The sequence below is a fragment of the Archocentrus centrarchus genome, chromosome 2 (genome assembly GCF_007364275.1).
Source record: "Archocentrus centrarchus isolate MPI-CPG fArcCen1 chromosome 2, fArcCen1, whole genome shotgun sequence".
NCBI classification, from domain to species: Eukaryota; Metazoa; Chordata; class Actinopteri; order Cichliformes; family Cichlidae; genus Archocentrus; species Archocentrus centrarchus.
Window position 1 is genome coordinate 10,055,589 of NC_044347.1, and position 127,664 is coordinate 10,183,252.

At 40.7% G+C, this 127,664-nt stretch overlaps 7 protein-coding genes across 7 annotated transcripts; 2 read left to right on the forward strand and 5 right to left on the reverse strand.

Annotated features, from left to right (window-relative positions):
* The first annotated feature begins 13,374 nt into the window (after window positions 1-13,374).
* cybb (cytochrome b-245, beta polypeptide (chronic granulomatous disease)) lies at window positions 13,375-30,396 on the forward strand. Its single transcript, XM_030749268.1, has 14 exons — window positions 13,375-13,436; window positions 15,090-15,148; window positions 15,908-16,000; window positions 18,680-18,790; window positions 19,224-19,308; window positions 21,026-21,174; window positions 23,185-23,366; window positions 24,448-24,580; window positions 24,691-24,783; window positions 24,943-25,196; window positions 26,897-27,059; window positions 27,358-27,504; window positions 27,732-27,856; window positions 29,043-30,396. Exons 2-14 carry the CDS (start codon window positions 15,104-15,106, stop codon window positions 29,158-29,160), a joined length of 1,698 nt encoding a protein of 565 aa, XP_030605128.1. The 5' UTR covers window positions 13,375-13,436; window positions 15,090-15,103; the 3' UTR covers window positions 29,161-30,396.
* Window positions 30,397-31,895: 1,499 nt separating this feature from the next.
* LOC115794309 (dynein light chain Tctex-type 1-like) lies at window positions 31,896-35,232 on the reverse strand. The gene is made up of 5 exons (XM_030749736.1): window positions 35,041-35,232; window positions 34,628-34,669; window positions 33,985-34,108; window positions 32,507-32,584; window positions 31,896-32,410 (listed from the first exon to the last, which is right to left on the reverse strand). Exons 1-5 carry the CDS (start codon window positions 35,077-35,079, stop codon window positions 32,337-32,339), a joined length of 357 nt encoding a protein of 118 aa, XP_030605596.1. The 5' UTR covers window positions 35,080-35,232; the 3' UTR covers window positions 31,896-32,336.
* Window positions 35,233-39,748: 4,516 nt separating this feature from the next.
* Window positions 39,749-41,417, reverse strand: LOC115797388 (tropomyosin isoforms c/e-like). The gene has a single exon (XM_030753956.1). It carries the CDS (start codon window positions 41,269-41,271, stop codon window positions 39,883-39,885), a length of 1,389 nt encoding a protein of 462 aa, XP_030609816.1. The 5' UTR covers window positions 41,272-41,417; the 3' UTR covers window positions 39,749-39,882.
* A 7,527-nt stretch (window positions 41,418-48,944) lies between these two features.
* Window positions 48,945-60,494, forward strand: LOC115798580 (desmoglein-2-like). Its single transcript, XM_030755481.1, has 10 exons — window positions 48,945-49,034; window positions 54,460-54,583; window positions 55,602-55,765; window positions 57,873-58,007; window positions 58,211-58,396; window positions 59,087-59,174; window positions 59,262-59,433; window positions 59,524-59,666; window positions 59,808-60,029; window positions 60,259-60,494. The coding sequence occupies exons 1-10, from the start codon at window positions 48,945-48,947 to the stop codon at window positions 60,492-60,494; spliced, it is 1,560 nt and encodes a 519-aa protein (XP_030611341.1).
* Window positions 60,495-64,052: 3,558 nt separating this feature from the next.
* On the reverse strand, window positions 64,053-77,673 carry LOC115795567 (desmoglein-2-like). The gene is made up of 12 exons (XM_030751545.1): window positions 77,563-77,673; window positions 75,847-75,966; window positions 73,843-73,989; window positions 72,155-72,296; window positions 71,631-71,794; window positions 70,872-71,006; window positions 70,457-70,642; window positions 68,443-68,747; window positions 68,214-68,356; window positions 67,883-68,104; window positions 66,664-66,906; window positions 64,053-65,710 (listed from the first exon to the last, which is right to left on the reverse strand). The coding sequence occupies exons 1-12, from the start codon at window positions 77,665-77,667 to the stop codon at window positions 65,676-65,678; spliced, it is 1,947 nt and encodes a 648-aa protein (XP_030607405.1). The 5' UTR covers window positions 77,668-77,673; the 3' UTR covers window positions 64,053-65,675.
* Window positions 77,674-86,527: 8,854 nt separating this feature from the next.
* Window positions 86,528-100,273, reverse strand: LOC115794559 (desmoglein-4-like). The gene is made up of 12 exons (XM_030750135.1): window positions 100,124-100,273; window positions 97,732-97,851; window positions 96,395-96,541; window positions 95,777-95,918; window positions 94,901-95,064; window positions 94,600-94,734; window positions 94,161-94,346; window positions 91,289-91,629; window positions 91,057-91,199; window positions 90,734-90,955; window positions 88,735-88,980; window positions 86,528-87,580 (listed from the first exon to the last, which is right to left on the reverse strand). The coding sequence occupies exons 1-12, from the start codon at window positions 100,166-100,168 to the stop codon at window positions 87,354-87,356; spliced, it is 2,118 nt and encodes a 705-aa protein (XP_030605995.1). The 5' UTR covers window positions 100,169-100,273; the 3' UTR covers window positions 86,528-87,353.
* A 19,687-nt stretch (window positions 100,274-119,960) lies between these two features.
* Window positions 119,961-127,658, reverse strand: rpgrb (retinitis pigmentosa GTPase regulator b; the record flags this gene model as incomplete). Its single annotated transcript, XM_030755492.1, has 10 exons — window positions 119,961-123,481; window positions 123,602-123,661; window positions 123,762-123,856; window positions 124,417-124,603; window positions 124,723-124,914; window positions 125,070-125,194; window positions 125,278-125,433; window positions 126,109-126,267; window positions 126,697-126,846; window positions 127,643-127,658. Coding segments are annotated over 10 exons (3,162 nt in total), but the record flags the coding sequence as incomplete, so codon positions are not given.
* Between the last annotated feature and the right edge of the window lie 6 nt (window positions 127,659-127,664).

The window sequence follows — 127,664 nt, forward strand, 5'->3', positions numbered from 1 at the left end:
CAACAGCTTTTTCCTATGATTTCCATTTTAAAAATTAGGATTAAAAACAAATTGAAATGAAGCTGAAAAGAAATGTGTTTTTGCTGGGTTCACTGTTTCACAGCTAAATTCCATGAAAGTTTGTTTATACAGTCACTGAGCCTGATATCACAAAGACTCCACTCCATCAAACTTTATTGTATGAATCAGAGCTTCCTCTCTGTTAACAGACTGAAACATGTTAGTGGGACTAGCACATTGTTGTGATTTTAGTGTTTATGATCAGAAACAATATGTAATGTGCTGACATAAAACACAGCTGAAAATTTAATTCAGTTCCAGCTTATTAATATAGCACCAAATCACAACTACAGTCACATCCAAGGTACTTTATACCCCAAGCTAAAGACCCTACACAGTATTAGGGAGAAAATCGCCCAAATCAGATGGCCCCTCAATGGACATGCACAAAGCAACAGTGGGAAGGAAAAACTCCCTTTAAACAGGAGGAAACCTCCAGCAGAACCAGGCTCATCTGCTGTGACCAAAGCAATAAAGTCTGCAAAGTGTTTATTACAAATTACATCATGGAAGAATAAAAATACAAATACAAATACACCGTTAAAAAATAAAAGATAATACCCTTAAAATGACAGTTCTGCATTCACTGTCACTATAATTAATTGATCCCCAGATTTCAGTGGGGCCACATGATAAATCTGAAGGATAGAAAAAAAAAATTTCCTCACAGTTTTGAATTTTCTAAACTTTTCTTCTCCTTGATTTCAAAACGAAGTCTAACTAAAACCACGTGTAAAGGTTAGAGGGTGAAGTTACCAGCAAAATGATCGGAAACCACTTGTATGCATAATTTCTAAGGACAGCATCTGTTTTTTGATAGCATAAAATTTTAATCTGCGACATAAGTGCATCTGTCAGATACACGTAGTGCAGAAAAAAGTACAATTTTTCACTTTAAAATGTGGCGAGGGTGAAGCATAAAGTAACATTGACAGTTTTCAGGGAAAAAAAAAAAACTTGATCCTGAAGCAGCGCTGACAGTACCACACAATGTGTGAAAGAGCAGTCATCCTGGATCAGTATTAGCTCTGCCCCACGGAGACAAAAATAATCAGATTATTCTCAGGAGCAGCTTGTTTGATTCAGGGCTCTGGTGCTGCAAGGCCTCCACTGTGTGTTGCTCTGTTTGTTCACTGTCTCACTGCCGATGTTTAACCAATGAGAACAGCATGACTGCTCCCCAAAGCCAAGAGGCATGACTCAAATTAGTTAGAGTGCATCGTCCTTTGAATGATTCATCAAAGAGATCCCAGATCCAGAGACGCAGCGACTGAGGCGACTACATGGATAAATGGAAGCTGATGTGCAGAAGGGAAGAGAGGTGGTGGAATATTTTTCTCCCAGCTGTGAAATTAATCACATATGATAGAACTGAATACTTTAGCCAACATACACTTATGTTTATAAATGTATTATTTAGTTAATCTTTGTTTCCTTACCTTGTTGTATCCAAGTTGTAGTTGAAGAAAGTGTTTGCATTTTTCAGTGCCAGGAAGATAATCGAGTGTCCGTAGGATTTTGCCCATCCAGTCTACATGTGTTTGGTGGACTTGGAGAAGGCATTCGACTGCGTCCCTCAGGGTATCCTGTGTGGGGGTGCTGTGGGAGTATGGGGTTGTCTGGCCTGTCGTTGTGGGCCATTCGGTCCCTGTACAACCACAGCGAGTTGCGTGGTCCAACACCCTGTTTCCTGAGGGTGTTGGACTTTGCCAGGCCTGCCCTTTGTCACTGGACAGAATTTCTAGGTGTAGCCAAGTGGCAAAAGGCTTGGTGGCTTCAGAATCTCATCTCTGCTTTTTGCAGATGATGCAGTCCTGCTAGCTTCATTGGGTGGTGGTCTCCAGCTCGCAGTAGAACAGTTTGTAGCTGAGTACCCAATCTGGCTCAGGGATGAGTTGCTCCCCCAGGTGAAGGAGTTTAAGTATCTCGGGGTCTTGTTCACGAGTGACGGGAGAAGGGAACAGGAGATTGACAGACGGACTGGGGCTGCATCTGCACCGGTCTGTCGTGGTAAAGATGGAGCTGAGCGTGAAAGTGAAGCTGTCGATTTACTGGTCAATCTACGTCTCTACCCTCACCTTTGGTCATGAGCTTTGAGAAGTGAATAATATCACAAATACAAGCGATAGAAATGAGCTTCCTCCAAAGCGTGACTGGCCTCTCTCTTAGAGATAGGGTGAGGAATGCAGCCATTCAGATGGAGCTCAAAGTATAGCTGCTGCTCCTCCACATTGAAAGGAGCCAGTTGAGGTGGTTCAGGCATCTGACTAGGATGCCTCCTGGGTGCCTCTTGGGTCAGGTGCTCCTGGCATGTCCCACCAGGAGGAGGCCCTGAGGCAGACCCAGGACATGCTGGAGAGATTATATCTCTCAGCTGGCTGACTGTGCTGTCAGCTGTACCTGGATTGAAATATAATTTCTCTGTTCACTCTGTTAAAGTGACCAAGATGTTTGCAGCACCAGGGGAACTTGCAGTGTTCGGAGTGCTTCTAAGTTTTGAGTAGCTTTGGTTTAATTTGTTAACAGAATTAAATGTTCTCCTATTTGTTTGAATTGCCACTGTAACGCTGAAGCTCATCATTCTATACTGTGTGTCATTCAGCCACAGTATCAAACTGAAGCTTTCCGTTGTTGATTAAAATAACTGTTCTTACAAAAAAAAAAACAATAATAATTATTAAGAATAAATACTGTAAATTGAAATGTAGATTTTTTTTAAATTAAAGTGTAAAAACTGCAAAGGAGGTGATTGGAACACCTGAATTCAATGATTTGGATGGTGAGTGAATACTTTTGTCAATATAGTGTATAACCCAGTGTTTGATTAATTATATTTTATTTTCACTTGATGGTAATGTTTTCAAGCAGATATTTGTTTTTCATTGTAATATTTTTCAACCCCCCCCCAGCAGCCTAGGCCTATTGCAGCATAATTAAGGGAGGGTTCAAGGTCACCTGATCCAGCCCTAACTATAAGCTTGATCAAAGCAAAGTTATAAGCCTAATCTTAAAAATAGAGAGGGTGTCTGTCTCCCGAATTCAAACTGGAAGCTGGTTCCAGAGAAGAGGGACCTGAAAGCTGAAGACTCTGCCTCCCATTCTTTTAAGTATCGTAGGAACGACATGTAAGCCTGCAGTCTTAAAGTGCTCTGCTGGGGTGATATGGTACTGTGAGGTCTTTAACCTCTAAAAACCTGAGCTTTTGTTTGCCATGCATTGTTAATTTCTCCCAGATATTTGTGATTAGATGGACCCAGTGTGTATATAAACAAAGTTTCCTCTTTGAGCAGGAAGTTTATTTTGTTACATGGTTGTTACATAGTTTTATTTAAAAGAAAACAAAAAAAAAGTGCTCAGATGGGGACAATAGGATTATTTTACAGCATAACATAACACAACACAGCCAATATGGCATAACAAAGTATAAAACACTCTTGAGCAGGATGAAGTACAAGGTGCAGCAAAGCCAAAATGTAATGTCTCCAAATGAGGATGCAGGGTCTCAGGAGGTTAAGATAAGATGGGGCCTGATTATGCAAGACTTGCATGTGAGGAGAAGTATTTTAAACTCTATTCTAGATTTAACAGGGAGCCAATGAAGAGAAGCCAATATGGGAGAAATCTGCTCTCTCTTTCTAGTCCCTGTCAGGACTCTAGCTGCAGCATTTTGATCAGCTTTTCAGGGAGCTTTTAGGCTTTTAGGACAGCCTGATAATAATGAATTACAATAGTCCACCCTAGAAGTAATAAATGCATGAATTAGCTTTTCAGCATCACTCTGAGAAAGGCTGTTTCTAATTTTAGAAATATTGTGCAAATGCAAAAAAGCGGTCCTACATATTTGTTTAATATGAGCATTGAAGGACAAATCCTGGTCAAAAATGACTCCAAGATTTCTCACAGTGTTACTGGAGGCCAGAGTAATGCCATCCAGAGTAAGTATCTGGTTTGACACCATGTTTCTAAGATTTATGGGGCAGAGTACAAGATTTTCAATTTTATCTGAATTTAGAAGCAGGAAATTAGAGGTCATCCAGGCCTTAATGTCTTTAAGACATTCCTGCAGTTTAACTAATTGATATGTGTCATCTGGCTTCATTGATAGTAATGTATGCAATGCTTTCTAGTAATACTACCTAAGGGAAGCATGTATAATGTAAATAAAATTGGTCCTAGCAGAGAACCCTGTGGAACTCCATAATTAACCTTAGTGTGTGAAGAAAACTCTCCCTTGAACAAAGTGGAGTCTTTGACTTTGGTATGGTTCAAACCACTGCACCACAGTACCTTTAATGTCTACGGCATGCACTAATCTCTTCAGTAAAATATTATCTTCAACTGTATTGAATGCTGCAGTGAGGTGTAGCAGGTCAAGCACAGAGATGAGTCCACTGTCAGAGGCTGTAAGAAGATCATTTGTAACCTTCACTAATGCTGTTTCTGTACTGTGATGAATTCTGAAACCTGACTGAAACTCTTCAAAGAAACCGTTCCTCTGCAGATGATCAGTTAGCTGTTTTACAACTACTCTTTCAAGAAGTTTTGAGATAAAAATAGATTGGTCTATAATTATCATGATCATCTTCTGAATAGGGGAATTCTCTACTTCCTTTATCTTAAGCAAATCCTCTGTAAACTTCACTGTTTGCATGTGCCCGTTGCACCTGCTCACAGGGATTCATGCATGTTTTTGTAATCTGTATTATCCTCTGGCTTTTCAACCTCACACTGCAGCTCAGTGGGCAGGAGGCTGAAGGTGAGGTTCTTCTGCTCCTCAGTGGGTTTCTCCATCTGTGGCGTGGGAGCCTGCTGCACAAGCTATGGAGCCTCCTCCAGTTTGAAAGTTTAGGCCTTGTTTCAAGCCCACTCCTGACTGATTCTGGAGGCAGCGCTTTCCAGGATTCCTTCATCTCATGCTTTAAATCTCTGATTTGGTGGGCTTTATGGTTGTCACTTGCCCTTGCTTGTTTGTTTTTAACCTCATTTAGCATCATTTTGATGGAAACTATTTCATCCCTTTTTATCTTAACTCATCATCATGATTTGTATTTTTATTATGAAAAAAATCAAGGACTCCTTTCAGGACAAGAATTTTTTGTTTGTTTGAGCTTGCATCTTTCATGTTCATAAGATGAATGAAAGAGCTTAATCTTGCAGGACTGGAGTTTCTTTGAAACTGAGAACTCCCAGTTTTGGATACAAGATGTTACATAAATGTCGGTAGATTGGTTGTTTACTGTCATCGTCTCTCTTTGTTGTTCTGTTTTCTACCCTAATGAAGTGTGATGAATAAAAACTATGCATTTGTGTAGTGCATGAATACAGATACTGAGTGCTGAAGGAATACAGTAGTCGTGTAAGTCTTTTTCTGAAATCTTTATGTCAAGAACACTAGTTTAAAGTCGTCTAAACACTCATCTAACACCCAAAGTTCCACCGCTCAGCAGCCTAAACTTAACAAAGTACTTTTTATTTCCTTAATCTTACTGTGTTGTTTGACATGAGAGTAATGTATGTGTGTGTAATAATAATAATAAAATTCAAGAGTAAAAATCTCTGTTGTGTAAGAGTTGACCTTGAGTCAGTGTGAGTGGTGAAGTGACTCACTCCACCAACAATACGTCCAACCTCTAGATGGGAGTTTTAAAAGTGTAAAATATTAATTTGCCATCCATAGACACCAGTCATTGAATATGAGACTAAACTCAATTTACGTTGTTATTGAGCTGTATAATAGTCTACTTAATTTAACAGTTTAGTTTTTTGTTGTGTTTAACTTCATTTTTAACTGCTGCATCCTGCATGCAAGGAAAATTGGGATAAAGCATGTCAGAGAATCTAATATTCTTATCTTTTCAAATGCACAGCAAGCCATGATATTTGCCTAGTAATTCTATCAAAAAGTTTCAAAATAAAAAAAGCTAACAGCAGCCCAGTTTAATGAGCTCTCTCTGTCAGCATCCACCTGTCTGTCAAAGCACCCCAAACTATAAGCATTCCTAGTTAAACTCCAGGATGTGAAATAAGAAAAAAAAAATCACTCCTGCATAGTTATTATGAAAGGGCAAACGATCCATTCTTTGAACCAGGCATGAAATAAACATGTTTATTTCTGCATTTTAACATTGAGTCTATGGGGACTGACTCACTTTTGAAGACAGCCTCAAGTGGACATTAGAGGAAGTGCAGTTTGTGTGCTGGATTATTTTTTTTCATGCAGCTCGCTCGCAGAGGGAACATAAACCAGAATTTAAAAAAAATTCAGGTGGGGATTAAAAATACCGGCACTTGTTCTCTCTGCCAAAGTGCTGTATTTGTGCCGTCTACCTTTGCTTGTATCATTTCACGGTGGCACTGTGAGCACAGTAGTTCATTTCTATGTCATGCGGTCCACGGTGCATTTCATGAAGGTCAAAGCACTGAAAACATTGGGTCTCAGTGGACAGCCCTAATGGAAACACACTCCATTAGGAACCCCCTCCCCTCTCCCTCTCTTCTAAGGCCTTGGGAGAAGCCGTAGTGCTTTTTTAGTGGCAGAGGTGAACCCTGATCTACAAACTTCCCAGCCCTGGTCCTGGCAGCTCTAAGGTCTTTGCTGTAGTGCCTGCAGCTCTTTGTGATTATGCATTGTGAAACGGGCCAGCAGTGATGTCACAGTCGCCATGCAACAGATTTAATCTAATCCCCTTCCCCCAGATTAGAAAGAAAAAATGACTAGAAGGCCTTTTGTCTAAATTACACACCATGTGAGCGTTTGTTTAACCTTCGTCTTCTGCAGCAGGTTTGCCATATGCTGCGATGCACCACCGTGGACTAACTTTTGACCTCTTATGTAAGCTTTACTGCTCAGGACTGATAGAGGAAAAACAGTGTAATGCTGTGGGATGACGAGTGAATGGATTATTAATTTTAGTCTTAAACATTCTCATTTTAGATAAATACAGTGGAATAAGATTTATTTAACTTATTGCTGCATCACTGCGTGTCTCACTGTTGAATTTTTTACTGATAATTGATTTTAGCTTCTGCTGCTATCTAATAATGTGTAAAATCTGTAGTTAAAAATAGCTGCAAAGTTAAAGTAAACTGTGCTGACTGATGTTAAAGCACAAAGTGTGTTTAAAGGTCTGCTCAGGAGGTGGAGGGAACATACTTGCAGGTAGGAATAATCTCTGCCTGATGCATGACATGAAGTTTCTTTTTAGCCTCTATTAATGTCAGCTTGATTTAATATAATAATAAAACTTAAAAGTATTAGTCTGTAAGGATATGGGTTAAGTCATATCCATTGATGAAAGCTCCTGTTGATGGACCACCCAGAACTATCCATATATTCTAAAGCTGCATACACACTGGAAGCGGTTCCCTCATTGCATATCGCTTTGAAGCTGCCAGCTGGTCCATACAGTATATCAATCAACAATATTCTTCACTCTCACTGGTCTCTTCACTTGCTTACCTGAAAAATTTATCGGGGGTCTGGCCCACTTCGTGTCACTAACAGTTATTTCACTTGTAGTCGCTTGAAGTTGCCAAATATGATTCACTTTCTCTGCTTTCTGGTCGCCACATTGCAATAAATCGCTTCCAGTGTGTTTGCGGCTTTAGAGCTGATAATCAGCTATCGTTGTCACATGTATTCTTTGGGTTGCCCAGCAAGGGTGCTAATACAGCTGGACAAATCTCCTTCATGTCAGCAGGCTTCATACATACAGGCAATACATACATACAGTGGGGAAAACAAGTATTTGATACACTGCAGTTTTCCCACCTGCAAAAAGGTCTGTAATTTTTATTGTAGGTACACTTCAACTGAGAAAGATCCAGAAAATCACATTGTATGATTTTTAATTTGCATTTTATTGCATGAATTAAGTATTTGATACAATAGAAAACAGAACTTAATATTTGGTACAGAAACCTTTGTTTGCAGTTACAGAGGTCAGACTTTTCCTGTAGTTCTTGAACAAGTTTGCACACACTGCAGCAGGATTTTGGCCCACTCCTCCATACAGATCTTCTGCTGATCTTTCAGGTTTCTGGCTGTTATTGGGCAACAATTCAGCTCCCTCCAAAGATTTTCTATGGGGTTCAGGTCTGGAGACTGGCTAGGCCACTCTAGGATCTTGAAATACTTCTTACGGAGAAACTCATTAGTTGCTCTGGCTGTGTGTTTTGGGTCATTGTCATGCTGGAAGACCCAGCCAAAACCCATCTTCAATGCTCTTAATGAGGTAAGGAGGTTGGTGGCCAAAATCTCGCAATACATGACCCCATCCATCCTCCCTTCAATACGGTGCAGTCGTCCTGTCCCCTTTGCAGAAAAAGCACCCACAAAGTGTGATGTACCTACCCCCATGCTTCACGGTTGGGACGTGTTCTTGGGGTTGTATTCATCAACCATCACAAGATTTTACAGAGAATGTCTGAAAAAGAGAAAATGTCCAGTGAGCTGTAGTTTTCTGGGTCAAAATGTCTTGTTGATGCCAGAGGTAAGAGAAGAATGGCCAGACTGCTTCAAGCTGATAGGAAGGCAACAGTAACTCAAATAACAACTTATAACCACAAAGATATGAAGAAGAGCATTTCTGAATGCACAGCATGTTGAGCCTTGAAGCTGATGGACTACAGCAGCAGAAGACCATGCTTCAGTTAACAACATGAAACCAAGGCTAAAATTCACACGGGTTCACCAAAATTGAACAATAGAAGATTGGAAAAAACAATATATTTGGATGGTGGTGTCAGAATGAAAGCATAGATCCATCCTTCAGACTGGTGGTGGCGTAATGTGTGGGGAATATTTTCTTGGCACACTTTGGGCCCCTTAGATCCAACGCCAGCATTGTTTAAACACCACAGCCTACAGTACCTGAGTATTGCTGTTGACAATGGCTGCTTCCAGCAGGATAACACACCATGTCTCAAAGCTCAAATAATCTCAGTCTTGTTTCTTGAACATGACAGTGAGTTCACTGCACTCAAATGGCCTCCACAGTCACCGGATTTCAATCCAGCAGAGCACCTTTGGGATGTGGTGGAACAGGAGGTTCACATCATGGATGTGCAGCTGACAAATCGGCAGCAACTGTGTGATGCTGTCATGTCAACATGGACCAAAACCTCTGAGAAATATTTCCAGCACCTTGTTGAATCCGTTCCATGAAGAATGATTAATTCATTAATTAAATTACCTTTAATGTGAGCCAGTAAAACTATGTGATCTCAAACAACCCTATCAGACCACTTTAACATTAGGGGTGAGCTGGGCCGCTGCGCTGGAGCACCAGTATCAATGTTTAATCTCTGCCTTGCAACCTGCAGCTTCAGGCTCAGCATATATCTTTAATGAATTACAAATATTTTTACCAATACTGAACAGAAGTTTTTCACTTTGCCAAAACAAGCCAAAGAAGCCTCAGCTGATACAGATCAACTTAAAACAGTTTAGCTGTGACAGACGGCTGTGATCTTCATGACTGTGTAGAATGACTCCAACATGTTTCAGCATTAAAGAGAAGATACACCTGCAGTCTGTGTGTGTGTGTGTGTGGTATTGGACTCATTCTGTCACATCTCATGCGTGTCACTCTGCCATTAAACTTCAGCCTCATTCAGTCTGAATAATACATTTCCTCCATTCTCTTCAACAACCATCTGTCTGCTCGTTCGGCACTCGAAACTGACAAACACAGCCTAACAAAGCACACACACACACACACATTGTTCCAGTGCACACATGCAAACCACATGTTTAAATCCTCTCAATGACCTGAACATTTTCATTGTTTGTGAATGATGGTACATTAACACTGGAGATCAAAATGCATGGCAGCCCTTACAGAAGACTGACTGGTCCATCCTTTATTTCTTCATGCAAAGAAAAATGTAATAAAATATATTTAAAAATGTATGCCGTAATACCAAGCTGCACTTTAGCAATTCAGCTGCTTAAAAAAAGATATCTCTTTACTGCAAAATATAGACATTTGTTAGAAAAAAGTGAAAGGTCCAAAGCTGAATAAGTGCTGTACCTCTCACACATAATAATAAGCGGCTGCATACGTACAATACTCCTCAAGGAAAGAATGTTTGCAGTGAATAAAGTTCAGTTCTTCAAGCTGTGTCTTTTCACATCAACATGACAAAAAAAAAAAATGAAATGGGAAAAAAAAAGGGAGACCACACAGGTGGGAGGTTATTGAATACTTTAATGAAAATAGTATGAAGAAACCAAACAGCCTCCATGAGGAGAAGAGGGGCAAACAGGAACCTCTAGTAGATTCAGGCAAGGCTGCTTTTATAGTGCACACCTGTGCATGTCAAGCTCAGGTGTGCTGCATCTGCAATTGGGTCAGCTCCACTCACTAGTTACCTGAAAAAGAGACAAGAAAACGAGGCCAACCCAGTGGCCATCACAGTGTCAACATAACAAAAACTTATTTCCTCATCCCAAACACATCCATTACTGTGTGGATTTTTTTTTCTTAACTCGCCTTTTTGACCTTGTCCCTTTGCAGAAGACTGATGAAACATTCATTTTCATGTAAATCTTATAGGAGAGAATTAAAATGTGATATCTGTGATGTTTCTAACTCTGCTGGTTTCCTCCCCCATCCAGTGAAAAAGTCTCATCTGTGAGGTTCCCTCAGTCCAGAGTCCCAGGTATTTAATCTTTAGTGGGGCTGTCACCTTGTGGACAGTACCCCCTGTCATCATGTGAGCTGTTAGGGTCTTATGCATTACTGGTGAATAAAATGCAGACTAGATATCCCTTCCAAGGTGATTCCTCCTCACACCTTGACCCTTGTGACTTTAATTGCATGATGGCAGGGTGGGTCAAACTATTCACACCCTGGCTGATGACCCTAATGACCCACCTTTAATTCACACCTTGCCTCATGTGACCTTTAACAACTCACCTGGTGATAAGGTGCACCAATGACTCTCAGGACCACATCCGAGGTGACAGCCCCACTAGAGGTTGGAACATTATCTGAAGTCCAGTTTTCTTCAACTCAGCAGCCTAAGACTACCATGACCTGGATGACTGAGCATGTATACAGACTGTATGAATGGTGGCAAATGACACCTTCTCAGATTCCTTAAGAAGGGACTGGATTTGAAATCATCCGGTCGTCTGTAGAGTGATCAGAAATGTTGGTGAGGAAGAGTCTCCTTTCACTTTACAACTAAAGTTAGACTTTTTTTTTTTTTCTGGATATCTTTTCAGTGACCTGAGAAGAACACTTTTCTCTTCTCAACCAAATCCCAATATTATTTAAACATCAGGAAAAGTTGTCTTTACAGCAAGTTTCTGATAGGTGGGAACATTTATGCACCAACAGTATTATTGGTTAAAGAGGTTTCTGGCCTCTAATGATAGTTTTGTCTTTTGAAAATATCAGAAAAATACAAACATTCATGTTTATGAGCTAATTTAATCCCAAGGTCACTTTTATTAGAGTTACTATTAATCCACATTAATTATATATGCTGTATTTTTTTCTGCTTTCTGCATTCATGTATTCACTGCCTGTTGTCACTCGTGTCTCAGACTGTGCAGTGTTTCCTGGTAGGTGGCAGTAATGCACCAACTTTGCTCCTCCAGTTGAGTGTTGATGATGTGTTGCATTAACCTGTGTGCTTAGATCATGTTTAGTGGGGCTACACAGAGATTTATGTGGCACCACCAAACCTTTTATTTAAGCTCCAAAATATATTACAGCTACTGGTATACAGAATATAAATCACTAAATAAAAATATGTATATAAATGTATAAACCCTGACATTTTCTGAGCCCAGTCAGATATTTAAGAAGGAACAGATGTCTCTCAAAGGGAACTCTACGCTCATTTCCAGCATGCAGGACGGACGCCATTTTAAGGCTTAACTCTATTGGTGTGATGTAATCCGCAATGTTAAATCCCCCAGCACAATCGGCAGTGATCTGATTGACAATAATCCCGTGTGAAAGTTGGATTTTCATTCATGCAATTGGGCTAAAAGCACTAAAGTGATGGAGGTCTTAAATCCATATAAAACTTAAAACCTATGACCTTGATGACATTTTTTTTTATCCTTATCACAGGTTTTTATCCAGAACATGTTATTGTTCTTGGAAAGTTTTTCAAGGGAGGAGAGTTGGTTTTTGTTTCACTAAAAGGAATGAAAATCATGTCTCCTAATGCAGGGATTATCAACATGTTCCCATCAAATAGTACAGTGTACAGATTTCATTAATGTCACATCAGCCCCATCAAATAACCCTTATCTCTTGGAACTAGACCCATAATGAAGACCAGTAGAAGAACTGTGCTGTAAGAGTTCAGATACGCCAGGAACCTCCACAAAATCTTCCAAGAACTTTTGGATTTGGACACAGTCTATCCCAGTCTAAGGTTCCGTATCCCTTTAATTAAAGATGCCTCTAGGCCTCTGAAATTGACTTGAGAGACCATCTTGGCCATAGGAGACCCTCTTAAACATCCAAACCCTACCATGAACCCCTGATAAAATGGCACTTTGTCAGAAATAAGCTCCTAAAACTCACTAGTGGAGACTGAAATCCTATGATGCACTCTACCTCATGTACCCCTCGAATGACCTGCTGCACCTTTGGGACTCCGTGACTTGTCTCAAAGCCTGTGTAACCATCTTTAACTTCTCTGCAACCGCTGGACCTTTTTAGCAAAAGAAATGATTTTAGAGTGGTTCATGCGGGAATGCTTCTCAGAAAACAAGCATACACATTCTGTGATGTGTCCCCAGAGTCAACGCTTAACCCGACCTCATACAACTCCCTGGAATCACCTGGCAGACTTCTGGGACTCCATCAAAAGACTCTTGACATATCTAAAAAAAAAAAAAAAAAAACCTCTGCAACCCTATTGTAGTTCTCTGCAACCCTTAAGGACCCCAAGATCTCTTCATTTCATCAGGAAAAACACATTAGCTCACTGCTGAAAGCTCTTTTCTTTTACTCAGGATGAGTAAAGCTTCTTTTTCAAAGACACAAAAAGCTCCAGTTATTAGTCTCAAACACTCAAATGAAACATTCCTCTTTTGCTCTGTGTTTCGTTCAGAAGTGCTAATATTTTTGGTGCCTTTCTATTCTGCTGTACTATTCTAATGTAAACCAGAGTTAGAGCGTGGTTCAGGTGTCGCTGCAGTCTGCTTTGAAACAGGAAGCATGTGGAAATTCACCTTCTGTTTTACTTCATGTTTAGAAATCTCCAACTTCCTCTGGCAAGACTTCACAATGTCACCATCAAGTGCTTAGTTCCTCCCAAACCGCTTCGAGTTTCAACACACCTCGGACTCAACAACTCCTGCTGCCTGTGAAAGATCACCATCCATCTCACAGCTCATGTTGGTAAGAAACTCAGAGTGTCATTTCTTATCTGCGTGTCAGGCTGTACTCTTGTTTCTTTCTTATAAGCAGCTGAGAGGCCAAGCAAAACAATAGTTACACAAAAATAAAATACAATGAAAATGTAGGTTGACACAATTTGGAAAATATACTAAAAGTTATACGCACTATGTATCATTACATTAATGAGATGATGTGGATGCTGAATTTTGAAGTACTGCACTGGATACTTTTCATACTTTTACAGTACAGGTATCAGCCTTACACCTAATGTATGCTCGCCATTGTTGCTTTGGCAAAGGGAACATCATGTGCCTGCCATGATTTGTGCATTTGTAGCTGGTCTCCAATTTTGTAATCCGTGCTGTGGGGTGCAGCTATATTGTGGGTGGCTGACACAAGTTAAACTCACTGCCATGAGCATAAACCAGGCTTTAAAAGTGATATTCTCAATGTGACAGTTATAACTTGTTTCTCCTGCCCCCATGTGCCCAGAAAAATCTGAGTTTTCCGGGACTTATCACGCTAATTTCCAATCCATATTTTTGTTCTTGCTCTTGATGTCATCAGGGCTTTGTGAGAAGGTTCTCTAAGTTGATTTTTGGCCCCCTGGGGTGTCTCAAAAGGGTTAAGGAGAGGGATTCTAAAATTGGGCGAGTGTATCTGGTACTTCATGTCAGACTACGGGGAGTTTAATTTAAATATAAATAAGAAATAAGCTGTTTAGTTGTTAGACCTTGATCCCAACTTTATTCGGATTGGTTGCCCCTCAGTTTGAACTGCAGGTGGGTGGGGCTGCTGTTCTCTCAGCCAGAGCTGTGAGCCTGAAATGTAAAGTAAATCCACTCTTTGAAGCCTGAACTTTGGTCATGCCTGCTCACTGGAACAGAATATATGACAGAAAATAAGGAAAAAAGTCAAAATAGGTCCTCTTTTAATAAACATATTTGTAATCTAATGAAGCTGCCCTGCACTCAGCACTAATGAAAGTATGTGATGTTCTGGATCCAGCTGGAAGTGTTGGAAGGATTGGCTGAGTAGTTGGGATAAGACTGACCTTATCCTGTGTACGAGCCTTAGCTGTGCTGTGAATGAGAAGCTGTAATTGAGGATCAAAATGTCAGCTTCTGCGTTGTGAGGATTCATTGTTAGTTTTTTGCTTTTTTTTTAAATATAATGTTTAATTGAATAGCTTTAGCTTTTGAACAAAATAAGATAAATATTATCTTGGGCACATTAGATGGGCTAAAGGGCTAATTGGTCATTTAAGATTAGCCATTAATGATTAATCCTTGTTAGCTGCTGCTCTGGACTGAAAGTGAAAGAAAATAATTGATTAAAGAGTCCTTCACACCTTGCCAGAAAAATGAAAATATTTTTTTTTTTCCCTTTTTTGACTTCAGGGTTCATTGCTGATCTATCTTTCTCCTCTGACTAACTGTCACTTACTCAAACTTTGATTAAGAGTGACTGGAGGAATTATGGGAAGGAAACTCTTTCTGACCGAAGCATGAAAGGCCACTTCCTTATTAGCACCCCGAGAAAGACTGTAAAATGAGTAATCAGTCACTGCAGCCCTCACTCACCTCCTCCACCATTTCCTGCCTCCCTCTATATCATCACAGTAACGTGCTCTCCTTCACACACTCCTTTCAGAAACACATTTCAGAATGAGCAACTTCGTCGCCAACGAGGGACTCTCAATCTTTGTTATTGTGAGTTTACTGATTTCCTCTTTTTTTGGTTTTTGGTTTGTTTTTTGTGGTGTGATTTGATTTTTTTCAGGTTTATTTGCTATGAAATGCACCCATGAAGGGGTTTGTTTGTTTTTTAATGCCAACTTATCTTCATTTTAAAAACAATCTAAAAGTTCCCATCGGTCATTATAGACTGCTGTTCTACCTATAGTCATTATTTATTCAGCATGCCGCCGATTTGTTTTATTAATATGAAAAAAAAAATGAAACAGGCTGTGGTTGAAAGCATTAAACATGTTTAATTGAACCCTAACATTGAGTTTTAATTGGCTGAGATTAAAAAATAGCTGCTGTAGATGATGCTCACAGATCTGATTGCTCTTCTCTGTCAAGAGTAAAATCATGAAAGTGCATTAATTTTCATATTTGCATAAATTTGAGCAAATTTAGCTTCTAAATTGCAAACTGGACCCCGAAGTTTCTACAAAAATGATCAATAATTCTAAATATTTGACAAGTCTGGCTTCTCCTGTGAAGAAAGAAAAGCCGTCTTTAGTGGCTGAAAAAAAATTCTCTGAGCAATTCAATGAAAATACATCATTGTTTTAGTGGGACTTAAATTCATGCATTTAAGTCATGTTTGTACTATCTGGGATTTGTGAGCCACTCCTGATGTGAAAAAAAAAATAACAGTGACATTAATAAAGATGCTATTTTCTACCCTGAACTTTGTTTGGATCTAATTTAAACCTGCATGTGTTTGGGTGTCTCTTACAGCTGGTATGGCTGGGGATCAATGCCTACCTGTTTGTCCAGTTCTACATGAACTTCCTGGTCCAGAGGTGGTTTTACACCAGGGTCCTGCTTGGGGTGAGTCCCACCTGCAGCTTCAGTTCTGCTGCACAGACTTTCTCTTCAAACTGTGTCGGCTGCTAAACACACAACCGCACCTTTTTCAAAAGTTTTGGGGAAATATGAAACAAAGAGAAAAAAGAAAAAGAAAAAGAAAACAGGACCTGGTCTTTTTCATTTCCTTAAATTGCAGAAACAGTAAAAGTTTCCAGTCTTACATCAAACTGCTTAAAGCAGACCCTGAAGCCCACCCACTGCTCGTTTTTTGCAGACTGTATGTCTGCAGCAGAATGCAGAAGTGATACAGTTCAGAGCCCTGGCAACGTGTTCAACAATCGTGAGCTAAGAAGAAATATATTTTTATAGTTCTAGCTGCTAGATTATGAAGATTTTCCAATATGTTTCATATGTTAGCAAGATCAACTCAACCCATGAGGGTTATCTATACATATAAATCTATTCACACTGGGCTACTTTAGCTGTAAGAACTGGGCTCTGCAGTTGAAATCCCACATCTGTAAGGACTGGTCTACTTACACTCTGTTAGCTTAACAAGAAAGTATGCAGTTATGTGAAAAAGACAGTTTTTCACATTAACTTGAATTAATGGTTTCCTGTGTGACTCTGTCAGTTTCTCATATTGTTGTGGGCAAATTTTGGTCCACTCTTCTTTACAAAGTTGCTTCATTTCATTGATTTTGGGAAGAATTTGTTTATGCACAGCTCTCTTAAGCCCCACCGCAGTCAGGTCGAGGTCTGGACTTTAACTGGGTCGTTGCAGCACTTCTTTCGTTTTTCAGCCATTCTGTTGTGGATTAGCTGCTGTGCTTGGGATCATTGCCCTGTTCAGCTGTCAGACAGATGTTCTCACATCTGACTCTAGAACACTTTGGCTTACAGAAGAGTTCATGGGTGACTCAGAGACTGCAAGGTGCCCAGGTCCTGTGGCTGCAAAACAAGCCCAAATGATTTGGTCAAATTATGACCACTTGGCTATTAAACTTAAAAAAGCGCAATGCAAATTAATAGAACTGGTTAAAATCCTGCAAAGAGGAAGCGCCGTTCCCTTTGGGTGTGGCTACAGTTTGTTTTTGGGAAGCACTGGAGCAAAACCTGTCAGCCCACTTTGTTGACACTTCTGCAATTAATTGGACCACCTGAAAGAATTAATAACCACTGTGACCATTAATGATTGTTCCCTCTGACCTGATCATAGTTATGGATGGTACAGGGTAGCAGCGTTGATCGGCTCCAAAGTGAAATATTAATGCTACAAATTAATTAGTTTATTAAATTGCTTTCTTGACGTCTGCCAAACAACAGATTTGTCTAAGTGTGAGTAAAGCACAAAGTATAATTTTTAATGCTATTTAAAATTGTTTTTCCTGTAATAAAAAGAAAAATAATAATTACATTGCTAATTAAGTGCAAACACAGTCACTGTTAGAAACATTATGTGACCAAATATGAAAATAAAGAAAGCTGATTTAAGTAACAAATGTACTCTGCTAATTATCACTAAACTGAAACCATGTGATGTTTATTCTGTTTAAATTCATTAACATGACTGTGAGATATCGCTGGATTTCCATTCCATTCCATCCATCCATCCATCCATCCATCCATGGATGGATGGATGGATGGATGGAGGTTTGAATGATCCTGTCTGTCAGAACCAAAGTCCACTCCCATCAGGCTTCCACGTGCTGCAGAGATTCGTATGAATAACAGCAACAGCACTCAGTGATGAATGCGGGCAGCTTACACCTGATAAACTGTCATGATAATCGTGTTAATCATCTACACCACCTTCTTTTCCGCAAGCTAACCTGCGCACAGAGAAGGGAAGTAGGTCACAGCTGGCTTCATGACACACTGACTTTGGACTGGCAGCTGCACATCTGGCTTCGGGCCAGCAGAAGTGAAACACAGCAGCACGTACTTTCTGTTTTTCAAATTTTAATATGCAGAGATGAGGAACGGTATTCGGTGCGGTTGCCTTAATGCGTCTTTCGACAGAGTGCATTCCCAAAAGTGTCAAAAAAAAAACAGTGAGCTCCAAAAGAAGCTTAGAAAATGAATCATTTACACTGAAGGAAGAGTTGATATGGTGATTTGGGGATGAGGACCTGGGTTTGAGGTTAACAATACCATGTTAAGATGAATTTAATTATTGATGTGGTGAGGGCGCACGTGTATTCTCACCAGCATTTAGCGGCTCTGTAACTGCAGTATAATAACACTGTGATGGAATAAGATGAATAAATGAAGAAAGTGAGCCAACTGGGATTAGCTCCAACTCATCAGGGCTCTGTTGGGGATTAGAGGATCTTGATAATATATGGGTGCATTATAATATCAGTGATTTGGTTTTAAATTAAAATGAATGTCAACATCTATGGAGTCTGTGACTGCCAGTATTAAATGATCCTATCCCAGCTCCTGCAGGGTGTAACGACTTCCATAAAACTTGCTAGAGTAAATACTGCTTTACATGTGGTTCATAAGTGACATTTCCATTTACAGTTCCAGTTCTTCTTTTCTCCTTACACCTGTTAATGGTTAAGTTTCAGGTTTATAAAAACACTCTTCATCTCCTTCCACTGAGACGTTATCCATGACTCGTGATGGAAATGAATGTTAAAACTAACCCACGTGCATTTTAGACTAAAACACTGTTCTTTATCAACCCCACAGCATGCTTTGTCCTGGGCCAGAGCTCCTGCTGCCTGCCTGAACTTCAACTGCATGCTCATTCTGCTGCCAGTCTGCAGAAACCTCCTCTCCATTCTTCGTGGCACCATACAGGTATTCATTAAAAATAAATACATTTAAATCAGGCTTACCACAAAACAAAAGCAGCCATCATTAAATGGGTACACTGTGGTCATAAAGGGCTGGACATAGTCAGGAGAAGTACTCAGGCTGTGTGGCATGTAAATTATGCTCAGTTAATGCTAAGGCACCCAAAGTGTGCCAAGAAAATATTACCCACACCATTAAACCAGCAGCAGCAGCCTGATCTGCTGATACACGGCAGGATTGATCCATGCTTTCATCTGCTTGTGTGGGAAAATCCCAGCAGACCATCACTTTCCACTGTCTGGCACCAACAACTGTGCACTGAGTTGCTGTCATGTGATTGGCTGTTTGTTTTATTGTTGTTGTTGTTGTTTGTTTATGTTGTAATGGTTTATCACTCATTAATGAATTTTTTTTAATGTTTCTCATTTGAATTCAGTGCTGCAGTCGCACAGCAGCTCGGCAACTAGATCGAAACCTCACTTTTCACAAACTGGTGGCTTACATGATTGCCTTCCATACAGGTAATATTTTTTTTTTCCTGAAAATTGTAGAGTGAGCATATCTAAGTTTTGAGAGAGGTTGTGGTTGATAAAAACATGACAACATTGTAGCCAGTTTTATTTTTACAAGTTAGTCAGAATCTGTTCAGTGGAATATGGAGCTCATGATGAAATTCCATATTCCATTGAAAGAGACTGAGTAATGAGTAATTCTTAGATTACTTTAGATTTTCCCATCTTAGATTAACTCAGAGGAAAAAAAACAGCATTTAATGATGTAATGTAATGCCTAGTTATTGGAAAGTTATTGGAGCTGTCAGAAAAGCTTCATATCTCCTATTCATAATAACCACTGTGGCAGTTAATGGTTATGGCCTCTCTCTTCATGTGGCTTTTCTTCTGATTAAATTATAAGCTTATTAGACTTTGGAGCACAGATATTTAAAAAAAAAAAAAAGAAGATCTTTGAAAGAACCTTGACGAACTCCACAATTATAATCAACATTTCTGAAGCACTCAAATACACAAAATGTAGTTAATATCATTATTACAGATGTGTTTTTTTTTAACCGCATGAGGATATTTATGCTGTTACCACAATTATAATATTTCAAAGCAAGCAAATTCCTAAGGTGCTTAGGAAAGCCTCTAGATCAGTGGGGGCCGTGGCCCACCAGGTACTGCAGGTGTGCCGCAGTAATAACAAAAATTCAGCTTGAAATTACTCGCAAGTATGTATAGTTACATATTTATTTAAATTTATTTATATAAAAAGTTCATTTAAAAAAAGGTGGTTGGTACATATTACATATTGGCATTAGCACTTTACATGTGACTGAGTAGTATTAGTAATTTATAGCCAATAGCCGGTGTTGTTTATGTTTTTGCATCAAATTTTCAAGGAAAGACACCACTTCCTCTTATATTTTGATGAGAGTGAAGACAGCTTTCTAGCCAGGAAACTTACACAGGCCAGCACTATTGGGGGGGGGGGGGGGGGGGGTTCAGGTTTTTAAGTGTGCAACAGCACTCTTGAATTAGATATATAGATATTAAATATATGGGGACCTATGATAGAGCCCTGAGGTACACCACTCCATTCACTTGCCAGCACACATGGCAGTAAGGAGTGATATTCTTCACAGCAAGGCTATTTAAAGCTTTAAAGCGATGAGTCATTTTTTTTCATAAGTACAGAATTTGTCAGTGTACTGTAAACTTGCTGGTACAGCAGTAATGAGCTCACATTTCCTGGAGCAGGAGGCAGCATTCTGACCCTATGACTTTATATAAAGCTTTATTGGACAAGAATAATTTACATCTGGAAATTTTGAAAAGTTGAAACAAGCATGACTGACAACATTTTAACTTGGGCATTTAAAAAAATGATCAGTCTAAAAAAGCCCCTCCAAGGTTTCAAGCAGGTAGTATTTGTAGTCAGTGAAACTTATGAAATAATTAAAACCATATATACAAATATACAGGATTTTAAATTAACAAATAATTATCAAATATTACTTCACAGATTAAGCACTTCATAATTTTCCAGATTATCAGCCTGAGGTTTTTTTTATATATACATTAATATCATCATACTGCTTGAAACCAAATGACATCCGATTTATTTATCAAATTATTTAGTTAATATTTAGCACACTTGCCAGCTTTATGGGTTCAAGATGAAAAAACCTGCTGAATATTTAGTGATAAGTTTCCTTTTTCTCTCTCTTTCTTGTAGCCGTGCACATAGGCGCACATTTGTTCAACTTTGAGTTTTTTATGGATGCCCAGCTCAATCGCAACACCAGCCTTCTGACCTTTGTCCTGTCAGAAATTGGTAATGGGGACAATGCCTCCTTCCTCAACCCCATCAGGACAAATGAGACGGTGAGTGGTTGGTTACCAGGCTGCTTTTATGTTTTCCTTTTTAATACAAAAATCACACAGTGTGGTTAGTCATAAGAGTGGTTTAATGCTTCTTATGTTGTCTGAAATCCCCACTGCTTATTACTAAATTTGGTGCTAATGAGAAAAGTGGTATTACATCATCTGGTGAACTTCCCTTTTTTTTAAATGGGTTTTGTCCTCAGAAATGTTCTCAGTTGAGAAATTTCCTCTTTACAGATACAGTTTGCAGCTTTCAAATGCAATTCTTCATTAAATGAAATGCAAGCTAGACATGTTAGTATGCCAGTACCATCAGATTTAACCATATGTGGACTCATGGCTTTTTTTCACTGATGATACTCTTTACAGATACTCTGATTAATCCTACATTTTTAACTACTGCCCCATTCCTTCTGACTAAATTTGATATATCAGATCATTGCACCCAGGACTCAAGGTTTCCCAGCAGAACATTGCCCAAAGCTTCACACTGCCTCTGCTGGCTTGCCTTTTTAACGTAGTGCAGCCATATTTTTTCCAAGATAAATGACGCACATGCACCCAGCCATCCAACCGATGTAAAAAAAAAAAGAAAAAAAAAAAGAAAAGTGATTCATCAGACCAGTACTTTTTATTCTTAGAGTACTTTACTTTAGCTGTTTTTGGTGTTTCATGCATCAAAGTCAGCTTCCTGTGGTGGCAGAGAGGTCTAATGCACTGCAACTTAGGAAAATACCAGCAAATAGGAAGAAGTAAAAGTGCACAAAACACAGTGGAAGTTAAATACATTTTTTAGATTAGATTAGATTAGATTAGATTCCTTTTATTGTCATTGCATATGTCACAAGTACAGCGCAATGAAATGCAGATTGCATCTAACCAGAAGTGCTTGGGTGGTGATGAAAAAAAAAAAAAGAGCATATGATAACAGGAGAAAACCCAACAGAAATGGAAAAAATACAAGAGAGGTTATCTGAAGCACAATGGAAGTAGAAAAAAAACACAGCGGAAGTGTTTTTAGGGAGATAATAAGGTGGCAGAACAGCTGTAGAAGTCAAACCAGAACATGCAAAGGATCGCAGTGAGACACACACACACACACACATACACACACACAAACAAAAGTGGAGGGGTCGTCTGTGTTGTGAGAGAAAGAAAGATGCAGGCAATATGTGTTTTAATTGCATGATTTGTATAACGCTGTAGATATATGTTGCCATTAGCCATGTACCTTATTGACTCTCCAAAACGCCTCTATTGACACTGGAATAAAAGCACTAAAATACAGTACTATCCAAGATATGACACCTCAGTATCTTTCAGCAGATGCGGACAATATCCTGTTGAATGCGCACCAGATCTTTGACGGATCTGTTTTGGAGTTTTCTCTGTAAATGGACAAGATTGGACCCTGAAACATCCAAACTCTGAATGAACATCTGTTACATACTCGGATAATATCCATTTAAACATCTGTGAAAGATCAGATCTTCCCATATTCTCTCTGGAAACATTACAGATATGTGGCAGATCCATAAAGCTGGATCTGCCAGAGTGTTCCAGATTTGACCTGATACAGGCCTTTTTTGTCCAGTGTGGGTTTTGTGATTTTTTTTATTTATTTTTTTTTCTACTTCCCCTGTATTTTTTGTTTGTTTGTTTGTGTGTGTTTTTGCAACCTTTTTCTGTTCGCTGGTGTTTTCTTAAGTTGCACTATGTGTGACTCCTCAGGACCACCGTGCCTTTCCTACATTTAAACATGCTTCCTTCTTGGTTTAGTTACCTTTTGTCAAACAGCTTCAGCAGTGAGGGGAACTATAACAACACAACCATTTAGTAAATGGGGAAGTTAGTCAATAAACGAGGCCTGCAGGGGTGGTGGTTAAAATTAGAGCAACTGAGGAACTGAGGTGATGACACTGGACCTCGACCCACAACAGATTACTCATCTGTGTGACCTTTTTCAAGAGACCATGTGCTAAAAATGTCATCTGTAAACTGCATTTACAGAATCCTACCATCGTCATGTTCACCACCGTCGCCGGGCTGACAGGTGTGGTCATCACTCTAGCTCTCATCCTCATCATCACTTCATCCATGGAGGTCATCCGCAGGTCATACTTTGAGGTGTTCTGGTACACGCATCATCTCTTCGTCATCTTCTTCATCGGCCTGGTGTTTCACGGCTACGCGTAAGATGGCACAAAAGTTCAGGCACAAAAGCACTGCTAGCTATTTTCTTTTTATTAAAATTTTGTACCTTTTTTTCCCAACCTGTCAGTATTTCCTCTTAAAATCTTTTGTCCTCAATGAAAAGGTTTCTATCTTGACCAGAGCTGCATCCACAAACTGTATGGGTACAATGCAGAGATATGTGCAACTAATAATGCACTAGAATTTAACTCACCAAAACTGTAACATGGACTTGTTGGACCTGTGTGTACAGCAATTAATTCAGGTGATCCATAGCAGACAAGTAGCAGCGACACCCAAAGAGGCCATGCCACTATTGTGGGTGACAATGTTTATGCTTCAACAAGTATGCAAAGCTTGGTATGGGCCAATGTCAATTTTGTCTGCAAAATTTTTGTGATCTGACAACATTTTGAACATTTTTTGTGACTTGTCCACGAGAACCTGTGCTACAATGCACCACCTATGCAGGTGTTTCTTTATGGACATGAAGCAGACTTCAGAGGAGATTAACAGGAATGAATCATGGTCTGTGCAGCTGTCCGTGTCTGTGTCTGCAGCTACTGACTATAATCATCACTTCTATCAGAATCCAGATGGATGAGTTTTACTATCCATAGAGGCCAAAACTGCTTTTGTAGTAGGTTTTAATCATGTTTATTTCTGGTATAAAGTTGAGAATTTTAACATGGGCGTCTGTGGGAACTGACTCCCTCTTGACTCCCAGCCTCAAGTGGCCACTGGAGGAACTGCAGTTTGCCTTCATTTTTCAGTCCCAGAGGTTAAGACTTGGACATTTGGGCTGGATCTTTGTCTTAACTCAAAAAGATCTTAGTTTTAACAGAAAACCAGTACCTTATGATTCTGGTCTTGACTCAAACATGTCCCAAGTGGAGCATTTAGGAATGCATGGGTTTCCATGACTACCTGGGACAGTACTCTTGTCCATATAGTTCATATAGAGTTCATATATAAAATAAAAGAAACTCTCCATTAAACTAATGTTAACTCCACAGGTTTTTCTTCAAACAATGATTTTTATGAATTGCTCACCCTTGCTCCGTGTGTTTCTGATTGTAGGCGTATTGTGCGAGGACAGACGACGGAGAGCTTGAAGACAAATATACCTGAACACTGTGCTGACGATTTTGAAAACTGGGGTATAAATGGGTCCGGCTGTGCTGTGCCAGAGTTTGCTGGAAACCCACCAGGGGTGAGCTTTGATTTCCTAAACTTACAACCAATAAAAAGACATTTGGAAAGTTGCATTATCTATCAGGCTTCTAAGAAAACTACTTCATCCAACGTTTTCCCTTTCTCCAGACATGGAAGTGGGTGTTGGGTCCCATGATCCTCTATGTGTGTGAGAGGATTGTTCGCATCTATCGATCCCACCAAAAAGTGGTCATTACTAAGGCATGTCTGGACTTGATTACACTCATATAAACATTAATGAGACCATGCACCAAGTTTGTTTCACTTGTTTGACTTGTAGTGGAAAATACTGATGTGTGACCATAAAGGCTAAATAAATAATCATAATTCTAAATCTATTACCCTGTACTTGGCCCACAGGTGGTGATGCACCCTTCCAAGACTCTGGAGCTGCAGATGAAGAAGAAAGGCTTCCATATGGAGGTGGGGCAGTACGTCTTCATCCAGTGTCCGTCTGTCTCCAGGCTCGAGTGGCACCCCTTCACCCTGACCTCTGCCCCCGAGGAAGACTACTTCAGCGCCCACATCCGTATTGTCGGGGACTGGACTCAGGCGCTGTATGAGGCCTGTGGAGGAAACACAAATGAACCTCTGGAGGCCTGGACCCTGCCCAAGTAAGGAAGATGGATAACAGAGGAAAACTGTGCTTGAAATTGCCTGTGATTGCATTTGATTGCCACCTATCCAGCACTCCTTTGAAAAGCTGGCAGGAGGGTTTCTATTTACAGCCCTGAGTGGTTTATTGTATATGCCTGTTGTGCTCCCCTCATATAGGGGAAGAGTGGAGAGGGAGAAATGGTAAAAATCATATAATATTAACAATACAATCTTTTCACAGTGGACCTGCTGGGAAAATTGGAACACTTTACTGCTTTCTTTAGACCAGAATGAGGCCTTTATTTTGAGCCGCTGCCTCTGATGAAATCACCTTAAGGGCAGTTTGCTGCTTGCTTGGATACACTTTGATTGGACTTGCTAGCAACCCAAACAGTGACCGAGCCTTCAGTTATTCTTTAATAACACGCCAAATATTCTATTTTTTAAGTTGCTTAAAGGCAAAACAAACAAGAGCTCTTCCACATGACAACAAAAAGAACTGGTATTTAAAAAAATTTACACATTACAATTGGCTGTGAACTGTTTCTAAGCAAAAGCTGAAGTAGAACATTCATAGATAACTTGATGCTGGCTTCACGTATGGAGCGTTGACTCAAAATGGCCATGTCTTCTGTGCATCCATGGCTGCTGGAAGCTGTGCAACCCTTGGCCACTTTTGGAGACAAGTTGCACAGATACCACATGACAACATCGCAAATAATTGTGTAATACTGTAGTTCCTTGTGTAAATCTTTGTATGGTGCCGGTTACACAGCCTATCCCCACCTCCCCAAACCTGTAACTTGAGTATAATTAATCTGATAAAACACAGATAAAGGAGAATAAAAAGTAAAAGATTAGAAGCACTAAAGGAAATCATTATTGTTATTTAAATGTCAAATTTTCTGTAGATGTTGTGAAAATATGCCATGAATTCTTGGGCCACAATAATCATCAAGTTAAAAATAACAAGGAAAAATAAGACAATTATGGAATATCTTATCATCTTCAGGAGATTATAGTACGTCTTAAGAAAATATTAAACAAAAAGTCCAAACAGAGAAGATCATCTGAATGTATATTCAAAATGTTGAAGCATATCTTTCATTTTTAGATCGGAACCAAATAGCAATTCTAGATCTCAGTGCTTGATTTACAGCACAATATCCCATCAAAAGCATCCGCCGTCGACACACTTAGTTGCTCAAAGTCCAGGATGAACAGCCCAGCCCCACCTGTGATGGCAAAACAACAGCACAACACCTTTGCACAAACCATGGCAGTGATTTAATGTACAGTAGTATGACCAACCAAGTTTCATTGTCCTCAAGATGTAAAAATTCTTCTAGCTCACTGTTGCCAAAATTGCAACAAAGTGCATGCAAAATTTAAAAAACCACGCCTGCAAATACTAACTGTTTAGCAACAATGACCAATCAAGCCCCACTCAAAGATTCCTTAAGAAGGCACTGTGTCCCAAACATAAGGCTACTCAATCATGGCAAAGATCACAATCACAATTAATTTGTTAATCAGTTTTAATGCCAGTCAAACTATCTTCAGTCCAAGCTGTGCATTAAGCCACAATAGGCAACCTCTTTTGCAGAGGAAGAAAGTGAATCTGTAAGACGAAATTGTGTAAATAAACTCGGACTCGACAGTACAGAGAAGCGTGAAAGCAGGATAAAAGTACATTCTGCTTATATTTTGCTCTCAGGATGGCCATAGACGGTCCGTTCGGTACCGCCAGCGAGGACGTGTTTCGTTACGAGGTGGTCATGCTGGTGGGCGCAGGAATTGGAGTGACTCCTTTTGCCTCCATCCTCAAGTCTGTGTGGTACAAACGCATCCAGAACAACCAAGATGTCTTCACTAAGAAGGTGAGAGAGAACTGTTTGCCATTTGGCAGGAGTCTGGTAGTTCTAGTGTTAAATCAAGGCAATTATGTAGTCCAAACAAACTACTATATCACATAGTCTTCATTCATAGTGGTCCTATGTGGCCTAGTGGGCGTTCAAGTTTATTAAGGGTTTATGGTAAAATTATTGCTGCATAAAATTATTTGAGAGCTTCAATTGAGTTTTAAAAAAAAAGTGCTAAATAGGCGAGTTTGTAATAAAGAGGTAAATGGAAGTAAGAAGAAGTGAATGTTTGGTTAATAAAGTGATTCCTCACCAGATCTACTTCTACTGGCTGTGTCCTGAGACCGAAGCCTTCGAGTGGTTTGCAGACCTGCTGCAGTCTCTGGAGCGCCAGATGACGGAGAAAGGCATGATGGACTTCCTCAGCTACAACATCTACCTCACCCGCTGGAAGGAGCAGGAGGTATGAAGGCGGGGATGTGGATGTTTTTTTACTGTAAGTTCCTCTTAAACTAGGTGGATGTATGGTGAAAAGTAAAATGAGGTAAGATATTGCGTTGATGAAATGTTATGAAAGTTATGAAACAATTAGAGGTGCAGTTGGTTTATTGCATGTGGTTCTTGAATTAATCACTGGATCATTAAAAAAAAAAATCAGAAGTGACATCCGTCTGTGTTTTCCGTTATCAGGCAGCTCATTTCCGTGTTCACCACGAGGCGGAGAACGATCCCATCACCGGGCTGAAGCAGAAGACTTTTTACGGGAAACCTAACTGGGACAACGAGTTCACCAATATTGAATCACGGCATCCGAGGTGAACCTCTTTCTCTTTATCATCACTCTGTAAACAGACACAGTTCATAATCTCAGGTGGATGATGCCAAGCTGCTGTGTTCTCTAAAAACTCACTGAAGATCAAGTTACTGCAAAATTGAGCAATTTTGGTAAACTGGGAGAAATCATCAGCACGTTGAATTACTCTGTTATAAAAGAATAGAAAAGAATAGGAAATATTTAGTATATTTTCCTCCACTTTACCCATGTTTAAGCAGCTGTAAAATATAACTAAGTAGGTTTACTCAAGGACTTTACTTTAGTACTTTAGTACTTTTGACACTTGAGAATTTCATTATCATGCTGCCTCATGCTTTAGCTCACCTACAGCTCAGAGTGAAATATTATATACAGTTACCTCACAATAAAAATATACACCTGTTTGTGTGTAGTTAAATACTAAAAGGCATAAACAGGAGCATCTTCATTTCATTTATCTGGTTATTTATATAAATATATATATATATAGGTTGTATTTTATCATTTTGTGATAATACCAACTTCAGTTTTTTTCTTTTAATTGTGTTAATTTGTTTAATTTATTAGCAATAATTTCCATGAAGGCGCCACTTTGGTTTACGTTAATGGTCATTTCATCATTTTTTCTGACATTTTACCATTCATAAATTAATCAAATAAGAAAACAATCTGTACATCAATCTAAATTGGAAATCATCGTTAGCTGCAGGCCTGCACAAACTTACCCACGAGTGCACGAATGATGATATTCCAGTGATGGAGGCCACTTTCTGCAGTGAAAACTTCATTTTTAAATACATGTCCTGTTACTTTTTCTGAAGATTTCAATGTGTTTGTGTTACAGTGTAGTATCAGTACTACAGTTTAAGTTATAACACTGCATCTGACTGCCTATAGGAAGCAGTAAGTTTGTTATTGCTGCTTAGAGTGTAGGTTATTATGAAGGCATAGATATCCAAACATGTAAATTCAGTTATTCTGAGGTAAGTTTTGAATCATGAAATATAACAAAATGCTGGGAACGTTTCACTGCTAATTCACTGCCTCACTCCACGCCATAGAAAAATAGATTTGCTGCTTTCTGAAGAAGTTTAAGTGTGACCGCTGAGCAGAATTACCAGCATATCTGCTGCTAAATAACTGTAACTATAGTTAGTAAAGCTGTGATTATTTTTTCCCCCCTGCAGATCTAAAGTCGGTGTGTTCCTGTGCGGCCCACCTATGCTGGGGAAAGCTCTGGAGAAACAGTGTCTGTCTCATTCAGAGGCTGATGTCAAGTTCATCTTCAATAAAGAAAACTTCTAAAAAAAAAAGTAAAAACATACGGCAGCCGGATCACAATAAGAAAGGAAACGTTCCAAGTAGCTGCCTGATTATGAGTCCACATCAAGTTTGCTCTGAATTTTACACCACAAGCGACTAAATTAACACCTGTAACGAGCGGCCGCTCATCAGCGACAGGCGTGAGCGTGAGCTTCTCGTCTTCGCTGCAGACATTTTGCAAGGATGGCATTGTTACTCAAAAGAAGCCTTGTGGTATTTTCTATATTACTGTCTTCTCCTTTTGTGTTTCTTAAAAAAGTGAAACTACTGCTTTCAAAATGCTTCTTCCCTTTTTTTTCTCTCTCTCTTTTTCCCACCTCATTGATTTACCTTTGTGCCAGACGTGGATTCTTCTTTTTTAAAAGAGGTTTGAATTCCCAGACTGGACGGAGGAAGAGGAAGAAGGCTCTAAAGCTTTGGCTGCTGCAGAGACTGCAAATGTCCTCCACGGATCAAACAAGCTCCTGGATGCTTTGTGCTTTTGTGTTGCTGTGTTTTTTGATAAGAGCATAAACACTTTTCTTTCATTCTTTTTTTTTTTAAAGCTTGTTTCAGGGAAAAATTGACCAATCAGATGCAATCTTCTGCTGTGTGATTATCTCCTGATTTCTCTGAAAGAAGTAGAAATATCTGATCCAATAAGAACAGGAAAGAGCAGCAGGCTTTGTTCTGTGCAGAGCAGCGATCTGCTCAGAGCTCTGGATGGTTTCTCTCTGGCATGATGAGAACAGGAAGTGGGCCGGGGGGTAAATGTGGGTGAAATGCATGGTCGGATCTACTCATGAAGGCCTGCGTCACTTAAAGCTCCGGAAAAATGTCCCGCAAGGTGACCCTATGGCATTTTATTGTGTAGTGTGAGATTGCTTTTTCTCAATTAATCACCCACGAAACTAAACATGTTTTAAAAACTGCCCAAATCTGACGGCAATGGTCAGAAAAATCTTCAAACGAGGCAGAAAAGTAGTTCAACCTTTTTATTTTCATAATAACGAGCCTCTTCTGACCTCCTCTGACCTCAAATAAAGGGTACATGTTGTGGTACTTAACATGCAGCCTGTGTATTGCTTCATTTTTTCAGCTGTTTTGTCATATTTCTGTAAGTTTTTGCACTCACCACCGTGTGAACTACTGTTTTTAAAAGAAAAAAATGAGCATGAACTCATGGAGAAGTCTGTTAAAAACATGCTGTTATTACTAATGCGTAATAAAACAAACTCAAACCTCCTGACTCTTCACTGCACTCCTGACCAACAACAAAAGCAGTTTCAATGTGGTCGAAGCTCGATGAAGGGCACTTCACAAGAACTCATTTTATTGCTTTTTTTTATACAGCAGAATGAGTCATTTATTCTTTTCATATTTCAGGGGAAAAAATGACACCTGTGCTTCTTTTAAAGCAGGAGAATGCAGCTGATCGACTGCAAGGTTTCTTCTCTGTGAAAGCTTTTAATCAGCGACATCTTTATTTAATTAATGAATACATTTCCTCAGGAGCCAAATGTATGTACTGTTTAATAAATGGTAGAAAAGCTCCGTTTGAAGAAACACTCTGCGACGGTTTTGGTTACTAATTGTCGAGAGGAGCTTCAAGACTTTAAAAGTTTCTCTTCATTTTTACAAGTTTTTTATTAAACCAACAAAATGTGTCTGCAAAAGACACAGCACACAGCACACCTCTTTATTTGCAGCATGCACAGGAGCGGGGGCTCCCTCCTTTACTTAAAAGTAATATTGCTATGAAATTTAAAATACACAAGTTTTAGCATCAAAATAGAAATAAAGCACCCCGGGTAAAGGTCTCGAGTATGCAGAATGCAGGAAAGTTTTGGATCATAATTTTTGATTCACTAATGTGCATTTAAAGTTGTAGCTGCATATGATTACTTACTTATATACCCTTGGGTGGCATAAATAGAGCATGCTGCAGAAATTTCTGCAAGAAAGACACAAACTGCTGCAGCAACGTTTACAAGAAATCAGCTAAACATAAAGATCGAGTTCATCTGCAGTCACACACTTTAAGTTTAGCCTCTTCTGATTTATACATAGCAAACTGGTGATGGATATTTAAACTATCCTCACAGGACAGACGGACTTTATCGGTATTTTAAAGTGAACAAAAACTGCCGGTTAAGGAGGGTTTACTTCAGCCAGTTTGTGTCGCGGGTGGATCGATGGGTGGAAACACCGTCACAGCAGCACGCTGATCCCTACTTTAGCAAAGCTGTCCTAGTTCAACTGCAACATCTGACGTCTGTCTGCGACACTGGTGCAAGGCAGGCATGAATAATCTTTTATCCCACTAAGGAATGGGTCAAGTCCTCCAGTCAGCAGTGAAAGCATTATTCCATTAAGGATTAAAGAAAACCTTGAATGGGGACTTTTTGCTGAACAAATACTTCTGTACTTTTACTACTGGTGGAAAAAAACACATGGGTCATATATTTGTATAATCTGCGGGGTTTACTTTAAGTAAAAGAAAGTTATTAAAACATTACTTGAGGATTTCATGAACATTCTCTAAAAAAAGAACAGGCAGAATGTTAAATGCTGCCATAATCAAATCTTGATCCAAAAATTGGCTAAAAACATGCATGTAAACATAAAATAAAGCATGAATTGGAAATCTTTAAATCAAAAGCCCATAAAAAATATAATAAAAACAAACAGGAAATGATGCTTGTGTTTGTGTATAAAAGACGAGGCGACGCTGCTGCTGGTCATGAAATCTCTTCATGTTTATTATCCTGCAGCTCGAGTACAAAAAGTCTCCTTTCTCCCATCAACATGATTCACAAACAGATAAAACACTGAAGGACCTGACTGAATTTGTTTGTTTTTTGCTTTTTTAACAGCAAGCTGTCAGGCGCCTGTGATTAATGCAGCCGAACGTGAAGCTATGAAAGCGCCACGAGAAGATAAATACAATATGATGAAGGTGTTTCATGCACCTGAAGGCTGGAAACCGAAGCCATACAGCTGTTTGAGCCTGTGCAGCTGTTCCTCAGAGCTCAGTCCAAGGAGCTGACAGAAGGCGCAGACAGCTGTATGGAGGAGGACTCTGTGGCACTTGGTGGCCCCCTGCTGTTCACAGAAGCACACTGCACTCCTCGTTTGGTAGAGATGGTTGGTTAATGTGTGCGTGCGTGCGTGCCTGTCTATGCGGTGGCCACAGCGAACACACTGACCACGCAGTACATGGTGCGGTTTTCCCACCTCACGGTGCAGCTTCCTGCAAACACAAAAAAACAAATGTGGGAAAATCTGAATAAGGAGGACGGCGAGGAAGAGGAAAACCCCACAATAACGCACTAAATTAAACTCATACCATCCATGGCAGTGTCCCAGTAACAGGAGTTGGCTGTGTGGAGGCCGGCACCTGTTTTCTGCATCACAGCACATGTCACTGTCCAAACACAAAGTCACAAGAATCTGTTTAAAAGTGTCTCTTTATCTTTTATTCAACACTTAGTCTCTTCATACCCCCCACCCCCCTCACGGACAAACCCATAACAAAATAACCTCCTCTGGATCAGCTGATGTTTTTATGTAGAGTAACTTTTTTTAATATTTGAGGAAACCCTGCGGTTTCAGGTCCTCAAAGGCCATCACGTTCCAGAAGTTTTGGGGCACCTCACAGCTCCATAAACACAGGAGATATTCACATGATATCTCCAGGGATGAAAACCACTTTTAAAAACTGCAACCAAATCAAATCTGCTTTCTATCACCAGCTCTCAGCATCAGTATCACGGGACATATCATCGCATCAACCGCTTAACTATGTTTGACCTGGTTTCTAATGATTCACTGGACAAAACTGGAGAGAGTACATTTTGTGGAAACATTTTTTTCCAAGGGCTTCAACAGAGTTGAGGTCAGGTATTTGGGAAGGCCGTTCCAGAAGCTTAGCCTAGTTTTGATGTGTGTTTGGGATCGCTGTCCTGCTAGAACACCAAACTGTGTCCAAGTTTAAACCACCTAGCTTTTGCTTTGAGGTGACATTGAAGAATCTGGAGGTCGTTCTTGGTCAGCACCCTCTACATCCACAGTGATGTAAAACTCACTCCACAGTGGACAGTGATGCTGCTGTTCCAGCAGTTCATGGCAGGCTTGAGCCTTTATGGTTCCTGAACATCCTAACCAATTTCCTCTCATCTGAGGGTGACAGTTTGGCTCTCCTTCCAGACCTTCGCAAAGTGGTGACACATCAGAATAACTTATAATTACACACCCTTGTTTGAACTGATGATCTTGGAATCTGCAGTGGTTTAGAAATGGCTCTTCCCAGCTTGTGTAAATCTACAGTTCTTCTTAGATCGTCACTGAGTTCCTCTGACATCACCATTGTTCTGAGCATTGGTTGGTCCAGTGAGTGCTGGCAAATGCTTTTTATGGTGGCAAAGAGAAACTAGTAGTTGTAGTCAATCCTGATCACTAATAAGAAGTTTATAGGCCTTAGCACTTTCTAATATTAACAGCCTGGATGTGGCTGATGGCTGTGAAAAGGAGAAACACTCTTGTTTTTACATATTCTTTACAGTAGTTCAGATAGATCACACCGATTGTGCTGCCACAATTTCTCCTTAGATTGTGTCACTCGGAGTGGGTGCAACATCAGTTTTGGTTTCAAGAGCTTAAATGCGTTTTTCAAAATTTACTGTGCTTACAGTTAGAAGGGTCTAAAATGCTGAAAAAAATAACAAATTATAAACTTCAGAGTACAAAAGGTGAAAATTTGCCTGGCGTAAGAATCGGCAGATCTTGTGGCTTAAAAATGTTAAATCTACAGTAACGAATACACACCGATGTACTTGTACGGTTTCCCCAGTTTGACAAGTTGCGTGAGGCAGCGCTCCACGATGCTCGCCGTCCACTTGTTCACCTGGTTCTGGCTGTAATCTCCGCCGCCCACGACGTTCTCGATGCACTGACACAAACACAAAGAAACAACATCAGCGCTCAGAGTCATGTGGAAGTCAGCCGGTGCTGCTGGCGCCCGAGGCGACTGAAACAAAGAGGCACTGACTGAGGCTGTTTCTGAAGGTTTTTCCAGGACAGAACCTCCATAGGACTTATTAGTGTCTGTAAAGCTTCCAGGAGCACAGGAAAACTGCACGAGCTTGGAAATGAACCACGAGTCTGAAAGCTTCTCATTATGTGCTCGTTTCAGCCTTTGCTCACAGCCTGAGAGCTCGTTCTATTTCTGAGACATAAAAACAGCTTTTAAACATACAGACCTTTGTATTCTTACTGGTTCATATCAGGGTTATTAGGTTAAGTTTAAATATTCAAGCCCTTTACTTCACGTGATTACCAGGACAGCTCAAATTTTCAGTACCAAGAGCACAACATCAGTGTTCATTTTAATAAAGATCTGAATAAGATGATGATAATGTGGGCAAAGTGGGATCAAATGAACTAAGGTGCATATGAGAGCAAACATTACCTCTTTGACTATGCTGTCAGCTTCTTCTGAATTGAATGAGCCCTAAAAGGGAGGAAAAAAAGCAGATTATCAGCTCCTAATGAAGAAAACTTTACATGACAGGACTTTAGATGAATATATACACATGGAAATGGAAAACCTCCCTTTAAAAAGTAACCATACAATCACTTTAGCCGCACTGCTGTGCACATACATACATTATATAGATTTAAACATTTTAGGGCACATAAATGTCTATTTTAACACCGTATTAAGTGTAAAAAGCAACATCGACCAATTCGGAATACCATAAATGATATTATTTATTGATTTTATAGCGTTTGCATTAAATAAATCGCCGCTAACACTGGGAGTGGCTACGCGGCTCCTTTCTGCGGTCACAGATGAAACCGTAAAGTCGGCTCAGGACAAACCTCGCTTCCGTTTTGATATTCCTCCATTCCTCCGGTCATCTGTCGCTGCTTCAGGCGGCTTTTCGTTGTTATTAACAGGAGCAAAACAAAAGCAGAAACAGGTAAACCAACAGGAGCTATTCGAGACTTCCTGCGGAGCTGTCAGCGGAGTCAACGACGCCCGGAAAGAGCGACCCGGAGCCGGAGTAGGAGCGGCGTTTAGCTAACAGCTGACCCCTGGTGGGGGTTCCGTGAGCGGCCCATGAGGTAAAAATACAACCTCTGAGACAGAAAGACGGACTGAGTGTTTAAAATGTCCATACCGGACTCAAAGGGGGTACCTCGTCTTTGTGGTTGCTTTGTGCTACTCTGTATCAAGCTGCTGTCATTTTGGGTCTTTTTTATCAATCGAACTTTATTTGTATGTAGGTACAGGTACAAAAAACAGCTAAGTTTAAAAAAGAAAAAACAATATATATATATATATATTAAGGTTGGGACTTTAACGCGTTAATTTCGATTAATTATTTACGGGGAAATTAACGAATTAAAAAATTTACCGTATTTTAATCGCACTTTGCACCGGAACGTTTCTCAGTGCACGAGTTCCCGGCATACAGATTATATCGACGCACGATGTCAAAAATTCAGCGGCCGCATCGTTCGAAGGACCCGGCCCACGTCCTTCGTAGCCCACGAAGACCGTTGCAATGGCCGGAAGTGAGCGGCTAGCCTTCATATCAGCGTTGCCTGCCCTCACCTCTGCGTAGCTTTTCTCCTTTTTGTGGTTTAATTTTAAGTCTTTAATTCAAAATAAGCTGTTAAAACAAGCATAACACATTTCAACATACAGCTGAGCGAATGATTAGTTTCCAACTATATTAAGTGAGACATTAATGTTGAATAAAACTATCCAGTTATGATGCTTAACTTTAATTTCAGGAGTTTGCTTATCACAGGAGCACTTCCACCCTTCATTGGTCTGTGTAGTAGGCTGGTGGGAAAATAAACAAAATTTTGAAACTTTAAGCTTATGTATATTGATTCATTCATCAACCAAACTTAAATTAATATTTATCATGTTAAATATTTAAATGTGATTAAAATGCGATTAATTTCGATTAATTAATTACAAAGCTCCTAATTAATTAGATTTTTTTTTATCGATTCCCACCCCTAATATATATATATATATATATATATATATATATATATATATATACAAACTGGAGTGTTAGAGATGCCGTGAAGGTGGAACACAGATACCCGTTGCTCTCAGCCTCTTCGGCTGTCTCAGGAAGCTCTCTTCTTTTGGTCTCGGGAAGCAGGAAGCCAACAGCTCCACCTAACAATGTAAGGCAGCTGAAGACTACGATGGGTATGGCCGAGTGGTACGTGGCCATACCCATATTGAATATTGACATATTGAATTTATGTCACCACCAGTTACCATGATCTTAATGAGGACTGAGATCTTTCATGTCTGTGTAGATTCTCAGTCATCCAGGTCATAGTAGTCTCTGGAGCTTGAAAGAAGCCATCTATGTCCACTGTGAACAACCAGCATTGAACAGAGGAGGTGGATTACGTCACCAACTTTCCCCCGCTTACAGTGCTGTCCTGAGCTCCCTTCCCAGACGTCTCAACCCCCATTCACACCTTTGTTCCAGTGACCTCAATAGGCCACAGGAAACAATGGAGCGGAGTCCTAAATTGGTTTCAACTGAAACCACTGATTAAATAGGACCCACGCCCCCTTCACACCTGGGCACATGTGTTCACGCACATGATCAATAGAGGGTCATAACCACCTCCAGGGGACTACGCCCACAGGGGTTTAAATACCTGGGTCTCTCCACCATTTGGTTGAGAACTGAAGAAGCCTTTCAGATGAGAGGTGAAACGTCTTCAAGAAACAAAAAGAGATCTTTCATGGTTTTTCTAGGTGGTACCTTGGTCCTTAAATTAGGATCACAGTTGTTGTAATTGACTAGAGTTGACCCACAATGTTGTCTTTCATTACTAGCACTGCGGTATGTTTAATATTACTGTGGCTTCAGTGTATTTGTTCTCTGTTTTCAGTGGTGCAGACACAAGAAGTTAAAATCTATGTTTGGTTAGAAACACGTGGTTGTTGTTTTGAAAAAGGTATGCACTCTCATAACTATGAACATTAGCATTATCCAAATGGTTCTATGAAGGCTTTCACAGTGCTTGTTTATGCTGTTTTCTTTAGCAGTTTAACATGGGGGTCTGAGCAGACTGACTCACTTTTGCCCTCAGCCTCATTTTGATGCTCAGTGAAACCAGTAATGACCAAAGATCACAAGACTGAAGCTCACCATGAGAATAACAGGAGCCAAAAATGTAATCCCAAAATCCCCAAACTGAGAAACATGACTAAATCCAGGAACCATAACATTTTGAAGCACTGTGTAAAATAATGGGTAAAAAGCCTGAACATTCCTGTTCACATAGACATGAAAGCTGCATGTACAAAGTCACCCAGTGCTTCACAGGAAGCAAGGCAAGCAGTGCTTTTGTAGTGAAATCTAAAAAACAAGCATTCATTAAAACATAGCAAAATAAAGGAATCTCTGTCCTTTTATCTCAAACAGACTTCTGTCATAAAGCTTCTCTCATGCCTGTTTCTTTCCATCCTTTACATCACTGCCATCTTGTGGCCACACTTGGCAAATGTCTCTGAAAGCAGAATTCATTGAACCACTGATTGTGTGATTGGCACTCTCAGCAATATGTCTGTGTCACAGTGTTAATGTCAGTTGATGCAATAATTGTAACTTGCAAGTGGAAAGATTCCCTCATTGTTCCCCTAAAGGAAGGACTTATCTGCCAACCAAAGCTGGCTCTCTTTCACCATCACTCACCTGGAGAAGTCACCTGCCTGCCCACTCTCCACTGACACCACTTTGTGGAACCTTCACTGCAAATCACAGTTTGATGAGGTGTGATAAGCTGGGGGAGTGAAGACACACTTTGAGTTTGTGTTTTATCCTCAGGCCTGTGTTTGTCCTTCATGTTTGGTGTTGTTGTGCAGCACTTTGGTCAGCCCTGTTATTGCTTTTAAAAGTGCTTTAGAAATAAAGTGCTCTTTTCCATCACTGCATTTTATGACTTGGAGGCTTCTTTATTTTGTGCTGTAAAACTCTTTGAAACGCAGGTTTTGAAAAATGGTCTGGAATTAAATAAAGAGGGGCTCAGAGTAGAGCCGCTGCTCCTCCACATCGAAAGGAGCCAGTTGAGGTGGCTCGGGCATCTGATTAGGATGCCTCCTGGCCGCCTCCTGGGTGAGGTGTTCCGGGCATGTCCCACCGGGAAGAGGCCCCGTGGTAGACCCAGGACACGCTGGAGAGATTATGTATCTCGGCTGGCCTGGGAACGCCTTGGGGTCCCTCCGGATGAGCTGGAGGAGGTGGCTGGGGAGAGGGAAGCTTGGGCTTCTCTGCTTAGGCTTCTGCCCCCGCGACCCGGCCCCGGATAAGCGGAAGAAAATGGATGGATGGATGGATTAAATAAAGATTATTGAAGTAGAGTTTGTTTTTTTAAGAGCACAACAGGAATTTCTAAAATATTCCTAGAATATTCCTAAACACTAGCATGGCAATCAACTACTTTCATTTCATTTTTGCAAGATTTCCAGCTGTCAGCCGCTGGTAAGATACTGACATATTTTACTATATGTCACTATGCCACAGATTTCCTCAGATAGAAACAGATTCCATTGTGTTCTACTGGTTTTGTTGGGCATTTTTATTAAAGAAAAACAAATGATCTCATGTGTCTTTGCTTTACACCTCTCACACTATGTAATGACAATAAGTTATTGTGATATATTCATTTTAACTTGGCACCAACGTACAAGCCGTACTGAATGGAAACACACCAAGAACACAATCACACACACGCGTGCTTGTACAAGAGAGCTGGACATTGGGAGTGTGGTAATGGAAATGTATTTAAGCGTTTGTGGTGCCACAATGTTTGTATATATAAAATAATAATAATATCTATACAGACAGACCTGCTCTGCATGTTCTCAGTACTGTGTCTGGTTTCAAAAGCATCCTTTCAGAGGTTTTAAATGAAGCCAATAGCCAATCACTGGCTGTTAAAGCAGCCCCTTGTGCCCTGCTTCCAGTGGACACAGTTGTGGTGAATTTGATGATGAAAACCACGACTGACAAAGACAGGGAGGATGAGGAGCTGCATGCTGAATTATAACTTCCCTGCATTGCCACATGTATTTTATTGCTAAATGTTTTGGTGTGCTGCTTCTCTTTTCATTTGCACTAGAACTGCCTTTGAAATCACAAACTGACATAAACTAGGACGATACTGTGACTCTTACTTCCTCTTGACTAGTGTGTGAATTGTGTTGCTGTACTGACAATATTCAATGAATGCACAGGTGTGCTTTATGTGATGACATATGAATTGTGAAATAACTGAATAACTACATCAAGTTCCATTTAAAATTAAAATTGCACCTTTGCTCTTAATAAATGATGAAATCCTGATGAAATTGTTTGATACCTTTTTTCTCTGTGAGCATAAAATCTGAACGAGAGACTGATTGTCAGTCTAAGTTTGCTGATCTGAATTTTCTATCACACTGACACATTCACATGATTTTTTTTTTTTTTTTGTTTTATTGATAAAACAGCAAAATTCCAACTCAAGCAACGGGGAGAGGAGTAAGGGTGAAAGAGGAGGAGGGAGGAGAGAAAAGGGTGGATGAGGATGAGGGAGACAGAGGAAATGGATTGGAAGTTGTTGGGTGAAGAAGATGAAGAAAAAGTAGAGAGGGGAGGGAGAAAGAGGAAACTAATGCCAGGAGTGAAGTTAGTCATCCTCCTCCTGAGCCCCTTTGATGCAGCTGAACCAGCTGAAAATGCGGCTCATCTTTGATTTTTTCTTCTTTTTCAGCACCTTTTTTACTTCCTCCTGTTTGTGCGCATCTTCACACTCTGTCACCACAGCATCAGGCCCTTCTGCTTCTTGGCTTCTTGCCTCCTCCAGCGCTCTTTGGACCTCCAACAATTCCAGCTTTGCCTTTTCAAGTTTCAGTGTTGCCATCTCGGCTTCCACTGTAACATTTTCGCATTGAATTTTAGCAACTTCAGTTGCTTTCTTGGCCTCCAGTATTGCCTTCTTCTCCTCTTCCATTTCTCTTTGGAGCTCCAACAATTCCTTCTTTGAACTGTCAGCTTCCTTTCTTACGCTTTCAGTTTCCATCTCTGATTCTTGCAGAGCTCTTTTCTCCTCTTTCAAGGACTTCTGGACCTCCAACAATTCCATCTTTATATTTTCAAGTTTCAGTGTTGCCATCTCGGCTTCCACTGTAACGTTTTCACATTGAATTTTAGCAACTTCAGTTGCTTTCTTGGCCTCAAGCATTGCCTTCTTCTCCTCTTCCATTTCTCTTTGGAGCTCCAACAATTCCATCCTTATATTTTCAAGTTTCAGTGTTGCCATCTCGGCTTCCACTGTAACATTTTCACACTGAATTTTAGCAACTTCAGTTGCTTTCTTGGCCTCCAGCATTGCCTTCTTCTCCTCTTCCATTTCTCTTTGGAGCTCCAACAATTCCCTCTTTGAACTGTCAGCTTCCTTTTTTAAGCTTTCAGTTTCCATCTTTGCTTCTTCCAGAGCTTTTTTCTCCTCTTTCAGGGACGTCTGAACCTCCAACAATTCCTTTGGTGATTTTTCAGATTCCATCCTCATTTCTATTATTGCCCTTTTCTCCTCCTCTAACGCTGCTTGGACCTCCTGGAACTCTTTCTTAGCATTTTCAGATTTATTTTTTGTCTCTTGCAGCTTTTTCTTCTCCTTATCCAGAGCCTTCTGAGCCTCCCGCAGTCTCTTCATTACGTTCTCAGCTTCCTTACTTGTGTCCTTCAGTTCCTTGTTGGCCTTTTCTATTTCTTCTCTCTTCTCTTGCAGTTTTTTCTTGCCTTCCATCAGTTCTATGTTGGCCCTTTTTACTTTCAGCTCTGCAATTTCTTCTTGAAGCTCTAACGTTTCAACTGAGTTCTTTGCCTTCTGTAGGTTTTTCTTCTCTTCTTTCAGTATCTTCAGGACTAACACAGTTTCTCTCTTTACCTCCTCGAATCTTCTTCTCTCCTCCTCGTGTTGTCTCTGGAGCTCCTCCAACTCCTTCTTTGCAGCTTCCTTTTCAGCATTTTCATGCATCTGCATGTTTCTGCAAGTTTTCTTTTGTGTGGCTGACATATTAAATGATAAAGTCGTAAAATAGTTTTAGCTTCTGCTGTTTGCTTTACGTTTTTAACCGTCTTGCTCTCTGTTTCTGCCGTCTGAGATTCGTGATCACTAAATCTGGCTGACGAGCCTACTTATACCTTTTCAGATCAAAGGCGGTGAAATCCTCTCTTTGTGTCTTTGATGGAATGAATCTCTTTTGATGTGATTCTTTACTCCTTTCAAAATACCAGACCGATAATTCTACCAGAATTATAGTAAGAACAAAATCAAACCATAACATTCTACAGTGAGATTCTATGGTGGCGCCATCACCAGAGAGATAGCATAACATATTAATATTCAAACAATAACTCAAGTATGCAAAACAAATATCACAGGTGAGTTTGTAATACCACAAGCACTGTCGAGAGGTCCAGTTCAGTGACACAGACACAAGGCAGCTATCAGCTGCAACCGCGTATATGTCAGAACCCACCTGCCATCTATAGCAGCCTTGCCATGCCTTACTGTGCGTAACTTTGAGCCTTAATACATTTTCAATGTAACTGCAATGCACTACAGGAAGATATGGGGGAAGTATTAATGTATTAATGTCAATTTTTTAATGGACTTTGAGAGACATTCTCTGTGTGGATTTTCTATATTTAGGGATACTGTGTTTAACCCTTACTGGTGCTGTTATTGGATGTTACAGATTTTTGCAACTATGTAACTTTCATAAAGTCCGACTTGTTGTTGGCTGTCTCAGAATAATTTCACACTTTATTAAGAATGTCATGGGATATTCTCACTGATCACTGTTACACTTTGTATCAAAAAATATGAACCCAGGACACACTGTGAATACAGTACACTGTAGACTGCCCCGATTGAGCATTTAGAAAAAAAATGTTCGTGCTGTTCAGGTTACTTTGAATGGCTCTGCTGGTGATGCAGCATTCATGGAGCTCAAGATAGAAAATTTGACATGAGCTCTAACGTCTCATTTGTGTTCAACATAGTGAGAAAAATCTACAAATCAATACAAGTGTCATCAGCTTTCTAGTCCCAGTTTCAGAAGAGGTTTGGCCTCTGTTTCCTCAAATCCTCCTGTTTAGACTCCCAGAGCCTTCAAAGGAAGAAGAAGTTACGCATCATTAGTTCATTTGATTCCCAGTTTGTTAGCTTTTAAAAAAACATCAACCTCTTTAAATGGTTTAAATGCAGTACAAACAAATCTCTCTCATACCCTGATGGGTTTGTAGATTCCTCTACTTCTTTCCATTGAAATGTTGCTGTTGTGTATCGCAACAGGGAGCAAAGTCAGCCAAATATACTCCCAAAAGTTTGTCAACTCATATATAGACGCCAAAATACTCTGAACTCAATCGTCTCTCCTTATTTTTGGATAAAGTTTGCAATGGAAAAAGAATGAAGCAGTAGATTTTAAGCACTTAGAGACTCTGGCAAGAAGCAGTTTGGCTGTTTTTTAGATCCGTGGTGGCCCAATAAGACCTCCTTTATTTAATTCTATTGCATTTTCATGAACAATGATACCTTCTTTTTTGTCATTTTGTACTTGTACACCACCACCGTGGATTCTAAATCAAGTGCACATTTTCAGCTTTAATTCAAGGTGTTGAATAAAAGTATTTCACTAATTGTTTAGGAGTTATATGTTACGGCAGGTAATTTTTAAATGCAATGTTTCTAAATGCACAACTAATATCAGCAAACACACGAACTGTTTGTGTGCAGTTTGTCACACTGTGTGTCTGCTAGCTAAAAGAGCAGCTGCTGTATTTCCAGGGAGAGAAAAGAAAGAGTTCACTCAGATGGAGAAAGAGGACAAGAGAGGAAGAAGAGAGGTTATACTTTAAGGTAATCACTGCTCAGTGACTTCTGATAAACGGGAAATTTAATGCTTACATTTTGAAATCAGATCTTGGATCTGTATGTGAAGTTATGTTTTTTTTCTCACATTGTGAAACATCTTGCAATACAAACTGAGGTAGACTGTGTTATTCAAAATACTGCAGTTTACTGCAGGATAAACAGGTTAGTTTTATGTAATGTTGTGAATTTACAGTAAAGCTCTCTGCTGGACTGGTGCACAGCAGCTGTGGTGTTCATGATGATTGGTAGGTTGCATCAATTATATCAGAGATTCATTTCATTTAAGCTGATGACGCTTAGATTCATTCACTGAATACATTCTTTGTACCAACTGGGGTGGAAATCAGCCAAGATAGCTCGTGAAATATGGGGTTACATCTTGTTGAATTCAGTTGTGTAAATCCAAACGGAGCAGCAGCTGATCACAGCCTGTACACAAAGCAAATCTACTGGAGCTCACAATAGAAATTATTGTGAGCTGTGATTTTTTTACCCCACACTGAGCCACTATAACCAGTCTTAGGGTTCCCCACCTGCTGAACCCCACTGTAACCCCTGACTGTACCTGTTTAGGTAAGGCAGAGTCACCCTCTACAATGTAGGTAACCGCAAACAAAAGTTTTAAAAGTTCTTTTTTTTTCTTTGCTCATGATAGATTGAAATTAATTTTGTATTCTCGTGTAATAATGTTTTATTTTTACATTAATATAGCAGGCTCAGTTAGCTTTGCACAAAACTAGCTGGCAGAAACGTCCTCCAAAGAGCTACATTTTAATTTCTTACTTTGAGTACATTTTAGAGCCTGTACTTTTTCACTTTTACTTGAGTAAAGAAGTTGAATCAGTACTACAACCAACTCTTTGTGTGCATGTCCCCCTTATTCCTGCACCAATTGTCTTCTGGTACTCCAGCTTCCTCCGATATGTGGGATAACTATGATGGAAAACTTACATGGGATAACTGATGATTCTAAATTGGTTACAGTTGCAAATATGAGTCTGAATTATTGTCCTTCTCTCTGTGTTAGCCTTGTAATAGACTTGTGATTTTTTTTCAGGGTGTACACAGCCTCTTGACCAAGGTCACCTGGGATGGGCCTCAGCCACCATGTGATTCTGAATTCCATAAGTGCTTAAGAAAAGAGAACTGGGTTTTGTTGGAAACAGAGTTCGTACCAACACCCAGTCGCTTACGTCCTGTGTAGTAGGCCACAGAGCCTGATAAACAACAGCAGTGCTGTAGAAAAAAATAACAGAATATATCATATTTAGACTTCTGTGTGTGAGTTCTTATCTGTGTGTATTACATACTATGAGAGAGGGAATTTAAATCAATGGATCCCATTGAAATCCTTAAAAACGAACTACAACTTGATCTGACTTGAGATTTTCCAGTGAACAGTTTGGACCTTTGGACCAGCAACCTTTATGAATCAGAAATCCCCACCAGCACCACATAAATTAAAACTGTTTTTAAAAATTTGATAAATGTGATCTAGGCAGCATACTAAGCTGAGTATAGATACACTTTTTGAATTCAGAGACAAATTTCTTGTGAAAATATTTAACTAAAATTAACAGGAAAAGAATCAATTGTTGGCATTTTAAATGACAACAAAACTTGCATCAAAGCCAGAACAAACAGACTCAAGAACAGTTTCTTCGCCAAAGCAATCACCACCCTGAACTCACACACTCACCTACTCTAACTGTGCAATACCCACATCTCTGTGCAATATTATATTATTCATACTGAATATCTGTCACACCTATATTGTGTAATCTGATATTCATTCACCAAGTGCAATACTCTCCATCTTCAGGATTATATGTATACACTTGTTTTATTTTTTACAATGTATATATTTTTATACATTCTCTTATTTTCTGTATTTAATACATTTTATTTTCTGCATATTTATTTATACATTTTATTTTCTGTATATTTTATACATAGTGTTTTATTTTCTATTTATTTTTAGATTATTATTAGGGATGGGACTTTAACGCATTAATTTCGATCAATTAATTACGCGGAAATTTACGAATTAAAAATTTTAACGCATTTTAATCGCACTTTGCACCGGAACGTTTCTCAGTGCACGAGTTCCCGGCATACAGATTATATAGACGCACGATGTCAAAAATTCAGCGGCCGCATCGTTCGAAGGACCCGGCCCACGTCCTTCGTAGCCCACGAAGACCGTTGCAATGGCCGGAAGTGAGCGGCTAGCCTTCATATCAGCATCGCCTGCCCTCACCTCTGCGTAGTTTTCCTCCTTTTTGTGGTTTAATTTTAAGTCTTTAATTCAAAATAAGCTGTTAAAACAAGCATAACACATTTCAACATACAGCTGAGCGAATGATTAGTTTCCAACTATATTAAATGAGACATTAATGTTGAATAAAACTATCCAGTTATGATGCTTAACTTTAATTTCAGGAGTTTGCTTATCACAGGAGCACTTCCACCCTTCACTGGTCTGTGTAGTAGGCTGGTGGGAAAATGAACAAAATTTTGAAGTTTAAGCTTATGTATATTGATTCATTCATCAACTAAACTTAAAATAATATTTATCATGTTAAATATTGAAATGTGATTAAAATGCGATTAATTTCGATTAATTAATTACAAAGCTCCTAATTAATTAGATTATTTTTTTAATCGAGTCCCATCCCTAATATATATATATATATATATATATATATATATATATATATATATATATATATATATATATATATATATATATTTGTGTGTGTGTGTGCATGCATGTCTTTCCAACTTTTAAAAATATTTTTGTTTGAGTTTTAACAAGCAATGAAAAGAGAAAAGAGCGTCATTATCTAATGTTAAAATTAAATTAAACTTAAAAATAAAATTAAACTGCTCGCATAGCTTGCTTTATTCACAGTGCGTAAATAAACTGCTAAAAAAAGTAACTTTAACAAAATCATTTTTGACTTTAAGTTTTCTTAACTTAACAAATATTTGTGTAGTCCTTTTTAGCCTTTTGTGTGCCGTGTAAAAATAGATCTTTTAGTGCCCCCTCGTGGCAGATTTGGGTAAATGCAGAGTGACAGATACGCTCACATAAACCTGTTTCCTGTGAGCAAACAAACTGTTGACAAAGAAGTAATGAAGCTGACCCTCTAAGACCACTGGCTGACCATCTGAGAATAGCAGCTGGCTGCTGCAGTGACTTACTACTGGCCACTTTTCGATTCTAGCACTTCTGCTCAAAATCGTGCCTTACATTTTTTGTTTCAGACCTTAATAAAGACAGATACTAACACTCTTATTTAACTCTAAATAAGAGCTTTAAAATAACAGTTGAGCTAGTCTCAGCTCTGAGAGCCAGTTCACTCTATGTGGGCTCACTGCAAACAGCAGCATCTCAGACACCAGTGCAGAAACCCAAAACCAGTATTGCCAAGTCCACTTATTATAAGCCACTTTGGGCTTGTTTTTTTCTAAAGTCGCTTACAAATCTTGTGAGTCGCGGGTTGCGTTTTTTTTGGGCTTGTTTTTGAACGTCAGGTTGCTTATTTGGGCTTGACTTTCTTTCCGAGTGAAACTTGTTGAGTATCTCTCAGGGCCCCATAATAAAGCAAAAGACGAGCGGTAGGTAGTTTGTCCCTTCCAAGCCCCCGTTTCCTGTTTATCGTTCCCGCCCATGTTGACCGGGCGCACACCCAAACAAACACTCATAACAGCCCAGAGTGAGGAGGAGAGAAAAGAATGAGCTCCAGTAAGTGGAGAAAATATAGAAAAAATATAATAAAGAGTGGGAGAAAGAGAGCACACTTAAAGAATGGATCCGAGCTCGGATGGGAGACGGTGGCGCAAAAAGTGGGTGTACGCTATATGCAGCCTCACAAGAGTGGGGTGCCAAAGATGCGGCAAAATTTTCTATATTTAACAGCTGTGCATATGATATGATCAATAACAGAGGCACACCGCTGATTAGGCACCCCGGTACTCCTTCACCTCCCCTTCTCCTGTCACCCCTTTAGACAAACAAACATTTTTTTTTTTTTTTGTGATTGATAGAAAATAAAAGTCTGTAATAGAAATCTTGTATTTTATAAGTCCATGAATAGGTGAGATCTGCAGGCATGAACACAGTAAACCTTGAGATGTGTGTGTGTGTGTGTGTGTGTGTGTGTGTGTGTGTGTGTGTGTGTGTGTTATGGGGGGGCTAAAATTGCAACCGCAAACACCTCAGAAAGTAGCTGCCGTACTGATGAGAGACGTATCAAAGGCGGATTTTGCAAGTGTGAAATATGTGCTCACCATGCTGATTTAATGCAACATGTTAATACCGAGAAGCACACAAAAAGACTGTGCATCCTTCTCTTCTACATGGCTAAGAAACATGGGTTTCACTGCTCCAAAACACAATGATACAAAACAAAGAAATGAGCTGTACTGCATTGGACCTATGCTGCATAAAAGGGGCCTCAGTTTTACACAATATTGTGGGTTGCCAGTTGGGCTTATTTTGAGCTTGTTTTCATAGAGCTGGTTGCTTTTTTCTATCGCCAGATCTGGCAACACTGTCCAAAACATGACTGAAGTCCAGCTCAGCATCAGCTGAACCAACATGACCCCCACTATCAGAGCTTCCTGGTTGACTGAGCTACTTGAAGTGAGGAGGACAGACACACTTACACAGAGCAGTGAAATCATACAAATAGTGACTCCTTTACCTGAGTGTCCAAGCAAAGTTAAGGCATCACCTGAGGGCAGGGTCAGTTATTCCACCTGTGTCCAGCCTCACGGTGAGACTGTGGAGTCATCAGCGGTGGAAGGAGAACTTCCTGCACACAGTTTGGCCACTACAGCTCATTAAAGTGGAAACATGAATTTGGGATTTCTTCACTTTGGACTGTGAGGTAAGGTAATAGGTAAGATCAGTGTTTCCTGCTCTGCTACCTTACGGTCAGCATAAATGATTGTTATTAAGTGTTAGATGATGATCTGGTGCGTTTGCTTTGCCTGTGAGTATAACGATGCTCTGATCATCAACATATTCATTAAATGTGTCTTTCAGAGCAGCCAGCACAGAGCTGCTGATCTGAAGTGCTTGTGGAAACTGTGGCACGCTTGTTATCAGATCATTTTTACTAGGAAATAACTGAGTTTAAGGAAGTGCTGATAACGAGTGAGGCACAGCGCCCTTCTTTCCTGTCAGCTTTTTATCAGTTTGATCACTGATGTTCACGGTGTTAGAAAACATGCGTAACCTTTGTATATTTTACAGCACATATAATTTGTAGAGGTGTTAGTTATAAAGATGTGGCATGTGTCATCTTCATAGCGCCCCCTACATGAAACACATTCCCACAGTTATAGGTACAACAATTTTATTAAAGTATTCAGAGAAGAAATTCCAAGGGATCTGTGGTCAAGACCTTTTGGCTACCAGGCAGCACTGGATTAAACAGCAACATGATTCTGGAGTGAAATCACTGCAGGGGGTCAGAAACACTTCCTGACAGCGATCACAGTCTGTTGCTGCATCCACAAATTCAAGTAATTGAGGAAAAAATAATATAACATAAAAAATAAACAAGTCCATTCAAGGTTTTTGATGATCTGAGGAGTGAAAATGTGGATTTCTGTTTGGAAACCAAAGACTCTGTGCCCTAAAGAAGAGAGGGACCATCCATCTGGTTATTAACACTTTTTAATTCAAAGCTATCATCCATCAGTGCACATGGCGTGGGCAACTTGCACATGTATGAAGGCTCTGTAAATGCTGAATGATATCTGAAGGAGCAACATCTAGAACCATCCAAAAAATGTCTTTCTCGGGGAAGGCCTTCTTTCTGCAGAACAAACCAGATTCTCCACTTATTACGGCCACACAGCTCTGTAACGGCCTATCCCAGGTGAGACGGGGTGAAAGGTGGGCTACACCCAGGAGAGGTCACCAGGCTCTTGCAGGGCTCGCACAGAGACAGAACCCAATTAAGAATCACTTATTAGCCTAACATGCACATCTTTGGACTGTGAGAGGACACACACCATAGTAGCCCCCCTGAAGAGAACCCAGGCATGGGGAGAACATAAAGTTCCGTTATGAGTAAATAAGATATGCTGTAAAACTTAGATTGGTTATGTATGTTTTTTGATATGATGATGGCTTTTGAAATTAAGCCAAAGACTTTCATAAAAATTATTTTGGTCTCTGATAATCCTAATCATACAAGAAAACGTGCACAAAATATATTACACAATAAGCATCAGTGATTAACCTGAAAACTATCAACACTAAATTACTGTCAAAGCGACAGCAAAGGCAGCACTGCACCTGCGTCTCACTCTTCATCAGAACTCCCTTAAACTCAGTTATTTCCTAGTAAAACCAACGATGATATCAAGCACGCGACAGTTTCCACAAACACTTGAGATCAGCAGCTCTGCGCTGGCTGCTCTGAAAGCCACATTTACTGAATATCTTGAAGATCAGAGCATCGTTATACTCACAGGCACCAGATCATCATCCCACACTTGATAACAGGTTATTTATACTGACTGTGTGGTGGCAGAGCAGGAAACACTGATCTTAACTGTTGTCAACAGTCGAAAATGAAGAAATCCCAAATTCATAATTCGACTTTCATCATTTGAATGTTGTGCTCCTGTTTACAGCTGTGGTGGCCAAACTTTGTGCAGGGAGTTCTTCTCTCACCGCTGATGACTCCACAGTCTCACAGCGAGGCTGGACACACACAGGTGGAATAACTGACCCTGTAAAGTTTTGTTGGACACTCAATAAAAGAGCCACTATTTGCATGATTTCACTAGAAGGAGGTGTCACTGCTTCAAGGCTGTGGTCTGCACATGCGTGTCTGCTTCTTCCTCATGTAGCACCATCCCTGGCGGCAAGGAGCTCAGTCGGCCATGACAGTGGGACTCTATCGGTTCAGTTAATCCTAATCTGGACTTTTCTTCAGCCATGATTCGGGATTTTGTGGCAGCGTTTGTGCTGATGCAGATTGTGGTGAGTCCACAAGGAGTTTAACTGGCTCTTGTTTACTTTAATAACATCATGATTGCTCTATAGAGGCACTACAACATTTAATTTGTATATATATTTACAGCGCAGAGCTGCTGATTTACAGTGTTTGTGGAAAGTGTGGCATGATTGTTATTAGACCATTGTTGGTTTTACTTGGAACTCACTGTGTTTGAGGAAGTTCTGATACAGAGTTTTGTGCATGTATTACTATTTTTTTTTAAATGTTTTTACATAATTATGATTTCAGAGAACAAAAATGTTTTTATTAAAGTATTTTACTTCATTTCAAAGATTATCCTAACATTGGAAAACAACCAGTGTGCAGTTTACAGTATATATGATTTATACAGCTGTTATATGCTAAAGTGCTGAGAGTGCTACTCAAGTCATAGTGCCATCCTACAAGAGCCAAACTGACCAGCCTACAGTGTCGCTCTCTGAAACATTGTATTATTGTGAACTGAAAAATGAAAAAAGGAACACATGCGCTATTAAAATTCTTTCTAAAGTAAGAATCAGAATACATTTGACTTTCCGAATGCTCCAGGATCAGGTCTCCTCAGCTCAAACACTTGTTTGAAGAAAAAGTGATGCAACATGTCCGTGAGTCTGTGGCGACCGTGTTCTTGTCCCGACCTTTTTGAAACATGTTGCTGGCATCAAATTCAAAAGGAACTTTGTTGTTTGTTTTCCACAATTTCTCCCATGCTGGGATAATTAATATTCCAGCATTTAATTCTATGCAGCTCGATTCTGTTAAGGAAGTATTCATAAAAGTATCTGTTGTGTTACAGTTGTTAGCTGTTGTTGTTGACACTTTGGAAAGACAACGAAGATGTTGGATGATGGATGATGATTATTTTTCCGTAATCAGAATCAGAATCTTTATTGTCATTGTACACAGAAGTTGCACAACGAAATTTAAAATGCATTCCTTTCTAGGTGCCTCAGACAATAAATAATAAAATAATAAAAATATGAGTGATAAAAATGATTACTAAAATACAGTGCACAATAGTAAATTAAGACGAATCTAGCCCCAATACACACACCAACGCACGCACACAGTCAGCACTACCACCCCACATCACTGTCCAAACCACACAGAGTTCAGTTCAATGATAGCCCTGGCATAAAAGCTGTTCCTCAGTCTGTTTGTTCTGGCCTTCATTGTCCTGAAACGTCTGCCTGATGGCAGTAGCTGAAACAAGGAGTGTCCAGGGTGTGAGGGGTCCTGGAGGATGTTCTGTGCCCTCCTCTGGCAGCGGGCATTGAACAGTTCCTGGAGGGAGGGCAGGGGACAGCCTATGATCTTTTGAGCCGTGTTGATGATTCGCTGGAGTGTTTTCCTGTCTGCTGCTGTGCAGCTGTTGAACCACACGCACAGACAGTAGGTCAGGATGCTCTCTACACAGCAACGGTAGAAGGACACCAGCAGATTCTGGGTCAGATAGTTGCTCCTAAGAACCCTCAGGAAATGCAGTCTCTGTTGGGCCTTCCTGTAAATGCTGGTCGTATTGATACTCCAGGTCAAATCATCCTGCAGATGTACTCCCAGGAACCTAAAATCTGAAACCAGCTCCACTTCATCCCCCTCGATGAACAGAGGTTGAATGACATGTGTTGTCCTCCTAAAGTCTACTACCATCTCCTTTGTCTTAGTGGTGTTCAGGATCAAGTTATTCTCACTGCACCACCTTGACAGCCGCTGCACCTCGTCCCGGTATGCTGACTCATCCCCGCCTGATATGAGCCCCACCACAGTGGTGTCATCCGCAAACTTAATGATGCAGTTACTGGCATGTATGGAGGTGCAGTCATGTGTGTAGAGGGTGAAGAGTAGGGGACTCAGCACACAGCCCTGTGGAGAGCCGGTGCTGAGGCTGATGGCTGAAGAGAGGTGGGGACCTACTCTTACCCTCTGGGAACGGTCTGTCAGGAAGTCCTTGATCCAAAGACAGGTGGAGCGTGGTATCCCCAGATCTGACAGTTTAGTCACCAGTCTGCCAGGAAGGATGGTGTTAAACGCCGAGCTGAAGTCCACAAAGAGCAGCCGAGCGTAGTTCCCCCCCTGCTCCAGGTGAGAGAAGGCAGAGTGGAGGGCCGTGGCAATGGCGTCCTCTGTGGACCGGTTGGCTCTGTAGGCAAACTGGTGGGGGTCTAGTCTGGGAGAGAGACTGGAGATGACGTGAGCCCGGACAAGCTTTTCAAAGCACTTCATAACAATTGGTGTGAGTGCTACTGGCCTGTAGTCATTCAAACCTCTGATAGTGTTCTTCTTGGGGATGGGGACGATAATGGAGGACTTCAGGCAGGAAGGGACAGCAGCCTGGCTCAGGGACTGGTTAAAAATGCTGGTAAAAATACCAGCCAGCTGAGCCGCACAGACCTTCAGTATCCGTCCAGAGACACCATCGGGCCCCACAGCTTTCCTGGGGTTCACAGTTTCCAGCATACGCCTCACCTCTTGCTCTTGCAGCCTGAGGATGCTGCTGCTGCCTGCTGATGGATGTTGGATGGCTGTCTCTGATTGCTGTACCTCAAAGCGTGCAAAGAAGCTGTTCAGCTCCTCTGCCAGATTGATGTTACGCTGATCAACTAACAGGCTGGGTTTGTAGTTCAAAATATGCCGAACCCCTTGCCACACCTGCCTGAAGTCGTGGCTCTGGAAACAGTCCTCAATCCTCCTCTTATACACAGCCTTGGCCTCCCTGATGCCCCTCTTCAGGTTGGCTCTGGCAGCGCTGTAAAGCGCCCCATCACCAGCTCTGAAGGCGATGTTCCTTTCTCTGAGTAAGCTCTGCACCTTTCCATTCATCCATGGCTTTCTATTTGGAAAAACCCGGATATTCTTGTCCACAGTTACAGTGTCGGTGCAGAACTTGATGTAGTCCAGAACAGCCGAGGTGTACTGCTCCAGGTCCTGGTGCTTGAATACGTCCCAGTCAGTTGTTTCAAAGCAGTCCTGCAGCTGTTGAGAGGCACCTTCAGGCCAGGTCTGAACAGTCTTAGATGTAGAAAGAGCAGTTTTGCTGAGGGGGGTGTATGCTGGAATCATAAGCAGGGACAGATGGTCTGACTGGCCCAGATGTGGCAGTGGCACAGCCCTGAAACCCAGCTTGATGTTAGAGTAGACTTTATCCAGTGTGTTGTTCCCTCTTGTAGGGCATTTAACATGCTGATGGAACTTGGGTAGAACAGTCTTTAAATCGACATGGTTAAAGTCTCCTGCAATGATGTGTACAGCCTCAGGATATCTGCTCTGTTGACTGCAAACCGTGTCATGTAAGAGACTAACAGCCGAGTTAGCATTAGCATCAGGGGGAAGATAAACAACAGTGATCAAAACAGCTGTAAACTCACGGGGCAGATAGATGGGCCTGCATTTAACAGTCATGTACTCCAGGTCCGGAGAGCAGTGGCTGTTCACAGTCATACTGTCTGTACACCAGCTGTTGTTTACATACAAGCACACACCCCCTCCTCTGCTCTTACCGGAGGTCCGCATTCTGTCATGCCGGTGCGTTGTCCTGCCGGCTAGCTCGATGGCTGCATCAGGAATGGATGAATGAAGCCAGGTCTCAGTGAAGAGCAAAACGCAGCAGTCCTTCACGGTCCTGTTTGTAGCCACCAGCAGTCTCAACTCATCCATTTTATTCGGGAGTGATCTTACATTGGCGAGGAAAACACTGGGTAACGGAGGTCTATGAGGCCGTTTACGTAGCCTCTACAAAACGCCAGCTCTGCCGCCTCTTTTCTGCCTCCTTTCTCTGCGCCGTCTCCGTCTGCGACCCCCCCCTCACAGGGATGATGAACCACAAAGAGTCACCGCTCCTATTTAATTTCATTTGATCTGCTAAATTTGAAGCACAAACAGCTGACATAAAGATAAAGAAGCTGATCACTGCAGTGAATAATCACCATGTTGTATATGAACAAAATCAGAGCCGGCCTGAGCCTTGAAGGGGCCCTAAGTGAAATTTGATTTGGGGGCCCCCCTCATACCACCTCATTGTCTCCTGAGCCTAACTGTTATTAATACAGAAAGGTTGAAGTTGAATATTATTTTTTTTGGGATGCATTGCTGTTTCAGTCTCAGGCCACTGAAAAACAATGTATTTCAATATGATACACAGTGTAAAACTATGTCTACATTTACCCCAGTAACCTTAAAGCATACAGTGTTCATTAATCCAGTGTGTGTGACTAATATACTTTTAATACATGATATAAAAATAGTGACAAAAATATCAATATCAATATAAAAGTAATGAAAAAAAAATCCCCAACAGCTCTTTGATGGTACCTATCCAAAGGAACAAACTGATGTAAGAGTCAAGGTTGCAGATGAGACCGACAGCGCTCTGGTGTTTGGGGAAATTGAGTCTGGTGAAGTGGAAGAGCTCAGTCCTGCAGGTCAGTGATATAAAAACCATCCTAACATAATGGAAATATGATACAACACGATTTCATCATAGATCAAACACACTGTGAGGTTGTTGCATTTGCAGGTGTCCTACAGGTTAGTGGCACAACTCCAGTTCTAATGTTATTGTGATAATATAATGGTAACATTACTGTTTTTGGAAGAATAGGTCAGGGGTTTGAATCCAGTAAGGTCCCTAGGCTAGACCCCCCCCCCCCCCCCCCCCCCAAAACTGTGTGTATATATACACACACACAGTCGTCCCTTGTTATATTGCAGCTTCACTGTATCGCGGATTAATATATATATTACTAATTTTTTCCGCAGAGTTTTCACTATATTATGAGATTTTGGGATGTACAGGTATTTCTGTAAACCATAACTATGTTCATCACTCGGATGAAGAGATCAGTTACGCCTGCGCCAATAGTGGAAATGGAAGTTACGGCCGAGAGTTAAGATACTGCACCGCCTTCATCGCCATCAGTACTGCATAGTTAAAAAATTCATCATCTTCATCATTCAAGTTGTAGTAAGAGAATTGGAAAGGTTTATATGAGTGTGGGAAGGGTTTATAAAGCCTTAAAATATATATAAAAAAATAAATAAATATAATTGCGCTACTTCACGGATTTTCACATATCGCGGGGGGTCTCGGGAACGTAACCCCCCCCCCCCCCCCCCCCCCCCCCCCCCCCCCCCCCCCGCGATAGGTGAGGGATCACTCTCTATATATATCTTGTCTCTTTAGAATTATAAGGTTCTATCTGACATTTTTGCTGAACTTGAGTTATTGTCATATTCTTATTTGTGGACCAATTGCCTATCTATTATCTATCGATTCTAATATATTCTTATTATTTGATGATCAACTATCTATTGTTATATATATATAAACTGGATAAACTTTTACAGAATGTAAATAGTGTTATAGAAATGACTCTAAAATATGAGTCAGGGTGAAATGAAGTTAATTGTTTAGTTTGTTTAATGTCATGATTTTTCCAGGGACTTTTGTTATGAAAGTCAGAGCAACTGATGCTGATAAACCACAGAATCACGCTTCTGAGATTGTCTACACCATCATAAAACAGAATCCACCTGATGACCTGTTCTACATTAACAGAAAAAATGGTTCCATCTATGTTAAGAAGCCTCTTCTGGACAGAGAGGTATGAACTGTACCAACAGGGCTTACTTGAAACTGTATTAATCCCTTTTTTCCATTATGTGCAAATTATTTATACTGTTCACATTGTATATATTTTTTTAATCCTTCTACTTTAACTCTTATTTTTATTCAATTATGATGGCCTTTCTGTTATTCCTGCTGTCCTTATGGCAGCAGCCGGGGTGGATCGTAAGGGAAGTGGTTGCACTTGAGGTGGAGAGGCCAAGAGCATAAAGCCCGCTCTCACCGTTTCTTCTGTATACTCTGCCTTTCTCTTTGCAGCAGCATCTACCTCACCAGCCTCATGCTGATATATTAGGTAGTGATGGTATGAAGCCCTGTGAATGCGTCGAATCAAACTGATTCACCCAAGGCCTGATCACGCACATTAACAGCTCATTTTGCAGTACTGACATCGGCTGGACATTTGATGTACAGCATTTCTACCGTTCTGTTACATGTTGACTGGCGGATCTTTTAGCATAATTATACAATTATGTCACCATCGCCATTTGAGGTGTTGCAAAGCCAGATTAAATAAATCTATGCTGATTGTGGTATATCTAAGTGGTATATTGATAACTGTATAGATACAGTATGTGATGTGTTTGTGGATAAACAGTAAGTGCTTGGATGGAAGGAGGGCTTTTTAAATTTTTAATTCACAAAAAAAAAACAATTGACAGTGTTGGGGCTCAGGAAATTCCTTCTTTTTGCAACACCAAGAGTTGAGCTTTTTTTTTTTTTTCTGTGACCTTGGTGACCTCCTGCATTCCTCCTTTCCTCAGTCCTTACTTATAGTAAGCAGCACTCAAAACTTAAAACAACCCGCTGGATTTATTCTTCTTTAGATGTTTCACCCTTTTATTGCTTTAATGAATGAAATCATGGTCAGTACGGTTTGGCTTTTTTTTTTTTTTTAACAAGAATTTGCAAAATAAAAATAAAGTAATTAATAAAAAGCTTTTTTTCAGGTCAAAGTAAAAACAGAGTTTTGCAAAAAAGTGATTGCAAAAAAATATTTACTACTTTAGTAGATGCACCTTTAGCTGCAATCACAGCACTGATTCTGTGTAGACATCTCTCAATCAGGCTGGCACATCTGGACTCTGTCATTTTTCTCCATTCTTCCTTCCAAAAAAAATCAAGCTTCTTCTGGTTGCTTGGGGATAGGGCATGGAAAATAGCACAACTCACGGAACAGGAGACTGACAAAAATAAAGCAGGAAGCGTGTAAACAGGGAACTAAACACTACACAAGGAGACAGACGCACTGAGGAAAAGAGACAAGATACTCCACAGAATAGGAGGAAACACAAGGGACAAACACACGGAGAACAAAACTCTAAAGACACAGAGGATAGAAGAAAGGATAACACAAAATATAATTACACAAAAAAAAGGATAAACCAGAGTCAGCTGATTTTATATTCTACAGTCACGTGACAGACACTCAGGTGATCTCCATTTCATGACACTAATCGTGACACTGCTGGAATCTACTGTTGAATTAGGTCAGTAACTTTAAATGGGTGAATATTAATGCAAACATGTAAGCTGTAAGAAACAGGAAGCCACCATTGAATAAGTTTATAAAACTACGTTTTTTGACTTTGACATGAATGAAACTTTTTTTAAGAAAACTTCTTGTCAAAAATGCCAAATTATATTCACCATGATTTTACTTATTAAAGGAACAAAAGGATGAAAGATCCGATGGTAAATACTTTTTTAAAGGCATTGTATATTCAAGTTTGAGTTTTTTCTGCTGTTGTGTTTTAAGTTTTAGACTACTGTTTTTATTTCTATGTTATCTTACTGTGACTGAATCTCTGGTTTCTGTTTATTTTATGATTTTCTAAGAGTGATTTTAGTTTTCTGTGTTATAATTTTTTCAGTTCCTGCACTTCGTCTTCATGTATGCAGTTTTTTTACCTCTCTATTACTTGTGTTGAGTAAACAAAACTGTTTTGGCAAATCTATTTTATCATAATGTTGATGGTTTCCGTGTGGCTTTGCCCTAAATTAACAACATCCCGACTCTCTGCTCTAACTTTGGACAGTTCAGGCATTTCTTCAGTTTCTGTTGTACTTTCTTTTCATTTCAGAAATGTGATCGGTACATTCTGACTATAAAAGGTGAAGACCTAAATGGCCCACCAGAGAGAAAAACTGCAACGAGCACTGTTACCATAAATGTCCTTGATGTGAATGACAACAGTCCCACTCTGGAAAAACATCAGGTACTTCTCCTCCTTACATTCTTCTATGTCATCATGTTATCCTGTAATATTGGTGCTGCAGAAAATGTTTCCACATGGCTTTTCAGGTGGTTTCAGTACTCTAACACTCACAGCACAAATAACACATTAAGTTAAAAGACAAGTCAAAGAAAAAAGGATCACTGAAATCACTCTGTTGAAATGAGCAATACTTTTCACTGCAGTATGAGGGAAGCATTGAGGAGAACACACAAGGTGTGGAGGTGTTAAAGATCAAAGCAGAGGACCTGGATCTGAAGGGCACAGATAACTGGGCAGCTGTGTTTGATATTGTCAGAGGCAATGAGGCCGGATATTTCAGCATTACAACAGACCCCAACACCAACGAGGGCATCTTAATGCTCGACAAGGTACAACAGACTGAACCTGGAAGAAATGATGTGCTGTTATCCAGACTGGTGTGGGATAAAGTACAGACACGACAATGAACTAGAACAAGCAACTCAAAAGTTTTCATGTATTTAATCACAGAAGCATTTAACTCTCATCTCTCAAATCTTATGAATGACGGACAGAGCAGATCCTACTTTCACCACTGCATGATGACCTCAGGTTCCAGATTTCATGTTATTGATGAAGTTTAGATGTATGTGGAGATTTGTTCTATTTAATTTAAATGAGCCTGTGACCATGTGATGGCAGGAAATGTTTGACATCAGACAGGCTCTGATATTTGTTGAGATCAAATAGAAAAATCCTGAAGCACAGCCCAAACCGCTCAAAAGGAAGCAAAATGAAAGAGTTTACTGGGATTTTCAAAAGAGCGTGTCACTCTCAGTGGAGATGATTGTACTGCTATGATTGAAATGGATGAAGCATTGTGACGCTGCTGTTTTTGCTTTATCTCATTACATTCTTAACACAGAAAATCTTGAAAATTAGTTTATCATCTAAAAATCCACAGTACCTATTTTTCATGCACACAGTAGGTAAGACTTATCAACCACTGCAATAATCTGATTATGCTGCATAACAAACACAATAAGGTTTCATATGCATCCATCATTTCAGTGATGTTCTTTGTGTCTGCCATTTCACAGTCTGTGGATTATGAGGACGTGAAGAACATTGAACTCGGGTTAGCTGTAAGAAACAGGAGTCCACCATTTTATAGAAGTGTTGGAGCAAATTGGAGCAACTTGGAGGAAAACGTACCAAAAGTTGCCTCGGGTTCCTCGGGTGGCTGGGGTGGCTCTAGTGCATTTCTACATATACAATATCATCTCATCAAAATCAGTGTGAAGAACCAGCGTGAGGGGCCACACTTTTTTCCCAGAGTCAAAGTTATTCCCATCTCAGAGGAAGGCACCTCATTCAACATTACAGAGGTTATAGCTCTCTATCCTGCAATAGATGTAGACACTGGAAAAGCGGCTGAGAATGTCAGGTCAGTACATACACATAAAACATGAACTGCAATATTATCTTCCCTTCCTGTGTACAATAATAACTGGCTTCCTGCCCATTTCTGCTGTAGCTATGCCAAAAACTCAGACCGTGACAACTGGCTGACTATTGATCCAGAGACAGCAGAGATCAAACTGAACAAGATACCTGACAGGGAGTCTCCACACGTGGTCGATGGGATATATTTTGCCAAAATACTCTGCATTAGAGAAGGTACAGAATGAATACCCCTTAACTTTGTCCCTGAACTCTGAAGAAAGGAAAGACTGGTGAAACTCAAAGAAAGGTGATGAATTGAGTGTTTTGTTTTTCTTGCTGTTGTTTTTTTTGTTGTTGTTTTTGTTTTTCTCACAGACACACCTCCTAAAACAGCCACTGGCACCATAGCCATCCAGGTGGAAGATTTTAATGACAACTGCCCCATCCTGACCAGTGACAACCACACTATATGCACCACAGAGAACGCTGTTATTGTGAATGCTGATGATAAAGATTCATATCAGAATGGACCTCCTTTTAAGTTTGAGATCATCCTAGAAGGCACTGAAGGAAAATGGCGCATAGAGCATCTCACTAGTGAGGAGATGACTTCCAATCATTTAAAATATGTGCAGTTGAATACAGAATAAATACACAATACAAATGTATTGTTAATTTATTTCATACTGTGAATAAGTATGGGTTTGTGAGATAGTAAAATCCTCGCATTTTGTTTTTATTGTCATTTTACACAGCATCTGAACTTTTTTGGAATTGGGGTTGTATTTTAAGACTATTAATTCTGTACATCTCTGGTTTCTGACAGACACTTCAGCTATCCTGAGGGCTCAGCAGTACCTGTGGCCTGATGTCTATGAGGTGAAATTAATGGTAAAAGATCAGATGGGATATGCCTGTCCAGAACCACAAGAAGTCTTGGTCCAAGTTTGCACCTGTGAGGACGAAGTCGTGTGTGGGGTTCATATAGGACCTACAGTCATCAGGATACTAGTACGGGGTCCAGTGCTCGTGCTGCTACGTAAGTGCTCGATGATGATTTAGGTTTTAACAATTTTGATGATGCAAAAGAACAAACTAAGTGTTTCAAATCTCAGATCCACTGACTGGTGTGATTGTATGTATGAGCACACACTCACTTTTCAGAAAACTAATCCTGGTATTCCTTTCAAATTCTTAAAGAACCACAGTGAGCCCACACTGGAATACAAGCCCTAAAATACGGTACTATTCGGGGTAGTGATACTTCAGATATCAATATCCTGAAGAATGAGCACCAGGTCTTTGACAGATACGTTGTGCAGATATCTCCATAAACGAACAAGATTGGACCCTGAAAAATTCCAACTCTGGCTATGCATCCATTAAATATCTGAGTAATATCCCAATTTTGAATCCGTAAGACATCTCATATCGGATCTCTTTACATACCTCCTTAAACGGACAATATTGGACCCTGAAAAATCCAAACTTTGGCTGTCCGTCTGTGAAGTATCCTATAATTTGTCTCTGCTGAACATCTTCTCTAGGATCTCTTCGCATATTAACTTTATCTTCAATGGATTCATTATCAAGACACAATTTTCATGCACTAAAACTAAATATCAGACATAATTTTGCATATTGAATATTTGATATTCTTACATGAGCACATAGCAGGTATTCAACATCATTTCCAACGTTACTGCAATGCATGATTTGAAATCGTAACTTCACATTTTATAGTAAATCATATTCTACAGTATCAGGAAAAACATCCCAAATTTAGATATGTGCCTCTCTCTTATTTTGACTCTGCAGCCATTGTTCACTACTCTACTATTAACTAACCAATCACATCAGCTCTGTGTCAGAACTGTAGTGGCCCAAAATCTTACAGGCATCACTAGTAATCAGACCTGAAGCTTCTTCTTTGAAGGAGGAGTGCAGTCCTCACGCCACATTTTTGGAGCTTTAAGTTGGACTTGTTATTGTTTTTACAGTCGTTCTCCTGTTGATGATCTCCTGCTGGTGTAGACGTGCTGCAGTAAATTTGTCTACGACGAATGCGGGCACGTTTACAAACCTTTTATCAGTGGTATCAGAGCCTGTCCCTCCTGCTGCCGCTGCAGAAACTCTGAGTTTGAGAGATGCGACTCAAGGAGAGGTGAAGGAAATGATGTTGGCCTAGCTCTGCCTGACAACTTTCACAGACAGCGTTAAACTCAGGTGAGTAATGTGCTGACCAGCGGCAAAGACTCAACAGGCAGTTCATTACCAAGGACCACAACCTCAAAGGCCCCAGACTGCAATCTGGGGAAGGTCTCAGTAAGGGCAGGCTGTTGATCCCCGTTCAGGCAAATCTACATGATACCAAAGAATGAGGGTGAAAACCTGAGAAAGACAAAGGTCAGGCATGGAAAGTAAAAAAAACAGGGATTTATAGAGCTTGTGATGCTATGTAAACCCAGGTGCCGAGATTTCCATCCATCCATCCATCCATCCATCCATCCTCTTCTGCTTATCCAAGATTTCAATTAACTAATAATACGATCTTAAACAGATATATTTAAATTTAAGATTGAAGTTTAAGTTTTTTTTTTTTAATCTAGGCATTTTACTATTTTTAGTGATGCATTAATAAAACAAAATCTCAAAAATCTAATTTTGTTCATGTTTTCAATTTATTGATTTGTTTTTCATGTTTTAACAGAAGATGACCACTGGAACACTGCCATGATTTGTTATTGATTATGAGGGCTGGAGCTCCTCTGCAGCCTTTTGGAGTCTGATTTTGACTTTCAGTTTATCGAAGACCTCGAACCAAAGTTCAGAAGTCTGGCAGAGGTGTGAAGAGGCGACGACATCCTTTACAATGACAAACAAGATGCACTTCCTATTATCGTCCCTAGTTTAGGTCCTTGATTCCTGTCTTGAATTCTTACTTATTCCTTTCAGGTCTGAGATTCTGTTTAAGGTTTTTCCAGGTTTTCCAGTGTTTAAAGTTTTGATCTTTGTGTTTATTGCATTTTAGCATTCCTGATTTATTTATTATTCTAATACATTGTGAGTCTAAGTTCTGGCAATATTAAGTCACTGTTATGTTCCCTGGCTCTTGGACCCAGGATTTGAGTTTTTGGGGGGGCTATAGTTTTGACTCTGCCCTGGTGTCAACTTTGTTTAATCTTCCTTCTGTTCTTTATCACATGCTCCCTCGTGGCTGTCTCTCCTTGTGTGTGTTGCCAAGTGGAGTTATAGTTTAACTTTCTGTTACAGCTAGTTTTTGTGTTCAATGAGATCTCAGCAATAAAGCTGCTCTTTAAGTTCATCTCTTCTTCCGAGTCCTGCATCATTGGTCTATTCTCTGCGTTCCACACAGCCAACCTTGACAGACTCTTGCTGATTTACATTATAGTTTGTGACTATGCAAGTCTTGCTTTTTTTTATTCTGCGTAATGTGTCGGGTTTGTATCTTGTTAGTCTCTCCACATTCAGATTCAGACCTTCAGATTGTCCTGTAAAAGCACTTTCAGAGTGTAATGATATTTATTGTCCAGAGTGGTGTAACCCTCCCAGCCATGCTTTCGTTCTCATCCATCATCAGGCCATGCATATATTGCCTTGCAATTAATATTAATACAATAAACTGCTTGCTTATTGTATTAATACATTCAGTCTTTTGAAAGATACTTTATTGATCCAGCAAGGGAAATGATTAATTATTAATTAATTATTTTCATTTAACACATCACAGAGTTATCTTCAAATGCAATCTAATTAGCTGACAGACCCATGGTGATGTTTAAGAATGATTCAGAACGAATAAATAGATTTCAATATAATACATCAGTTTTGGGGTGGATCCCTTGATTTTTCCCAAAGTTAAAGAACTATTTGCAGCAAAGCAGCAAAGCAGATATGAGGGGAAACACACACAGCATTCTTTCAAATAATAAATCATCATCAATGAATGTGAGCAAAATAGAAGCTACCTCGGCTTTATAGGTTACTTACCTGATTACACTTCCACTCTCACCTGCATCTTTTTGCTCTCTCTCCTTGTGCTGACTTCATCCAGGTCTCTCTCCTTCTCACCCTCCATATCCTCCCCTATCAGTCTTTGTGCCGTCACCGGAAGGTAAATGTAATAGTGTAACAGCATTTACAGACCAATAAAAGGCTGATTTACATCATTTTAAAACAATACTCTGAATATGGGCTGCTGCTGGCCAAAATAGGCATTAATTAGACTATCAGTGAACTTTATGAAGCTGCCTCTTAGTGCAGAAGTCCAGGTCTCAAACAGCTTCAGCAAAACCTCCCCAAACTAATAAATGTGATCAATATTTATTTTGATCAATGTTTATTTTTTATATTATTTTTTTAGTTACATGTGTTTTTAGGTGTCTTAAAGAATTAAAATGTTAAATTTGATTTATATTTTGTTTTACTTTTTGTGAAAAAAAAAAAAAAAACGCTTTCCAATATAAACTTTGACCACCAAATGGCAGCATTTTACCAGAAAATGATGCAGTGTTATTCATCAGAAAGTAAATGTACTAAGAAATGGATTAAGAGATGCTTTAGATATAAGACAATAAAAAAAAACACTCAAATCCAGTGAACCCATAGATTTTAATGTCTTTTGTTGGTATAAAACACACACAGTACATAAATTTAAAAGAAAATAGAAGACAATAGAACCAGTGATGACCTAAACATCAGTTATACCTGCTATGATTACATAATACAGTGCATACATGTGATAAGAGCGGCTCAAGTAAAGCTCATAGACAGAGAGGTGAGTAATTACATGACACTGTTTGACCTCTATGGTGCAATGGGCAACTGCTGGTTCTGTTATACTGTGGGGGGCATTTTGCTTCATTGGGTTGGGACCACCTTCCTTCTCAGAGGGAAGAATGACTGAAAATCAGTGAGTTGTTCTGAATAATTGCCTTTATGCTGACAAATGATTTCTATCCTGAAGGAAGTGGTCTCTTCTATAACAACTATGCATCATCCACTGGACAACAGGAGTGACTGAATGGTTTGATGAGTGCTCAAACAAAAGGTTCTCAGCTCACCTGGGCACATGAGACCACATCCTTTCAAGCTTTTGTGGCAGCATTTAGTCAAACCTCTACTAAGTTATTGCATCCTTTAATTCATAAACCATCAGGTCAGCTGGGATCAATTTGGAGTATCAGCTTATTGTTTTTCTTGTCATTTCATAATTGGAGAAGTGAAAAGTTGACTGTAATATAATGTTTTAGGTGTTGGATCTCCAGCCATCAGGACTCTTAGATCCTGCAAGGCCTTTGGGTTGTAGAGAACCTCCCTGAACAAGGCGGTCTGAATCCAATAGCATTTTCCATGGATGAAGGGAACAGCTGTTGGGCACTCACTGAACCTGATGCTGAGGTCTTAGCATTGATAAAAGCAATGGGGAAATCAGGCTGTGCAGCTAGCTGTGGATCACAGTTTTCAAGGGCCAAGAATACAGGATGCAGAAGGCAGAATATCAAGTGGAAAAGCAAGCTTCAACTGCAGATAAGAAGACTCAAGAAGGTAACAAAAGTTCAAAAATATGAAAAACTGACAGTACTGAAAAAGTAAACACAACACGATCAGAACACTCATGGTGAGGCATATAGGGAGCAAAACTACTGATATCACCAAACTAAAGTTCTCAATAGAAACCATAAAATAAAACAGCGAGACTCATTATTACCAGAACTAAAACTCATAATCTATAAGAATAATGACGCAATAAAAACAGGAATCCCAGAATGCAATTGACAGAAACTAAAACTTACAACAGTGAAAAAAAATGAAAAAGTTCAACGTTAAATATATTAGGTAAGAAATATTTGGCATTAGAATGTATTTACTTATTTATTTTAATATATGTATGTATGTATTGTCTCTACACATCTCTGCAACAGTCTTGAACTTTGGTTTGAGGTCTTCAAGGAATTGAAGATTATTATCTGACTCCAAAAGGCTGCAGCAGCCCACAGAGGAGGCCTGGTTCTCATACAATAAGATATTGTCCTTTATGCAGTTATTTTCATTGAAAATCTGTTGAGCCTTTGCTACAGATCAGCAGATTACTCACCTGAGTGTAACATTGTCCCAGGACTCAGAGTTTCTGTAGCCACAGTAAGGGTGACATATTCTGGGGCCATTCCTAAAGGATTTAAGCCCAACAATATTTACAGGGGCCAAATCCCTTGCAGCATATCAGCAATGGCAGAAGGTCAGCAACAGAGGAACACCTGTAAAAGCAACAAGTTTCAGTCAGAGTCAAAGCTTCAAAATCTAGTGTGAAGGAGAGGTAGTATTTCAGTTTGTCCATCTATCCATTTTCTTCCACTTATTCAACTTAAGGGTTGTTTTCACACCTGTGGGCAATTTAAAATCACCAACTTAACACCACTATCTGCATGTCTTTGGACTCTAGCAGGAAACCAGAGTACACAGAGAGAAACTTACAACAGATGGCCAACTCTGTTGTCCTATTGGGAAACACATCGGCGACAGTGGGTGAGCGTAAAAGCAAATCTGTCAGTATATTGGCTGATCTATGTCCCTACCCACAGCTATGGTCATGAGCTCTGGGTAGTGAACAAAAGAATGAGACTGCAGAAACTAGCAGTGGAAATGAGTTCTCTCTGAAGGGTGGCCGGCCTCTGCCTTAGAGATAATGTGAGAAGTTCAGTCATTTGGGAGGGACTCAGAGTAAAGCCATTGCTCACTACAGGCTGCTGCTGCCACAAACCAGTCCTGAATAAGAAGTAGAAGATGGATAGATGGTATATTTGTTGGAGTTATAGTGAAATAAAATCAATGTTTATATCTGAGCTATTCTGTGAGAGATAGGATCAGGTATGGCTCTGGTCTTGCTGTGGGTTTTCCAGGTAAAGATTTAGAAGGAAAGCAAAGATTTGTTTGTTTAAGCTGAAATCTGGAATGGCAGACTTTGTTTCCTTTGTTTTCACATGGCAGGAGAGGAGCAGGTCCTAGCAGTTTCTTTAGCCCCAAGAAGATAAAAGCTAAATTCAGATTTAATTACTAAAAAGTGAAGATGTGCTCACACATTTGTTATTTACTATTGAACATATAAGGTCACACCAGTCAGTGTATCTGAAATGTAACAAACAATTTTTATTTTTATTTTTTTGATGTGCCTCATTAAAAATGTGAATTAAAATAATTGTGTAACACTTACATAGCAGCAGCAGTGCAGCCTGTACAATTATCCCAGTGCTTGCAGGTCCTAATTGGAACCTTTTGATTTGCTGTTTTTTGCGAATTCGATTTCCGCACACAACTCCATTCTTACAGGTGCAAACTCTGACATAGAATTTTTGTGGTTCTGGACAGGCCTTTCCCTGCTGATCTGTTACCATTAGTTCCACCATATACACAGCAGGCCACATGTGCTCCTGAGCCAGCAAGATAATCGCAGTGTCTGTGAGAAACCAGACAGAGATGTGAGACATGTAGACAATTAATACTAAAATGAAATGACAGCATTATGGATTCAATTACATTGAATTACATTAAATCAAATTAAGTTTTATTTAGATAGCAGTGAAATCTAAAAGAAAAAAAACACATTAGTGAAAATCTACCAAAGTGAAATTGAGCTCTCTTGCATATGAAGCAGCCTTCTCTCTGGTAAAGCTTCTGGGTCGTTCCATCTCAAATCAACTAATTTTTTTCTGAGTTATTATAAGAGTACTACGTGGAAACTCTAGAATTGTGTTGAATAGAACAAATATTTTTTGTTTGTTTGTTTTGTTGTTTTAGTGGTACAACTTGACCTGTTTGCTCAATCCAGAAATTTGAAAGAACATTTTCTTCATTGCTGTGACTGAAAGTTTCTTGTTGGAAAGTAGTCTGCATGTTTTATTTTGCTGTAATGTGAAATTCAACTACATGCTGTTCAGAAATTGTCACTATTTGTGAGTATACATTTCTATTAGTGTTTGCACAAAAATGGGACTTTGCAGGAGTGCTGGACTTTTTATTTCATATTTATTTAAGGCCAGTGAAAGTTTCAGGCTTTTATATTTAATAACTTTTGACAGTTCAAGCTTTGGCTCAGATTCCAATGCACAAAACAATACTCTGAAAGTGGGTCAACACAAAGCATTTGAATATGAAACTAAAATTTCACAGCAATCATTGTATATGTTCAGACTTTGAACCATAACATATTTCTGCAAATCAGAGATGGTTAATCAGAAAATTTTCAAAAAATTTGCTAATTTGTCATGGAACGACCCTTCACTCTCTGAAGACATTATCATCTAGAAACAAATGTTTCTGAACTTTCTGGTAGTCCACTTGAGACTGATTCACTTAATGGTAGGCTAAGAAAATAACCTGTTATTAATGAAAGTAGCTGAAACAATCTTTTTTAACTGGAAGTCATCTCTCACCATAGATACGCGCCATGCGCCATTTTCCTTCAGTGCCTTCTGGGATGATCTCAAACTTAAAGGGAGGGCCATTGGGATATGAATCCTCATCAGCAGCACTCACAATTACAGCTTCATCTATGGAGCATATAGTCTGGATGTGACTGGTCAGGATCGGGCAGTGGTCATTAAATTTGTCCACCTGGATGGCTATGGTGCCAGTGGCTGTTTTAGTAGGTGTGTCTGTGATGCAACAACAGGAATAATAAACACATAATTCATCATTTTTCTTTGAGTTCCTCTGATCTTGTTCCTTTCTTCAGAGGCATGCTCAGGTATATTCATTCTGTACCTTTTGTAATGCAGAGTACTTCAGCAATATGTATCCCATTGACCAGGTGTAGAGAGTCCCTGTCAGGTATCCTCTTGAGTTTGATCTCTGCTGTCTCTGGGTCAATAGTCAGCCAGCTGCCAGGGTCTGAGCCTATGGCATACCTACATCACACATCGGCCTCAGGCCAGTTATTCTTGTCCATATGAAGGGGAGATAACATGTAATTCATGTTTAATGTGGCACTGACCTGACATTCTCAGCTAGTTCTCTGGTATCTTCATCTATTGCAGGGTAGCTAGCAATAGCATCCATAATGTTGAATGAGGTGCCTTCCTCTCTGATGGCAACAGCTTTGACTTTGGGATCAAACAGTGGCCCCTCAGGCTGGTTCTTCACACTGATTTTGACTGCATAGATTTTATTTTTTTCTCCCCGTTGCCGCAATGATGCAAAACATCCAGTTCCAGATGTCTCAGATCCATTAAATGGTGGGGCCTTGTTCCTTACAGCTAACTCCAATTTTAGGGTCTTCACATCCTCGTAATCCACAGGCTGTGACATGACACAAAGAACATAAACGATATGTGGATAATGAAAATTAAACCAGATTGTGTTTCATATGTAACAGTAGTTAGGTTATTAGCTATGACCGATTCATACTAACCTATTATATGCAAACAAAAGGTGATGTGTATTTTTAGATGATCTCAATTTAAAGATATCTGTTATACATGTACGTATGTATGGCCTAGTTTCCCGTACAGGGATTAAGTTTAATCCTGGACCAGGGTTATAATAGTTTTGGATTTTACATTATAGTTTAGTTTTAGTTAGTTTTTACTTTTTGTTCTCTAATTCAGTTAGTTTTAATTAGTTTTCAGAGTGGATTTGATCATTTTTATTAGTTTATATTTTTGTGTAATGCTTAGTTTTAGTTAGTTTTAATTAGTTTCAGTATTAATTTTAGTATTTTCATACTTAAACAGGTGCAAGATTCAAGGCATACAAGTGACTATTGTGTAATAAAAACTTGACAAAGATACCCTTTAAAGAAATATATTCAACAACCCACTGTTCACAGACAGCAGCACTATCTGCTAAATGTGTGTAATATTAAGGACACACATGAACATCAACAGGGAGAAACAAAGAAAAATATGAACTTCAAAACTCAATAAATTCTGCAATAAACTCTACAATAAACTTCAGCATCAATACAGTAGATCAACAACACCAACAGGTGGTGTTTGACAAAAACAAACTCTTTGAATGAGTCAAAGGTCAAATCCAGCTGCATTCTCATGTTGAAGCTGCTTCTGTTTTGGAGCTAGCTTGGTTAAATGCTCCTAATTAGACTTGCAGGGTCTTTGCGGCCTCTGTACACAACCTATGGAGTGGCCAACCTCATGTCCGCATGCTTGTGCAGCTGGATTATGTGTGTTTCATTTTCTTCATTCCCTCACATCCATCCCGACAGTTTCAGCAGTCTCCCTCCAGGAATTTGATGACATTTGTGAGTCCTTAAATTGATGCTTTGATTATTATTCCTGATTGTTATTCTCTCACTGATAAAGCAGCCGGAAACGCACAGGGACTGAACAGGTTAATCTCAATGTTGTGGGCTGCACGGACCCGAAAAGTAGTCACATTTCTCCAGAGGTGCACGTCAGGTTACCCCGTAGGATCAGAGCGGTTTCTCTGCAGACCGCTGCCATTACTTTTCGGACCAGCGCGCTGAGCGCACGTACGCACATGCACACGCACGCACACAGTTGCCCGATGGCGCTCCCAGCTTAAACTCGGAGAGCGGAAAAAATGATTTCATATCAATCCACAAGGCTTTAAAAAAATGACAAACAAGAAATTGAAAGTTTATCTATAATTTCAGTTAGTTTTAGTTAGTTTTGTAAACTCACAATACAGTTTTAGTTAGTTATTGTTTTTTCCTTTTAATTATAGTTTGTATTTATTTCAGTTGACGACAATGTTTTTTCAATTTCAGTTTTTGTTATTTCGTTCGTTTTCATTAACTATAATAACCCTGTCCTGGACTAAAGATTTTTTTCTATTGTGGTCTTCATTGACTTTTTCCTTATAGTCTGGGACCATGCTTAATCCATGAATGGGAAACCAGCCATATGTGTTTGAGTGCTTGTTCTTGAACCATCCTGACTGCATTCACCAAATTCCAAAACCAAACACCAAATCTCATAAGAGACACGATAACAGCACACATTTCTTCCATATTCAGTCTGTTGTACCTTGTCGAGCATTAAGATGCCCTCGTTGGTTCTGGGGTCTGTTATAATGCTGAAATATCCGGCCTCATTGCCTCTGACAATATCAAACACAGCTGCCCAGTTATCTGTGCCCTTCAGATCCAGGTCCTCCACTTTGAGCCTCATCACCTCCACACCTTGTGTGTTCTCCTCGATGCTTCCCTCATACTGCAGTGAAACATGCAATTAAAGTGTGGCTCACTTCACCAGATTCATGTCAATAACAGATTTTTATCACTTGATTTAACTCAATGTGTGATTTGTGGTGTGCGAATTTCAACATTTCTGTATTCTCTGAAGTACCAAAACATCTGAAAAGTTATGTGGAAACATATTGTACCTGCACCAACATGCAGCATAACATGCTAACATAGTGGAATCTGAGGAAGAGAAGTACCTGCTCTTTTTCCAGAGTGGGAAGGTGGTTGTTCACGTCACAGACATAAATAGTAACACTGCCAGTTGCACTGTTTCCACCTGGTGCACCATTTAGGTCTTGGCCTCTTACAGTCAGAATATACTGATCACATTTCTGAAATCAGAAGGAATTATAACAGCAACTGAAGAAATGCCTGAACTGTCCAAAGTTAGAGTTTCAGTCAGATTTGTAATGTTTATCTTAGTGGTTACTTTTCAGAAGCAAAGACAGAGAAACCCGAAGGAAGGACAAATGTAGGGGCTCACTGAGGTCACAACAATTTAAATGAAATAAGAGTTTATAGTTGTTTTGCAAAAGGTTGAGCAATTAAGTTCCAGCTGTCCCCTAAGCTGCCACAGTTTAGCTCACTCTCCATCATCTGCAGAGGTACCATATTATAGCTGAAACTGCACTGTAACTCCAAAGTCTAACAAGCTCCTATCTGCAGAAAAAAATCACTGTACTGTAATAAATACACTCTTTCCTCCCCACTATTGGGATTCTGTGCCCTGAAATTACATATGGTACCATTTAGCACTATGATGACTATGATCACTTTGCTGCTGAGATTCTCTAAAACCTTCTTAAATGAAAGTGAGTAGACTGGATGGGCTGGTTTTCCTCATTTCTCTCATCATCACACACTGACACTGTAATATTATTTAATATTATTAAAAAATCTGTTAAACAACAATCATGAATACAGTGTCAGATGAACCCTATTGGTACAGTTCATACCTCTCTCTCCAGAAGAGGCTTCTTAGCATAGATGGAGCCATCTTCTCTGTTAATGTAGAACCGGTCATCAGGTGGATTCTGATCTATGATGGTGTAGACAATCTCAGAATTGGGATTCCATGGTTCATCAGCATCAGTTGCTGTGACTTTCATAACAAATGTACCTGTAAAATACCACGAAATGATAAAATTATAACCCTTTATGTAAGAACACTTTTCTACTAGAGCTTCAATCTGTTGTGTACTATTGTAGTATAAGACTAAGTAGTCTATAAAACTTTTACAGAGTTTTTATGGGTTCTTACAGATATATACATGAACCTATTAGAATTCAGATGCTTTATATTTCAGATAAATGACCACTCTCTGATTGAGTTGTAGCACTTGTTCACATGCAGCACTGCATTAGCCCCTAAGTCAGTGGTTCCCAAAGTCAAGAGTGCTGTGGCCCACTTAAAATCCAGAAAATCCCAAATGCAAAACCACAGTGCTTTGTTTAATAGGCTGGGATTTGTATCACTGACCTTCAGGACTGAGCTCCTCCACTTCACCAGGCTTGATTTCCCCAAACACTGGAGGGTTGTCATTCTCATCTACAATCACGTATTTAGGGAGAGTCCATTCTTCTACAATGGTGCCATTAGTGAGCCTAATAACAACTGTCAGCTGAAACACCACAAGATAAGAATTGAACCATTCTTGTGTTGGTTATTTGTCTTAACATAAACTAGAAAACAGAAGCAACTTGCAGTTGGTGTTTCTGCCACCAGTGAAGTTTTAGTTTAGTTTGTCCAGACTCAGAGAAGATAGAGGGAACCATCAAAGATCAGTGAAACCAACTATCAGACTATACACGGTCACAGCCTCTCCTTCTGTCGTGATTCTTGCTCCACTGACTCAGAGTTTTAGGACTTTTTGTAAAATTGAATTTTGTTTTCTATTGTTAAACTTTCTGTTTTTGCTGTTTCATGGGTTTTAGTTTATTTGTATCTTCAGGTGTTCTTAGTTAAGTTACCTGAGTCTTGATTAGTTAGTTATGTTTTGATTCCCTCAGTGTCCCTGCATCCTCATGTGTCAAATCTGTGTCCCTCACGCTCATGCTCATGCTCTGTCATGGTCGTGGGCCGGTGGCCCAGTGTTTTGAGTTTTTCGTGTAGCTTTCTTTTGTTGTACTTTTCAGGTTATGTTTCTTAGTGTTTCTTATAGTTTATGGTTTTATTGTTGTTTGAGTATGCTGTTTAGTTTCCCTTGCTGTTTTTTGTGTATGTTCCCTTTGTCAAGTTTTCAGCGTCAGTTCTGCGTCTGTTCCCTTGAGTCACTTCCTGTTTTATTTTGACAGTCTCGTGTTCCCTGTGTTTTGTGTTTAGTTTTGCTTCCCCTTTGTCATTAGGTTCATTTGGTTCACCTGTCGTCCCCTGTTGTTTCCACTCTCCCTGATTTCCTTGTGTATATTTAAGCTCTTAGTTTTTCGCTGTTCTTTGTTGCGTCGTCGTCATTGTTTCCCCCAGTATTCCCCTCTTAGCTGTGCTTTTTTTTTTTGCTTTCTCCCAGGCTTCTGGTTTGTTTTGTGTCCTGGTGGAGATTTCGAGTTTTGTGTTTTGTATTATTCGAGTTCCTGCAAATAAACAGTTTTAGTTTACATCTACATCAGTCCTGCATTTGGGTCCTCTCCCTCCGCACACAGCCCCCCACCGTGACATGCTCACGCTCACGCTCATGAAGCTGTGATTAAGTTAAAGCCTGTCTAGAGTCCTGCATTGATGTCCTTTTCCTGCCTGCCTGCCACAGCAGTTACATGACACCTTCTCTTCCTGAGTTATGGAGCTGAATTATGGTCCGAAAATGTGTTTGCTGAACACTATGATGTCACAGTGAACTTCACCTTTGACCTTTTTAAATTTAAATTGCAATAACTTAATGAGGTGATGCTGTTTTTGAATTTTGTTTAAATCAGAATCATAACAATTGTGTTATGAAGAGAGGTTTATGAATTCTTAAATTATAATCAAAAATATACTCTCCGAAGTTTTGATCACCAAAATTCAATTTCATCCATCTTTCTTGAGTCCAGGTGACAGATTGTATCAAACATTGTTGTAAAAAAATAAAACTCAACTGTTCATAAAGTGGTGGCAAAATAAATGGTTTCTAAATATCTCAGTATTTAACATATGAATGCACTAACGAACTATAATAGCAGAGAATCACTCACATCGTAAAAATGAATGACTTCCCTGTCAAGAACTTGGGTCACACGGATGCACCCAGTATGAGGGTCAATCACAAACACGTTGAAGGGATACTGGTCCGCCCCGACGCCTTTCAGGGAGAAGACAACATTTTCATAATCTGAGGAGGCCTGAAACACAAAGAAGAAGACCTGATCATTTCACTGCACAACTGTGCTACCAACAACAGCACTAATTAAATAAATGCTGCACCCATCTAGTGGCCGTTAATTATCATTTATTTGTAATAGAAGGTCAGCAGGTTCACTGCAGTTAATTAAGAAAAATACACATTCGGTTTTTCCCATTAATCTGTGATCTTGCAGCCCTCCTGTATGGCCATAAGTTCTGGGTAGTGGCTAAAATGATCTTCCCCTATACAATGTCTGGGCTCTCATTTAAAGATAGGGTCAGGAGCTCAGTCATTCAGGAGGGGCTCATAGTTGAACTGCTACTCCACCAAATCAAATGGAGTGTGGAAAGGGTGTTTCAGGAATCTGGCTGTGATGCTTCATGGGCACTTTTTAGGGGAGGAGCTTTGTTCATGTCCTACCAGGAAGAGGCCCACGGGAAATGCAGGACACGCTGGAGAGTTATATCACTCAGCTGGCTTGAGAATGCATTAATAGAAGAGCTGGAGGAGGTGGCTGGGGAGAGGGTGGTCTGGACATTTCTGCTTAGGCTTATTTAACCACAGCTTTCCTTACCATTCATTGGCAGATTGTTGAACTACTCAGCTGGTAGTACTGCTCAGGCCACCTTTACTTGTGTTTTTCAAGATTACTCACCTGCTTTTTTTTTTTTTAACATGTCCTGTCCTCATTGTCACACATCTTTTCCTGATGCATCACCCTGACCCTTCTGGAGACCAGCCTGTTTCGTGCCCATCTGCAGAGACTTACCTGAGAGCTCTCCAGAGCTTGAAAAAAGGCGACTGGACTTCTTTCTGTTTCTTGAAGATGTTTCACCTTTCATCCCAAAGACCCCTGTGGGCGTAGTCCCCTGGAGGTGGTTATGACCCTCTATTATTCATGTGCGTAATCACATGTGCCAAGGTGTGAAAGGAGACGTGGGTCATTTCAATCAGTGGTTTCAGATGAAACAATATAGGACTTCGTTCCATTGTTTCATGTGGCCTATTGAGGTCACTGGAACAAAGGTGTGAATGGGGGTTGAGACGTCTGGGAGGGAGCTCAGGACAGCACTGTAAGTGGGGGAAAGTTGGTGACGTGATCCACCTCCTCTGTTCAATGATGGTTGTTCACAGTGGACACAGACACTTCTTTTACTCCTCTTTCAAACCATCTGTCTTCCCTGTGAAATGTGAACAGTGGCTTCCTCAAAGAGTGCCCTTTGACCTCCAGATGCAGATGTACAGCCGAGTCTTGTCCTGTCGAGGTGGCTCTTCTATGTTGTGCCAATTGTTTGTGAAGAGGCTGTTTGGTTTCTCCAATGTAGAGGTCCGAGCACTCTTCACTGCACTGGACAGCATACAGCATTGCTGATCTTGTGTTTGGAGGGTTTGTCCTTGGGATGAACCAGTATTTGCCTTAGGGTGTGACTTGGTTTGAAGAATACTGGGATGTCATTGTTGGAGAAAATTCTTCTGAGTTTCTCTGACAAGCTGCCACATGAGGAATGACAAGATTGTTCCTGAGAGCTGAGCCTGTGGCAAATTCTGGAAATTCACCTGGTGTAAATTAGAGTTCATTTCTTTTTAGCTCAACTAACTACAATGAATGAAGGTAAACAGAGAGTTTGTAACGTGGAGTTTTGGATAGATTTACCTGAGAACTCAGCTCAAACCATCTGTGAGTGAAATAGCAAGACTTTTGGAAAACTCACGTGAGAGGAAATCTTGAGAAACATCATAATTATAACTTTCAGCTTATAATTATAATATATATAACTTTCTTCATATACAACATAGTGATCACTCACTAGTTAAAGTTGGAAAAATTAAAGTAAGTTAGTGACCATGAACTTACCTTGCCAATACACAAATTAGTGTAGTCTTGATTTTCCCTTAGTTTCCTAGGGGGAATAAAAACGCAGCTTCGTTTTCTTAATAAACCGTCTCCAGAGTTGGGCTTCAGCACAGCCAACAGCTGTAACAAAACAGATGTTTGTGTGAAGACTCTCAAAAGAATCTCAGCTGTACAAAGCTAAATGCTGGTTAATTAATTAACTCCCATCCTGGTAGAAATCTCTTATTTTCTTTTTCTTTTGTTATTTTTATATGAGTTCCTTTTGAATTTGAAGCAACATGTTTCAAAAAAGTTGGGACATGAACAAAAAAGTTGGGACATGAGCAAAAGCTTTCAAGCAGCGTTTGCCTCACTTGTTTATCACCTGACACTTAATAACAGATTAACCCTCATTTATACTGACTGTTTAATGGTGGAACATGAAAAAGTGGTCTTATCTTACTGATAGTCCACGTGCATGTTTTCAGGATTCACTCTGAAACTTTTCATCGTGACATTAACATCCAACTGTGAGCTTCATGAGCGATCAACAAAGAAACAGCCAACACAGCTGGGCTGTGATCATGAGTACTGTAAGAGCAGCTCGTTCATTCCAATCATCTGCTGCAGGTTTTGCTGTTTTTCGTGGATTCATTTAGAAATCCCAAAGTCACTATTGCACTACACTCATTTTCTTGTGCAGTTGTGCACCCTTTAACATGTGTGGTGATTCTATGTTAACATAGCACATCCTCTTAACATGATCAGAGGTGCAAACATGCAGAGGTCAGAAAAAGCAGACTGCTGTGTCTCAGTTGGTGCAGCGGCATTCAACTGTGGATTCAGTTATGAAAAAGATATAAACAGTCACACCCTATAACCTGCTCCGACTTGTGTAGATGAGTCATTGTGTCTGAGATTTTGGTGTAGTTTCGATTTGCCTCTTGTAGTGTTTTTGTGTTTTGTGTTTTGGTTGGAAAAACAATTATTACTTCAGAATCTGAGTTTTTTCACTTGCAGGTAAACGCCTCAAAGATCCGTATAGATGTTTGCTAACACTCTGCAAAGCACTCATTGTTTACCTGCTAAATTTTCACTCTTTAATTCACTCTTAAAAGATGCAACATGTTGATTTTGTTTAGTTTCCTCTCTGTCAAACCAGACTTGGTCAGTATCCCCTGAAATATCACATGTGGCTAACAATCTTTGTTACAAACTTTCTTTGAAAAAGAAATTTAAAATCATTAAACTATTATCAGTTTTTCCACTTAATACTGCATTAAATCACAACACAGGTAACAAGATAAAGACCTTAGAATATCTTTATCAGTCTTTAATTTTTCTTATTGTCACTTCTTTGTCTTTCTGGCTAGATTTGGTTACTGAATCATCCCTTTAGAATTACAAGGTTCTCTCTGATATTTTTGATGAAACTGACTTATCGTCAATTTCTTATTAATTGACCGCTAATCAACAATATGTAAGAGATTTTTTTCAATCTACAACTTCGGCCATTTTATTCACAAAACAAAAAGGTTTTATCTGCAAAATCAAGCTTTAACTTGGTGTTTTAAGGTTCTATTATTTCATATCTCAAAACTGGTCAGAATGCAGAGAGAACCTTATAATTATAAGGGGACGAAATATTAATAAATAACTTCAGAGAGTAAGAAAGCATTAAAAATCCATGTCAGTCTGCTTCAGCTCAAAGAGGAATGAAACTCCAGGTGGACTCACCACAAACAGCAGCAACACAAACGCTGGTGCAGAAACTCGAATCATGACTGGAGAAAACATGTCTGGAACAAGTGAACCAACAGAGTGCCAGCAGCGTGGCTTCATGCATGGAAGGGACTGCGCTGCTTGAGGTGAGGAGTACTGCTAAATGAGGAAGAGACACACACTCACACACACAGTACACACCCTTTAACACCTCCTCTAGTGAAATAACACAAATAGCAGCTCCATTTTGATGTCTGCAGGTCTGTTAAAATCATTTTTGGTGTGATGAAACTGTGTCTCTGTTTATCTCTTAGATCATCATGGTAAATGATAAAGATCACCTGATCCAGAGCAGATTCTGTTCAAGATAAAATGAACTGATTCTTTGGTTACCATCTCTGACTTCTCAGGTTTGAGGTTTTGTTACCAACTAACACAAAGAAAGTCTGGATATGTTGAACCTGCTTTTTATTCAGATCCCAGTTTAAGGCAGAAACAGTATCTTCTCAAACCTGCATACTTTCTAATGTCCATCAGGGGGCGACACCTTTGATTGTATAGAACCCTGAAAAATTAAGTATTTTTGAGCTGTTTTCTTTCCACATCCTGACATTCTGGGATCAGATCAGTCTTTGTCATGGAGCTGAATTGTAGCACACTCAGTGCATGAGAACATACCCCACACATGAACACAGAAGACTTCCTCAAATTTCTTCCGGAAAGCAGTTTTGTTTTTCATCTTCAGTTTTCAAACTGTTTTTTTTTTTAAGTTTTCCCATGGCCCATAACCTCCAAAATCACTTACCATCATTTCCTCATGTAACACACAGTATATTACAGCAATATCAACAACTGCAGTACTGAACACCATCTGAGTTTCAGTCGAAGCACTCACAGCAGGTCCCAGAAAACTGTTGTGATCGCACCTCTGTGATCAATGTTTCAATCACATTTTTACCAAAAGTAAAAGAACAATTAATTAACTAAAAACATTTTTAAAAATGTAATTCTTCAAGACATTTGCAAACATGTATAACTGAAATCTTATGCATTTAGAAAACTAAAATAATCAATTTGATCAAATTAATGAGCATCAGGAGGTTTTGGTGAAGCAGTTTAAGACCTGGACTTCTGCATGATTGAGAGGCAGCTTCACAGAGTTCACTGATAGTGTTTTAATATCTGTTCTAAACTGAAATCTGGCCCCAATTTAATAAATCCCATATTATAATAATTAAAGAGACTCAACACAATGAAAACTAATCAAAAAACTGACATTTCTAAAAGTAAAAACTCAAAAGAAGCATGCCACATAGAGATACCACAGTGAGCACTAACACCAAGTGACAGCACCACCAGAATCAAATTACTCCACACTTATAGTGCAACGAGCAACTGCTGGTTCTGTTATATAGTGTTGGGGGCTTCCTGACTGCCTCAAAGCAATTCTAGCAGTTGGTCACTGACTCAGGAGGGGAAAGCTGTGCTCTACTTGCACGGTGTATAGTGTTGGTGGGGGTGCTTCTGACTTCAACTGAGGATATAGTTGCAAAGGAACACTTTGCAGACCTCATTCATCCCAATTACACACCTTCTGTAGAAGAAGCAGAGTCTGGGGATGGGGTGGGGTGATAAAAAATGATTCATTTTTGGTCAAACCTTGGATTCAATTTTTGTCCTGGTTATGAAACGCTGGACCAGCTCTTTATCCTCTCAGAGACATTTGACTGTGTGTGGCAGTTTACACATGTGTTCTGTGGCTCCGGAGAAGTGTCATGGCCCTTGGTCTGCCTATGCATGCCCTGCCACTTTTTTGGTCTCTCTCTCTCTCTCTCTCTCTCTCTCTCTCTCTCTCTCTCTCTCTCTCTCTCTCTCAATCTCTCTCTCTCTCTCTCTCTCTCTCTCTCTCTCTCTCTCTCTCTCTCTCTCTCTCCCAGTTCTGGTCTCCGCCCTCTGAGCAGTCAGTCACCTGGAGGCTAAGAAACACACCTGTTCAACACACTATTTGAGCTGGCGAGCTGCCATTAGTCTTTGCTGGATTGTTGATTGTGTCACAGTTAGTGTTGCTGGCTCATGTACCTAGCTTGTTATTGTTGTCTTGTTAATTTGGTTCACTACTAACCTGCGGTGTTTCCTGTTACCCAGACTCCCTGGTGTTAGAGAGGAGAGGCTAGCCACAAGAGAAGAAGATACAAGGATTGCAAAGTTTGGACTGGAGCAAGAAGCCCTGAGCCTTCTGGAGGACATTGCATTATCCATTGATTTGAACTCTGTAAATAAACCTTGCCACTTGCATGTTCCTTGGGGTATCATGTGGGGGGGCTGCAGGGATATACGGTGTTTGGCTTGTTGTTGCGAGCCATTTAGTCCCTGTACAACTGCAGCAAGAGCTTGGTTCCAGTTGCCAGTAATAAGTCGGTTTTGTTTCAGGTAGTGAAACTTGGTGGGTGTTGAGACCATGTTACTCAGCTATAAAAGGGTGGATATTTATAATGATATGTGGAAATTCTAGTACAAACCCGGATGTAAATGACATGATAAATAACAGTAAAGTAGAATATCAGATTCAATTTCTTGGTGTGAAATTGGAACACAAAATCAGCTGGAAACCTCAAATAAAATGTTACCAACAAATCTACCAAGAACAATGACAGGCCTGAGTAAAAAAACAACAACTGTTGAATCATGAATCACTTCATATGCTTATTTTTAAATGACTAAAGGTGTCATGGTCCTGGGACAGTGGCCCAGTGTTTTGTGTCATGTATAGTTCTGTTTATTGTGGTTCTTGTCTCCCCGAGTTTATGTGGTGTTCCTAGGTGTTTAATCTCTGTGTACTCTGTTCAAGTCTTTCCTGTTTTATTTTGGTAGGTCTCTTGTCTGTGCACTTTGGGTTTAGTTGTGCTTCCTGTGTTTCCCTTCCAGCTGTTTCCCATTCGCCCATTACCTGCGGTGTATATATTGTCTTGTGTTTTCCATGCTCGTTGTCGCGTCATTGATGGTTGTTGTCCGCTGTCCTGTGTCTCGTTCTGTTCATGTACAAAGTCTGGTCTGTTTCGCGTCTCTCCCCCATCTGGTGTTTTTCTGGGGCGAGCTCATGGTTATGACTTTTGTAAGATATTGTAAATAAACGTGTGTGAGAGTACTACACCCGCACCGAGTCTGCATATTGGGGTCCTTCTTCCTACCTGCACAGCGGCCAGCCGTGACTAATGTCATGGTCCTGGGCCGTCTGCCCAGCGTTTTGTGTTTTTTAGTTTATTTTCCCTGAGTGTTTAATTCCCGGTGTGTTTGGATGATCTTGTTCCCTTTGTCTCTGTCTCCCCTGCTCCATGGTCTTGTCTGTTTTGTCCTGATGTCTTGTCCCTGACCTCCTGTGTTTTCATGTTGAGTTATTCCTAGTGTTGTGACTAGTCTGCGTCTCTGCCCCGTGTCTGTGTGCCAGTTCCCCGTATGTAGTCTGCGTGCACCTTGGTTAGTCACTTCCTGTATTATTTTGACAGTCTTGTGTTCCCTGTGCTTTGTGTCTAGTTTTGCTAACCCCTGTTATTAGTTTCATTTGCTTCACCTGTTGCTCCCTGCTGTTTCCTCTTGCCCTGATTACCTGCTGTGTATTTAAGCCCTCAGTGTTCATCTGTTTCTTGTCGCGTCGTCTTCAGTGTTCCCTCGTTGTGTATGTTCCTTCTCTGTAGTTACTTTAGTTTAGTTTTGGCATCTGTCCAGCCCCTGCCTAGCTGTGTTCTGGTTCCTGTTATGTTTTCCCAATAAATCCTCTAAGTCCTGTTTTATGAGTCTGCATCCTGGGGTCCAATCCTGCCTGCCACACACACGCCATGACAGAACGACGCGACCATTTCAAAGACCCCGCGGACTCAGACCTGTGTGAACGGCAGCTAGCTGTGCAAGCTCACCTGCAGGAAGTGGTGAGGAGGAAGCCGTGGCTGGCTCCCGAGTACGAGGGACAGCTCCGCCGCTCTCACCGCGCTTGGGGAGACTCCAGCTGGGTTAAAGGGTCTCCGCGTCAGAGCTTGCCGCTCTCTCCACCTCCGCCGCCACAGCCCTGTTCATCAGCCGCACTGCAGCAACCGCTCGATACCACTGCCCCACCTCTGCCCCAGCCTTTAGGGATTAAGCTGGGCGGGTTCTCCCTGGCATCAGATTCGCCTCCACCGGCCTCGTCATGCCCCAGCACACCTCCTTCACGACCCGCTACGCCGGCACGTAAGCGGAATTCCCGGCGCCATAAAAGCCGAACGGAGCCAGCAGCCAGGGATAAAATGACAATGGACTCTCTGCAGTTTTCAACCACTTCCGACTCCACCACTGAATCTGTCCCTCCTTTCCCCGGCTCGTCAGACATGATTAACCACACTGCTCCACCGTCCTTGACAGCCAGATCAGACATTTGCAACAAGGCATCCAAGCTCTGTATCCTGTGGTTCCGGCTACCCAGTGAGGAGCTGGGGAATACCATCGCCCACAGGATACATGACATGTTGACAGAACACACCTGGCTTATGGATTCCTTGCCCCGGCTAACCCAGTGTTATGCGGAACAAATACTTCATTCCGCAGCCCTCACTTTCCCCTCCGTGTCTCCCAAGGTGACTGTTTCCAATAAACCGGCTAAAGAAAAGACTGTGTGTTTCACACCTGGACTCCACCCTGACGCTCCATCCTCTGTGCCTCATGCTCCTGCACCCGCTTCTGTTCCGCGGGTGGGAGCACCAGCGCCTCAGTCACCAACGCCGCTTGTAACAGTCACCCCTCAGCCACTTCAGTCAGCAGCAGCTCCAGCAGCTCTCCCTCAGTCTGCTCCCACGCAGCCAGCCCTCCCTCAGTCTGCTCCCACGCTGCCAGCTCGTTCTCATTCTCCCCAGTCAGCTGTGACGCCAGCTCATCTCCAGGAGCCCCAGGTTCTGCCAGCCTCTGTAGCTCTCCTGGGCTCAGCTTCCCCGGTGCTAGCTCTTCCCACCTCAGCACCTCAGCCTCAGCCACCCACGCCGCCTGCAGCAGCTCCTCCCCAGTTACTCCCGTCTCATTCGGCTGTAGCTCCAGCTCCTCCCCAGTTACTCTCGTCTCATTCGGCTGTAGCTCCAGCTCCTCCCCAGTTACTCCCGTCTCATGCGGCTGTAGCTCCAGCTCCTCCCCAGTTACTCCCGTCTCATTCAGCTATAGCTCCAGCTCCTCCCCAGTTACTCCCGTCTCAGCCAGCCCCTGTATTTTCTTCTCAGCCAGCAGAAGCTCCAGCCCGCCCTAGCTCTCAACCTGCTCGCCCTCAGTCAGCAGTAGCTCCAGCCGCTCTAGTTCTCCCTGCCTCAGCTTTGCTCCCTCCAGTGGTTTCTCTTTCTGTGATCCCCTTGGTCAGTTTAGTTTCACCTCCAGTCCCTTCATCTTCAGTTTTAGTCTCAGTCCCCTCATCCTCCTCAGCTTCAGCCCCCTCGTCCTCAGTCACCTCAGTCCCCTCATCCTCCTCAGCTTCAGCCCCCTCGTCCTCAGTCACCTCAGTCCCCTCATCCTCCTCAGCTTCAGCCCCCTCGTCCTCAGTCACCTCAGTCCCCTCGTCCTCAGTCACCTCAGTCCCCTCTTCCTCAGTCACCTCAGTCCAGTCAGCTTCCCCGGTCCCCACAGCCAGTGCTTCAGCTTTGCCCCCTTCAGTGGCGTCACTTCCCTTAAATCCCTTGGTCTCTCCAATCAGTTTAGTTTCATCTTCAGTTCTAGTCGCAGTCTCCTCGGTTTCCTCCGTGCCCTCTGTCCCCGTAGTCCCTCAGGTCCCCGTAGTCCCTCAGGTCCCCGTAGTCCCTCAGGTCCCCGTAGTCCCTTACTCTACTTCCACTTCTGGTCCCTCAGTCCCTCAGGTCCCCGTAGTCCCTTACTCTACTCCCACTTCTGGTCCCTCAGTCCCTCAGGTCCCCGTAGTCCCTTCAGCTCTCCCTAGCGCCCGGCCTGCTTCCACGCAGCCGGCTCTCCCTAGCGCCCGGCCTGCTTCCACGCAGCCGGCTCTCCCTAGCGCCCGGCCTGCTTCCACGCAGCCGGCTCTCCCTAGCGCCCGGCCTGCTTCCACGCAGCCGGCTCTCCCTAGCGCCCGGCCTGCTTCCACGCAGCCGGCTCTCCCTAGCGCCCGGCCTGCTTCCACGCAGCCGGCTCTCCCTAGCGCCCGGCCTGCTTCCACGCAGCCGGCTCTCCCTAGCGTCCGGCCTGCTTCCACGTGGCCCCTAGTGCCAGCTCCCTTAGCTTCAGTCCCTTCAGTTTTGGTCCCCTTTGTTCCCTCCTCTGGTCCCTCAGCTCCTTTAGTTGTGGTTCCCCCTGCAGCCTCAGTCCCAGTCTCCTCTGCTCCTGCTCCCCCGACTCCAGTTTCCCCGCAGTTAGCTTCGGTCCCCTCACCTCTCCCGCAGTCAGCTTCCCCAGTGTCAGCTTCCCCGTCCTCAGCTTCGGTCCCCTCACCTCTCCCGCAGTCAGCTTCCCCAGTGTCAGCTTCCCCGTCCTCAGCTTCCACACTCCTAGCTCCCTCCGTGTCAGCTCCCTCAGTGTCAGCCTTAGTTCCCTCAGCTCCCTTAGTCTCTCAGGTCCCCTTAGTCTCCTTAGTTCCCTCCTGTACTTCCATTCCTGGTCCCTCGGTCCCCCTGGTTCCCTCAGCCTCCCTGCAGTCACAGTCCATAGTGTCAGCTCCCTCGCCCTCCATAGTGTCAGCTCCCTCGCCCTCCATAGTGTCAGCTCCCTCGCCCTCCATAGTGTCAGCTCCCTCGCCCTCCCCAGTGTCAGCTTCCACGCACCCACCATCACATGCACCTGGTCCATTCCCCAAGCAGCCCCAGCTGCTCAGTGAAGTAGCTGTGTGCCCTACACCGCAGACCCAGCCTGCACATTCGGAGCCTCACCTTGTAGGCCCCGTTCAGCCCAAGGGTCCGGCTCAGTCGGAGCCGTGTTTGAAGCCCAAGGGTTACGCTCAGTTGGAGCGTCTGGCTCAGGTCGAGCCTCCTGCCTCGTCTTGCCGCCGCCGCTTGGAGCGCGGTCGGCCCCCAGTCTGGTCTCCTCGTCGCCGCCGCCGCCTGGAGCGCGGTCGGCCCTCAGTCTCGTCTCGCCGCCGCCGCCTGGAGCGCGGTCGGCCCTCAGTCTCGTCTCGCCGCCGCCGCCTGGAGCGCGGTCGGCCCTCAGTCTCGCCTCGCCGCCGCCGCCTGGAGCGCGGTCGGCCCTCAGTCTCGTCTCGCCGCCGCCGCCTGGAGCGCGGTCGGCCCTCAGTCTCGTCTCGCCGCCGCCGCCTGGAGCGCGGTCGGCCCTCAGTCTCGTCTCGCCGCCGCCGCCGCCTGGAGCGCGGTCGGCCCCCAGTCTCGTCTCCTCGTCGCCGCCGCTGGTGCCGCGGTCGGCCCCCTGCCACGACTCCTCGTCGCCGCCGCTGGTGCCGCGGTCGGCCCCCTGCCACGACTCCTCGTCGCCGCCGCTGGTGCCGCGGTCGGCCCCCTGCCACGACTCCTCGTCGCCGCCGCTGGTGCCGCGGTCGGCCCCCTGCCACGACTCCTCGTCGCCGCTGCTGGAGCCGCGGTCGCCCGCCTGAGAGGTTTGGACTCTGCTTTTTGGCCCCTTGGCCTGGACGGCCCCCTGAACTATGGACTGTTTGTTCCCCCTGGCCGTTGCTCTTTTTGTTTCTGTTTTTGTCATAGCTCCTGAACTGTTCCTTGTTTTGACCCCCTGTTTTGGACTTTGGAGCTCTCCGGCCTTGTGCCGTCACTTTTTGTTTCATCCAGTTTTTTTTTCTCATCCCTGTGTTTTGTCCCTGTTTTTGGACTTTGTCCCGGCCTTGTGCCCCTGCTGTTTTTGTTCTGACCTTGTGATTTTTGATGTTTTTCTCCCTGCCTTTGTTGCTCCCTGCCTGGTTTTGTTTTGTTCCGGTCCCTCCGTCCTGGTCCCCCGCCTCCCTCCCTGGTCTGGTTTTGTTTCCTGTTTTGGCCGTCGGGTGCCGGCCTTTGAGGGGGGGGTGCTGTCATGGTCCTGGGCCGTCTGCCCAGCGGTTTGTGTTTTTTAGTTTATTTTCCCTGAGTGTTTAATTCCCGGTGTGTTTGGATGATCTTGTTCCCTTTGTCTCTGTCTCCCCTGCTCCATGGTCTTGTCTGTTTTGTCCTGATGTCTTGTCCCTGACCTCCTGTGTTTTCATGTTGAGTTATTCCTAGTGTTGTGACTAGTCTGCGTCTCTGCCCCGTGTCTGTGTGCCAGTTCCCCGTATGTAGTCTGCGTGCACCTTGGTTAGTCACTTCCTGTATTATTTTGACAGTCTTGTGTTCCCTGTGCTTTGTGTCTAGTTTTGCTAACCCCTGTTATTAGTTTCATTTGCTTCACCTGTTGCTCCCTGCTGTTTCCTCTTGCCCTGATTACCTGCTGTGTATTTATTTAAGCCCTCAGTGTTCATCTGTTTCTTGTCGCGTCGTCTTCAGTGTTCCCTCGTTGTGTATGTTCCTTCTCTGTAGTTACTTTAGTTTAGTTTTGGCATCTGTCCAGCCCCTGCCTAGCTGTGTTCTGGTTCCTGTTATGTTTTCCCAATAAATCCTCTAAGTCCTGTTTTATGAGTCTGCATCCTGGGGTCCAATCCTGCCTGCCACACACACGCCATGACAACTAAAGCTGGGAGGTCACACATACAAAAGTGCGCTTCAACAATTATGTATACTTCAAAAATGGGCAATCAGAAGAGTTAACCGGGTAGATTTTCAAGAACACACTAATAAATTATTTTTGAAATCACACATTCGCCTGACTGAACTTAACACTTAATTGTTGCATCGGCAGAGAAGATTTGTCGATCTTTTCACTGGTAAAACTCACATAACTGCAACTCAACACACAAATGCCTTTTTCTTACAAATGTGACACCATTTAAGGGGAAATAAACAGGCTTTCCAATGGTGTAAGATTTATTGCCAAGAATCATTGTTATAACAAATAATTCACCAAACACAAATGTAGTTTATATGGGTGTGTGTGAATTTGTACACACATCCATATAAATACACAGAACACTAATATACTGGGTATTTGTACAGTTGAATGATTATATCTTTCAATTACTCTTTATTCTTTAAAATGTTCAAAGTAAACTTATTTAAAGGGCGACTGCAAATCAGTGAATTGATTTGAATGATTGCCTTTACCCTGTGATGAATGATTTCTATCCTGAAGGAAATGGTTTCTTCCATGACAATAATGCACCATCCCTAAGACTTTTGTTGAGTGCTCAGAGCAAAAGTCTCTAGGCATTAGGGCTCTCTTAGAAGAACTTAGAAGTTTTCAGGGACCCAAAATGCAGGATGTAAAAAGCAGGGAATGAAATGGAAAAGCAAACTTTAACTCCTGATAATAAGTCCCAAAAGTAAACATCAAGAAGGTAACACAAGTTACTGAAAACTTTACAGTACTGAAAAGGTAAACACAACGAGCCAGACACAGGTGCAAGCAATCAGGACAAGACATACAGGGAGCAACACTACTCGTATCACAAAAAAGAAAAGTTATCACTAGAAACCACTAGAGTGAGAATAATGAAACAATAAAAATAATAATACAAAAATACCACAAAGAACAACCAAAGCTTAAAATACTTCAACACATTATAGAAGAATTAAAAACAGGACTCAAGGACCACAACTAGGGACTATGACAGGAGGTATCATTTGCTGTTGGAAGGGATTTATCTATTTTATTGTAATTTATGTGCTCACTCATTGGCTCTGCACACCTCTGCAAGAATCTTCAACTTTAATCCAATTGGAGGTCATTGTCTGACTCAGCCCACAGAGCCAGCAGAGGAGCGCACATCCTCATACAGTAACAATGTCTCCTACATACAGTTGTTTCTGTTGGACATCTTTTGAGCCTTTGCCACTTCTCAGCAGATTGCTCCCAGGACTCAGACCTTCTCTAGACGCATGAAGGTTGTTGTATTCTACGTTCTTTGCTAAACGCTTTTTAAACCTCACATTATTTGCAGGGGGCACGTCCCTCGAAGCACATTTACATTGGCAGGAGAGCAGCACCAGAGGAACACCTGTAAAAGAACAAGTTTGATTCAGAGCTTCAAAATGTGCTGCACTTATTCTTCAGAGGAGATGCAGTATGTCACAGTCTGTAAGACTCATACAATGAGTCCAATACTAGTGACTTCTTTAAGTTTTGGGTCCATTTCAGTTCTTACAAAGAGCTGATGTGATTAAGTGTAATTAATTAAAGGAATTATTTAACAGGAGTGGGTGTAGTGAACAGTGACTGCAGAGTGTGTAAGATTAGTAGCTGGTTTGGTGGTGCAACAGTAATGTTATTAGTTTGTGTAATCTCCCATTGATGAATCCCCATCTTTATATTGGTGGAGGGGCTTGTCCCCCTGGTCGGGTCTCCCACTTTCTTTGCTACCACATTGCTTGTCTTCTCCCAGGCTGCCCTTTGTCAATGATTTCCAGCCAAGTGGTCGTCTTCCACTTTGGTGGCCTCAGAAGCTTCTGCACAAAGCTCTGCTTTATGCAGATGATGTGGATCTGTTCGCCTCATTAGGCTACTGAGAGTGAAGTGACAGGAATGAGAATTAGCACCTCCAAGTCTGAGACCATGGTTCTCAGTCAGAAAAGGGTGGAGTGCCCTCTCCAGGTCAGGGGTGAGTTGCTTCTCCAAGTGGAGGAATTTGGGAATCTCGGGGTCTTCTTCGTGAGTGAGGGTAGAGGAGAGCAGGAGGTTGACAGACAGATTGGAACTGCATCTGCAGTGATGTGGATGCAGCTCTACCAGTCTGAGTGTTAATGACTGAGTAGAGTAGGGGTGGGCAACTCCAGGCCTCGAGGGCCGGTGTCCTGCATGTTTTAGATGTGTTCCTGATCCAACACACCTGAATCACATATAGAAGTCATTAGCAGGACTCTGGAGAACTTGACTGCATACTGAGGAGGTAATTCAGCCATTTGATTCAGGTGTGTTGGATCAGGTACACATCTAAAACCTGCAGGACACCGGCCCTCGAGGCCTGGAATTGCCCACCCCTGGAGTAGAGCATTAAAGCAATGCAGTCGATTTACCGATTCATTCATATACCTATCCTCACCTATGGTCACAGGCTCTGAGTAGTGACTGAACAAATGAGATTGTGGATAGAAGCATCAGAAATGACTTTTGTCTGATCAAAATTATAAACCAAAATAATTGTGTAACACTTACAAAGCAACAGCAGCAGCACAGCCTGTACTATTATCCCGGTGCCTGCAGGTCCTAAGTGCACTCCTTTAACTGGCTGATTGTTGCCACCTCGTTTTCCACACCTGACTCCGTCCTCACAGGTACAAACTCGGACCGGGATTTTTTGTTGTTCTGGACAGGCCTTTCCCTGCTGATCTTTTACCATTATTTCCACCTCATAGATAGCAGGCCACATGTACTCCTGAGCCCGCAAGATAGCTGCAGTGTCTGTCAGAAATGACACAACAGAAATGTGAGACATGTAGACAATTAATATGTATTACTCCTAAAATGATACCATTATGGATTCAGTAAAATTGAATTAAATTTAGTTGAATTTTATTCATACAGTACAAATCCACAAGAAGAGTCATTTCAAGCTGTTTTATATTGTACAGTAAAGAACCTATAGTATAAGAGAGAAACCCAACAATCAGATGATCCCCTGTGAAGGTGATGTTGGGGAGGAAGAGCTCCCTTTCAAAAGGAAGAGGCCCTTAATAGAACCAGGCTGAAGGAGGGACAGCCATCTACCATGACTAGTTGGGTTTGAGGGGAAAGAAGGAGAGCACAGAGAGATAAGGTCAAAATACACAGTGCAGGAGAGAAAAGACCAAATGAATACAAAAAAAAATCCAAGCTGTTTTCTTGGTAGGGTAGTTAAAGGGTTAATAGCCCAACTAAGTGGATGGATGGTTCAGGGTCACATGATTCAGCCCTAATTATAAGATTTACCACAAAGAGAAGTCTAATCTTAAAAGTAGAGGAAGTGGCTGCCTCTTGAACCTAAACTATTGGCTGGCTCCACAGGAAACAGGCCTGATAGCTGCAAGCTCTGCCTCCCATTCTGCTTTTTGAAACTCCTGAAATCACAAATAAGTGTGCATTCTGGGAGCAAATGTTCAGGATATGATATGATAACTAACAGGTCTCTAAGATATAATGGAACCTGAGTGTTACAGATTTTTGTATATAAGGAGAAGGGTGAGGGTAGGTATGCAGACCGACTGGTAAATTGACAGTGTTGCTTTAATGCTGCACTCAGTCTCTTCACTACAACAGACTGGTACAGTGTCCACTTCACTGCAGATGCAGTTCCAATCTGTCTGTCAACCTCCTGCTCTCCTCTCCCCTCACTCATGAACAAGACCCCAAGATTCCCAGATTCCTCCACTTGGGGAAGCAACTCATCCCTGACCTGGAGAGGGCACTCCACCCTTTTCCTACTGAGAACCATGGTCTCAGTAGGAAAATTCTCATTCCTGTCTCTTCACTTTCAGGTAATGAGTCCAGTAGAACCACGTCATCTGCAAAAAGCAGAGACAATATCCTGAGGTCACCAAAGTGGAAGAGCACCACTGTTAGCTGTCTTCCTGAACATTAGAGGCAGAGCCAGCAACAGCTTGTCTAGCACGCTATGTAGACTGTCCTCTGGTCAAAAATCAGGGGTTCCTCCCAAAGGAGCAACTGATGCAGCTGATGTCTGTTTTTCACTTTCACTGGGCAAACACTGCTTTCGTGCTTGCCCTGATAATACAGATTTATTAAGCAGTTTAAATTGTAAAATATAGGTACAAGTTTTGACTGTGCTACTAGTAGTTTAACTAAAATTTCAGCTAAGACTCAAGATGAGCTAGTGGACATGAAAAAGCTTAAATGAAACTCTCATTCATTAAGCTGAAAGCATAAATGAATGCTATTGTGCATTACAACAGAACAGGAACAGTGATACAATACCACAAACACCATCCAAGCACCACTGAAGACTTGACTTAAGTTTCTAAACTTTCTGGTAACCCACCGATGACTGACTGACTTACTGGCACTGTAAGAACATAACCTTATTTATGAAACTGACTCGCGTGAATTCACGTTTTTTTAAAAAGAGAAATTGTGGAAGATAAAACACATTAATAAATTAAATTCTAAATTTTCACGTGTGTCTGTATTCCATCTCTTTTACTGGAAGTCATCTCCTCACCATTGAGATGCTCCATGCGCCATTTTCCTTCAGTGCCTTCTGGGGTGATCTCAAACTTAAAAGGAGGTCCGTTAGGATATGAATCCTCATCATCAGCATTCACAATGACAGCATCCTTTATGGTGCAAATAGTGTAGATGTCACTGGTCAGGATGGGGCAGTGGTCATTAAAATCTTCCACCTCAATGGCTATGGTGCCAGTGGCTGTTTTAGGAGGTGTGTCTGTGATGCAACAACAGGAATAATAAACACATAATTCATCATTTTCCTTTGAGATTCTTTGATTTTTCATTTCTTCAGAGATGTGTACATCCATTCTGTACCTTCTGTAATGCAGAGTACTTCAGCAATATATATCCCATTGACCAGGTGTAGAGAGTCCCTGTCAGGTATCTTGTTGAGTTTGATCTCAGCTGTCTCTGGGTCAATAGTCAGCCAGCTGCCAGGGTCTGAGCCTATGGCATACCTACATTACAAATAGGCCACAAACCAGTTATTACTGTACACAGAGGGGAAGATAACATAGTAGTTCATGCTTCAAATGCATGCAGTGACCTGACATTTGCAGCCAGTTGTCCAGTGTCTTCATCTATTGCAGGGTAGCGAGCTATAACCTCTGTAATGTTGAAGGAGGTGCCTTCATCTGGGATGGGAATAGCTTTGACTTTGGGGTAAAAATGTGGCCCCTCAGGCTGGTTCTTCACACTGATTTTGACTGGATAGATTTTGCTTTTTTCCCCCCATTGCCACGATGATGCTCCAGGAAAAGGTCCTGCAGCAGTTTCATTTACTCTGCCTCCAACACGTCCAGATGTCTCAGATCCATTAAATGGTGGGGCCTTGTTCCTTACAGCTAACCCCAATTCAAGGTTCTTCACATCCTCGTAATCCACAGGCTATGAAAAAGCAGACACAAAGTGAAATATCATCCATCCATCCATCCATCCATCCATCCATTCTCTTCCACTTATCCGGTGCCGGGTTGCGGGGGCAGGAGCCTAAGCAGAGAACCCCAGGTTTCCCTCTCCCCAGCCACCTCCTCCAGCTCATCCGGAGGGACCCCAAGGTGCTCCCAGGCCAGCCGAAAGATATAATCTCCCCAGCATGTCCTGGGTCTACCACGCGGCCTCCTCCCCATGGTAGACCCAGGACCCCCCGTAGAATACAAATTGAGGTATGCTGACTTTGTGTTATTCAAAGATTGTATGGAAAATACTGCAGTTTAGTGCATGATAGACAGGTCAGCTTGTTGTACTGTATTTACAGTAAAGCTCTGTGTTGGTGCACAGAGGCTGTGTTCATGGTCAGAGTTACAGGTTACATCAGTGCAGCAGAGATGAGTTTGAATCAAAGCTGCTGATGCTGAGATTCATTCACTGAATCCAACATTTCTACAGCCTGTATGCTGTCAGTGTAGGGGATGGAGATCAGCTCAGATAGCTGTGAAATACTGGGTTACATCTTTTTTAATTGAGTTCATCCACACAACCCCATGCAGAGCCACTACAGCTGATCTTAGGGTTCCTCCACCTTCTGAATCCCACTGTAGCCCCTGAGTATCCTCATGTTTGTGTTTAGGTGGAGGCACAGTCACCCTCTACAATGGAGGACACAGACAATAGAGCTGTGTTTAAATTCCCTTTCAGTTTTTGTCTTACAGAACAGATTCAAGCTGAGTGCATTCATTAGACTTAAAATTTAGACTGGAATAACGTTTCTATTCTCATGTATTATTTTATATTATTACAATAATATATAATGAGGTTCAGTTAGCTTTACACAAAAATAGCAGGTAGAAACGTCCTCCAAAGAGCTATTTTTACTTTCTTACTTTGAGTACATTTCAGAGTCTGTACTTTTTTACTTTTAAGTAAAGAAGTTGAACCAGTACTTTTACCAAAGTATTTTTTAACACAAGTACTTCTACTTAAGTACAGACTGTCAGTACTTTTGCCACCTCTGCCAATAATGTATATAGTTCATCTCCAAAGTGTTCCTTATTTAAACAAGTTGTTTGGTGCTGTGGTTTTGCACAGGTGAACTCAGGTCAGTGATGAAAAAAAGGGAAAGGTTTCTTCCTCTGGAACAATGAAAACTCAGAGCAGCTCCTCGGTGTAAGAAGGTGATCAGGATCACGGGTGGCTCACCATCTCCTTTGTCATGGAGAATTCCAAAGCAAATGGCATTTTGATGGAATCTCAACACCCCAGCCTTTTTAGTGAAGCAATTATCACACAGAAAACTTCTTTTTATATGTAATTGATGTTTTATGATCGTGGTTGATGATTAAGTCAAAGCTTAAAAGAAGTTGTGCTTGATATAAAACTGTAGGATCCTCTGTGTGAGACTGTCTGCAAATATGCTGTTTCTGTAGATTGATTGATTTATTTTCTACTGTGTTAGAGAAGAGTTTTGATTTTATATCTCTTATGGTGATCCAATACTGGTATTTCTTGATTTTATATACACGCAGAGGTTTTGAGATTCCATCAAAATGCCATTTTCTTTGGAATTCTCTGTAATGAAGGGGATGTTGAGCTACCTGTGATCCTGATCACCTCCTTATCCTGAGGAGCTGCTCTAAGTTTGTTTTTGTGCCAGAGGAGGAGACCATCCATACTTTCTACAGTTTAACTGAGTCACCTGTGTGCAAGCACAGCAGCGAACAAATGACTTCTTCATTTAATTCAGAAGCACTTTGGAGATAAACCAGAATGGACATTGACTTGTCAGACTGAAGATATCCAACTGACTCCAAACCAACATCAGGTAAATGTTCTGTATCACTTTGTGCTTTGTCTGTTTCCCTTTTCTGTTGTGAAGATAGCTGAGACTTGTTTGAGTCTTGAGGCTGTGCTGCCCTTTCATTGTTTTATATACATGCTTTGTGAGGTATAGATGGTCCTGACTTTAGATAAAGTCACACAAACCACTTAACAAGTAACCACCTGAAATAATCATGAATTACAATATGAAATAAGCAGTTAAAAAAAACTCTTTTAAAACACAAACAATTAGCTAATTTCATGAAGTGTATATGTGTAATTGTGCATCTAAATATTTTTTTAATCCTTCACTTTTCTAAATGATACCATGAACCATTAAGAGCGCCTAAATAACTTGTTTGTAATTGATGTAACACTAGAAATAGTAAATCCATACTGCTGTCATTGAAAATTATTATATGTGCTTATTACACAAGACTAGACCATTTATATGTATGTTTATAAATAACATACCAAGGAGGAGTAGTGTGTTATTAATAACAGTGTGAAATTATTATAAATTATAATTTATATCTATTATGCATTATGTATGTACTTATGTTTGAAGCATCACAACTACATCAAACCACATTTTGTCACGGATAAACACACATAACTTAATGCACATAAAAATAATGTCTTCCATATTCAGTCTGTTGTACCTTGTCGAGCATTAAGATGCCCTCGTTGGTGCTGGGGTCTGTTGTAATGCTGAAATATCCGGCCTCATTGCCTCTGACAATATCAAACACAGCTTCCCAGTTATCTGTGCCCTTCAGATCCAGGTCCTCTGCTTGGAGCCTCATCACCTCCACACCCTTCGAGTTCTCCTCAATGCTTCCCTCATACTGCAGTGAAACACATAAAATGAAAAGTATTATTCAGTTCACCAGATTTATGTCAACTGCACTTTCTTGTTTTGATCTCCTTTAACTTCATGTGCGGTTTGTGCTTTGCATATCAATATTTCTTTATTCTTTAGAGCACCAAAACCATCTGAAAAGTCCTGTGGAAACATACCGTATTCTACCTGCACTAATATAATTAAAACTAATATACAGTGTAAAATGCTAATAGGAAAACTAGAAGGAAGAGAAGTACCAGCTCTTTGTCCAGAGTGGGAAGGTGGTTGTTCACATCACGGATGTTTATGGTGACATTGGCAGTTCCACTGTTTCCACCTGGTCTACCATCTAGGTCTTGGCCTCTTACAGTCAGAATATACTGATCACATTTCTGAAATGAGAATTATAACAGCAACTGAAGAAATGGACTGAGCTGGTTTTCCTCATTTCTCATCAGCACACACTGATACTATAATATTATCTAATGTTATTTAAAAATCTGTTAAACTACAATCATGAATACAGTCTCAGCTGAGCCCTGTTGGTACAGTTCATACCTCTCTCTCCAGAAGAGGCTTCTTAGCATAGATGGAGCCATCTTCTCTGTTAATGTAGAACCGGTCATCGGGTGGATTCTGATCTATGATGGTGTAGGCAATCTTAGAATTGTAATTCCCTGGTTCATCAGCATCAGTTGCTGTGACTTTCATAACAAAAGTACCTGAAAAACACCATGAAATAAGGCAATAATAAAATGCTGTGTCAGGAACACACAAAAAGTTAATCTTGCCATTTTGTTGTTCAATATGATTTAAAACAGTGACTTACACTTTTCCACTAGAGCTTCAAGCTGTTGCATACTATTATAGTATCAGTCTAAGTAGTCTATAAAACTATTTACTGTATATACTGAACAAATATATACATGAATCAATAAGAATTCAGATGCTTTACATTTTAGATAAATATCCACTCTCTGAGTTGTGTTAACACGCCGCCCTGCATTAACCTCTAAGTGATCGCTCTAAATGTTTTTATGCTGTGATCTGCGTCACACAGGCTCTCTGTGACCTTTAGCAGTTCATTGTAAAACGTAATCACCCTGAAAATGCAGAACCACAGAATTTGTTTGAGCTATAATCAGAATCAGAATCACAAGCGTTTATTGTCATCAAAAATAAGTGTTTGACCAAATTGTGACAGCTGCTGCTGGTCAGTGCTGTTACAAAAAGTATTAACAGTAACAGTCCAAAGACATGCAGTTACTGGGGTTAGGTTAATTGGTGATTCTAAATTGACCATAGGTGTGAATGTGAGTGTGGATGTTGTCTGTCTTTCTGTGTTAGCCCTGCAACAGGCTGCCTCTCGCCCTATGACAAATCATGTTGTATCTTATTTCCATTACATGTTAGGATGGGATTTGTATCACTGACCTTCAGGACTGAGCTCATCCACTTCACCAGGCTGAATATCCCCAAACACTGGAGCGTTGTCATTCTCATCGCCAATCCAGAAATTGAATCCTTCCCATTCTTCTAGAATGGTACCATTAGTGTACCTAATAACAATCGTGAACTGAAACAGCAGAAGATAAAAACAGAACCATTCTAGTGTTGTTGTCTTAATATAAACTAGAAAACAGAAACAGCTTGCAGGTGATGTGTCTGCCACCAGTGTAGTTGTAAAGGAGTTGCTTAGGTGAGCCTCAAAGATTAGTGAAACCAACTATCAGACTAAAGATGGTATATGGTCACAGCCTCTCCCTCTCTTCCTGAGTTATGGAGCTGAATAATGGTCAGAAAATATGTTTGCAGAACGCTGTGGTGTCACAGTGAACTTCTCCTTTGACCTTTTTGAGACACCACCAAAATCTAATCAGTTCACGCTTGAGTCCAGGTGACAGTTTGTGTCAAACATTGTTGTAGCAAATAAAACTCGACAGCTATACATAAAGTGGTGGCAAAAGAAGCCATGTAGTAAATGGTTTCTAAATATCTCAGTATTTAACATATGAATGCACTAACGAACTATAATCGCAGAGAATCACTCACACTGTATAAACTAATGAATTCCCTGTCAAGAACTTGGGTCACACGGATGTATCCAGTATGAGGGTCGATCACAAACACATTGAAGGGATACTGGTCCGCCCCGACGCCTTTCAGGGAGACGACAACATTTTCATAAAACAAGTAAACCTGAAACACAAAGCAGAAAACCTGATCATTTCACTGCACAACTGTGCTACCAACAACAGCACCAATTAGATACATCACAGATACAAGTGGCTGAAATGAGCTTCCCCTATACAGTGTTTTGGGTACCCCTTATAGATAGGGTCAGGAGCTCAGTCATTCAGGAGGGGCTCAAAAAAGGACCACGGAAAGGGTGTTTCAGGAAAGTGGCTGTGATCCTTCATGGGTGCCTGTTAGTGTAGGAGTTTTGTTCATGTCCTACCAGGAAGAGGCCCATGGAAAATGCAGGACATGCTGGAGAGTTATATCACTCAGCTGGCTTGAGAATGCATTAGTAGAAGAGCTGGAGGAGGTGGCTGGGGAGAGGGTGGTCTGGACATTTCTGCTTAGGCTTATTCAACTCCACCTCTCCTCGCTATTCATTGGCAGATTATTTAACTACTCAGTTGGTAGTACTGCTCAGGCCACCTTAACTTGTGTTTTTCAAGAGTCCTCACCTGCAAAACTGCTTTATTGTCATAGCCTGTCCTCTTTGCCACAGATCTGTTCCTGATACATCAGCCTGCCACTTCTGGAGACCAGCCTGTTTCATGTCCGTGTCACCTGAGAGCTGAGCCTGTAGCGAATTCTGGAAATGCGCCACTGTGGTGAATTAGAGCTCATCTTTCTTTCACTCGATTCACTACAATAAGTCAAGCTAAAAAGAGAATTTGTAACGTGGAGTTTTGGATAGATTTACCTGAGAACTCAGCTCAATCTATCTATGAGTAAAATAGTAATAATTTTGGAAAACTCACCTGTGAGCAAACCTTGAGAAAAAAATAAAAAGTTGTGAACATTTGATTAAGCTGTGGATCTTTATAGAACCTGCCTCAGGAAAAGTGTGGATCCTAACACTGAGAGAATAAGTTTTGAGTTTTCATTATTCTTTGCAACATCCTGACCTGCTGTGTTTGCAAAAGTATTCATTAAATCTGTTCACCACTTGCAGTGTGTCTGCATTTTGAAAAATGACACAACAAGGGTTTCAAGTTCACTCACAAGGCAACCTAATCAAACTTTCAAAAGGAATTATTGTAATTTTCTTCATACACGTCATGGTGATCATTCACTACGGTGATCAGCTGCTTCCTGCTTCTCTGTGCTTTAAAGTTAGCAGAAAAAATAAAGTAAATTAGGGAACATTAACTTACTCTGCCAATATACTCTCGATCAGTGTAATCTTTATTTTCCTTCAGAATCCTACGTATATAGGTCCTTCTTGGTTTTCGTAACAATCTGTCTCCAGGGTCGGCCTTCAGCACAGCCAGCAGCTGTAACAGAACAGATTTAAATGAAGACTTTCTTAAAAGGATCTCAGCTGCATGCAGTTAAATGTTGGTTTATTAAGTATCTCCCATCATGGAAGAAATCTTTTTTTTTTTTTTTTTTAATTCTTAGGTAAGCTCCTTTTGAATTTGAAGCAACGTCTTTCAGAAAAGTTGGGACATGAACGTGTTCACCTTTGTTTAACAATCAGTAAGTGTTTGAATCAGTGGTGTTCCATCAGAACAAGCAAGACAAGTGGTGCTTGATCATCACCTGACACTTAATAACAGATCAACTCTTATTTATGGTGACTGTTTAATAGCAGAGCATGAAAAACTGGTCTTATTTTTTGCTGATAGTCCATGTGCATGTTTTCAGGATTCACTCTGAAACTTTTCATCATGACATTAACATCCAGCTGTGAGCTTCATAAGCGATCAACAAACAGCCAACATGGTTGGGCTGTGATCACAAGTACTGCAGGAGCAGCTCATTCATTCTGATCATATGCTGCAGGTTTTGCTATTTTTCATGGATTTGTCTAGAAATCCCAAATTCACTGTTGCACTTCCATTGTGTTATTGTGCAGTTGTGCACACGTTCACAGTTGTGGTGATTCTATGTTGGCTTGGGTTTAGCACACCCTCTTAACATGACCAAAGGGGGAACCACGCTGTGGTCAGCAGAAGCAGACGGCTGTGTCTCAGATGGTGCAGAGGTTTTCAACAATGAACTTAGTTATTAAAAAAAATAAAAATCACGCAACCGGCTCTGATTCACTGATGACTCACTGTCATGGTATTTATATTGTCTGAGATTTCTGCATAGTTTCTATTCACCTGTTGTTGTTGCTTTTGTGCTGTTAGGTGTGTTCTGATTCTCTCTCACACGTTAGCATGTTTGATGTATGGACGGATCATGATTGTGTTTTGGTCGCTAAAAACTATCATTACTTCTTCTGAATCGGTCTGAGATTTTCAGTAGCAGGTGCGCACCTCAAAGACTCACACAGGTGTGTGCATGCAGCATGCCCCATTCACCCCAAGCCACTCATTGTTCACCTGTTTCTGTGCACGTAATGTGAGACAGTTGCCCGGCGTGATGCACAGAGAGAATTTTTTTTTTTTTTTTTTAAATGCAGTTAAATGTTGGCATGCAAGCTTAATGTGTTTGTTTTTAATGTTTTTGCTTAATGCTTGAATTGAAAGCATGTTTGCATGTTCTCTGATTGGTGTATTCCTGGTGCATTTGGAGGGTGCACCTACAGCCTCAGCAGACTTTGAGAAAGCAGGTTCAGACAGGCTCATTGGTTAATCCAAAATAAGATGTGTATGGATGACTTTCAGAGAAACACCCTGTACAAGTTTCAACTCTGAAGAGAACCACTTGAGCTGGTTTTCACTGGTTTTTACAATTTAACACCAAAGCAGCTGAAACTGTCATTAGAATATTAATGACAGCACATAAATCTTATTTTTAAGAAATTTATCTTCATCTGGATTGATGCTGAGAGGCATGTGATGAACTGATACTTAATGATCCATAAACATTTCATGTCATTGCCTCTTGCAGTCACATCATATTTGAGCAGCTTTTCCATTTTTTTCTTGAATTAATTCTTATAAAAATCAACTGGCTTTGTCCAGACTTGGACGATCATTCCCTTACACATCACACATACTTTAATCCAAACTCTCTTTCATTTAAAAGCATAAAATTATTGTCAGTTATTCCTGCTAAATTGTTTTAATTTTACTGCACGGAATCACAACACAGATAAAGAAAATGCCTATTTTTGTCACTTGTTTGTCTTGCATAAAACTTGTTTGTTTTTGTTTCTAGGGAAACTCCTGTCTACATTTGGTTGCTACATAATTAATAAGTAAAAAAGAAAAAAAAACAAACAAGATAGCTAAACTTTAAGTAGCTACACCTGTGTGCTGCTCAGTATACTGTTTAATAGGAAATGATTTAGTAACACAGCTCCCATGAGCGAAGCCTCATTAAAGTCTATATGTTATCAGAGTGGAGTAATTACATGTTCATTTCGCTTTTTTGTTCAGTCTCGAAGGAAACACACATAAATATGAAGCTGTAGCTGGTCTGTTGAACTCTTCTTGTTTTTTGTTTTTTTTGTAAGAAGCCTCATAGTCCTGACCTGCCTCACCTGTCCATGTCAAAGATATTACTAAAAGCTCCAGAGACTAAACAAGAGCATTAAAAATACACATCAGTCTGCAGCAGCTCGGGGAGAGATGACGGTCAATGAAGACTCACCACAAACAGCAGCAGCACAAACACTGCTGCAGAAACTCGAATCATGACTGGAGGGAAGTCCAAATCAGGTGAACCGATAGAGTCCCAGCAGCGCACCTTCCTGCATGGATGACTGCGCTGTTAGAAATGAGGACACTGCTAAATGAAGAGAACACACACACACACACACACACACACACACACACACACACGGTTCATGCCCTTGCAGCAGGTAACACCTAGTCAGATCACACGCCTCCTGCACACACGTGTCCAAGCAAAGCTAATATATTGGTTGTAGGCGGGGTCAGCTGTTTACACCTGTGTGTAGAGGAGAGTGTTATTCCTATTTGTTACTTGCTACTTTATTAGAAACACCTATTCATCTACTCATTAATGCAAACACATTAAATCAGCCAATCACATGGCAGCAAGTCAATGGATTTAGGCTCGTAGCCATAAATCCCTCTTTTGGGATCAAAAAGTTGCTGTCCGAGTTTGCCAAAAAGGCGCAGTATCAGTTTTGCAACAGAAAGTGCCGCACTGCACATTGTCTTGATGATGTTCTTGCAAGAATGTGTCAGTTGGAGTAGAAGTTTCCTTAAGTACTAACAGTGCACTAATTCAAAAAGATGCAGTCAGTTCATTTCAATGATTCCCTGCCAACATCAGCGGTTCACAAAGAAACGCAGTGTGAGGGAGCAGGTGATGGACTAGCAAAAATAATATGGCGCAGGGTCTTTTTTTCTCTCTGAAAGCATTGCGGCAGTTCAGACAAATGAGAGGAGGCTGAAGAAAAATCAGTGTTTTTGTTTTGTTTGTTCTTTTAATATATGTGAACTCTTCAGTTAGAAATTCCTGGGAATGTCTGAGATCCTAACTGAGACGCTGGTGCTACTCAGCATTGCAGAAGAGAGCTTCATTATTGCAAACATTTGCACAGTGTTAACCGCAAAACTGTGTGGAACAGCTGATCTGTGCATCTGTAGAAGAAAATCAAAATTTCTTCGTTCAAAAGAAATTAGATCAGAGCTCAAAGAAGGTCACTTCAGAATATTCCAGTGTTTTCCTTTTTGTGGCTTCTCAATATTCCGCAAATTCTAGTCTTGTTTTTTTTAATGATTTGCTTTCAACAGTGTTGCCCTGAAATTGTTCTGGGCTGTTTGGTTTCTTTTGTATTATCCTTCTCTTCAATTTGTCACCAAGTTTGTTCTTGCGTCCATGTACAGGGAGGTCAGCTACAGTCCCGTGGACCTTAAATGTCTGAATATGTGCAACTGTGATCACAGAAACTCCATTACTTTTCCATATGATGTACTTGTATTTTGGCTTCATCACATGTCTTCTAGCTGGCTGGGTGGTTCTCAGCTGCATATCATTTCAGTTACACGTGTTTTTAAGTGTCTTATAGAATTAAAATATTAAATTTGATTTATATTTTTCTTTGTTTTGTTTTACATTTTGTAAAAAAAAAAAAAAAAAGAAGAAGAAGAAAAACTTTGCTATATAAACTTTGACCACCAACTGGCAATATTTTACTAGAAAATGATGCAGTGTTATTCATCAAAAAGTAAATGTACTAAGAAATGGATTAGGAGATGCTTTAGGAATCCAAAGATATAAAAAAATTAAAAAAAAAACACTCAAATCCAGTGAACCCAAAGATTTTAATATCTTTTGTTGGTACAAAACCCACAGGGTACATAAATTTAAAAGAAAATACAAGACAATAGAACCAGTGATGACCTAAACATCAGTTATACCTGCTATGATTACATAATACAGTGCATACACATGTGGAAAGAGCAGGTAAAGCTCACAGACAGAGAGGTGAGCACTTGCCTTCTTCCCTCTAAGAAGGCAAGTGGGTTGGGACCACCTTCCTTCTCAGAGGGAAGAATGACTGAAAATCAGTGAGTTGTTCTGAATAATTGTCTTTATGCTGACAAATGATTTCTATCCTGAAGGAAGCGGTCTCTTCTATAACAACTATGCATCATCCACTGGACAACAGGAGTGACTGAACAGTTTGATGAGTGCTCAAACAAAAGGTTCTCAGCTCACCTGGGCACATGAGACCACATCCTTTCAAGCTTTTGTGGCAGCATTTAGTCAAACCTCTACTAAGTTATTGCATCCTTTAATTCATAAACCATCTGCAGGTCAGCTAGGATCAATTTGGAGTGTCATCTTATTGTTTTTCTTCCATCCATCCATCCATTTTCTTCCGCTTATCCGGGGCCGGGTCGCGGGGGCAGAAGCCTAAGCAGAGAAGCCCAAGCTTCCCTCTCCCCAGCCACCTCCTCCAGCCCATCCGGAGGGACCCCAAGGCGTTCCCAGGCCAGCCGAGATACACAATCTCTCCAGCGTGTCCTGGGTCTACCACGGGGCCTCCTCCCGGTGGGACATGCCCGGAACACCTCACCCAGGAGGCGGCCAGGAGGCATCCTAATCAGATGCCCGAGCCACCTCAACTGGCTCCTTTCGATGTGGAGGAGCAGCGGCTCTACTCCGAGCCCCTCCCGGATGGCCGCACTCCTCACCTTATCTCTAAGGGAGAGGCCAGCCACCCTTCGAAGGAAACTCATTTCTGCCGCTTGTATTCGCGATCTTATTCTTTCGGTCACTACCCAAAGCTCGTGACCATAGGTGAGGGTAGGAACGTAGATCGACCGGTAAATCGAGAGCCTCGCTTTTACGCTAAGCTCCCTCTTCACCACGACGGACCGGTGCAGCGTCCGCATCACTGCAGAAGCAGCCCCGATCCGCCTGTCGATCTCCCGTTCCCTTCTCCCATCACTCGTGAACAAGACCCCGAGATACTTGAACTCCTCCACTTGAGGCAAGAACTTGTTCCTGAGCCGGAGATGGCACTCCACCCTTTTCCGGCTAAGATATTGTCCATTGTTTTTCTTGTCATTTCATAATTGGAGAAGTGAAAAGTTGACTGTAATATAATGTTTTAGGTGTTGGATCTCCAGCCATCAGGACTCTTAGATCCTGCAAGGCCTTTGGGTTGTAGAGAACCTCCCTGAACAAGGCGGTCTGAATCCAATAGCATTTTCCGTGGATGAAGGGAACAGCTGTTGGGCACTCACTGAACCTGATGCTGAGGTCTTAGCATTGATAAAAGCAATGGGGAAATCAGGCTGTGCAGCTGGCTGTGGATCACAGTTTTCAAGGGCCAAGAATACAGGATGCAGAAGGCAGAATATCAAGTGAAAAAGCAAGCTTCAACTGCAGATAAGAAGACTCAAGAAGGTAACAAAAGTTCAAAAATATGAAAAACTGACAGTACTGAAAAGGTAAACACAACACGATCAGAACACTCATGGTGAGGCATATAGGGAGCAAAACTACTGATATCACCAAACTAAAGTTCTCAATAGAAACCATAAAATAAAACAGCGAGACTCATTATTACCAGAACTAAAACTCGTAATCTATAAGAATAATGACGCAATAAAAACAGGAATCCCAGAATGCAATTGACAGAAACTAAAACTTACAACAGTGAAAAAAAAACAAAAAATTCAAAGTTAAATATATTAGGTAAGAAATATTTGGCATTAGAATGTATTTACTTATTTATTTTAATATATGTATGTATGTATTGTCTCTACACATCGCTGCGAAAGTCTTGAACTTCGGTTTGAGGTCTTCAAGGAATTGAAGATTATTATCTGACTCCAAAAGGCTGCAGCAGCCCACAGAGGAGGCCTGGTTCTCATACAATAAGATATTGTCCATTATGCAGTTATTTTCATTGGAAATCTGTTGAGCCTTTGCTACAGATCAGCAGATTACTCACCTGAGTGTAACATTGTCCCAGGACTCAGAGTTTCTGTAGCCACAGTAAGGGTGACATATTCTGGGGCCATTCCTAAAGGATTTAAGCCCAACAATATTTACAGGGGCCAAATCCCTTGCAGCATATCAGCAATGGCAGAAGGTCAGCAACAGAGGAACACCTGTAAAAGCAACAAGTTTCAGTCAGAGTCAAAGCTTCAAAATCTAGTGTGAAGGAGAGGTAGTATTTCAGTTTGTCCATCTATCCATTTTCTTCCACTTATTCAACTTAGGGTTGTTTTCACACCTGTGGGTAATTTAAAATCACCAGCTAAACTTAACACCACTATCTGCATGTCTCTGGACTCTAGCAGGAAACCAGAGTACACAGAGAGAACCCACATAGGTACAGTATGGGGAGAACATACAAACTCCACACAGAAAGCCACCGGCCAGATGGTCGACTCTGTTGTCCTACTAGGTAACACATTGGCAACAGTGGGTGGCAGTGGGACCTGCAGGGGTGTGAATAGGAGAAATGGCCTTCCAGATCTGAACCCGAGTGTTGTTCCATCGGACTTCTGTGCTAACCAGTTTGTTTATAATGTTAGAACATAAGTGCATGTGGCAGCAGGAAATCCTTGATCACAGGATGATGATCAGTTTTACAATTCTACCATCAGATCTGGGGCGTCATATTCTGGAAACTGAGGAAAAGAGGGGAGCTGAGCTGTCAACTGATCGCCGTCTGGTGTTGAGTTGGATTAGGTGGTGGGGGAAGATGCTGGATGGGCCTGGTGTGCCCAAATACAGTGTGCTGGGAACAATTCTCACCTCAAGCACAACTTAGCAGCATTCTGAGGGAGGCTAAGGACATTGAGTCAGAATGGACCATGTCCCTCATCTCTTTTGTTGAGGTGGCAACATGGAGCATCTGCATGGTGACCAGTACCTACTGTGGACTCCAAACCACATGGTGCACTCTAGAGGTGAAGGGAGCCATCAAACTGAAGAAGGACACCTATCAGGCTTGTTTAGCCTGTGAAACTCCAAAGGCAGCTGACAAATACCAATAGACCAAGGAGAGTGCAGCTCTGACAGCAGCTGAAGCAAAAACTTAGGCTTGGGAGGAATTTAGTGAGGCTATGGAACATGACTTTTGGTTGGCTTTAAGTTTTGGCAAACTGTCAGGTAACGCAGGAGAGGAAGGCAGTGCACTACACACCATGTGTGGGGTGGTGCTCACATCAATTGAGGATGAGGAGGCAGTTGAAGGAACTTCAAGAATTTCCTCAATCCCACATATCTTCTGTAGAGGAAGGAGAGCCTGGGGACAAAGGGAATGTCTCATCTATCAGTAGGGGAAAGGTCACAACAACAAGGTGCAGAGCCCGTGGGGTGGATGAGATTTTTGAGCCTCAGAATCAAGAGGAACCATGCAGTTTTTGTCCTGATTGTGGCACGCTGGACAAGTCCTTTAACTTTCACTGGATATTCAACTAGTCTTCATATGTTTTGTGGACAGGATTTGATCCCATCCATCTGGGATTACTGTGGGAGATGCTTTGGGAGAATGCGGTTTGTGGCCTGTTACTGCAAGCCATTATGTGGAGTGGTTTGATGTCTAGTGTGAAGAACCAGGAATGAGAAGCATCCCTACCTATTCTGAGACCATGGTTCTCAGCCAGAAAAGGGTGGTGTGCCCACTCCAGGTGAGAACAAGTTTCTGCCCAAGTGGAGGAATTTAACTACCTCGGGGTCTTGTTCATGAGTGAGAGGAGAAGAGTGCAAGACATTGAGAGATGGGTTGGTACTGCATCTGCATCTGGTCTTGCTGTGGGTTTTCCAGGTAAAGATTTAGAAGGAAAGCAAAGATTTGTTTGTTTAAGCTGAAATCTGGAATGGCAGACTGTGTTTCCTTTGTTTTCACGTGGCAGGAGAGGATCAGGTCCTAGCAGTTTCTTTAGCCCCAAGAAGATAAAAGCTAAATTCAGATTTAATTACTAAAAAGTGAAGATGTGCTCACACATATTGAACATATAAGGTCACACACCAGTCAGTGTATCTGAAATGTAACAAACAATTTTTATTTTTATTTTTTTGATGCGCCTCATTAAAAATGTGAATTAAAATAATTGTGTAACACTTACATAGCAGCAGCAGTGCAGCCTGTACAATTATCCCAGTGCTTGCTGGTCCTAATTGGAACCTTTTGATTTGCTGTTTTTTGCGAATTCGATTTCCGCACACAACTCCATTCTTACAGGTGCAAACTCTGACATAGAATTTTTGTGGTTCTGGACAGGCCTTTCCCTGCTGATCCGTTACCATTAGTTCCACCATATACACAGCAGGCCACATGTGCTCCTGAGCCAGCAAGATAATCGCAGTGTCTGTGAGAAACCAGACAGAGATGTGAGACATGTAGACAATTAATACTAAAATGAAATGACAGCATTATGGATTCAATTACATTGAATTACATTAAATCAAATTAGGTTTTATTTAGATAGCAGTGAAATCCAAAAGAAAAAAAAAACACATTAGTGAAAACCTACCAAAGTGAAATTGAGCTCTCTTGCATATGAAGCAGCCTTCTCTCTGGTAAAGCTTCTGGGTCGTTCCATCTCAAATCAACTAATTTTTTTCTGAGTTATTATAAGAGTACTACGTGGAAACTCTAGAATTGTGTTGAATAGAACAAATATTTTTTGTTTGTTTGTTTTGTTGTTTTAGTGGTACAACTTGACCTGTTTGCTCAATCCAGAAATTTGAAAGAACATTTTCTTCATTGCTGTGACTGAAAGTTTCTTGTTGGAAAGTAGTCTGCATGTTTTATTTTGCTGTAATGTGAAATTCAACTACATGCTGTTCAGAAATTGTCACTATTTGTGAGTATACATTTCTATTAGTGTTTGCACAAAAATGGGACTTTGCAGAAGTGCTGGACTTTTTATTTCATATTTATTTAAGGCCAGTGAAAGTTTCAGGCTTTTATATTTAATAACTTTTGACAGTTCAAGCTTTGGCTCAGATTCCAATGCACAAAACAATACTCTGAAAGTGGGTCAACACAAAGCATTTGAATATGAAACTAAAATTTCACAGCAATCATTTTACATGTTCAGACTTTGAACCATAACATATTTCTGCAAATCAGAGATGGTTAATCAGAAAATTTTCAAAAAATTTGCTAGTTTGTCATGGAACGACCCTTCACTCTCTGAAGACATTATTATCTAGAAACAAATGTTTCTGAACTTTCTGGTAGTCCACTTGAGACTGATTCACTTAATGGTAGGCTAAGAAAATAACCTGTTATTAATGAAAGTAGCTGAAACAATCTTTTTTAACTGGAAGTCATCTCTCGCCATAGATACGCGCCATGCGCCATTTTCCTTCAGTGCCTTCTGGGATGATCTCAAACTTAACGGGAGGGCCATTGGGATATGAATCCTCATCAGCAGCACTCACAATTACAGCTTCATCTATGGAGCATATAGTCTGGATGTGACTGGTCAGGATCGGGCAGTGGTCATTAAATTTGTCCACCTGGATGGCTATGGTGCCAGTGGCTGTTTTAGTGGGTGTGTCTGTGATGCAACAACAGGAATAATAAACACATAATTCATCATTTTCCTTTGAGTTCCTCTGATCTTGTTCCTTTCTTCAGAGGCATGCTCAGGTATATTCATTCTGTACCTTTTGTAATGCAGAGTACTTCAGCAATATATATCCCATTGACCAGGTGTAGAGAGTCCCTGTCAGGTATCCTCTTGAGTTTGATCTCTGCTGTCTCTGGGTCAATAGTCAGCCAGCTGCCAGGGTCTGAGCCTATGGCATACCTACATCACACATCAGCCTCAGGCCAGTTATTCTTGTCCATATAAAGGGGAGATAACATAGTAATTCATGTTTAATGTGGCACTGACCTGACATTCTCAGCTAGTTCTCTGGTATCTTCATCTATTGCAGGGTAGCTAGCAATAGCATCCATAATGTTGAATGAGGTGCCTTCCTCTCTGATGGCAACAGCTTTGACTTTGGGATCAAACAGTGGCCCCTCAGGCTGGTTCTTCACACTGATTTTGACTGCATAGATTTTATTTTTTTCTCCCCGTTGCCATGATGATGCAAAACATCCAGTTCCAGATGTCTCAGATCCATTAAATGGTGGGGCCTTGTTCCTTACAGCTAACTCCAATTTTAGGGTCTTCACATCCTCGTAATCCACAGGCTGTGACATGACACAAAGAACATAAACGATATGTGGATAATGAAAATTAAACCAGATTGTGTTTCATATGTAACAGTAGTTAGGTTATTAGCTATGACTGATTCATACTAACCTATTATATGCAAACAAAAGGTGATGTGTATTTTTAGATGATCTCAATTTAAAGATATCTGTTATACATGTACGTATGTATGGCCTAGTTTCCCGTACAGGGATTAAGTTTAATCCTGGACCAGGGTTATAATAGTTTTGGATTTTACATTATAGTTTAGTTTTAGTTAGTTTTTACTTTTTGTTCTCTAATTCAGTTAGTTTTAATTAGTTTTCAGAGTGGATTTGATCATTTTTATTAGTTTATATTTTTGTGTAATGCTTAGTTTTAGTTAGTTTTAATTAGTTTCAGTATTAATTTTAGTATTTTCATACTTAAACAGGTGCAAGATTCAAGGCATACAAGTGACTATTGTGTAATAAAAACTTGACAAAGATACCCTTTAAAGAAAGATATTCAACAACCCACTGTTCACAGACAGCAGCACTATGTGCTAAATGTGTGTAATATTAAGGACACACATGAACATCAACAGGGAGAAACAAAGAAAAATATGAACTTCAAAACTCAATAAATTCTGCAATAAACTCTACAATAAACTTCAGCATCAATACAGTAGATCAACAACACCAACAGGTGGTGTTTGACAAAAACAAACTCTTTGAATGAGTCAAAGGTCAAATCCAGCTGCATTCTCATGTTGAAGCTGCTTCTGTTTTGGAGCTAGCTTGGTTAAATGCTCCTAATTAGACTTGCAGGGTCTTTGCGGCCTCTGTACACAACCTACGGAGTGGCCAACCTCATGTCCGCATGCTTGTGCAGCTGGATTATGTGTGTTTCATTTTCTTCATTCCCTCACATCCATCCCACTGCACACCTCTCAGAATTAAGTTTTACCTTTTTTTCTACCAAGTGTAGTACATTAAGGCTCGTGTTATGCGTGATAGGGAAAACCTAATGCGATTTCCTGCAGTGGGACACAAAGAACATTTTAATTCCAGAGAGTGTTTGACTCCTTCCTGGAATTACACCTTCAGACTGGACTGACACCAAGTCAGACCGCAGCCATGGACTTTCCCGGCCCTGAGACTACTAAGAATATGTGGCGGGTGAAGAGGCACTGAGGCTAACCCTCCAGATCACTTTACTAAGGTTCAGTCCTTGGAAAATAAAATGTAGACTGGCTGCACAAAGACACACTCAGGACTGTTTCTGTGAATTATGGCTTGAGCAAAATACCCACATATGGTAAATGGACTAGTTCGTATATAACGCTGTTTGAGCACTCATACAGCACGTTTACATTTACCCCAATCACACAAGCACTTCCATGATTAACTAAGCTAAGTGGTTTTATTATCTAACATTCACACACCAACGCTTGCGTCGGAGAGCAACTTGGGGTTAAGTATCTTGCCCAAGGATACATTGGCATGCAGCCTGGAGTAGCCAGGAATCGACCTTCCGATCAATAGGTGACCTGCTCTACCTCCTGAGCTACAGCCAGGAAGTAGAGCACGACTCCAGAACACCAGCTGACCATGATGCTGCAGAGTATAGCAAAACCTGCGGTTCCCAGTGGCCCTCTATGGACATTCAGACCACTGTATTTATCAACCAATGAAGCCGACTGCAAAGTCAGCAGGTGTCGGTTTAACTATCAGCTAGGTATACATCCAGCGCCTGGGCCCTCAAAAGAAAGACATCGATGATCGAACTGCAAACCACTGACACTAAAAATGCCACAATTTCCACCAACACTGTACATCAGCAGCTGAAAGCCACATTTACTGGAAATCTTGATGATCGTTACACCCACAGGCAAATCAAAACCACAAGATCATCAGGTAACACTTAATGAAAGACTAATTGTCGTTTATGCTGCCTGTACGGTGCCAGAGCATGAAAAACTGGTTTTCTCTCATGCTGATAGTCCAAGTGCAGGTCTTCAGGATTCACTAGGGTTAGGGGTTTAGGGTTAGGGGTTTAGGGTTAGGGGTTTAGGGGTTTAGGGTTAACCCTTTTCATCATGACACTAATATCCAGCTGTGAGCTTCATAGGTGATTAGCGGAGAAACATCAGCGCTCATGATGAAGAAGCAGACTGCTGTGTCCCTCACACGGTGCGGAGGTGTTCAATTATGAATTCAGTTATTAAAAAAATAAAACGAGTCACACCCTGCAACCTGCTGTGACTTGTGCAGATGAGTCATTGTCGTGGCACTTTTGTTGTCTGAGATTTCTCTGTAGTTTTGATTTGTCTGTTGTCGTTGCTTTTGTGCTGTTACGTGTGTTGTGATTCAGTCTCTCAGGTTAACATGTTTGATGCATGGACAGATCACGATTGTGTTTTGCCACTGAAAATGATCATTACTTCTTCTTAATCCATCTGAGATTGTGCGCACCACAAAGACTCACATAGATGTGTGCATGCAAGCCACTCATTGTTCACCTGTTTCTGTGCACATAACGTGAGACAGTTGGTCGAAGTAACAGACGGTCACAGAGAAAATTAAAAAGAGATGCAGCTAAAAGTTGGCATGCAAACTTTGTGTATTTGTGTTGTTGTAGCTTTAATATTTTTGCTTGATGCTTGAAGCCTTTAAAGTCTGAGCTCTCGCGCCATCTCATTCTGTTTTAAAGACACTTTCCATGTTGTCTGATTGGTGCATTGCTGGTGCAGTTTGAGGGTGCACCTCCAGCCTCAGCAGACTTTGAGAACACACTGAATGTTGTTCAGTTTTAGAGGTGTCATTGTTTTCTTACTACTACTGAAGACAACTGTGATATTTGAAAAGAAAATATCCTGTTGATAACAGATAATTGTTCTTTTCACACATCTTTGTACAGTTGTGGTCAGAGACTCTCTCTCCACCTCTGCTCATTTACCTTAATTCATTTCACATGAAGAACCAAAAGCACCCAGCTGACTGACAGCACTTTTTTAAAATTTCCATGTTAGACAACAATTAATTTCAATAAAATGAATTCTGTTCATTCACTTTTCTATTCATTCTATTACAATTAAAACCTGATATAGTTATCAGTCTAAATAACACACAGTGGGCTGGGATGGACTAAAAATTACTTTAATTAATTAAAAAAAATAATTTTTATAAAACTCAATTATCTTAACAGTTGTTCCTTGCCATCACACATGTTGCTAACAAACTTTGATCTAATCTTTCTTTCATTTAAAATCATAAAGTTATTATCAGTTATTGCTGCTAAATTATTTAATTGTACTGCACCAAATCACAACACAGATAAGATAAAAACATTCCTGTTTTTGTCACTTATTTGTCTTCATATGTTTATCTTCACAGTCCGTGTCGGGGATCAAAGACATTAATAAAAGCTCCAGAGACTAAACAAGAGCCGTCAGTCTGCAGCAGCTCAGAGGGAAATGAAAGTCTGTGAGGACTCACCACAAAGAGCAGCAGCACAAAGAGCAGCAGCACAAACACTGCTGCAGAAACCCGAATCATGACTGGAGGGAAGTCCGGATCAAGTGAACTGATAGAGTCCCAGCAGCGCCGCTTTCTGCATGGATGACTGAGCTGTTTGAAATGAGGATACTGCTGAATGAGAAAACATACACACACATATGGTTCACACGCTTGCAGCAGGTAACACCTAGTCAGATCACATGGTTCACACAAGTGTTGAAGCAAAGCTACTCCACTGCTTATAGGATCAGCCGTTTACACCTTGTTGTGCAGAGGAGAGTGTTATTGATATTTGACAGTTACTGACTACTTTATTAAAAACACCTGCTTATCTTTTTTGTTAATCCATCCGTCCTCTCCCACTCGTCCTGTTCAGGTGGGGGAGGCAAGAGGCAGGGTGCACTCTGTACAGGTCACCAACCTGCTGCAGGGCTAACACAGAGAGACAGACAACCATTCACACATTTAGGCAATGTAGGATCACCAACTAACCTGCGATGATCCTACATTTAGGCAATGTAGGATCACCAATTAACCTGCAATGATCCTACATTTAGGCAATGTAGGATCACCAACTAACCTGCGATGTGCAGGCGCAGTGCGCTGGCTTTGACACCAAATTAGTGCTGATTTCTTCTATTACCATTTACTGAGTGATACACTTTCCCAAGGCTGTGGCTATATAAGAATAAATACATAAGCAAATATGAACAATTTTAATTATGATGAAGACATTTAGCCACAGTTTATGGTATAACACGTTTGTGGCAGACCGTTATAAATCCATGAAAGTCTCAAGTTTAATTCCTTCCCAGTTTAAATGAAGCACATCCAATATCCATAGACCTTATAGTGCACTCCCTAGCCACTTTGTTGGGTACACCTGTTCAATTGCTTATTAACAGAAATATCTAATCAGCCAATCACAGGGCAGCAGCTCAAACTGAGTCTCAGAATGGGACAGAAAGGTCAGTCTTTGAGAAACTGCTGAGCTGCTGGGATTTTGCCACGCAACCATCTCTAGGGTTTCCATAGGATGGTCTGAAGAAGATAAAATATCCAGTGAGCAGCAGGTCTGTGGGTGAAAATGCCTTGTCAGAGGTCAGTGGAGAGTGGCCAGAGTCCTTTGAGCTGAAAGGAAGGCAACGGCAAGGTTTGCAGAAGAGCACCTCTGTAATAGTGATGGGAAGTTTTCAGAGAGCCAGCTCTTTTGGCTCAGCTCCCAAAGAAGAGCCGGCTCTTTCGGCTCCCAAATGGCTCCTCAGATTGTAGTTTAAAAAAAATGTGTAAAATTATTTACTTTTCCTCACCATTCGTGCACGTAGCCTCTATGTAAAGCACAACTTCCTCTTGCTCTTTCTGGTCTCTGAGCAAATTTTGCAAGAGATGCAGGAGATGTTTGATCTGTGTGGACTCACTGTGTGGCGTGTCTCTGCCCCCCCCCCCCCCCGTTGCTCCGTGTAGACACGCAGATTCCACCACACATCTTAACCAATCATGTGCGGCTTCCACAAAAAAAAAAAAAAAAAATTAATGAAAAGAATAAAGAAACGACTCACTATCGGCTCTTATCGTTCACTTCTAAGAGCCGTCTCTTAGAGCCAGATCGTTCATGACCCACCCATCACTACTCTGTAATTATTGTGAGGTCTTTACCTTAAAATGGTAAATGGACTAGTTCTTATATAGCGCTTTTCTACTCAGTATGAGCACTCAAAGCGCTTATACAGCCTGTTTGCATTCACCCATGCACTCCCATTCATACAAGCACTTCCATTGTTACGAAGCTAAGTGCTTTTTTAATTAACTAGCACTCACACGCATTCATACTCCGACAGAACGGTCGGAGAGCAACTTGGGGTTAAGTATCTTGCCCAAGGATACATTGGCATGTAGCCCGGAGTAGCCAGGATTTGAACCGCTGACCTTCCGATCAGCAGGTGACCTGCTCTACCTACTGAGCTACAGCCACCCCACTATAAAATATAAAGTGCCTTGAGACGACTGTTATGATTTGGTGCTTATAAATAAAACTGAATTGAATCCTTTGAGGTGTTTTACAGCATATTTTATAAATCACAAATTTTAAAGCACCTTTTGACCTCTTTTGCAAACTTAGCCCATTTTTCAGATTCAAGAGCAGCCCAAGTCTTATTTAATAAATCAAAAACAGTGTTTGTATGCAACAAATTATTACATTAAAACAAAAAAATAAATAAGGGAGAGAATAATAATGGCTGGTGTTTGGCTTTATAGCAAAATTCTTTATTGTTATCACAAAAATCCAAACATTAACAGAATCAATTTGAGAGTGCGATTAAATGAGATTGTCGTGTATTAAAAATCTTAGAAACGTTTACATCAAAAGTGCAAAAGTGCTCCAGAACCAACTCAATAAATAATCTTATTTACACTCACACACACACACACACACACACACACACAAAGGCTCAGGAGAGGAAAACAAAAACATTTAAAGTTAAAATCCCACCCAGTGTCACAGCTATACTGGTAACACTGGCGGAGGAGGAGGCTCAGCTGGTAGTGGCTGATTTAAAGCTCACTGGGACGACCTGCTCCGGGCTCCAAACATTGGAAAAACAAATAAAAGAAAGGAAAGAGTTTAAAGGAATACTCCACGTAAACTCTTCAGTTTGGAAAGAGTCAGAGTCACAGCAGCGAGAGATGGATTAAAAAAAACTTTTAAACTTTCACAGAAACATTTTGTAACCAGTAAATACACTTTGATTAAGAGATCAGCGCATCGATTGTGAAAAGAACACAGCGCTCCAAAGCTGCCTTCAGCTATGAGCCATCACTCTCAGCTGTACTCTGAGGTTTTTAGTGGTTTAAACAAAAACATTTGTTGGAGCAGGTTTGAGCTTTTACTCTCCAGTCAGAAAAACAGCCCAAATTCAGGATATTTTCTGGATAGTTTTATGGCTGTTATTTGCTTTATTTAATTGTTGCTATTATTTCATGTTTTACATGTTAAATATCCTCTTAATGACAATTTATTTCACAGTCTTATTCTGTTCATTTCCAACTCCATGTTTTTATTCTTGAATTCTACTAGAGCAGCTTTGCATGAGTCATAGCTCAAAATAATCCTTATTTACCAGATACTGGGCTGCATGTGAAGGTAAGCCAATTTAGTCAACTTTCTTCTGACTGGCTGCCCTTCCCAAAAAATGTTTTTTACCATAAGTGGGTGGGGCTTCTTTGCTTAAAGATGACCATATTACAGATATCCACTCTCTATAATATCATACAAAGCTAAGAGTAGAAAAAAAAAAAAAACATCTGAAATTGAGTGTTTAGAGCAATATGAAGCCTGAGAACTCTGGTCATGTTTAATATGAGTATTAACCATAAGAACAGGAAATATATAACACAAAATAAGGAAATACAAAAAAGCTCTGCTTGAGAAGTCTTTGACGAGGCACCAAATGGTCCTGTATCCCACTGGAGGATCTCTGACCCCAGTCATACTGGTATAGGTTAATAACCCCACCCCACCCCCCGGCAACCACTAACCACTAGGGAAAATATCAGCATTCCCCAACCACATCCAGCAAGTGGTTGCTGGATATGAAACTGGTCAAAAAGAAGTTCACAGTGCTGCACCAAAAACCTCCTCGCAGTTGCAGTTCTTGAAGGTTCCTCTTACAGAAAAACCTACAGTATGACTCTATTACTGGTCCTCATTAGTGGAGCTCTGAACTATTAAAAATAGTCCTGAAAGTAACCGGGGCCAAATTTGAAGGTGTCTGAAAATATAAAAATAATGCCATCTGCAAGCACTTCAGTTCATCATAACAGTAAAGATATGAAAAACATATATTACACAGTATATATGAATATTAAGCCTGAATGTAAGACTACTACTTGTTGTAGAATCTGTAAACGTGTTGGATATCTTCTTTCTGCTGAACTTTAAAAGATGAGCTTCCCTCAGTCAGACTAATTAAAAAATCTGCATGAATCAAATGCAGATGTATTTTCTTTTTTAAGACTTTTTTTTTTTTTTTTTTAAACAAATTTATCAATATTTATACTCCACCAGCTCTGCAGGTCTTTCCACTCACTGCTGTTAGGAGTCAATGTCACATCCATGTTTTCAGGTGTGACTCAGTTTGGGGATTAAGATAAGAGTGCAACTTTGGGGAATAACTTTAAGCAGTCTAGTAACAGAATAACTTACAGAAGAACAAAAGCCTTTGGGGGCCACACTCAAATATTAGACAGATTTTCAGTGGAGCATTCCTTTAAAAAGTAACATTTTGCTGTAATTTTTGAGTTAAATGATGTGCTTCCTTAATGTTTTGAAGTATGCTTGATGCTGTTTGGTGCGTGTTATCAGAAGTGTTACCCTATACCCAGAGGATGATGAGCAGCCAAAAACTTAGAAGAATAAAAAAGCCTTCTGTTAATGTAAGGCTCCGTGTGTGGCTTCTATACAGAGAAAGGATGCAATTCCTCTGTTTGTGCCTGTTCTAATTCAGACTGGCATGATTACTGTATTTGCTGATGACACTGTGCATCACTGAGGGAATCTGCTGCTAATGAGCCTTTTCACCCTCTGTTCTGACTTCTTCTGATTACTGAGGCCACCTGAGAGGGTTTTCCTCCTGGGATTACAGCACGGTACAGGTACGAGAGTGAGGTCCTCTGGATCCAGACTTATGTGGGGCTCCACCTTGGTGAGTCCCAGCACTGATGGTAGCAGCAGGGGACGGAGGCTCTCCCTGGACGGCTTGGTCTCCGCTGGCAAGGCCCTCCACTGGGAGAGCCTTGCCAAGCTGCCAGTGTTTGTCAGCGTTTGTCTGCCTCGGCCTGGAAGACGACAGTCTTCTAAACAGAGAGAGCTGAGAGGGCAGAGGAGAGATTATTTCTCTAATACCTTTCTGTTTCTTGTAAGTTAGGATCATAGACTATTATGTAACTAGATGCTTTTACACTATATATATCTTGGCACAGCCAATTGGTGAGTTGTAAAGTATTTTCTTCCAAAGATTTAGGGAAAAAAAACACAATTGCTCCAGAATAAAACCACATGATTTGCTCCAAACTGTCACACACTGTACATTAGTGAGAATCTGGCAACTCAACATACAGAGCTTGTTTAAAATCAGATTTTGTGTGTTGGTTTGCTGCAGATTTCTCTGATCGGGGTTTATCACCCCATTTTACACAGATTTACTGGAAATCTGTCATCTGCACATCTGTCCAGCTGAAAGTTTGCACCTTTAGCCATTGCAACCTGAATTTTTGTTTCATTTTCTGTGCTCCTATATTCATTTTTGGGGTTTTTTTGTATAATCTTTAAAACTGTACACTCATAGAAATTAGAGTACATTTAAAGTCAATTCCTAACCCTATGGGTATAATTTACACTATCGTACCCTCTGGGGCTAATTATTGGACCTTAAGATAATGATATGGACCTTATCAAGCACTAGAAAGGTAGATATACCGTTTGTTTCTAAACAATAAAACTACACATTTGCACTTCTTTCTTGTAGGTTTTAATCTCGGGAGCCAAACACAAAAATAAATCAGGTAAAACATCAATTTTATCCAGAAATTTCAAAGTTTTAGGACTGTTTCTTCACAACAACATGGTTCTGGGTCTGAACCTTCCTGAGAGCTTTGTTTTTCTGTGTGTGGATTTCTCTGGTTTCTCCTGCAGTCCTTTGCATTTTTATAATATTTTTTATATACAATTACATAAAGGTACAAAATTGTTGCTTGAGGTTTAAGGTACCCCTAAAGGCAGAATATGGGCATTTATTTTCTGAGTGTGTATGATGCTGTGAAGACACACAAATGTTTCTCAAGATGAATGATCTGCCTCTTATCTGTTTTGTCTTAAATGTCTGACCTTCAGCAGACTGTGTGAGGCAGATGTTTCAGCTGCTCCTGAAGGCCTGAAGTGTAACAACATAACGAATATTTCTGATGTTCTTGTACCTTTTTGTTGGAGGCCAGCTGGCTTTTGGAGTTCTTATCCACCTCCCCATTGGCCACTTTGGTGTCTTTGTCTGTCTTTTCTTCATCTGTAGTGTGAGGCTGTTCACTGATTTCAGCTGCTGATGATAACAGACATTATATTTTCCAGTCAGTCTTTTTCATCTCTTTTTAACACAATCTTTACTGTTTAAGGAATAAATCGGACACCTTTTTGCTCTCCATCAGGCCCAAATTCTTCTTCCACATCTTCATGCTTCAGGGAAGATCATGTTACATGTTAGAGCCATTTTATAACCAACAAATCAGTAACCAACATAAACAAACAATACCCCTATATTCAATTCAGTGGAACTTATTTACATGATTCTGGGTCTCCTCTACTGGTTTCTCTGTTGAGGACTCCCCCACTTCATCATCAACCTTGTTCTCCTCATCATCATCTTCTTCCTCTTCTCCTTCTTCCTCACCTTTAGTCCATGTCTCAGAAAATCCTTTTGTCAAATCCTGCAAAAAAGAGAGAGAGATAAGAGAGAGAGAGCATTAAGGACATAAAAAAAAACATTTTGTCATAAGCAGTTTTAGGCATCAGCCATATGGGCCTAGAGAGCAGTCAGTGACCCTATGGCAAACTCTGGTTTGTTCCACTAAAAACATCCTTGTGACTTCACTAGCAGATCACCTGCAGTTTGCACGGAAGACACCAATATGTCTGCAAACAATCTGCAATAACTCACTAAGTGGTAGTGAAACTGAAATGTGTGACACAAACCAGAAACAGAGAGCATTCACCTTCAAAGTAAAAGACCACTGCCTTATTGATGCAATGGTCTCCATACCAGCTTTATTGCACTTTCTGCAGTTGGCGAGTGGTTTCCAAGTGTTTGCAGACAACTCTTCCATGGAAATTACTGGTGACGTGCAAACCAGCCAGTGACCTAAGCAATCACAAGGAGGTTTTTAGTGCAGCACCATGTACCTCCTTGCAACCAATTGCCAGCAACCACTTTTTTCTTTAATCACATGTGGCTACAAGGAGGTAACTGACCAGACTCTAGGCCTGTGTGACTGAGGCCTTGCTTGCGTAGTATCAGCAAAGGTTCCAGCAAGAACAAAGCAAAGACATGGTTTATTTAATTTGAAGATAAAAAGTTGCTTTCTATTTGCAATGAAAAGCAGCCTTTTCTGATCTTAGCCTTTTGTATTTTGTTTGTTAAAATAAAGAACAATGGTTGGTAGTTACTAGTTAACTGCTGATGTTTTTTTATTTTTTTATTTTACACTATACAGGAGAAAACACAAGCTCTAACAGCTGACTTAACTGACAAGCAAAGAATGATGGGAGGAGGCTAAAGCTAGGATTTAAGGTACTATGCTACAATACAACAACATGACTGCAAGAAGAAAGCAAGCCAAACCTGAAACCACAAGAACAGACAGTGAAACAGAGGAACAGCTTATCCTGAAGCATCAGATCATGAGCGTCTGGAAATATGCTGGAAAGATTATTATACATTATATGCTGGAAACACAGCACCACTCTGGCACCTTGCATCATTTTCATGTCAATGTAAATTAAGAGCAAGAGCAAGAACTCAACTGAAAATGGGAACAATGATTTGCTAAACTCAGTATTTGATGTGTACCTGAGCTTCTCGTGTGACTTTATTCTTGAATAATATGCTCCTTTAAATAATACTCAAAAGCGCTTTATAAATTAAGAATGATAATGTATACAGATGATACCACTCTATTTATCAGCAGTGTCAGCTGGAGAGTTGTGCAGTGCCTTTAAAAGGACAGCAAGGGAAAGAAAAATGCCATGATTCACTACAGACTGTTTCAGACACCATACAACAAGAAAAGCCATGCCAGTACAATAAATGCCAGAATCTAATATTACATTTAACTGCACTGTGCATTTTTACACACAGAAGAATCTTATTTTTTTTGCAGTTTCATGAATTTGTTGGCTTAGCATTGGGAGATCAATATAGTTTTTCTGTTTTTTGGGGGGGTTTTTTTGACAATTCTTAGAATAAAGTTGAAATATTCTGAGAAAATTTCTCAGCAGAAACTTAAATCAGCAGGCATGCAAAAAGATTAAGATGGCTGCCTGGCCTTTTAAATTAATGCAGACTTGTTTCTTAAAATCAAAGCTTTTGATCAGTGCACTTACATTAACAACATGACTTTTAAATAATAAGAATAACATTAACAAATGTCCTATATCTTTAACAAAAAAAACACCCAAGATGTAAAGAAACACAAATGTTTATTACAAAATGCAAAAGAAAGAGCAACATAAATAATTCCAGAAAAAAGTCTTTAAATTTGAGAAAGACAAAGATTAAGGCTGAAGGTTTGAAGAACATGAAGGTACTCTACTTAAGTTTACTGGGAAATGAAAGAATTCTGGTTTCATGTATACCTGAGCAGAAGCAATGAGAAAACAAGCTTCCAAGAAAAACAAGTAAACCAAGACATTTAAAAGCAACATTTGGGATAAACATTAGTAACCGTTGCTGTAAAGCAAAAGCCAAAAGCTGGGTGGAATTTACAAAAGCAAAGCAAAACAAAGCATAACATTATGAGAGAAAGAGAAATCAATGAGACATGTGGTTAAAATGTCAGAGGACAAGGCAGCATGTATCCAAACGTTATGTTTCAGAAGCAAAACATAAACTTTAAGTAAGCACAAGGAAGTTTTTGCATAACGTGAAAATTCAGGTAAAATCAGAGTAAATCCTGGCAAAAAAATATAGATTGAACTGAATTTATGGCCAGGAAATTAATTTTCAATCAAACTTCATTAAAAAAAAAACTCCTGCAAATTTAAATAGATGCCATATTATTTGTATAATATATTTTAAAATATTTTTGATTATTTTTTGTTAGTTTTTTGTTTTTGGTTAAGACATGTTGGTAAAAATGTAAATGCATTTATAAAATTTGGACTGTAACCATGTTTCCTTTGTAATTTGTGATATTTCAGTACAGTTTTGGGCAACACTAAAGGTACGTGGCCTGAAAAGTGAAGTAAATACATGGAAATTGGAGTACAACATGAAAACTCAGATAACATTAACGGCAGGGGAAAAAAAACAACAAAAAGTAGAGTGAGATCTGACCAGGAAAAAAAGGTAAATCAAAAATAAAATCCTGGAACAGAAAAATATTTGTGAAAATCTACATCTACACCAGCTGCTTTTCCATTTGACTACTGACTACAAGGCAACTTTAATAAATTAAAAAAAAAAAAAACTGACATCGCTCTTCCCCGCTACCATTAACTCACCGATACTTTATCTTTTTAGCTACAACTTCCTTCTATCATTCAGTAACACCCATGTACATATACTGCATGTGGTATCTTTCAAAAGAGTCACTATTACATGATAATTCTCAAATGTAAACTGTGTCACATTGTCTTGGAGTGATTAATGTTTCATACACTTACAAACATTATCTATTACCGGACATCTTAGGGAAATTAGTTTGGGATTAAAAACTGGCTTAACTGTCTGGTTGTTACAGTCTGTGCCTTCCTTTCACTTACATAAATGTATTTTGGTAATTTTCTTTGCAGATGACGCGACTTGATTTTCTACAGAAAAATATATGCAATTTCTTCTTCTCCCACCACTGTTTCAGGTATTTTAATTGATTAACTAAGTGATCACCTCACATAAAATTGGACAGGCTGTAGTTTCAACCATTTATAAAGAAAAAAAGTAACCTTATCCTCAACAAGCTTTTCTAGTACACCTTTTCTCCACTTTTTATACTTTGATCGTGATCACTTTCTATCAGGTTAATCAATAAATCAATAGATGCATTGATTGATGATAAGGCTGTTGTTATTTCAGATTGAGGTATTGAGGTAAAACATCATCCCAGAACTCCTCTGTCTCACCAGCTGCCTGACCTTTGACCCCGGACCTTAATTTGCTTGTAGTTGCAGATTTAGCACTTTGTCTTTTCACAACAGAAGACTTTTTCTTTTTGACAATCTCCTCCTCCTCCTCTTCTTCTTCTTCTTCTTCTTCTTCTTCTTCCTCTTCTTCTTCTTCCTCTTCTTCATCTTCCTCTTCTTCCTCCTGTTCATCTTCCTCATCTTCTTCCTCTTCCCCATCTTCCTCTTCATCCTCCTTTTCCTCACTGGTTTGTTCCTCCTCATCTTCATCTCCCTCTTTTTCTTCTTCCTCATCCTCTTCATCTCCCCCTTTTTCTTCTTCCTCATCCTCTTCATCTCCCTCTTTTTCTTCTTCCTCATCCTCTTCATCTCCCTCTTTTTCTTCTTCCTCTTCTTCTCCTGCTTCCTCCTCCTCCTCTTGTTCTTGCTCTGTGTCTTCCTTATCTTCCTCCTCATTCTCACTTTCACTCTCCTCCTCTTCTTCTTCCTCAGCACTATCATCCTTCTCCTCCTCTTCTTCTCCTGCTTCTGTCTCACTGTCTTCATTACTCTCCTCTTTCTCTGAAGACTTCGCAGACTCACTTTCACCCTCTTCTTCTTCACCTTCACTTTTCAAACTCCCTTCTTCTTCCTCATCCCCCTCATTTTCAGTATCTCCATGTTTGCTCTCTGTTTCGTGACTTGACCCTTCCTCACTTTCCCCCTCCTCCACCTCCTCCTCTTCTACATCCCCTCCTTTGCTGTCTTTTCCTTCAGTCTCTGCTTCACTTTCATTTTCTGTTAATTCACTCTTTACTTCATCCTCCTCTTTGTTTTCTTCCACAGCATTGCACTCATCTTCCTCATCTACATCACTGTCTGATTTCCCTCCAGATTGAAGAGTATCACTGCCTTTTTCATCTTCTTCTTCATCCTCTGCTACTTTCTTAATGCTGTGACTAACATCCTCCTCCTCCTCGCTTACTTTTGCATCTCTTCTCTGCCCTTCTTCCTCTTCATCCTCCTCCTCATCCTGTTTGATTGCTGCAGAGTCTGTCTCCTCCTCACTTTCATCCCAACTCGTCTTCAGTTCAAGACTTTCAGGTGCAGGTATGATGTTGATGCTGACAGCAGATTTGTGGCTAAAATCTGCAGCATACGATTCAGAATCCTCACTTACTGATTTCATTGAGCGCTCCTTAAGGATACCACAGCTGCTCTCAGACAGAAATGGGGTGCTTAAACAACTCCCAGCTTGGATCAAAGCTGCTCCTGCTGTGAGCGAAGCAGCTCCAGCAAGCAGGCTGAGATCTGGTGACTTTTTTTGACTCTCTGGCTCTTTTTTGGTCCGAGCCTCCTTCGTGTTTTTCTCATTCTTTGATTTTTCTTTAAATTTGGGGTTTCTTTTCACATCAGAGACCTGTTGAGAGCTCCCCATGCTCTCCTCATCCAAGGTGTCACTTAAGTGAAAGCCCAGTGAGTCTGTGTGACTGAGTTTATCTGGCGAGCTGATTCCTGTGGGCTTGCTTTTAACCCTCACAGGCCTAGACTGCACTTGTTGAACTTTTGCAGATTCAGAATCGACACCCAAAACTTTCTTCCTGGTTTCTGGATTTTGTTTTAAGTCTGCTGCCAGCTTACTGCCAACCCCTATCATCTGGCTTTTGTCCTTGACTTGCTTTTGTCGCTCTTTGGATTCTGCCTTACTGATGTGCCTGACGCTTGGAGGCTTGTTTTTATTGGGCCTCTTCTGCGGATCCTCCACAGCCATGATGAGATTCTCCTTGTTCTGGCTGCTTTTCTTCTGTCTCTGAGGGCTCTGCAGGGCCAGAGAACGAGCACTACGGCCCCTCAGGAGCCCCTGGCGGGGTGAGGAAGCCTCGCTCTTACGAGACGGTGAAGTGGAAGAGAAACTGCTCTGCTTTGAGAGCTTTCTCTCCTTTCTTTGACTCTGTTCTTTTATAGCCTTACCATTCTTACCCTTCCTCTATCCCCGGTGCAAGTAAGCAAGAAAAGGATGGAAAAAGAGGCATGCATTAGAGAGGAAGAGACGTGCAGAAACAGCAAAAACAAAAAACAGAGAAGGCAAAACAAGAGTCTGAGTTACCTTTTGAACAGGAGACAGTGTAAGTGTTTTATCACTGGGGTCTATCTTCATCACATGAGTCTGTCAGGAAGGAACAGAGCAAGTCAGCTGCAAAATCTTCTATTTGTCTTTTTTTTATGTCAGAAGAGCAACATTTAAGATTAACGGAGTGATCTCTCACCATGTTGAGGAAGTCTGTGGTTTCTCCAAGGCCTCTAACGCTGTCTGTGTCCGTCAGGCTCTCCACAGCACTGTCTGTCTCGACCCCTGAAGGCGCTGAAAACAGGACAGCATCATTCTGCAATGCTCTCAAGATACAGTTTCAGAATTTCACTTTTACACATTGAAGATATGCAGATACCATGAGATCCAATTGAGAAACCCTTTTATTTTTCAGAGTTTAAAAGCACAAATATCAACTAAAAGTCTAAAAAGGCAAAATATAAAGAGACTACAACCTAATTTTCCCAACTGATGGGACTCATAAGAAGTAGGATGAAGACAGTTGAGTAGGTTTTACACAGGCCAAAGAAAAGAGACTAAAACATAAGCAGAATATGTTGGACAGAGAGCCTTTTAACACAATTCAAGAGACTAAAAATCATTCATCTCAGACAGTTTTAGAGGATATCCAGTGCAGATGTGTTTTCATAGGAATGATAAGGGGTATTGAGGAAGTCACAAGGACATGACTTATTTGATAATGACTCAAACAGAGAGGCAGGAGGAAGTAATTAAAAAAATTCAAATTCTAACAAAAATGTTAATAATATTGGCCAAAACTTGAAGGAAACAGGAAGAATAGAAAGCGGTGGCGGTGCAGGTGAAGTAGGTACCCTGGTGAATTGACCCCTCGCTCGCGTGTTGGTGAGTGCCGTTGAGCACCTTTCTGTGGGTCAGCTCATGTGGGGGCAGCCTGGGTGGGATGGTCTGACTGGAGACGGGCAGTGGCGGGTGGAGGCAGCCCGGTGTCATGGCGGGCAGCGTGCGGAACATGTTGCCAAACTGGTCTGGAGATCGCTCCTGAAGTGAAGGGTTACAGTAGCATCTGATTAGCCAATAAACTTCTTTTTAAATGAAGGTGCAGATAAACAGTAGAAGTGTCTGTAAATGAGCGTCATGTTTAGTGTCTTCACACCCACCCTCTCCCTCCTGCGAACCCGGGCTGATAGGCTCCTCTGCAGCATGGATGAGTCGCCCAGGTCCCCCTGCAACTCCACATAGGGTTTCTCCAGGTAATCTTCAGTCACGTCATCATTCTCCAGAGTGACTTCACCAGCGCCCCGAGCCCTCGGCCGAGCCAGCACCACCATGTGACAGCCGCCACAGGTAGCCTGTAAACATCAGGAGCCAAATCAAAAATATTTTTACTGCCAGTACACATCAACTAACCTGCAAACCTATCACATTAAAATTATTATTTTAATTTCCACTGCAAAAACAAATTAAGTGAATAAACTTTAAAACCTGTCTGGTACAAAACACTTACTCCCTGAACGTTATACTTGAGGAATCGTGGACACAGCGTTGGTTTAAACTGGTTGGTGAAGTTTTCTTCTCCCAGACCGAGTTTTCCATGTCTGCCATCTCCGAACGTGTACAACAGCCCGCCTTCTAAAGACAAAACAAGATTAGTTTAACTTTGTGCTGGTGCTCAATGAGAAACGTTGACATTAATGAACCAAGCTGAGATTTACCCGTGATGACAGCGGTGTGGTTTTCTCCACAGGCTACCTGAGAGACTCGCCCCTTCTTGAAGTGCTCGACCAAACGCGGCAGTCTGGACTCAAAGATAAACGTCCCGTGGCCGAGCTGTCCAAACTGACCGAGCCCGAACGTGTACACATTTGCATCTGAAACAGAACAAACAGACCCCGTCGCTCATAATTCACAGCTTGGTCCATTGTATTTGGGGGCATGCTGCACTATTTTATTCCCCAAATTTGATTTTCCTCTCAATCTTTTGTTGAGGACTGAAATTATTTTATTTCTTACAGGTTCTGGTACATGCAAATGCCTTCATTTTAGCAGAAAAAAAAATTGAATAAATACTGAAATATCACAAATATATTTAGTTGTTTTGGGGCTTAAATGGTCATGAAATCCAGAGCTGACAAAATTATTATTTTTTATTTAATTAGGTATTTTTACCTCTTGTGTATGCCCTATTAAATGTTTGGTACATTTTTAAATATTATACATTTTGAAAAGTTTGGTTTGGTTTCAAAAGGAAAAAAAATATCAATAAAAGAAAAAGTTAACAGAAAGGATCAGCATTAATAAGAACAAAATAATTTTATCCAATTATCAACAATTATTAAAATAAAACAGAAGTAAACCAGCAACACAAGTCACAGATGTCAAAGCCTGTTTGACAGCATTTTGAAAGATTGAATGAAGTGAGAAACCAAGGAAGAAAATTTTTCTCCTATAAACAACAAAAAAAAAAATCCCAAAAAACAGCAACCAGAAAAAAAAAAAACTTCAGTTGTCTGACTTGCTGTCAAACCTGGACATTTGAAGTTTACCTGTAAGCGCCACCGTGTGCCCGCCCCCACAGGCCACCTGCCTCACCGGCTCCTTGATGCTCTTCACCAGCTGAGGCACTCGGTGTCCCGGCAGCTGGTCTGTGCCAAGACCCAGTTTACCGCTGTCCCGCTCACCAAATGTGTACAGAGCGCCGTCCACTGAGAGAAAACAGAAAATGAGCAGATGTTTCGAGGGAAAGGAAGTCAGAGCTTTGACTCGCCTGATAGGGAATATTTTAGACCACTGAAAGCCCAGGAAGTGCAGAATTGTGAAGTAAAATTCTAGTTAAACATTTTAAAAAAAAAAAGAAAAAGTCAAATTTTATGTTTATATTTATATAAACATAAAATTTGACTTTATGTTTATATTTATATACCTGCATTTGTAAGAACTGAAAATGTAAAATTAGCAAATTTAAATAAACAGAAAATTAGTACAAATACTTCTTTTTATAACCAGTGTGTGAGAATCATTGCATTTTATCAATTAATCACTTTCACCCGTGTTTCATATTATCTGTACCCGTGCACAGTTTGCAGGCTCGCTGTAAGGTGATGAAATTTATTTCTGACCTCGTCTCTGCTCACCTGTAACTAAAGCTGAGTGGTAGTACCCGCAGGACACCCAGCTGATTGGACGGCCCACGCTGACTTCTTGCGGCGTTGACGCCTGACTCTCCTTCCCCAAACCAATCTGACCCTCGGTGTTGTCGCCCCACATGAACAGTTTACCACTCGCTGCAACAGGAAGTAAATAAAGAGACTGAAGTCCCCACCAAAAAATATGTTAATGGCACTTCTTTTCTCTACTGCACTTCAGTTTTAACCTTTCAACATTTTATAAAGTGTACATAATGTTTGTACTTAAATTTTGTTACCCAAGAAAGATGAAAAGCAAATATTCCATTTTCCTCTTTTATACATTTCATGAAATTATCTTTTTTTTATTTTAAATAATGAATGAAAGGAATAAAATTTTTGCTTTAACTGTCACAAATTAGACTCACTCTTTAAAATACAATGTAAAAAATAAAACACAAAATTTTGTTTAAAAAATTAAAAATACACGTTACATGAATTTAATGTTTTAGATTTTTTTATTTAAATCAAATTTATGATCAAAAGAATAAATGTAGTATAATATAGTATTTAATAAAGTATTTAATTTATAGTATTTAATTTATTAAAGTATTTAATAACTTTGATAAAATATTTAATATTTATTAACATTAATATAACTAAATTGGGAAAAAAATCATTTTTAAAGTGAAGATTTTGATGTTTTTAATCTCATTATTCTAACAAAAATTGCAAAAAAAATAATTTATAGATAAAATTTAGATAAAATATTTAAAACAATACCAAAAAGTACATTTGTTAAAATGTAGGCTCAAATATTAAAATTTACATTAAAAGTTATTAAACACCTTAAAATGAAATTTAATTTACATTTAAAAATTGCTGCTATTAACACTCACTGGAAGGGAATCTGATCAGAGCCCAAAGCTGAACTGCAGCGTCGAGTGAATCTCACCTGTGAGGGCGGCCGAGGTTTG

Bases quoted from the DNA above. Each gene is read 5' to 3' on its own strand.
- cybb (XM_030749268.1), top strand. From the start codon at position 15,104: ATGAGCAACTTCGTCGCCAACGAGGGACTCTCAATCTTTGTTATT. The intron at 16,001-18,679 runs GTGAGTCCCACC...TCAACCCCACAG, and splicing joins ACACCAGGGTCCTGCTTGGG to CATGCTTTGTCCTGGGCCAG. The intron at 25,197-26,896 runs GTAAGGAAGATG...TTTTGCTCTCAG, and splicing joins GAGGCCTGGACCCTGCCCAA to GATGGCCATAGACGGTCCGT.
- LOC115795567 (XM_030751545.1), bottom strand. From the start codon at position 77,667: ATGAAGCCACGCTGCTGGCACTCTGTTGGTTCACTTGTTCCAGACATG. The intron at 72,297-73,842 runs GTGAGTGATTCT...GTGGTGTTTCAG, and splicing joins AAGTCATTCATTTTTACGAT to CTGACAGTTGTTATTAGGCT. The intron at 66,907-67,882 runs GTGAGAGATGAC...GGTTTCTCACAG, and splicing joins GCGCATGGCGCGTATCTATG to ACACTGCGATTATCTTGCTG.
- LOC115797388 (XM_030753956.1), bottom strand. From the start codon at position 41,271: ATGTCAGCCACACAAAAGAAAACTTGCAGAAACATGCAGATGCATGAA.
- LOC115794559 (XM_030750135.1), bottom strand. From the start codon at position 100,168: ATGATTCGAGTTTCTGCAGCAGTGTTTGTGCTGCTGCTGTTTGTG. The intron at 91,630-94,160 runs GTACAACAGACT...GCTTTTTCATAG, and splicing joins GCATCTTAATGCTCGACAAG to CCTGTGGATTACGAGGATGT. The intron at 87,581-88,734 runs GTAAGTGTTACA...GTTCTTTTACAG, and splicing joins TGTGCTGCTGCTGTTGCTTT to GTGTTCCTCTGGTGCTGCTC.
- LOC115794309 (XM_030749736.1), bottom strand. From the start codon at position 35,079: ATGACCGGAGGAATGGAGGAATATCAAAACGGAAGCGAG. The intron at 32,585-33,984 runs GTGTGTATTCGT...GTGTTTGGACAG, and splicing joins GAAACCGTACAAGTACATCG to TGACATGTGCTGTGATGCAG. The intron at 32,411-32,506 runs GTATGAGTTTAA...TTGTGTTTGCAG, and splicing joins CTGGGACACTGCCATGGATG to GAAGCTGCACCGTGAGGTGG.
- LOC115798580 (XM_030755481.1), top strand. From the start codon at position 48,945: ATGTCTTTCTCGGGGAAGGCCTTCTTTCTGCAGAACAAACCAGATTCT. The intron at 49,035-54,459 runs GTGAGACGGGGT...AATCCCCAACAG, and splicing joins TCTGTAACGGCCTATCCCAG to CTCTTTGATGGTACCTATCC. The intron at 59,175-59,261 runs ATTGGAGCAACT...TTCTACATATAC, and splicing joins TTATAGAAGTGTTGGAGCAA to AATATCATCTCATCAAAATC.